General features: G+C 38.7%; 4 protein-coding genes across 4 annotated transcripts; 2 read left to right on the forward strand and 2 right to left on the reverse strand.

The window, feature by feature from the left end:
- Positions 1-17,633: 17,633 nt before the first annotated feature.
- On the forward strand, positions 17,634-86,749 carry LOC306853408 (relaxin receptor 1-like; the record flags this gene model as incomplete). The annotated part of the gene is made up of 18 exons (XM_079390782.1): positions 17,634-17,676; positions 21,568-21,717; positions 57,845-57,928; positions 62,150-62,255; positions 66,084-66,155; positions 71,718-71,789; positions 71,945-72,016; positions 72,397-72,468; positions 72,652-72,720; positions 72,961-73,032; positions 76,739-76,810; positions 77,118-77,189; positions 78,374-78,445; positions 78,940-79,011; positions 80,571-80,800; positions 83,338-83,748; positions 84,994-85,212; positions 86,448-86,749. 18 exons carry the CDS (start codon positions 17,634-17,636, stop codon positions 86,747-86,749), a joined length of 2,262 nt encoding a protein of 753 aa, XP_079246908.1.
- A 4,375-nt stretch (positions 86,750-91,124) lies between these two features.
- On the forward strand, positions 91,125-100,186 carry LOC306853703 (electron transfer flavoprotein-ubiquinone oxidoreductase, mitochondrial-like). The gene is made up of 13 exons (XM_079391311.1): positions 91,125-91,327; positions 91,912-92,058; positions 93,841-94,070; positions 94,315-94,396; positions 94,590-94,708; positions 95,436-95,513; positions 95,805-95,951; positions 96,169-96,309; positions 97,464-97,607; positions 97,691-97,859; positions 97,973-98,155; positions 99,097-99,318; positions 99,485-100,186. Exons 1-13 carry the CDS (start codon positions 91,297-91,299, stop codon positions 99,646-99,648), a joined length of 1,857 nt encoding a protein of 618 aa, XP_079247437.1. The 5' UTR covers positions 91,125-91,296; the 3' UTR covers positions 99,649-100,186.
- LOC306853704 (peptidyl-prolyl cis-trans isomerase D-like) lies at positions 100,061-107,254 on the reverse strand. The gene is made up of 10 exons (XM_079391312.1): positions 106,897-107,254; positions 106,107-106,247; positions 104,003-104,109; positions 103,418-103,606; positions 102,926-103,048; positions 102,046-102,152; positions 101,610-101,754; positions 101,221-101,307; positions 100,661-100,703; positions 100,061-100,565 (listed from the first exon to the last, which is right to left on the reverse strand). The coding sequence occupies exons 1-10, from the start codon at positions 106,979-106,981 to the stop codon at positions 100,477-100,479; spliced, it is 1,116 nt and encodes a 371-aa protein (XP_079247438.1). The 5' UTR covers positions 106,982-107,254; the 3' UTR covers positions 100,061-100,476.
- Positions 107,255-108,722: 1,468 nt separating this feature from the next.
- On the reverse strand, positions 108,723-111,420 carry LOC306853705 (protein SPMIP2-like). Its single transcript, XM_079391313.1, has 5 exons — positions 111,217-111,420; positions 110,876-111,102; positions 109,983-110,032; positions 109,711-109,825; positions 108,723-109,564 (listed from the first exon to the last, which is right to left on the reverse strand). The coding sequence occupies exons 1-5, from the start codon at positions 111,296-111,298 to the stop codon at positions 109,562-109,564; spliced, it is 477 nt and encodes a 158-aa protein (XP_079247439.1). The 5' UTR covers positions 111,299-111,420; the 3' UTR covers positions 108,723-109,561.
- Positions 111,421-114,231: the final 2,811 nt, after the last annotated feature.

The following is a 114,231-nucleotide window of genomic DNA, read 5'->3' on the forward strand; positions in this document are numbered from 1 at the left end:
TTGAACATATAACTGCTTTGAACCTTAACCAAATTTGTGGTATAGATTTTTTATGGTACACTGGGACTGAAAGTATTCAACAGCATGTCTATATTAAAACAGAATGTGTGATAAAAATAATAAAATGAAAACATTTTCTCTTTCTTTCGTTCTTTCTTTCTTTCTTTCTTTCTTTAAATTTAGACAACAGGAGTCCTCAACTCCGGTGCATCACTTTAAGGTTTTTGTTCATGTTTGCGAACTGAAGCTGGCAGAACTTCTAGTGGTGATTCATATGTATAAATTGTTAGATAATCAGAGTTTGGTAATTATATGTGACATGTAATGCATGATATATAGAACTTTTGTATTTTAACACCAATATATTGTTTTAATTAAGAAACAAATAATATCAAATAAGAGCATAATATTTGGTATGTATGGTTTCTCTTCTATATATTGTGCTTGTATATGTGAATAAGTTTTGCATTGATGTTATTTTCATCTTCCTGTCAGTGCAGCAGATGAACCCGTTTAAAATTCCATCAGGACAAGGTCAAAACTGTCCGATTTTCACTGCATGAACCGGTAAGAGCATTGACAGGGAGGCACCGCTGTTTTATGCAAGTAATCAGATTTTCCCAATTTTACACCAAAGACTGAAATGACTGAGAACGTGAAAGTTATATCAAACACGCAGTAATACGATTTTCCAAGTTAACAAGGTGGAAGATTTCATTTTGAAGCTCAGATGAATAAATTACCTTAACTAATGGATTTGACAAAAGCTCCTGAATCTTTTTACTTGTGCCGAGTGGTACAACTTTAATGCAATAGATGGGTCTATTGACATTTTAATCCAATGGATGGGTCTATTGATTTTTATTTATTTTTTTAACACTTTTATTCTATTGAAACTAAAGTGTAGTCTTCAAGCTATTTTTACTGGGTCTTTTAAGCCAGTCTGCGCTGTTTATCTGAGCCAAAAGGAAATTTCCATTTGAGACGTGAGAGAATGTGGGATTAAAAACCAAATAAACTCTAATTCCCAAAGGGAACTGATATCGATAAAGCATTCAAAAAACGAACAGATGAAAGCACTAATTTCCCAGAGGAGGCAAACTTATTTGACAGTATTCTAAAGTGCACGATCATTAACAAGTGTATTGCGAAACATAACCAAGAAATATCCACTCTAATATGCATCAGATTACAGAAAAAAATGGGTTATGAATGCGGTTTCATGTTAACTTTAGGGCACTTGAGCTAAATGCTTCCTCCACTTGATATCAAACTCTTTCTTCAGTCGTGTTTTTCTCCCTTTAATATCTTATTGACTCAAACCAGATTATAATGTGCTATTAGAATAGACACACCAAACTGCTTTGTATATATTCCAGCTCATTTACTTCCCCTCATTTCTTTCAGGACAGTCAGATTGTCATCTAATCTGCTAGCTGTTGAACCCAGTTGTTTTTCATTTGCCTCTATGATTTTGCAGGCTTTAATAACAAGGGAGTTTTAGATATGTTTTATTAAAGCAGCTTTCCCACCCTTGCTATTTTTCTTTATTTCTCTCCACTCCACTTTATTATGCCAACAATTTCTGTCATAGCAGACTTGCTTTGTTTGATAAAGGCTTTTCTACCTCCTGCTCTGCAATTACAGTCATTTCCCTTTATTTTCCAGTGATGGCTCATCAAACAGTAATTTTGACTTTGCAGGGGTTCATCTTTCAATGGTCATTTTCCCAAAGAAAATAAAAATCCAGTAAAAGATGGTGGCACTGCCGTTGCTTTGAGTTTGCTGCTTAATTTGCGTCCTCTGCCAGGTATTAAGAGATTAGGAAAAATATATGCACTTTTGTTTCAGAAAGTATGTCAATGTTTTTTTTTTCTATGTGTTTTTTATTTTTTATTTATTAAAATACATTTTTTGATTTTTTTTAATATATTGTTGTAAGAATCGTGTTTCTCTTTCATTTCAAACTACTTTGGTCCTGCCATCAAAAAATTAAAATAAAAAAATAAATAAAATAAAATTGATATGGCACTATCAGATATGGCATATCCACAAGTGTTATGTCCCAAAAAATATTAAAAAAATATTCCTTGGATAAAAGCATAAATGTAAACGTAATCTCCTGAGAAAAACATTTTTCTTGTCAGTCAATTTAACCACAATAGTGTCGTTTTTAATTTAAAAAGCATTTTGAAGTCCTTGGGTGGCATATAATAGTACTACACCCCCATTTTAGTGATAAGTGGTGCAGGTAAAGAAGGCCAGAGGAAATTTGCTCTAGCAGCTGATGTGAATTTGTTGACCCTAAGACATTCCCGATCGATCTACAGCTGCAGTAATGTGAAAAACATGCCTCTAGGTGTTTTAAATCCAACATAATCCTCTCTGAAAACAGATGTTTAATTTTAACCTTCATTGTTTGTGGACATAATGTCTTGGTTTACTGATTTCTTTATAGTTTGTTCAAAGATTATTAGACAGAATGGAGATTCAAAGGACTATTTCATCAGTTTTCACCCTAAGGGGACTTTTTGTGTGAGAGCTATATAAGACAAATATTTTTTGATACAAAATCAAGATGGTTAATCCAGTTGGCAAATCACTAAAAGCGTTTTTATCTTGTGTTGTCCAAAAACAACTAGCTTTGCTGTTCAGAATGATTTGAGTAAAAAAAAACAGCCTTCCATTTTCCAAAAATAAGACCTTTATTAAAAATATCCCCATCAATCACTGCTCTGCGGATTCCCCCTAGTAATCTGTTGTACTTCATTTAGCACATCTTTTAAAATGAATACTGTCGTTGACTTTGATAAAACTCTGATCTTGCTTGTGCAGTCCATATATTTTGGAATATCATTATTGATTGCATATAATTTGAAATATCATCGATTATTATAGCTTAGTAAAAAATTACTAAGATTTATGATTTATTTTCGTAATTTATGATTAATTGTGGTGGCAAAAATGTGTTTTTTTTTCTCTTTCAACAGGCCCACGAACCAGTCACTAGATTGCCCAGAAGACCACTGATGCACAGTTGACCTGTAATCAACAGGTCTCAGTGATCATTACTGGCTTGACTGAACAGCTCCAAAGATATGTGGTCTGTGTTTTTAAAGATTTTCAGTTGACCTGCAAGGTCACATGTCTATACTAACATGTCACTTATCATCTTTCTACTGTTGTGACATATCAAATATGGTTTCCAGGTCCAAGCCTCTTTGTTTCAATTCAGAATACCATCTAACAGATGTTTATAAGCACTATTTAGTTATAGAGCACATTTAAGCTAAGCGACACTACAGTCTCTGGCCTCACAGTGTCAGGATTATGGACTTTATTATTGTCTTTTTCTGTTTTGTCTGCCTGTTCCTGTTTTGCCTTATATGGTTTTGTTCCTGTTTGATTTAGCTCATTAGTTAATCTGCTCGTTAAGTCATTATTAGTTAAACCCCTTCACCTGTTTTTTGCCTAATCTGCTGCCTACTTAAAGTCTCTGTTCAGTTCAGTTCAGTTGATTTTCGGTTATTGTTTGATGTTACATGTTTGCTGCATCTCCTGATTTACTTCCTTGTACTCGTGTGGATTATTATTAAAGACGTTGTTTTTGGATTATACTCGCCTTCCTCATCTTGCTTGTGAGACAACGTAGCACACAGTGTTTCCGGACACCAATAGTGTGTATGCATAATAGAATATATAGTGATAAAATCGGGGAACTTTTTTTATATATATATATATATAAACAAATATATATATATATATATATATATATATGTATATGTATGTTTATATTGATTTCTTCTTTATATGCTTTATATTTTAAATGGTATGCAATTTTTTATTAACATTAGTATATTTATATTATTAATTCAAAATGTCCTTTAAAAAGTGACAGTGAATTTAACGGTAAAAGACTGTTAAAATGCTACAGTAAAAACCTGTTAAATGGTTAATGGCAAGTTCCCCTATATGGTGAAAAACTGTATTGGACATGTTATTTTACAGAATTTTACGTGTCATTTTATAATTTACAGTTAATAACTGTAAACTGACATTCCCAGAATTCCCTGTGTTACTGTTACGGTCTCAGGTAGAGCAAACTTCACAAAGAGAAGGGAATCCAAAATGAAGTCTTTAAATAATATAATCCACATGAATAGAAGGGAATAACTCAGGGTAGTCTCAACACATGTAACGTCAAACAAGAACTGGAGAGAACTCAGGACTTAAGAACACAGGGGCTAATGTGATAATTAATAAACAACAGGTGATGACGATGAACTAAACTAGAAAGGCAAAAACTAGGTCAAAACAGAAATTAAACATACAGACATGTGACAGTTACATTTCAATTTTGATTTTTTTTAAATAACTGTTTCTTCTTAATTTTTTTCTTATCAGTTTTGTACATTAGGGTTGTATGTTACATCTAATGTTGTCAAATTAATGTTTATCATATTAATTCAGTTTCATGTGTGTTACCATGATGGTGTTTAGTGTTTGTGTGAATGACAGCGCACAGTCTATATATGTTAATATTTAAAAGCTGCTTGTGATGGGCTTTAGTTCATCATGTGACTTTCTCATCACCACCTGCTTTTTATCAGGGTATTACAAAAGTATAAAACAGATTTCAGTACTTCAGTAGGTTGGTAATTTACATTTAAATACCGTAATTTCATGAACTGATATAAAGTTAAAGCGCTAAAACCTAAAATGTTGCTACCATATTTTTTTATGGTAAAATTCTGGCAACCACAGCTGCCTTTCTTACCGTTTTTATTGTTTTTTTTATGGTGTATATATTATTTATTCTATAATATAATATAAACCCAAGTACGAAAAAACTTAAGAAAAAAAAGACTTGATACAAGTTTTAATTTAAAAGTTAAAATCCACATGAACCATGGCATGTATAGAAGAGTGGGAATAAAGTGCCTTTAACTTTAACACAAAGCACCATTTCAGCTTAAAATAGTTTCAAAGGATGATATGGTTCTAAATAGTGTTACCACATGTAAAGAACCTTTAAAAAAAAAAAAAAAACTTTTTTTTTTAGATCGTAGTTTCTGGAGTTAACTAACCCAGGTTTTCTCCGTTTTGTTGCACCTTCTTATCAAAAAGGCCAGCTCCGTCAATACTCCCATGTGCTCTGTATAAAAATAAAAATGTCCTCAAGGATTGCAACCAGTTTTAAACTGAAACATGTCATGACTCTTAAATAGGCCTTTGGAATTACCCAGAGTTATTTACATTCTGGAGCCACATTAGCAAGATACTGATTGTTTTGCGCATATTAATTATTGTGTATGATCTGGTAACTCTTAAAACAGAGCATTTTATGTGTTTATATTGACAAAGGTGAAATGTAAGTCTAGTATTGGTGCTACCCATCTTTGTCAAGACATCAACTGTTGTCAGGTCAAATTATTTCTTTAGTGCTTTTCAATGCTGCTTTAATGCCTTAATTCATAACACTGAGCAGTTTTAGCGCAAAGTAGTTTATTCAGGGAGCTGCTAGAGAGTCACTTCATAATGATTTAATCGCCTGGTGAGGAAGCCAGGGGAGACTGTCCGGAAATCAAAAGCTTAATTGTGCTGTTAAGAGGTGAAAAAAAAAAAAATAAATAAATAAATAAATAAAAAAAAATAAAAACTCAAAAAAATTTATTCTCCTATTTATCATCAGTTATATGCAGAATTTATTATACTTATTTAATGTTTATTGCTCTATTTTAATGTTGTGTGTGTGTGTGTGTGTGTGTGTATGTTTTGCAGAGAGTTTTTTTTCTGGCAACCCCCCCCCCCCCCCCCCCCCCCCTCCCTGCGTTTTTTATTAATTATTATTTCATATTTATTAGCCATTATTATTATGTTTTGTTTCCCTTTAATGTAATGACATATGTCCACAGATTCAGGTGAAATTATTTCCAATTCAAAATAATTTTCAGCCATAAAATTTGTGAGACAAAATATTATGGCAACGTGTGTGCCTATGACAAAATGTAAAAGATTGCTACTTCAAATTAGTCTTACATAAATAGACAAGTGCAAGAACCTTAAAATAGAGTGATCATATTTTTTCATTTTAATGTATATGTTTTTCCTACCATTTGTCCTTAATGTTTGGATAAAGTCTTAATTTCTTTCATAAAACTTAATATTGTTTTTTTGTGCCTTATGTGACTAAACTTTACGGTCATCCATATTATTATACCATTAGCTGACATGTATCAAAAAAGCCTCAGTTAAAAGCTTCAGTGCTATAACTCAGTCAAATATGAAAAAGGCTGCAATTTTGTTATTACACTGATATGATTTAAATAATAATAATAAAAACAAAATAAAATATTTTGATCAAACCCTTCACACAGTCATATGATCTCTCTTTCCTTCTCAAAGAAACACATACAAAACATGGAAAAATATATCTAAACTTCTTTTTTTATTATTTCAAATGTGCTTTGTTTTGTGTGTCCCTAGGAAAAGATTGCAAATGTTTGCTCATGTTTAGAGTTTGGTGAGTACTAATATTCCTAGTTATCAATTTCTTAGTTTGATGAGATCAAGGCAAATTTAAATAAGGTTAATATTATCAATGCAGTGCAGATCTTGTTGTTTTTCTGTTTTGGAAAGGACATGACGTAGATTCATTATGTTAATTATACAAATTACCATTGATATATGGTGAGTAATATATTGGCTTTGAACTAATTCTAATTTGTATCATATTGCTGAGAGGAACGGAAAAGGCAAGCAGCTGAAACAGAGAGATGGATGCATTATCATTATTGAATTTCTCTGTGTGAGTGTATGTGAATAGCCATACAATCAGTTCTTTTCTCCTTCATTTTTTATTCTCTTTCTCTCAGATATTCCTGTACAGTTGTGGTTTCTGTCCAGTCTATTCCCACACGGAAATAACCTATATAAACATATATGTTTTAATATAGGTTTTGATATAGGTTTTTAATATATGTGACATATATAAAATTGGCCATTTTCCTATAATATATGCACATATATGTACACATATGCATACATACATGTGCATACATGTACCTATATAGGTACATATATGCATGTATATATATATGTGTGCATATATGCACCTATATGTTTACCTATATATTAGTAAAATTATTAAAATCCATAGCTGCTAGACAACATAAATAAAAGCCCAAAATGTCGAAATTTACATTTACATGTACATATAGGGCTTATATGTGGATATAAAGAAGCAATACAGGAGACCTATATGGCCTTTATATGCACATATATGCACCTCAATTTTGCCTATATGTGGCATATATACAGCATATATGTTATCATATATGTGCATATATACTGCATATAGGTTTCATATATGCGCATATATCCTCATATAGGTTCTTTCCATGTGGGTTGAGAGTGAGTGTGAAGCATAAAGCTATAGAGGAGACACGAGTCTGCTTTCATTCATCCTCAGCACTGACACACGTCACCAGTCACATTTCTCTTTAACCTGCCAACTAGGGGTTAACAAGTACAAGCCTGAGCTGTGTTGATCTGGATAATGGGTAAGATTTCTCCCTGAATCGCTCAAAGAATCCTCAACACCTGTCTGTATTGGTACTAAAATTACAAAATTTTTACTTTAGTTGTTTGATGGGCACACGAGGTTTGATCCCAGAAGAATGAAACAGACAATCACTGGTCTTCATACTGATATGTCCAAAAAGGGTTTCTTTTGGGTAAACCTTTCATGTGATTGTACCTTAAAGTTTAGGATTATACATTTTTTTCTGTCCTACTTGTTTTCTTGACTTACCCCAGCAATGCAGAGCTATTATTAATTTAAAAACAAAGGAAAAAAGTTCATTTTGATTGAAGATGTCCCTGCAGGGTGCACTGTAGTGGGATGATTGTATAATACATCTTTCTCAAAAGGCTATTTTCACAGTGTGACACTGAGACAGGACGGCAAGTCCTTGCAGGACAGTAATGTTTCAACAGCTGTACTTCTGAGGTGTTTTTGAATACCAAAAATAAGACAGATTGGCTTGCTTATCTTAAAAGGATAAAATGTAAATTTTAGAATCACTTTTAAACTAGTTTACATAAAATAGGCATATCGTAGGTATATACACTCAAATATTAAAAGCTAATGTTAAAAATTATTTGATTTAGGGTCTGAGAGTAATGGCACTCCACTTACAAAAGCTCTGTAATTGTAGAGATCTGAGTGGTTCGCCTCCTCATCGATCCTTCTGACAACTACGGAAAATTGCATTGTCTGACTTATGAGATGACATATTGTGCGTATTTGTGTACACTACTGTTCAAAAGTTTGGTGCCAGTAAGGTTATTAATGATATTGAAAGAAGTCTCTTAATGCGCATCAAGGCTTCATTTGTTTGATCAAAAATGCAGTAAAATGGTAATATTTTGAAGAATTTCACATAACTGTTTCTACTGTAAACTATTTTGAAATCTGATTTCTGTGATGGCAAAGCTGAATTTTCAGCATCATTACTCCTGTCTTCCATATGATTTTTTCAGAAATCATTTTAATGTGCTCAAGAAACATCTCTTAGTAATATCAACGTTGACAGTTTTATGTCAGACTTTTTATCACAATTTTTTTTTCTTGCCAGTTGCAAGTTTACATCTAGCAACTGTGAGAATTTGTCTCAGAATTGCTTGATGCAAACTTACACTTTATATAAGTTTTACCTCTTAATTGCATGTAAAGATAAAGTATATGTAAAGATCTAAACTCGCAAGTAAAGTTTAAAATATAAAGTTTAAATCTCGCAAATTTGACTTTATAATTTGCAATTGCGAGTTAATATCTCACAATTCTGAAAAAATAGTCAGAATTGCAAGATGTACTGTAAACTCGCGACTGCGAGAACCAAAAGTCAGAATTGTAAGATAAAACTCGCAATTGCGTTTTTATTTTGTATTCAGTGGCGGAAACGGCCTTCCATAAAAAAAACCCCTCAAAACCGATGGTTTATATGGATGGATTATATTATATATTGAGTAAAACAGTACATTTTGTGTTCAAGTGGTTTTCCAACATGGTTTATATATATTTTTTTTATTATTATTGTTCATTTGAGCAGAAACATTCAGTTCAGCTTTGGATGGGGGTACATAATGTTCCCTATCAAAACCTACTCTCGATGGTGCGTTTCGATAACGCTAATGAGAACGTTCTTTGTTCGACCAGTTGTGAAGCACGTGTGTCAAACACGCCAAGAATGGGCTTAAATAACCTCGGTGAGTGACGTCACTGATTACGTGCACCTGCAGGTTATAAATAGACGTGAGACCTACACATCTTCAGGTTTCTTTGTCTTCAGAGACCGCACTGTTTGTGCGCACTGCAATTCACTTCTGCATGCTTTGAGTTCGGCTAGCTTTCTTTAAAAAACAAAACAAAAACAAAAAAACAGTGATGGTCTCTCCCCTTCTTTGGTGACCTCCATGATGAGAGAACTTGTTCATGGAGTAAGCCCTATTTGTCCTTGAATTTTTTGAATATTGTAGATTCAAAGGCACAGGGCTACATGATGTTATCCCAGGTGGAAGAGACGCTAGTGAGCTATCTCTCCCCTGGGGGTGCATCATCACTCAAAGTTAACACTCCCTACCAAGCTATGTAGAGCAACATCTACACTTGTAGGGAGAGCATTTCATGCAGCAGGTAAGGCTGGTGTTGCCCTGTACACCACAGCGGTTCTGCAGGCATATCAGACTGATGTTCATAAAGATCTGAGCTCAGGGAGGCAAGAAGCTTGAGGAAGCTTTAAATAAGTTTCTCCCCCACCGTGCTCTAGTGTCTGGGCTGTTAGCCACCCAGTCCATGACAAGGCCCAGCTCCTCTGAGGTGAGAAGCCCAAAAGAGTGTGCGAGCTATGCGCCCCCTCATAAAGACTGGGGAACAGCTTGTAGCACTCAACAGCCAAGAGGAAGCTGGACCTAAAAACGGTCTTTACGACCAGTAGGAAGTCCCGAGGCTGTGCCCAAGGACGATGGGTGTGTCCCCTCGGGAGAGTAAGGGCTCCTTCCTAGCACCCTTAGGGGATCGCTGTACAACTTCCGCCACCACTAGTGTTTCGGGTGTCAGCAATCTCCAGTGAGATATTACATGTTTGGTTGTTTCTTGCCGTGTTTCAGGACGCCAAACATTTAACATTCCCCCCAGCAAAACAAAGTGTCACAGAAATACAGTTTCCCTTTCAGAGAATTTGGCAGCGTCGAAGCTACTGCCAAATAATCTCTCCTTGGGTTGTAAGGACTCCACAAAAGGGCTACAGGATACGATTTGCGCATCATCCTTCACGTTTCTACGGCGTGGTCTCCACTTCTGTGAAACTGGAATAAGCGTATTAGTTGACACAGGGAATGCAAGCTCTGCTGGACAAGGAGGTCGTAGAACATATCCCCTCCTAGACAGAGAGTCGAGCTGCTATAGCCAATATTTCTGGTTCCCAGAAATGATAGGGGGTTGCGTCCAGTCTAGATCTTTGCGGGCGGGCTGAACCACGTTCAAAGAACGCACAAGTTCAAAATGCTGACAGTCTATGATTGTTTTCTGAGATCCAATCTGGTGATTGTCTAATCAACAAATGATCTCAAGGACGCATGCATACTTTCATTAAGAAATTTTCCCACAATGCCGGAAGTTTCTGAGGTTTGCTGTTGGGGGTAAAGCTTACCGGTATCGGGTTCTTCCATTTGGCCTAGTCTTATCACCCCGCACATATGCATCGATGCAGCTTTTGCATCGGCGACTTAAGACTGATTTGGCCCAGTCTTAAGAGCATGTGCTTCGACATCGGGATGTCGTCCTCGCTCATCTTAACTATCTGGGATTGAGGCTCAACACCAAGGAAAGCGTTTTTCTCTCTTGCCAAGGGGACAATGTATTTAGGGGTTAACAGGATTCTATCATAATGTGGGTACAGCTTACATTTACATTTATTCATTTAGCTGACGCTTTTATCCAAAGCAACTTACAATTGCTATATATGTCAGAGGTCGCACGCCTCTGGAGCAACTAGGGCTTAAGTGTCTTGCTCAGGGACACATTGGTGTCTCACAGTGGATTCGAACCCGGGTCTCTCACACCAAAGGCATGTGTCTTATCCACTGCGCCAACACCACCCCATACAGCTATCTCCTACACGAATCAAATCCATTCTGAAAACCCTGAAGGATTTCAGGCTAGGCCATAAAGTTACTGTACATTACTTTCAGAAAGTTCTAGGTCTCATGATGACTGCATCCACGTGAAACCTTTGGACGTACCATTACAGGGGATTTAATCTAAGGGCCAATCCCCAGAGGCATATAAGGGTTACACGCTAGGGCCTCGTACCCTTTCTATGTGGTTCAGACCCCGGTTTTTGACTTTGGGTCCCACTCTAGGCACGTGTTGTCATCGCAAGATGCTAATGAAAGACATTTCCCTCATGGGCTGGGGTGCGGTCTTGGATGACCGTCCAGTCCAAGGGATCTGGAGAGGTCATCTTCTCAATTGGCACATCAATTGCCTCGGAATGATGGCCGTATTTTAGGCCCTGAAATACATCCTCCAGCAGGGGTTACCATGCCCTAGTGCGGGGGGACAAGGCTGTGGTAGTCACTTACATACACTCACCTAAAGGATTATTAGGAACACCTGTTCAATTTCTCATTAATGCAATTATCTAATCAACCAATCACATGGCAGTTGCTTCAATGCATTTAGGGGTGTGGTCCTGGTCAAGACAATCTCCTGAACTCCAAACTGAATGTCAGAATGGGAAAGAAAGGTGATTTAAGCAATTTTGAGCGTGGCATGGTTGTTGGTGCCAGACGGGCCGGTCTGAGTATTTCACAATCTGCTCAGTTACTGGGATTTTCACGCACAACCATTTCTAGGGTTTACAAAGAATGGTGTGAAAAGGGAAAAACATCCAGTATGCGGCAGTCCTGTGGGCGAAAATGCCTTGTTGATGCTAGAGGTCAGAGGAGAATGGGCCGACTGATTCAAGCTGATAGAAGAGCAACTTTGACTGAAATAACCACTCGTTACAACCGAGGTATGCAGCAAAGCATTTGTGAAGCCACAACACGCACAACCTTGAGGCGGATGGCCTACAACAGCAGAAGACCCCACCGGGTACCACTCATTTCCACTACAAATAGGAAAAAGAGGCTACAATTTGCACGAGCTCACCAAAATTGGATGGTTGAAGACTGGAAAAATGTTGCCTGGTCTGATGAGTCTCGATTTCTGTTGAGACATTCAGATGGTAGAGTCAGAATTTGGCGTAAACAGAATGAGAACATGGATCCATCATGCCTTGTTACCACTGTGCAGGCTGCTGGTGGTGGTGTAATGGTGTGGGGGATGTTTTCTTGGCACACTTTAGGCCCCTTAGTGCCAATTGGACATCGTTTAAATGCCACGGCCTACCTGAGCATTGTTTCTGACCATGTCCATCCCTTTATGACCACCATGTACCCATCCTCTGATGGCTACTTCCAGCAGGATAAAGCACCATGTCACAAAGCTCGAATCATTTCAAATTGGTTTCTTGAACATGACAATGAGTTCACTGTACTAAAATGGCCCTCACAGTCACCAGATCTCAACCCAATAGAGCATCTTTGGGATGTGGTGGAACGGGAGCTTCGTGCCCTGGATGTGCATCCCACAAATCTCCATCAACTGCAAGATGCTATCCTATCAATATGGGCCAACATTTCTAAAGAATGCTTTCAGCACCTTGTTGAATCAATGCCACGTAGAATTAAGGCAGTTCTGAAGGCAAAAGGGGGTCAAACACAGTATTAGTATGGTGTTCCTAATAATCCTTTAGGTGAGTGTAGGTTGACAGGACAGACTGCATCCGTGCCGTTTCTGCTTTGTATGTGGGACAAGTTCTAGTCCATCAAGCGATTTACATTCTGGGGCATATTCTGTTCCTGCCCTCGAGGACGCTGAGTGCAAGCACTGTAATTACTTTTATCGAAGTGCTCCGCTCGAGGCTCACTTTGTTTCAGGAAGGGGCGAGCCTCTGCGTCCTCGTTGCGATTGTGGGGCGAGCATGTTGAGCTGGCTGAGAGACAAGGGGTGTGCGAACCACCCCTCTCTCTCACATTCTTCCCGATCGCTATGCTCCCAGGAGTCCTGGCCAAGGTATGTCAACGAGGGTCTCACCTCTTACTGATAGCGCCCCGTTGAATGACCAGAGTGTGGCTCTCAGATCTAATATTCCTCCTTGACGGTTCGCTGTGGGTGATTCAGGTCAGGAGAGTTCTTTTATCTCAGGCACAGGGGACAGTATTTCATCCCCGGCCTGATTTCTGGAACCTTCATCTCTGGCCCCTGAGGGGGACCACAAGAGATGCTGGGTTTCCAGCATATGTACTACCAGTGTTGGGGAAGCTACTCTGAAACTGTAGTTTGACAAGCTACAAGCTAAGTAGCTTGTCAATCTAGTAGTAAGTTAAAGTAGTTAAACTACAGTCAAGCTACCCTTTTGGAAAAGTAGTTAGCTACACTACAAGTTACTATCAAAAAGTAGCTAGCTACATTGAAACTACTTTTGATTTTTTTGAACAACGTATATTATAAATAACCGAATAAGTGTCTGAGGAATGGTTTAAGTAAAATATTTAGTGTTTAAAACAATGCAATACAATTATGATTTCAAAGAGTATTGTTTTATTACACACAACACTCAAATATCTCAGACTGTTACAAAAAGTGTAACCTTTACCTTTACTTGTCGTTTCTTTGAGAGACATGAACTTGGACAAATAAGGCCATGGGTAATTAACGTTAGTTGTTTCTCCATCCTCCAAATCTGCCGCCACGTCTTGCTCCATCATGGATAATATGGGTGTGTCAACCCACTTCTGTACGTCAGTGAACCGTTAGCCGCAAGATGCGTGATTAAACAACAGGTGGCGGTAATGGCAAAAAATTAGTTTGTAATCTAACAAGAAGAATATCCTTGCATCGCGCTGATTCGCGCAGGCTCGACAAAACGCAATGTAGCTTTTGCTCGCGCTACACCGCTACTTGCTGCAAAAAGTAGTTAGCTACTGGAAAAGCTACACTGTTTAAAAAGCAACTGAGCTACTGCCAAGCTACTGAAAAATGTAGTTAAGTTAGTAGCGTCGCTACTTGTAGTTAACTACTCCCCAACACTGTGTACTACAGACTATTCTGATTGCTAGGACTCCTTCCACTAGAAGAAGTTATGCCCCCAGATGGTGCTTTTTCGAAAGTTGGTGTATGCCATGCAGACCCAGTTCACTGCCAGGTTGTTTCAGTGCTGGAGTTCCTGCAAGAGAAATTGTCCTCAGGCACATGTCCTGATACTTTTAGAGTCTATGTGGCCGCCATTTTGGCTTGCCATGTTGTGATTGATGGTATTTCTGTGGGAAAGCACCCTCTATTTGCCCGCTTCATTCATGGAGCTCAGCGGTTGAGCGACAGTCCCTTCGGGCTTGGCCTTAGTGCCCAAGGGGTCTGGTTGGGACCCCATTATGAACCACTGGACTCTAAGGATGGTTTTTCTCATACCTATTACTTCTCTGAGGAGATTTGGGGATTTGCAGGCTCTGTCAATCTCGTCATCCTGCTTAGACTTTGCCCCTGGGCTGGTCAAACTATCTTGCATCCTCACACCATTATTTTCCGGCCATTCTTGAAGTCTTCTGACCTCCGCCGTTCAGCACACCAGAGCAAGAAGGACTTAATTTACTGTGTCCAGTACATGCTCTTCAGATTTACATCCACCGCATTAGCCAGTGGCTTAAATCAGAGCAGTCTTTCATATGCTATGGCATTGGGTGAGGGATGCTATTGCCCTAGCCTACGAGGCGCTCAGTTAAGCTTCGCCTCTAGGAGTTAGGGCCTATTCAACCAGCTGGGTTGCATCCTATGCTAAGGCTCTGGCAGGAGGACTCTCCTTGCATCAAGTGTGTGGTGTGGCAGACTGGTCCTCTCTGCACACATTTGTCAGACTCAATAGTTTGGATGTTCATGCTACTCCGGGCTCGCATGTCCTTGAGTCAACATCCCAGAGTCATGTCTGAGACCTCTTCAATGTTTGTGCGCAAACACTACACAACCTTGACGGGTCCAGACACTTCCAGTGCGGCAGCGTTGGTATTCTTGTTCCCATTAGCGTTAAAGAAACGCAGCATCGAGAGTAGCTTTTGATAGGGAACGTCTCGGGTTACTTGACTGTAACCCTGTTCCCTGAAAAAGCGGGAACGAGATGCTGTGCCTCAATGTCGCACTCTAGGCATGCCTGGACGTCTCTTCAGACAAAGGTTTAATCTGAAGATGTGTACGTCTCATGTCTATTTTTAACTTGCAGGTGCACGTAATCAATGACGTCAGTCACCGAGGTTATTTAAGCCATTTGAAAAAAAACATTTATTTCAATGATTTGCTTCCTCATAATTGTTTTCATTGATGTCTAAAAGCAATTGTCTAGAACATTTAAATTTCTTCAGCATGACCAGAAACCACAGCAGTGATGAAGTTCCTTTGGAAATACGCATCCCTCTCTGAGATTAGCTGCTCTGCAAAATCAGCTCTCTGGTTTGCATTTGTTAGAGTTTAAATAGGGTCGGTGTCAAACCGAGAGAGATTGAATTGTGTACCAGGCAAATAGCAATTGAGAGAATAGTGTCAAATTGCCAGAATGTCCACCCTAGATTGTCAGGTGCCACTTACGAGTTTCTCTTGTCACTTACTCCCCAAAGAACAGAGTTGTTTGCCTGTTAAGCCCAATGATATTTTAGATGCATGTCTGTGTAGTACACAGAGATATAAGCTGCAATAATGAGAAGGCTGTGTCATAGGAATCACTCTGAGTATCTGGGTCATGAGGGAGAGGGAGGTTAAAGAGAGCTCACTGTAAACTTATTCAAGCTATTAGCTGAAAATTTGCTATGATTCAGAACTAAAAGAGCAAGTGGTTCTTTTATTACAGCATGTTTCTCCCCAGTGTGTGTGTGTGTGTGGCAAAACTTTGAGGAAATGGAGCAAGAGATGTGAATCGATTAGGAGGGACTCATGACCCTTATGTATGAATCTTAAGAAAATCTTCCAGGTTCCTGGTAACAATAGAATTATTATTATTATTATTGTTGTTGTTGCGGTTATAAAAAGAAACTATTGGTCTCAATTATCACCAAAACATGAATAAAGTTAATTTGGATATTTAAACTTTAAAGGAATAGTTCACTCAAAATTTAACATATGCTGAAAATGTACTCACCCTCAGGCCATCCAAGATGTAGATGAGTTTGATTCTTTATTATATACATATTTGGAGAAATTTATCATTGCATCATTTCCTCACCAATGGATCCTCTCCAGTGAATGGGTGCCGTCAGAATGTAAATCCAAAAAGATGAGAAAATGCATGACTTTATTCCATCCATTAACAGCTTGTGAAGCGAAAATCTGCATGACATTGATTCTACAATGTCTACAATTCATAGTATTGCTATGAATCAGGAGTGTGGATTACTGGTGGATTATTTTGATGTTTTTATCTGCTGTTTTAATTCTCATTCTGACGGCACCCATTCACTGCAGAGGATTCACTGGGAAACAAATGATGCAAGAATTTTTTGAAATATGTTCTGATAACGAAATAAACTCTATATCTTGGATGGCATAAGGGTGAGTAGGTTTTCATTGTTTTTGGTAACTTAATTTAAATTAATGTTTAAATTAATTTAAATCAAAATTAATGTTTGTCATATTAGGCATCTTATTATTATTATTATTATTATTATTTTACTTTTTTATTTATTTATTAATTTTTGCAGACAGTGCCTCCATCTGTCTCTTTAACATAATCCTCTTTGATCATCACTGTCTGGTCTGATACTGGGACAATTTCCTCACTGAGCCTATGACCCAGAACTGGACTTGACTGTCTGAAGGTCAAGTTCTGGCTGTTGCACAAAGACAAGCTGCCACAATGTTCTTCAGCCAGGGTTTTACGCCATTATGCCAGTCATGTGAGAAATGTCATGTAGATGTCTAACTGGGCAGCAATAACAGGGCAGAGAGAGTGTGGTGAGTCATGCTTGTCCTGTTGAAAGGTCGTCTTGACAGCATTTTGAGAGCAGCTAAGGTAGGGGCAGTCAATAAAATAAAAATCTGTTGACAACAAGTCTGGGTGGTAGCCTACTCTATTCACTAAGATGAGACAAACTTTTGAAGTATAGTGTTAAATAGGCTTACCAGGGTGTCAACTTGAAAAGAACATTTTGGTTGCAAACAGGGATATATTAAACCTCACCCCTACACTTGTTCGTCGATTTGAAGAAAATCTATGTAGTTCATTGCAAAGTCCCTCCCCCAGGTTTCTGTACGTTATGCATGTACGTGCGCTCTCGGCGCCCCATCAGTCCGTACGCGCACAGGAGCGCAGCGGATCAGACAGATCTGTCCGAGTCCTACAATTCGTACACAACTTTTTCTTTGTTAGAGGAGGCTAAAAACGAGGGAATATACAAGTCTTTTTTTTAATCAGTCAGGGGAAGATAGAGAGCGCGCACAGGGTTTTCAACCGTTGTTGGACATCACATCCTCAGTCGCCGTTACCATGCAAGTTCACATCGCCGGCATCCTGATGTGCAGTGTGTCGGGTGAGTTGTTGTGCTTCACCTGTTTTCCTCCTTCACTCAGTCAGAGAAAGCAGTCCGATTTCGTTATGTAGGTTATAGCCTAACTAACTCCGATCAACTTTCACTATTAACAGTTCACACGTTTGAAGTGCTTTTAATTTCAAAAATGTTTTTAAAATCTTCAAGTTTTTGTCGCATGTGAAAATGCATTTTTCTTTGTTTGTGATACATTGCCGATTATTTGCGGATATTGATTAATTCTATTTTACTATAAACCTTTTATTGATATGTGCAATTTACTCAGTGACTTTAAAAGCGTATCTACTTTTCTGTCGGTATTTTTTTCTTCTTCCGCGCAATCGGTTCGTCTTGGCCACAGTTTATATATTTTACCTTGAACAAACACCAACGATTTGATGGTATAACTATACAATTAAGAGGTTGAGAGCACTTATAATTTGTTAGAGAACCCTATCATGGACGACGATCGTGCCGCGGTTGCTTCACGCAAATGCGATTTCTGTTCGCGAGTTTATAGCGCAGCGTGTAATCTAACTTTTTTGTGGTCAGTGAAACATGGTTTAAACGCTGTTGGTACATTTATATAAGCCTACACGAAAAATAAAGAAAAAAAAATAGATGGCATATACGTTTAGCTACTTTGATCTAGTAATAATGATTTAATTGGATTAATGCGGACTCTACTTTCCAGTGTTCATTTAAGTATATCAATTTGGCTGTTTAACGAGAATGATCTATAATATAGCTACACTATATCAAAAATCGCTGTAATGGGAATATTAGGGCCACATCACATTTTTAGCCTGTGCCAAAATTCTGCAGAAATTGGATGCTGCAAAATACTGTCTAAGGTGCATAACTTAAAACACATCCCATATTTATTTTCTTGTACACCTTGTGTTCACAGTTCAGGTCGCATTGGTTTAGTGTGAGAGAGTAAGTGTGTGAAGTTTTGTCTACATTGAGGGGACCAGGCAACAGTCACCAAGGAAAACAGCTGCATAAACATGCAAAACAATGTTCTAATTAAAATAAAAAATGCAATGTTAGGTAAGAGGGTAGAGGTCAGGGGATAGGAAATATCTTGGATTTAGTGGGCCTATAAAAACAATAGAATTCAATAAAGTCTCCACTCTGATAGGCAAAAACAAATGTGTATGTGCATTTTTAAATCTGTTGGGGAGTGCTTTGGTATTATTATCTCACAAATAATGAACTGCATAATGGAATGTATTCCATAGACTTATAGTGCTCCAGTAACATAGTTTATGTATTATATTGATTGTTTTAGTGTTGTCTGTGTTCTCCAATTAGTACTTATGATTTAAGATTTGTCATTTATTCGAGATAAAAGTCTTGGGCTGCGTTTCCCAAAACCTTCTTAACGCTACGTTGTTCTTAAGTTGTACCTTAAGCTGTACCTTATCGTTAATACATGTTTCCCGAAACGTTCTTAGTTAAGTATACCTTTTGTAAGTTATTCTTTGTAATTCTCTGTAAGGTTGGTGTGGACCACTCTTAGCTATACCTTAGCACTGTTCACAGTTCACTCCGCTAGTGGCCACCACTGTGCAAAAAGCTTCTTCACATTTCAGTCGATACGATTGTAATTCTGTGGCAAGACAAAGTGCAGAACCACATCAATATTACAAATCTAAAGTTGTAATAAACCCAGTGTTCAGTTAATTGAAGTGTTTTTATGCAAAAAAATAAAAATGTCATTATACTGATGGTTGTTAGTTTTTCCATTATAATATACAAAGGCACATCGGCTGGCAGACCATTATAATTAGGAGTCTATTTAAACGGAAAGAATGCGATGGGAAGTTTGGTCAAACTATATGGCAGCGAGACAGCGAATAGTTGTCCTAAATCAAAGACGGCTGCGTCCGCGGAGCCAGTAAGTGTATGTGCACTATTTCATAAAAGTGAAACTTTAGTCCCCTGGCTTCCATGTCAGAAGATAAAATGCTACAAAAATTTTGGCTGCCACGGGAGCAAATTCAGCAGCTTTTACATCTTGTTGGTCCAACTTTGTCAAGACAAACTCGACGGAGCTACCCCCTAAGCCCCGAAATTCAGCTGCTGGCGGCTCTCCGGTTTTATGCTGTTGGGAGTTTTCTGGAGGTGGTTGGGGATGGATATGGACTGAGTAAGACCTCGGTGTGGCGGTGTGTTCATTCAGTCACAAACATCCTGCTCCGTCATGCCACCGTTTATATATGTATGCCTTTAGCCAGGCACAAAGTCCCTTTAGCCAGGGTATCCCACGAGTAATTGGCCTCGTGGACGGGACACTTGTCCCCATCGCCACCCCATCAGCGCTCGACCAGGCCTTCATATTACACATGAACATGATAATATACATAAATGACGCTTTCAAAAGCAAGTGAAGCCAAACAGCCAGTTAATGTAGCTGGTTAAGGCAGAATAGCCTACTAAGGTTGCGGGTTCGCAGACTTGCAAAATTATACATAGCACATATACACATATATATATATATATATATATATATATATATATATATATATATATATATATATATATATATACATATATACACACACACACATTTATAATGAACATCGCTTTCTCAATACTTTACCCACTCTATAATGCTAGGCGCTCCTGTATATAGTGAACAATCAATTATCGAGCCATCGATATCAACCTATTCAGCACCACCGCCATGAACAGCACCTGCTAACGTCGCACGTAAGAAGGTTTACCTTAAGCAACATCCTAAGGTATAGTTCGATGAGCACACCTAGGAAAGGTATACCCCTAGTTAAGGTGTACCTTTAGAGTCTTCATAGCGCACTAAGAGACACCGTTATCGGGAAACGCAGCCTTGATCCAAGCACTACTTAATGCAGCTGCAATGAGATTTTATTTTATAACATTTTTTTTTTGGTTTGCCCATAGAGTCCATCATGGCAGTTTTATTTTATTGAGAAAATGTCTTATGATATCAGGCCACTTCAAAAGGGGTTTTTTCCATTTCAAAAATGATTTTATTAGATGAAGTATATTTTACTTTGGATCTGATTAAGGAAATGTTCCCTCCTTTTGCTTTACACTTTTATACCAGCTCTAATCATGAATAGAACAGTTTACAGTCTTGGATATTGCCCTCCATTCATTAGCTGTGAATGGAGACTAATAGTTTAAAAATTAACTATAGTAGTATAATAGTTCCTAGTATAATTATCTATTAGACATCATGTGTTTGTGTTTAAGTGAATAGGAAATTGCAATTAATTGCTGAGCACATAAAAAAAAATGCACCATCTTTTCAATAAGATGACTTTCAAACATATCTAATTTCTTTGTTGTAAAAAAAAAAAAAAAAAAAAGGTCTATAGGTTTCCTTGAGAATGTCTTGCAGTAAGTTGAGTCATACAGAAGGTAGTGATGAAATGATGACATAAAACCTTTGATTTTTATCAGTCATTAGTAGTTGAAGAGCTTTGTGATGTTCATTCTTTGAAATTATTATATTTCTATATGAATTTTAGATGTTTTTCTTTATCATGCAGGTCTGACATTGTTTTTATACAGAGGCCACCAGTTGTACTTGTCAAAATAATATTTAACCTACAGAACCTATAAATTGTCATTTTGTATAATTGAAAATGTTATAAAACAGCACAATGTCTTGGGATATATTTTACTGTATAATATATACATTGATTTAACATTTAAATTCATATATAATAAAATTAATATATAATGAAATCACTATGAATTACTAATAGATAAAATAAAATACTTTTAAAAAGGTACTACACCTCACAGTCCAAGAAACAATGACAAATGCAACAGTGTAACCTGAGACTGAATTTATAATGCTCAATTTCTCTCTTTTCTTTGTCTTTGTCTCTTCTGTAGTGGTGCTGACCATGTTTAATGTATCAGAGGATCGGGCTCACTGCCCGCTGGGCTACTTCCCCTGTGGAAACCTCAGTACCTGTCTTCCTCAGCTACTTCACTGCAATGGCGTGGATGACTGTGGGAATCAGGCAGATGAGGAGAATTGTGGTTAGTTCAGATTCCTTCCTGTCGGTCTCTTGTTATTTCCCCTGTGTGCTATTTTTCACGGTTTTTTTTTTTTTCTTTTACTTTGTACTGTAGGCCAGTAGAGATGAGCATAGATTTGCCTACCTAAAGCCGAATAAATGAATTAAGAGAATAAATTTATTTATTTTTGGTCATTTATTCTGATTGATTGAGCAACCTTCTAAGAGTGGTGATATAACACCCTGTCTACATTGGACGCGAGTGGTGCAACGTGCAAAAAGCAATAAGAACCCATAATCAGTAGTGATGCCTTGTACTATTTCTGAGGATTTATAACGTTTGCTGTGATGCATACAGCATATACAATGAATGCTTCAGCAGCACTTGGGACTTTTTGTGTGTTTTTCACTCCGCTTGTGTGTGTTGAGTGTTCCAGACAGACTGATTGTCAGTCGATGTATTAGTGGTGGGAATTCTTTTTTAGTGCCAATCTAAAATGCAAGTCTTTTGCATCTAAAATTCAGGTTACTCATGAAGTTCTTATATATTGAACTGCTTTATACAAGCAATATCATTTTCGCAATCATGCTAATATATAGTTGTACTGGTTTAAAAGAGCCCTGTTTTCAGGCAACCATTTGAATATTGTTTGAAATAAAACAGATATTTAGAGTATTCAGCAATAAAGAAACAAGATTTTAGGTATCCTATTGCATAAGAGTGTATTATCCCTGTTCTGCTTTTTCCCTGGTATCTGTTATTCTTGCAATATTTTCTCCTCCTATCCTTCTTTTTTGCATCTCATCTTTTGATTCGTGTGCTTTGTTTCTTCTTTTCGGATTCTGACTATTTCTGCTCCTTTTCTCCGCCTCTCTCTCTTTTCTTCATTCTATGTCTGTGAGGTGAAACCATGTCAGTTGACTTTGCTTCCACTTCTGGAGGCTGATTATAATTAGGGATGTAACGATTACCGGTTTGACGATAAATCATGATAAAATTCCCCGCGGTTAGTATTACCGTTTCATATTTTAATTATCATTAAAACCGTATTCGATTACCGTGATTTAAACAACTCGCGATAAATAAATACTGTCCGGCATAAAGCAGAGTTTTCAGTAACAGTCTCAGGTGCGCACAGCAGCACAGTAGTTTCGTTCTGAGTGAAAATAGGGCGGAAAAGCTGGGAGGTTTTAAAAGAGTGCTAAGGGAATTATACAAATGAATATATCAATGAATTAATTATATGAATGTACCTCTGAAGGTTCGGACTGTCTTCAGAAACGATTTGATGGCATTTTGTTCTCATCTTCGCTCCATGTAATACCTAAAGGAAGTGTTCGCGGAGTTCACAGGATTCAGCTGTAATTCAGCTTTTCCGTATAAAGCGCCACCTGCTGCCAGAGAGTGGATTTACAGACACTTATTTACATTCAGCCTGTGTGCAGTTTCTGTCTGGCCAAAAAATTGACCAAATTTGCATGACCTGCTGTAAATTTTAACCGGTTGATGAAAAACAAACTTATGTACATTTAAACAATTCAGATATGCTATATAGGATTATTTATGGAGCAGATAAAATACATATAATCATTTATTAATTATCATTTTAATTTAACCCTTTTCTTTAAAGGCTGAAATGTGTGGTCTACCTTTATGTTAAACTTTTTCAAAGCTTTATTTGAACATTTACATTATTTATTTGAACATGCTATTAAACTGGTGTCAGTCAAATTGTCATTTAAAATCCAGACCTCACTAGTAATGTTATTGTTTTAGTGATTATGCAAACAAAAAGTCATTTTATTTGCTGTTTGTTGATTTTTAAGTATGAAACTTGGTGAAGTGATTTATGTTTCGGTACTTTTTGAACATCTCCAGCACATTTTAACAATACCGTGATAATACTGATAACCGTGATAATTTTGGTCACTATAATCGTGATTAGAAATTTTCATACCGTTACATCCCTAATTATAATACATAATCAGTCAAATTGAAAAAGATTTCTGCAGTTTTCATCTGTACAAATCGTCATATTTAATTTACCATCCCATCCATCTCTCTGATTAAGGAAAAGCCTAATAGTTAAACAGCTTGGTTTATCATCAGACTCCAGTCCCAAGCGATTTTTTTTTCCACAGCATTATCTTCTAATAGCCTCAAAGGTATCTGCTGACAAAGTACTGATGAAGCACCAATTAAGTTCTAAATATCCTCCCACCTCAAATTCAAACAGCATTCCTTGACTTGTTAACAATTGTTAATGACTTTTTTTTTTTTTTTACAAGAGAAAACCCAGAGTGCCGTTTATTTTACGAAGAGGTGCTAATTTCCCATTGATTCCTCAGTAATCATTTACTTAACCAGTGTGTTACAATAGCCCTAATGGTTATGTAGGAAGTTTTGATAATGTCATACTTGTCAGAACCAGTGCATGCCTAGCCTTTTGGCAACTGTCTCACGGCATCTGTCACAGCGACTGTATCAAACTCAATCTTAAGTGTCATCATTTGGCCCCTACAGCGGTAGGCACCATGTTTAACCTTGTCTTACTTGCTTTCGCGGCCTTTGTACGATGGAGAACAGGGGGGAAGATTAAAAGCTGTTGTGTCGGCACCAGACTGTAAAAGGTCAGGACGAAGGGAAATGTCACCTTGTACATAATATCTTAAGACATTTGCTTAGACCTGTGTGTTGAGTCAAGCAGAACAGGATAGACATGAAGTGAGAGATCCTATAATGCTTTTCCAAATCCCCACGATTGGTATTCTGAATGCTTGAGATTCCACTCCTACCTCTCTTATCGCATTCCGCTTGTCGTAACTGAGTTATCAAAGCCTTTTCAGGGCCAGAAAGGTCATTGTTGGATATCGCTGTAAACGATAGGCATGAATTATCCAGGCTTAGCACCTGGCATGAAGGCGCTTACTCTCGCTGTTCGCCGAAAAGTTGGATATAGATGAAAGGCCAAGTGACCTAAATGATAAGCTGTACTTGAGCTCGCGAAAGATGATAAAAGTATTTTTTCAAACTAGAAAGAGAAGAAAAAGTGCCTTGGAGATTTGATAGATAATGAAGTTTGGATAAACAATTGAATCTCTATATAAAACGAAAGTGGAGATGCGGGCCCACCCGCAGTCATTCTCATTCTGTCTCCCTCTCATCCCCTCTCTCATGAGGATGAAAGATAGGGACATGGGCACATTTTGACTCTGGGTGACGCCACAAAGAAAGCCATTTGTTATTTTTGCCATGAATGCTTTGAGACCTCAAGAGCTTTGTCGGTTTGTAAAATCCAAGACCCTCAGGATCAGAGCATTCAGCTGTGGGCTCATATACATTTTGTCATCGATAATGGTGTGTGACTTTGATTTAGCATCATATTAATCTATGAAACTGAAGTTAGAGCGCTGCACCACAGACAGTTGTCCATTATGGTGGCAGTTTATTCTATTCCAAATAATCTTTTGTCTCCATATAAGCTTTTTTCCTTATCTCAAAGTGATTTTTTGTTATCCTTTTGGTCCCAACCTTGACTTCTGTGTGGCTTTTCTTCTTGTAGAAGACTTATTTTGTGAATTGTTTCAACAGTGTAGATTGTGATTGTTTTGTTAGCTGAAGATAAGACTGGGACTGTTGTTTAGAGGTTGGATTCTCTCTCAGTAATCCAACGAATCCAAAATAGCTCACAAGGCTTTCTTCTGATTATGAGTTTTGCAATACCACATAAACAAAGCATTACATTAATCTTGTCAGCTAACAAACTGCTTTGTTATCCCACCTGTTTATTGTAAGTGCTTTCATCAAAGGAATATTTTAATGCTCAAGGGTCTTTTCCTTATAGCATGGGATATCATGTAGCTCTTAGTTGTATTATGCTTAATTTAAGTGTCTCAGATGCTTTGAATGGTACAGCTCAGAAATTTGAGTTCATATTAATATCCCTGAAGTTTCATTGATAGTTTGGGAAATATGAGCACAATTCGAGATATTGTTGGGACCTCTTAAGGAGACTTGACTCTTTTTCCCAAGAAAAATATTCTGAGATGTGGAAGTCTCTAAAAATCGTTCCTCATTTCAAGAAACAATTTATTATATTAGATTTCCTTTTTTCTCTCAGTATATGATTAATTGCCTTCTAGTTTTAAAGAACAGTACATCAACAAGGTCTTGATGCACAGTTGGATATGCAACTCCAGGCAGCTGCTGAAAATACTTTAGTCTCTGATAAATTGGTTAAAGGATTCAGTGAGCATATTATCATTAATTCTCAAATGCTCAATGTGTAATTTGTTTTTTTTTAATAAATGCACAAGATGCAAATCCTATCCATTTTGTTTGGTTCTGAAAATGCAGAATGCAGTATTAATAAGGTGCCACACTGTGTATTGATTTAGTGTCCATTCATTACATACCAATTACATAATTTATAATTAAATTACAATTTCATTATAGAACGGTATATTTTTAAACCATGGTACCATTAATTAAAACTAATAAAACAAGGGTGGCGGCATTAGCCCTTGCAAAGTTTGAGAATCTGAGATCAATTTTTAATTTTGTTGGGTTGTCATTAAAAAAGGACAGAATTTATGCCACACTGAAGTGAAATCTTTCTAGAGTAACATTATGCAACCTGGATTATGCAAAACATTTCAAATCCAGTGATAGGTTTCGCTTCACAAACACTCATAATTTTAAGGCAGTTACTTTTAAAAACATTTTTGTTTACAGTCTCATCGAAGCTTGGAATTATTTACAAGTGCATTCCAGTTTTGTGTGCAATATGCATCAACCAGTCAGTGAAAGGACTGTGGGTGGTCTGTGAGGGTGCTGTAATGATAAGCCTAAGAAACTGATTTGTGCATGCAACTCTAACAAAGATGAATGTGCTAACCTAATAATTGATTAGCTGTGTCTCAGCGGACATCATAACCTTGGTCATACCCCACCAGTTCCCTCCAGGCATGTGATTGGAAAGGGATTGCATTTACTGTATGTGGTACATTTTCTGTGCTGAAATCTAATGAAAAAGCAGTAAGGAAATAGTAAGGAAATATAATGATGTGCCTAAACTGATAGTTCTATCTGTCTGTCTGTTGGTCTATTGCTTCATAGACGGTGAGCGAGACATCTCATTTTGTATCCTAATTAGGTTTCATTTAGAGACTTTTGAAGTATGTATCTTGTTACATATGGATGTGTTGTATATTTTCATGCAGTATGCATGTTTTGCATATTCATAGCCCAACATGGATTAAAAAAAAAGAAACATCATAGAAATTATATAATTATGTATATGCAAATGCAGTGCTTAAACATTTACAAAACTAGACACATTATTATTCAGGTATGCTTGAGTGTGCAGTAGTTCATAGAGAGGGGTGGATGAATAATGCATTATATTTCAAAATAGATCTTATTAATGAAACATAATCAGGAAGTTAAATAAGATGTCTCACTCATCTAGTACTTTTGAAATGGTAGCAGTTTTTGAGCAACATAATCATAAATTTTTCAGGTATTTTAGCAGTTGTTTTTAAAGAATATATGGATAAACGAATAAACTGAAATGTGTGAGCTAACAGCAGTCAGATCAAGGAGTAGATTGTTGATTTGGGAGTTATTAGAAGACCGTGATCAAAGGACCATTGACAATGACAAAGACATCACAACTCTTTACAGAAACTGATACATATATGTTTTTTTTAAGAACAGGTTTTTTTCCCTTTGGTGTAAGGACCACAGGGTGCAAACTCTCTGCTCTGAACATCAATTGTTTCAGAGGTAGTTTTGTTTTCTCATGAGGCTTCCCTGCTAATTTTAGGCCTGATCCACACCTGCTGCTCTCTCATCAGATACATGGTATCTAAAACTGGTGAATGTAGTAATTTAGCATTTAATGAATAAATTATGACTTCATAAGCTCAGTGGCCATTCAAAGATTTTTGTCTTAAAATAGCAAGACCTACAAATGCATTTGAATCTACAAGTGGCTGAGCTTATCATCCAGAGCTTTGTATTTGAATTTTGGAGATATTTGATGAAATATGTATCAAAGCCTATATCTTAGAAGTAAGGCCATTTTGTTTATATCAAGATGAATAAGTTTAATAAATGTTCAAATTCTTTGCAAGCTTAATGGGACGTAGAGATGATTAATTATTACCTAAATAGATTAATGCTTTTTCTGTGCCTAGACATTATATGATTAATTTAAGTCTTAAATTTACTTACAGTGCATGAATTGTGATCAGAATGTGCTACTTGATTTCATTAGTATTCATTATTCATATGTTGCATAAGTTTGTAAAACACATACTTTATGTGTGGAATTATATTCAGAACAAACATATGAACAGCTGATAATATGTAAACGCTTTCACTTGTATTCTTCAGAGATGTGTACATTTTCAGAATCCTTTGATGTTGGTTTTCATTTCATTATTATCATCATTCTTAAATTATATCCATCATTTGCTGACAAAGTAAATTATATAGGATTGTGCTTAACTCCATCAGTGTATCTTAGACTAGAGATCTGAGATGCATGGGAGAGAAACATAACTTTGACTGGCTTGAATTCCACACTCTCATTATAATTCAGAAAATGTAATATGACAGTGAGTGACTCGGATGAGTAGAAAGAATGAAAAATAAAGGCATTGCAAACATTAATGAATGTTTCAAAGTCAACCAGTTTGACACTTAAAACATCTCCTTTTTGAGCTAATTGGGGTAAGGATCCGTGTTGTTGATCTGCAGGGGTTTTGGAGTTGACATTAAGCTCATTCTCTGATGCACAGAAGTAAATAAACATAAACAGTGCAAGTTGCGGTTTCCCAGTATTGGTGAATGGGGCAATATGTGTTTCTGCTGTATTTTTTAACAGTTCTGAGTTCACTGGTGATTGAGAGGTCCAGCGGGAAATCTCTGACAGAATTCATCAGGACAGAGGGAACAAGCTGAGGACGAACCGTAAGATTAGAGAGAGATGTCTTAATCATAGCTGTTATCTTCATCTCAGGATTCTAACATAATTAGCAGAGGAAGAAAATGAGCCAGGTGTGAGTGAATTTTCAGCAGCCATGTTTGGCTGACAGTTGTGCTGCCTAATATTGTGATGTGATATGTGTGTGTGTGTGTGTGTGTGTGTGTGTGTGTGTGTTTTAAGGATTAATATGCATTGCCAGACAATACAGGGATCATATTAGGAGGAATCAAAGATGCCTGCCAAAGCAACTTGTTTTGCGGTTCACTTATTCTGAACTGTTCACAAATTTAAGGCGTCTTCCAAATATATAGGTAAGAGTAAAACATGTGAAAGTTGGCCAAACCTTGAGCTGTTCTTTGAAACTGTCAATAAGCATTGGACTGTTAAAACTAGTCAGCATCAGAACATGTCTCTCCAACATGTTCTCACTCCCAACTCGTCATATTGCCTCTTGGTCAGGCCCCCTTGGCGTCGCTTTTTGATGCTCAAAGTACCCCTTTAGCGTTATTTTTCGATGCACAGGGTTATCCTTTTAGTGTCTCTTTTTGACATGCAGGGCCCTCATTTTTATCAGTTGTTTGTCTTAATTTAATGGTTTGCATGCATTTGTAAAAATAAAATAATTTTAGATAAATTTCAAATTCAATTAGACCACCTAACCCCACCCCTACCCACTTCTAAACAATATAAAACACGTAGCAGGCAAATAAAAGTAGAGTTACATTTATGTCAAAAATGTGCTCAAATGTGTAAATAGAGTAATGTAAATAAAACTGTTGTGACCGAAAAAAAAAAAAAAAAAAAAAAATCATACCCCAACATATACGCAATAATTGCAATATCATTACCCAATTTATAATTTAATCATGATAAAATTCCCAGTGCCATTCACGTCGGCATATTGACATCAAGGGTTTCTTCTTTAAAGCAACAGAGGACACTGCACATCTGATTTTTGGTGGAAGGGGTAGCCAAACTAGCCATATTGCTCTTTTTGCATGCTCTTTTTAGAGGTGTTTCTTAAAAGCACAGCTGTCCAAAAAAGAGAGAGAGAGAACTGTTTAAACCTAAGGTCAGATTAAGAGAACAAAGACTAAGAGTAGAATATGGTTATGAAAAACTAAAATATTACTGTTTTTAACTGGTATAAAAATACGTAGATTCCTGTAGAGCTGAAAAGCATGTTATCACAACTTTTTACCATGTAGCATTTTCACTGTTATTAAAACAACAACAACAACAACAAAAGATTAAGCTTATTTTTAACCATCACTTCAGTTGCAAGCTAAGGGGCATTAGGATCTGAGGTCGCAGAACAGCAACTGAAACCAGGAGCGATGTTGCCTTTGACTTTTGATATTTGTCTCAGGAGAGAAAGAATGTCTGCTATGAATAAGGCTAATGTGTTAAAGTTAGCACAATGAAAGTTGTTACAGTTCTAGTCAATAAGAGTTTTTATTTTAATAAAATACTTTTATTGCACATTTATAATGTTACGAAAGATTTAAATTTCAAGAATGCTGTTTTCAAAAGTGCTTTTTTAGCAACTGAATGCTGTTCTTTCTAATCATCAAAGAATCATGAAAACTATCATAGTTTTCACAAAAATATTAAGCAAAGACTATTGATAATAGCATCAGTAATAATAAGAAGAGTATCTGGAACACCAAAACGGCATATTAGAATGATTTCTGAATGAGTGACACTAAAGACTGAGGTAATGGTTGCTACCGACCTCAAACTTTAGAACAGTGTACTTCTAGAAACAAACATTTGGATAGTTTTAAGTTTGTAAAACAGCCCATGTAAGGTTTGAACATAATGAACATAAAAGATCCTAAAAGTATCATAAAAGTAGACCGAATGAATTGTGCACTACATTTCAAAAGTCTTTTTAAGTCATACAGTAATTTTGTGAGAGGAAAAGATTAAAAAGAAGTAATTTGTTTCAGTATTTGCTGAATTTTTAGGTGCACCTTTTCTTTAATTTAATTTATCTAAGCATTGAAACTAACACTCTCTCAGTAGCCTTTGGCACAGAGTCTTGCAGCACCATATAGAGCCCTGATCTGTGGCTTAATAAAGAAATGATGGAATGGAGCGGGGGCAATTGTCACGTACATGAACATCCGCTGACTAACACAACTGTGTCATAATTTGTCTGAAACTCAGTATGTGGAACAGTTTACGTGTCAAGGCTTTTCTCGGGCACATTAATTACAGTTATCTTTCTCATCTTGCATTTTTCAAAGCTGCCATTTCATGGTTATCATATTTTGTTCTGTTGGCCCTATTGAAAAAACCCTGTCAAACTTAGAAACCCATCAAGAGAGAGGAAGTAGAGGGACACTTTGGTTTGAAATTGGCTCAGATTGAGGGAGGGCTCCTAATTTTCTGTCTGCTGTCTAATGGTCCCATCATTCTCTCATCATTTGATAGTAAATGAGGGTATGAAATGAAAGGTTGGGTAGATTGGAGTGCTGAAAATGTTCCTCTGGCACACTTTATACATTTTGGACAAACCTTTTGTCCCTTTCTATGAAATCTTAGCACTCAAAGCACTAGAACTAAGTAGGGGTGCTAATGAGGGACAGACAGGTGAGGAGGATAAACTAATGTAGAACACAGCCGAACTCAATGACACAATCAGACAATGACAGAAAACTAAGTCACACAGGGCACATGGTAAATTAAAACAAAAATACAGAACGTCCATGGGTGTGACAACCTCCTTCAAACTGTAGTGTGTCAGACATGCTTTTATAATGGAGTGTCAGCCAAATCAGTTAATATTAAGCAGTACGTCAGTACAATTAAAACTTTCAGGGAGATTTTAGGTAATAATTTCTCTCCTCAACTCAAAAACTGTCTTAAATTGTTTAATTGTTTTCTAGTCTTTGTAGCCCTATTTTCAAACTGACTGTGTCTGAAACTGGAGGCAGGTGCCCAGTCAGTCAGCACTGACTGAACAGACAGTGTATCAAGTTGTAGGTCTGCAAAGCAAGAGAACTTTAGACAAAGAAATATATTTTGTGACTGCAAAGGTTATTTCTCTGTGGAAATTTAATCACAGGTTGAAAGAAACAAGGAAGAAAAGCATACATAAATTCATTTTCTGCTTTCAACTGCTCTGTCAGGTGCCATTTTTATTTTTTCCGCCAACTGTTAAATGTAATGGATTGTTGGAGATCATAGGCAGTGAAGGATACAGCATACTGCCATAAAATAATAAGATAATGGTAATTTAGTGGGCAGCATGTTATGATTGCATTGAATTCAGACTTTTCTTTTGCAGTCTTTCCACTGTGAAACATCAGTATGATTAGTCAGTACATGTGATAATTCTTTTTGACTTGATGCAGATTGAAGTAATTAGGTGAAATTTATAATCTACATATTGCATTTATCGAGTTGAAAGCTACAGTCAGGTGCTTATATGTATCTTGTGTCTTTTGTCCTCTCTGTTATACAATGCTCCATCAGGAGTGGCACTAAGAAAAAGCTGTGCCACCCCTGCCACCCCAAAATTATCACAGAATAAAATATAAATGTAAGCAGTGTTTCATGTGTTACTTTTCAGCTGCGGCAATGACAGTGTAATGGAAAATAATGGCAAAAAAACACATCTTTCACTAAACTGTGCATGATGGTTGCACACGCACGCAGCATGCCCAGTGTAGTCGGATTCATTAACAAATGACTCTAATGTACCGGTTCTTTTTGAGTCAAAAACACAAAGCGCAGCCCATTCACTAAGGATTGTTTTTACATTTGTTTTTTATTTTTTATTTGTTTTTACATTTAATTGTTTTTACATTACTGCTTCTCGGTTTATTCAGAAAGCCTCTGAGAAATCTAAACCGTCCAGATATGTCTGAGATTCATCCCGTAATTGTTTCGTGATCCGATTCTCTGACCGCTCGCTTCACTTTCATCATGGATATAGGCCTTTCTTCCTTATCGGACAAAACCATAACATGAAATCAATAAGAAGATGCCAATGACGAAAACTAATTGCAGAGTTAGGTACATAATATGCTATAATTGATTTTAGTTCGGCCCATTTTCCCAAACCATTAATTCAGTTCTCAAAACAAAGACACATTTCTCAGAATGTTTAACAATGAGTAAGTTAAACATTAGGTAGCAAAACTGATGACACCAATCAGAATCTCTGCATCCTAACAACGGAGAGGAGAGAGTTGAATGAATAAGGCATCTCCGGGGGTCTTCCCAGCAAGAAGAACACTAATCGCCGAACAGATTCCACCAGCATCTCCAAATCAGCTGGACTACCTTGGGGTGGAGTCGCCATTCTCCCGGAAGGGCAGGCTGACGTGAGAGCTCGTCGGCTGCACGATTGAGCTTGCCTGGGACATGAACGGCACAAAGCGACCTCAGATGCTTCTGATTCCAAAGGAGGAGATGGCAGGCGATTTGTGACATGCGACGGAAGCGTAGACCTCCTTGGTGGTTGATGTACGCAACGGTTGCAGTGTTGTCCGTACGGACCAGTACATGCTGGTCGTGAAGCAGCATTTTGAAGCGGCGCCGAGCAAGCCATACTGCTAGCAAATCGAGACAATTGATGTGCCACTGCAGTCGGGGCCCTGTCCAGAGCCCTGCAGCTGCGTTGCACATGGCACCCCAGCCCATGGCAGAGGCATCTGTTGATACAAAAACATGCCTGGACACTTGCACTAGGGCGACTCCTGCCCGAAGAAAAGCAAGATCTGACCACGGGCTGAAGGTCTGACGGCAGGACGGGTTGACTGAGACCTGGTACGTGCCGCGTCGCCATGCCCATGTTGGGACTCGGTCGTGAAGCCAACGCTGAAGCAGTTTCATATGAAGCAATCCGAGTGGTGTGACAGCGGCTGCGGATGCCCCAGGAGACTCATGTTTCAGAGGATCCGCCCTCTTGTGCTGAAAAGACTCCAGGCAGTTCAGCATCGACTGAGCATGTTCTATTGAGAGACATACTGTGAGGTTGACCGAGTCCAACTCCTTACTGAAAAAAGAGATCCTCTGCCCATGGGAGAGATGGATTGTTCATATTGCGTGAATATGAGTCTTAGCACTCTGCGCATTCGGATCGCTTTCTTTTTAGGGAGCGAATCCACCCCTAGCGCTTGCCAGTTTTCTTGCTCCCAGCGACCTGTGATGAAAAAACAGCAAGGCTAAGGGACTAAGCGCTCGGCCACGAGCAAGCTCACGCCGGCCCAGATCCCATGTGCCTCACCCCTGCTGAGCAGAGAGGTTTCGCACACCCTCTTCGAGCATGTGGACCAATGTCCCTCGGCTGATGCGAGTGACATGGTCTTGTTTGATGCCGTCGAATATGAGCTATTAGACGATAACATGTCTGTCAAGTTCTGTGTGTTTTCTGACTGACCACAGCTCTGCCCAAATTTGAAAACTGCTTAATCTCTGATGGACGCAAAGGACAACTCAAATCTGTTCACTTTTTGGTTTTTTATTTTCTTAAAGATGGTTTGATAGATTGGGATGGAACAGAATAGGTTGATAACATTTAAGATACACAAACAAAAGACATGAATTAGTTACAAATAAATCTCAATAAAACTTTCTCAAAGTAATAATAAATAAATGTTACTGAATCCTCAAACCAAACCAAACAAAGTCATGTAGATTAACCTAGGATCTCTAATAGTTAATAATTAAAATACCAATCCCACAATTAAACTTATATAATAATTAAACAATACACATGCTTAGAGTAACGTTACTTCCAAGATTGACATTTACATAATAAAGTCTTCAACTATTTAACTTAAATAGCACGTTACAACCAAGCAAAAGTCATATAGAAGCATGACCTCAACACATTCAATCACATTCTGTCCTACCAGTTGCGTCTTTGGATGATCAGGAGCTGTGGTCATAGTATCTCTTCAGGAACGGGTGAGAGGGCCAACTGAACTCTTACCAAATTTTCAATGCCATGCACTCCCTGTGGGTGCGTAGGTAAATATGCTCCCAAGAGCACTTCCTGAAAAGTTGGTTCCACCAACTCCGTTGCATGGTTGCCCCCTGCAGGTTGGGAGTGCTCTAAGTGTCCTGGGGGAATCTAGGCTGGAGTGCTCAGTACAACTTGTAACCATGAATTGACACAACAATGTCTCTAATAGCATCAGACGCGGAGGCGATGTCGGGCTCTACTGCTGACCCCACCCCTTCACCGCCTGCCGAGCCCATCGTCTCTAAGCCAGAGATGGATGCTGAATTTTTCCGCATCCTCTCTAAGGCAGTCGAGGAGCTGAAATTGGAGTGGTCTACGCCGGAGGAGCCCACTCATAGCCGTCTGGACGAATGCTTCCTCCCGGGGAGCCATCAGGCCCCTCGCCAGCGAGGCACTCCGTTTTTTCCGGAGGTCCATGATGAGTTTACGAAGTTGTGGCGCGCTCCCTACTCGGCCCGTCTTCGCTCTAACTCTTCTTCTGCTCTCTCCTCAGTGGACGGCACTGAAAAGAAGGGTTACGAGAGGATGCCTCCTCTCGACAAGGCAGTGGCTACGCACCTTTGCCCGCCCACTGCCATTGGATGGAAAGCGAAAGTCGCTCACCCCTCCAAGCCCTGCAGGATGACCTCTGCCCTCGCTGGACAAGCGTATTCCTCCACCGGGCAGGTCGTCTCAGCTCTACACTCCATGGCTGTGCTCCAGGTCTTTCAGGCCAAACTCCTCCAGGCCATCGATGAGTCAGGACCTGATGCCGCAGGTTTCAGGGAGCTGTCCAGCGCTACAGACCTGGCTCAAAGGGCTACCAAGGCCACAGCACAGGCCATAGGGAGGTCAATAGCCAATTTAGTGGTGCTAAAGCGCCACTTATGGCTAAACCTCAACGAGATTAAGGAGGCTGACAAGGTCCCCTTCGACTCCCCGGTTTCCCCTACATGCCTGTTTGGACCTGCTGTCGAGGGGTTTGCAGAGCGATTCACCGTGGTTCAGAAGTCGTCCTGCGCCATCGCCTGCTCAAAAGCCCCGACAGCGCTCCCGCTCGGCCAGGCGCTATCCATTTGCAAAGCGCCAAGGACCCCGGCCCAAGCTGACCTTGGACCCTGCGCCCCCAGCATCGTCCTGATCTGCTGGAAAGGAAGAGGAGGGGGCAAAGTCTCGCAAGTGCCTGACCACCCCCGAAACGCCCACTGTTGTGCCTTCAAGCACCACGTTCGGATTCGGGTGCCAGTGACAGTATGTTTGTTCCATGAACTGTTGTGAATCACGGGCCCGTTCCAAAAGCGCCCTCATACACAGCCGCTGTTATAGCAAAAAAAAAAAAAAAAACATTTTAAAAAAGAGAACAAATTTCCTCTACCAGTTATCATGAGTGTCGAGTCCCCGCACGGCGACTCACCACCCGAACTAATCCAACCCATTGTCACACAGGCTGAGGCCTGGTGGGCCATCCCCAGAGTGTCTCATTGGGTTCTGGAGATTATAGAACAAGGTTATTCACTTCGATTCGCTCGAAGACCCCCATGCTTCAGCATCGCGGTCTCCACCTCAGTGTTCTGCGAGCCAAGGTAAAGAAATTGCTGGCAAAAGGGGCTGTAGATACAGTTTCAGCAGCTCAGAGCGAGTCAGGCTTCTATAGCTGTTACTTCCTCGTTTCCAAAAAGGATGGAGGCCTCCGGCCCATCCTCAATCCCAGACGCCTGAACCGTGCCCTCATGAAATTTAGTTCAAGATGACTACACTGAATCAGATCCTCTCGCAAATTTGCCCAGGGGTCTGGTACTTTTCATTGGATCTGAAAGATGCTTACTTTTCACATCCAGATAACCCCCCCTTCACAGACGATTCTTGAGATTCACCTTTGAGGGAGTGGCTTATCAATACACGGTCCTGCCCTTTGGGCTGGCTCTGGCTCCTCACACTTTTACTAAGTACATGGACACGGCCCTCTCCCCTCTGAGACAGAAGGGAGTCCACATCCTGAATTACCTCGACGACTGGCTAATTTTAGCACAGTCAGAAGCTGAGCTAATAACCCACAGGTCCCTCCTCGTCAGCCACTTAGAGTGCCTGGGACTCTGTCTGTCTCCCAGCCAACGAACTTCGTTCCTGGGGGCAATTTTTGACTCAGTCCACATGAGGACGATAATCACGCCAGATCATGCACTGGCTATTCAGCAGCTCACGGCTTCCTTCAGAATTGAAGCCTCCTACCCTCTCAAAACGTTTCAAAGGATGCTGGGCCTCATGGCCTCTGCAGCACCGGTACTTCAGTTGGGCCTGCTCTGAATGAGACCCCTTCAGTACTGATTGAAACTTCTAATTCCACCCCATGCATGGCATCATGGACGGATCCGCATCAGGGTGGACCAGGCCTGTGTGACAGCCCTGATCCCCTGGAAGGACCTACAGTGGTTCGAGCAGGGCGTGACTATGGGATTGGTTTACAGATGGAAAGGTGTCTCGACAGACGCATCCCACACAGGTTGGGGAGCTCTGTGCGAAGGCAGACTGATCTTAGGCTCCTGGATGAACACGGAAGGCCAGCTACACATCAACTGCCTCGAAATGACAGCAGCATGTCGAGCTCTTCAGACCTTCTTGCCAGTCTTGAAGGGACACCACGTGCTAGTCCGCTCAGACAGCATGACGGTGGTGTCATATATAAATCGCAAAGGCTGGCTCACCTTTAAACACCTTTTCAAGATGTTAAAGCACCTCTTGGAGTGGGCACATCTTTACCTGCGTTCACTGAGGGCAGCACATGTCCCCAGCGTACTAAACTAAGGAGCAGACATGCTATCTCGGAGCAACTTCCCCTCAGAGGATTGGATGCTCCACCCACAGACGGTTCAGAAAATCTGGGAGATCTTTGGCAAGGCATAGGTTGACCTCTTCGCCACAAAAGACAACTCTCACTGCCAAACTTACTTTTCGAAGAACAAGGACGCGTTGACCAACCTCCTGTATGCTTTTCCCCCAATCACTCTGATCCCTCAGGTAATCAGGCGAGTCAGGGAGCGCAGGCACAAAGGTCTTCTAGTGGCCCATTCCCTTGAGGCAGGACATCCTCTCTCAGGCAAACAGAACGATTTGGCACTCCCAGTCAGAGCTGTGGGCCTTGCACCTCTGGTCTCTCGACGGGAATCAATAAATATCACAGAGAGTGTCCTGAATACTCACAGGCTAGAGCTCCATCTACGAGATGGCTCTATGCCCTTAAGTGGTCGGTTTTCTCCACCTGGTGTGCAACACACGGCGAGGACCCAATACTTACAAGAGCTGTTGTACAAGGGTTGCTCCCCTTCCACGCTTAAAGTCTATGTGGCAGCTATAGCAGCTTCTCACGCTCCTATAGCTGGACAGTCGGTGGACAACCTAGTTGTACGGTTCCTGAGGGGATCCAGGAGGCTCCATCCGCCCCGGCAACTCATGGTCCCTACATGGGATCTGCCCAAGGTCCTGATAGCCCTCAAAGGATTCCCCTTTGATCCACTACAATCTGAGAACTTAAAAACACTGTTGCTGAAAACAGCTGTGCTGCTGGCGCTAGCATCGGTTAAGTGAGTAGGTGACTTGCAGGCTCTGTCGAGCAGTCTTGAGTTTGGGCCTAACGACTCCAAAGTCATCCTAAAGCCAAAACATGGGTATGTACCTAAGGTGCTCTACACAAGAGGTCTGCATTTCCGCAGTTGTATCGCAGGAACCGCGGGACCCGACCAGATTTCTTGCGGCGTGGGATTAAATTCCTGAATACAACACAGTAGCGGCCAGTAACTCTGGTGCAATTTGAACGGGAGCGGGCGGTCTAACAATATCCCGTTCCCGACATCCTTTCAGTACAGTATAATTTGCGCTTTATTCTCATTGACCACCGGTACAGCCTGCACTCAGGACTGTTATGCACGAGCTGCACGCATGAACCAGTGCTTCGTTTTATTTGCAGGGTCTGTGCGCAGCATGTGCATATCAATGCTCAGAGCAGGCTGTACGGATGGTGAATATAGGCTACGGACCTCAGACAGAACAGGCAGTTTGTCGATGAGTGACAGAGCTGAATAAGGATGGAGCAAAGTGCACGCTGTCCTTGAAGAACGTTCAACTCGGTTTTGTTTATATTTTGCTTAGCCTATAATTTTAAATGAAAGATGTCGCATTTATTGATTTATTTTTCTTCTGCGACACTTTTCCTTGGCTACTGTGTTTACAGTAAGATGTTTAGTATGAATTTAGAAGTTTAGTCGAATTTTGTATTTTGAAAAGACGAAATTTTGTATTTTGAAAATTATCGGCCATTTTTGTACAACCTACAATTTTTTTCCCTCTGCGACACTTGTTGTGTTGTAAAGGTTAGATGAACTGTAGCCTATCCTTACAAGACGAATAAAAATAAGGAATACAAATTTTGTACATTTTAATTTTCTCTGTGACACTTTTTTCCTACTGTGTTGGCAGCAAAATGTTAAACAAATTTGCCCCCTGCAGGTTGACAAAGAACAAAGAGTGAAAATATCGCGGGAAATGGTGGGTGCGGGATATAGCCTTGCGGGAGCGGGACTTAAAAAACATTCCCGCGCAGACCTCTACTCTACACTCCGTTTAGAGCCCAGGTTATTACTCTCTCTGTGCTTCCTCCTTCTGAGGATCTCTCAATGGTTAGTTGACGCTGTCGCACTAGCATACTCCTCCCTGGGCCTACAGACCCCCATTGGAGTGAGAGCCCATTCCACTCGAGGCGTGGCCTCCTCCTGGGCGTGGTCTAGGGGTGTGTCCATAGCAGACATCTGTGCTGCGGCCAGCTGGGCCTTGCCATCCACTTTTGTCAGGTTCTATAACTAGGATGTTCTGGCCTTCCAGGCCCAGATTTTATCTGCTTAAGTGGCACACGCCTGTCTAAGGCGGTCTAATTCTCAGACACGGCCTGCTTCTTCAGGAATGCTCTTAGCCCTGTTACTAGTGCTGTACATATGACCATTGGAACGATTATCTGAAAGCTCTTGCCTCCTGCAGGGCTCACCCTGTACATAATTAGTCCCTCTGAGCCCTTATTGCTCAACACCAGTTCATATCAGTTGTTCCTCTTCATGGACACGGCGGGATTGTATTTGTTCCCCATAGCATCTAGCGACACAATATGAGCGAAGCATTGAAAGGGAATGTACTCGGTTATTTATGTAACCTCGGTTCCCTGAGATACGGGAACGAGTACTGCGTTCCTTGCCATGTCATGACGCTGCATGACTCAGTGTCGTCGATTCAGTCGAATTTACCTGATTTCCTATGGCAAAATTCCTACTTATATAGCCAGATGACCCCGCCCATTCTGGCGGCCTTCACTGCCACAGGCTCATGCGGCACTGCTGCTGAGCCATTGGTTTGTTTTTTAATCACTGCACAAACCAATGGCTGTGCAGTTATACTACGCGATTGAAAAAGTCTTTAGTCCTTGGAGAAAAAGGAGTTTTTCCCCATAGCGTTTAGCGACACAGTACTCGTTCCCATATCTCAGGGAACCGAGGTTACGTAAGTAACTGAGTACGTTTTATACTTACACATTCAGTATAATTACAGTACAGTACCAGTATGTTAGATTCCAGATTCAAAATTTTTCTTTGTCACATACACAATTATACAGAGTATAACCAGCAGTGAAATGTAAGTCAGGTCCGCTCCAAGGACAGTGCAATTATATAGAATACAAATATTAAGAAAAAGAAAAGTAGAAAAAATTAAAGAATAAAATAAAATAAAAGATAAGATAAAAAATATAAATATAAATGTGCAGGTCAGTATGTTGTTGACTTAAATAGTAATAAAGAGGAATGTGCAAAAAGTTGTACAGAGTATTTAAATAGCAGCAATATGATGTAGAGAAAAATTATGAATAGCTTATTGATATAGTGATATTACATGGAGTCAAGTGATGTTATGACACAGAGTTAGAGTTTAGGAGCCTGATGGCCTGGGGGAAGAAGCTCCTCCTAAGTCTCTCAGTTTTTGCCATCAGGCTACGGAAGCGCTTACCAGATGGAAGAAAAGTGAATAGTCAGTTACCAGGGTGATTAGAGACCTTGATGATTTTGACAGCTCTACTTTTGCAGCGTTTGAGGTAGATGTCCTGCAGAGAGGGGAGAGCAGACCCTGAGATGCGCTCAGCTAAGCGCACAACTCTCTGTAGTGCTTTTCAGTCCTGATTGGAGCTTTTTCCATACCACTTTGAGATGCACTGGGTCAATACACTTTCTATGGTCCCTGAATAGAAAGTTTTCAGGATTGCTGGTGAGACCCTGAATTTCCTCAGCTGTCGCAGGTGGTACAGTCTTTGCCTGGCTTTCTTAACCTGTGTTTGGATGTGTGTAGTCCAAGTCAGGTTCTCGGAGATGTTTACACCGAGGTACTTGAAGCTACTCACCCTCTCCACAGGGGTCCCACTGATCATAAGAGGAGTTTAGGGCCGCTGCTGTCTCTTCCTAAAGTCCATGATCAGCTCTTTAGTTTTCCCCACATTCACAGAGAGACAGTTGTCCTGGCACCATGATGTGAGTCTCTCTACCTCATAGAATTTTTCTCTTCACTATTCTAGGCCTATATGTACAGTAAACTGTAGCACATGTTGTACACCTTCAAACGTATGACTGTCAAATTTTATTTGTAAACTTTTTTTATGTGTTTGCAGAACTGAGAAATGACTGCCTAGAGATATACAGTAGCTAGGCTTGTGTCAGGAGACCAGGAAACTGCTATAGTACTGTATAGTACAAATATGCCAGAGGATGCTGAATTTACTTTTTTATTTTATTTTTTACTATACTGTATTGTGTATTCATATACAGTTCTTTGGTATTTGAACTTTTCTAGTGTTTTTCATCTACTGCAAGATTACTTTACAGTAGTAAAATGAAAATGATCTGTTCCCAAAAGTTCATTGCTGAATTATTACTATTATCTGTAATTTAATTTATGTTGTATATTGTAATAGACATTGAGCTGCAAAAATAATTTTTTGTTAAGTGTTATTGATCTCATGAGTGTTCACTGGGCAGGAAAGTCATCTGTGTATTTGAATTGCGAGCAAACATCTAAGGCTACGTCCACACGAAGACGGATTTCTCCCTATCCAATCTTTTTTTTTGCCTCAAATTCCGTAAACACGGAGTCGTCTCAGGAAATATCTGCGTCCACACAGAATCACTGAAACCGACTGAAAACGATGTAGTACACATGCCAGACCAATATGTGGCGCTGTAATTCTGCCACAGAGATACACAAAAAAACAGAGAAGAAGACTTGGACCATGTGCGTAAACCTTGCGCGCTGAATATAAACTAACACACAAAGCAGAAGATTTTGCTTTAATAAAACTAATGAGCTCAGTAGGTTCTGCAGCACTAACACAGGCACGTAGTCTGACATTGTTGTTGTTGTTGTCGCTGTTATGTGACGTAGCGGTGTCTGATTAGGGGCGAGACGTGGGCTGATGACGTCATCGTTTCAGAAAATATACGGATTCGCCGTCCACACGAAAACATGAAAACGGCGTTTTCAAATTTATCCACCCTGGGACCCGGTTTCAAAAATGATCGGTTTCACTCTTCGAAAACGCCGGTTTCGTGTGGACGAAACGCCTATACGGTAAAAAATTTATGCGTATACAGAGAAACCCGTCTTCGTGTGGACGGGGCCTAAGAATACCTGTAATAACTAGACTGAGAAGTTTGAAAGTCAAATTTATGCTGGCTTGTCTCAACACCTGTGGCCAATTATGTGCCTCGAGGAGCGGCCTCTGTTCTCATCGTAGGACACATCAGCAGCAACTGTGACGAGATATGTCGCGTTGACAGCTCAGACCAAGAGTTGGTTGCTAGGATATTCTGGGTGGTTGCTAGGCTCTTGCTATGCAGTTGCTGGGGTGTTGCTAGACTATATGGTTGATAGTGTGTTCTGGGTGATTACAGACATTCTCACCTCTGGTAATAACAAAAAATCAAACATTGTTTTCAAAACTGATCCAGTTTCAATGCTTTTATATTATTGTATTTCTTTCTAATGTTAGGAAATTCAAATGTGTTACTCTTAAACTTGCAGTAAAACGTGATTTATACCATCTAAATTGCCTATGTAATATTAATAGAACCGCATGTCTTCTTTAATGACACAAGCTCAGAGACATTTATAACCAGTTAAAGTTTTTTATATTGTTTTTTGACATGGTGCCATGATGGATATTGGAATGCTGTTATTTATTTTTCATTTTAAACAATATAGATGATTACTTAATGGTAAAACAGTATTTGTGAACACAACTGTACATGTCAGACAATATATCCCCAAAAACTATGCATGGGGGCTTGCTTTGGTGTTGCCACCCCTCACAGACCCCATGCCACCCCTTTGCCAACCTAAAAATTATATTCTAGATCCACTCCTGTGCTCCATGACAGCTGCAGGCATGGGAAAACAGTGGCCATGTCACATCAATCATGTTTACATCTGTTAGAAAGGTCATGTTTGAGTGAGAACCGTGTTTATGTAGTAGTGCGTGCTGTGACACGTCTTGTGAAAGGAATGCTTGACTGTTATGCAGTGACGTGCTCATGTTTTTCTTTGAATTTGAACCCCCAGAGTTATATGTGCTTCTCTTCCAAAATAGCCCTATGTTATGAAATGGATGGCTTGTGAACTCTGATATTTACAGTATGCCCAGCTGAATGAATTAGTCATATCATAGTGACATAGTTTGACAATAACAGTATATCACACCACTGACATAATAACCTGAATAAAGAAACTCATCTTGAGTTTCATTGATTTAATCTTCAAGGTAATGGCTAGCCAGACAGATTATTCTTTCAATAAGCCTAATTGATTTCTAAGAGATAGAGATGCTACATGTACTGTATAAAAGACTGAGAACTATCCATGGTACGTTTTGTAGCAGTAAAACACCATATGCACTATATATACCATATGTATGCAATATTTGTGTATTTATATAGTTGTTTACTTATACATGTAGACAGTGGGCAACTCACTATGTTTAAGAATAGTCTTTTTCTATCTATAGTAATTACTTTTATTATCATTTTTTATTTTTTTATTTATTGTTTTCTTGTAGTTGGCCCTAAGCTTTTTAGACCCCCGGCAGTGGAAGAAGCGAGAAGCCTTCCCCTGCGGCTATCCGGCTGATAAGAGCAATTCCTGAGCAATTTCTCTGCTACATTTTTGCAAATGTCGCGAGTGTGGAAGTGCAGAAGAGTGAGTCACCTGTCTGGGCAGCCCCATGCAGAGACTGTATGCTCACTGAGTCTCGCTCTTCTCCGCTCGCGAATCGCTTTAATAAATAAGGCAGCCCCGCTCTCCCGTTTCTCCTCTCTGCGACCTCAGAGAAAGGAACGGTGCAGTCACGGAGCTGAGCAACTGGGTTTGAATGATCACACGCAAGAACTCACGTGCTAATTCTCCCCTGACACCTTTATCCGCTGGTGTGTGTTTTACAAGTGAGATTAGCGCCCGTTTTACATCAGAATGAGAATGAGCTTTATTGGCCAAGTATGTTTACACATAGGAGGAATTTGTTTTAGTGACAGAAGCTCAACAGTGCAACAGAGAGACAGCAACAGGACAGGACACAGATAATAAAGAATAATACAAATATCCAAATAGGCAATGTACAAAACAGCAAAAACACAATATATAATATAGACAATTATGTGTGTACAGGTCTGATATGTACAAATTTGAAATGAGAAGAAAAAAAAATTGATAAATAAAAAAGTAAGCAAGTGTGGTGAATAAATAATAGAGTTGTGTGTTCCGCGTTTTATTGTCAAGTGTTCATGAGATGGATTGCCTGAGGAAAGAAACTGTTTCTGTGTCTGGTCGTTCTGGTTCTCAGAGCTCTGTAGCGTCGGCCAGACGGCAACAGTTCAAAGAGGGAGTGTGCTGGATGTGAGGGGTCCAGAGTGATTTTACCAGCCCTTTTGCTCACTCTGGATAAGTACAGTTCTTGGAGAGTGGGGAGGGTTGTACCAATGATTCGCTCAGCAGTCTGGACTACTCTCCGTAGTCTTCTGAGGTCAGATTTGGTAGCTGAGCTGAACCAGACAGTTATTGAAGTGCAGAGGACGGATTCAATGATGGCAGAGTAGAACTGTTTCAGCAGCTCCTGTGGCAGGTTGAACTTCCTCAGATGGCGAAGGAAGTACAACCTCTGCTGGGCCTTTTTCACAATAGAGTCAATGTGATTGTCCCACTTCAGGTCCTGAGAGATGGTGGTGCCCAGGAATCTGAATGACTCCACTGCAGTCACAGTGCTGTTCATGATGGTGAGTGGGGGGAGTGCAGGGGGGTTTCTCCTGAAGTCCACGATCATTTCCACAGTTTTGAGCGTGTTAAGCTCCAGGTTGTTAAGACTGCACCATACAGCCAGCTCCTTAACCTCCTGTCTGTAAGCAGACTCGTCACCATCCTTGATGAGGCCGATCAGTGAGGTGTCGTTTGAAAACTTCAGGAGCTTGATAGAGGGGTCTTTAGAGGTGCAGTCGTTGTTGTAGAGGGAGAAGAGCAGTGGGGAGAGAACGCAGCCCTGAGGGGCTCCAGTGCTGATGGTGCGGGTGCTGGATGTGAATTTACCAAGCTTTACTGACTGCTGTCTGTCTATCAGGAAGCTGTTGATCCACTGACAGACGGAGGTGGGGACGGAGAGCTGTGTCAGTTTATTCTGAAGGGTGTCCGTGATGATGGTGTTAAAAGCGGAGCTGAAGTCCACAAACAGGATCCTCACATAAGTCCCTGGTCTGTCCGGATGCTGCAGGATGAAGTGCAGTCCCATATTGACAGCATCATCCACAGATCTGTTTGCTCTGTAGGCAAACTGCAGGGGGTCCAGTAAGGGTCCAGTGATGTCCTTCAGATAAGCCAAAACCAGTCTTTCAAATGATTTCATGGCCACAGACGTTAGAGCCACAGGTCTGTAGTCATTGAGTCCAGTAATTTTGGGTTTCTTTGGGACGGGGATGATGGTGGAGCGTTTGAAGCATGAGGGGACTTCACACAGCTCCAGTGATCTGTTGAAGATCTGTGTGAAGATGGGGGCGAGCTGATCAGCACAGGTTTTTAGGTAGGCTGGTGACACACCGTCTGGGCCTGGTGCTTTCCTTCTTTTGTTCTTTCTGAAGACCTGGCACACGTCATCTTCACTGATTTGAATTGTAGGTGTGGCGGAGTGGGGGTTTGCTGGAGGTGTTAATGGTTGTGTGGATAGGTGTTCAGGGCGGGTGTGGGTTGTTTTTTCAAACCTACAGTAAAAGACATTCAAATTGTCTGCCAGTTGTTGATTCTCCAGAGCGCTGGGGGATGGTGACTTGTAACTGGTGATGTCTTTCATACCTTTCCAAACTGAAGCAGGATCACTGGAAGAGAATTTGTTCCTTAGCTTGTCAGAATAATTACTATTTGCCACTCTGATCTCCTTTTCCAGTGTGTATTTGGTCTGTTTATACAAGACTTTATCCCCCTTTCTGTAAACATCTTCTTTGGCCTGACGGAGCTGTCTGAGTTTTGCAGTGAACCATGGTTTGTTGTTGTTGTAAGTTAGATGAGTAGATTAGAAGATAGATATGCGTCCTTTATCGCAGTGTAACAGTGATCCAGTTTATTACTGTCTCTGGAGGGACATGTGATGTGCTGTCTGTATTTTGGCAGTTCGCGGGAGAGATTTGCTTTATTAAAGTCCCCGAGAATTATTAAAACAGAATCTGGGTGTTGTTGCTCACTCTCTGTGATCATATCAGCGAGTTTCTGTAAAGCTGTGCTCACGTGCCCTTGCAGTGGAAGGTAGACACTCACGAGAATGAAAGAGCAGAACTCCCGCGGTGAATAGAACAGCTTGCAGTTAATGAAGAGCGTTTCTAGATCTGAACAGCATATCTTCTTTAACACAGTTACATCTATACACCACCTCTCATTGATGTAAAAGTTCGTTTCGCCACCACGCAATTTCCCCGTTGATTCCGCGTGGGGTACACAGAGCAGCAGAGTTAGAAAAATCCTTGTTTGTCCGGGAGATCAGAAGGAGTTTGTCCGTTTTGTTGGGTAGAGAGCGGAGATTCGCCAGATGGATGCTAGGCAATGGCATTCGAAATCCGCGCTGACGAAGCTTCACGAGCACGCCTCGTCTGTGCGTCCTCCTGAAGCGTTTGACCAGAGCTACGGCTCCGCCAACTACAATGTCCAGCAAAACATCCGAATAGTCAAAATCCGGTAAAAGATTTTGTGGTGTGTTCTGCCGAATGTTCAGCAGGGCATCCCTGGTAAAACTGATTGTATTTGAGTAACACAAAACAGGAAAAACAAACAAAAACAGTACAAACACTGAAGACCAATGCACAATAGCTGCCATCTGCGGCACCGCTTACACCGAGCGGCTCAATCTCTCTTGGCAGATTAGAGTAAGAATGCTGTCACCAGTGATCAGATCGCTGACAGCTTCGCATTTGTGTGTGCGTCGCTGAGGCTGCACTCACTGAGACAGGCCGCTTTCACAGACAAAAGTGCGAGTTTGTCCCTGCATCGCCCACGGATCCCCTTCTTCTGTGAAGATGGTCCCGCTACTCTCTCATGTCTCCTCTCCCAGTTACCTCGGAAGAAAAAAAGTTTTGAGCGACCAGGCATGAGTGATTTATGTCGGCACAGTTACCGCATGTTTCACTCTTACCGCAGCACTTTGATCTGCCAGTGTGTTTTATACGTGAGGATCAGCGCCCCTCGCTTACATCCAGCGGCTCTGTCCTTCTAGGCAGATCGGAGTAAGGGCTGTCACTAGTGATTTCGCATCACTGACAGCTTAGGATTTGAGTGCGCCACTCGCCTGGGTAACGCCCACACTGAGGCTGCACTCACTGAGTCTCACTCTGCTGTGCTCGCGGTTTGCCTTTTTTGATGAAGGCAGCCCCGCCTCTCACATTCTCCTCTCCCAGCTACCTTGGAGGATGAAACACTGAAGTCACTGGGCTAAGCAACTGGGCTTGAGAGATCACACGCCAGCACAACTGCTGCGCGACCCACTCTCCCCGCAGCGCTTTGATCCGCCAGTGTGTTTTACACGTGAGTATTATCCCCTTGTTGCACGAGCAGTTTTATCCTTAAAGGCGGATACGCGCAGCACTTTGATCTGCCGGTGTGTTTACACGTGAGGATCATCAACACCCCTCATCTACGAGCGGTTTGATCTTTTAGGCGGATTACATCTGGACCACGCCCACTCTGACGTTGCGCTCACAGGGGCTGGCTGCTCACACTGAGAAAGCACTAGCGAAGCAAACTTTTGAGAGGAAAAGGATAAGTTCTTGCTGAGGCCGGAACTTCATCGAAGTAAGTTCACGCTCACTCTCCATCTCTCCGTTCAACACTGAGCGGATGGAAATTCTATTCAAGCTGGGCACGTCCTTCTTATTCAGCGCGTGCCCAAGCTAACTACCACTGTGATAGTGGACCCGCTAGAGCAATTCTCCTCTCCTCACACTACGAATGCCAGTTCCCCGCCCCGTGCCATGAACTGCCATTAGTAGGAAAGTAACTGCTTGCCGCCTGGCTTTTGGCTTGGAAAACCATCCCCGGCATGTCAAGCTGGGTTCTAAAAAATCAATGGAACGAGGTTACTTGCTCCAGTTCGCTCACAGCGAGTCGGGCCTTTACAGCTGATACTTCCTTGTTCCCAAGAAAGACAGCGGGCTCAGACCAATTCTCGATCTCAGACGTCTGAATCATGCTCTCATGCAACCGCCATACAGAATGTTAACTTTGAAACAGATCCTCGCACAAATTCAGCCCGAGGACTGGTTTCTGTCTGTGGATCTGAAAAATGCTTACTTTCATATCTGAATAGCGCTCCGTCACAGACTGTTTTTGAGATTCGCTTTCGAGGGAGTGACCTATCAGTACACGATCCTTCCATTGGACTGTCTCTGGCCCACGCACTTTTACGAAGTGCGTAGACGTGCCTCTTTCCCCTTTGAGACAGATAGGAAACCGCATACTAAACTACCTCTATGACTGGATAATGCTAGCTGACTCAGAACGGCAATTGATCACTCACAGGTCATTGTTGCTCAATCACCTAGAGCGTTTGGGGTTGAAATGCGAGCTTGGATAACACCGGAACGCTCCCTGACTATCCAGCGAGTGGCAGCGTCTTATATGCAGGGGGCTTTGCGTCCCCTCAAAGCATTTCAGAGGATGCTCGGCCTCATGGCTGCCTCCAGCTCAGGCTGGGGCGCTCTGTACGAGGGCAGCCCGGCTTACGGCTCCTAGTCGACCCACGAGCGACGCTTGCATATTAACTGCCTCAAAATCATGGCTGCCGCCTCCTCAGTTATTCCCCTGGGCCTGCTACACATGCGGCCCCTTCAATATTGGCTAAAAGCCCGCATTTCGTCCCACGCCTGGTGCCTGGGCCGCGCTTATGTCAAGGTAACCCATCGCTGCCTCAAAGCTGTGGCCCCTTGAACAACTCCTCGCCTGTTTCAATCAGGCGTACAGTTGGGGACGACCTCCAGAAGGAAGGTGATCATGACAGATGCCTCCAGCTCAGGCTGGGGTGCTCTGTACTAGGGCAACCCGGCGTATGGCTCCTGGTCGACCCACAAGTGACGCCTGCATATCAACTGCTGATGGCTGTTTGTCTGGCCCTAAAGACCTTCCTGCCACCCTTAAAACGGCATCACGTCCTAGTCCAGTCGCACAACACAACAGTGGTGGCCTACATCAACCACCAAGGTGGCCTCAGGTCATGTCCCCTTCACAGGATGACTCAACATCTCCTGCTTTGGGCACAGAAAGAACTCCTCTCACTAGGAGCGGTTCATGTGCTGGGCAGACTGAACCAAGGAGCAGATTTTGTTGTCAAGGAACAATGTAGCTCCAGGGGAATGGAATCTACATCCCCAGACGGTTCAGATGATTTGGTCAGTTTTCGGCAAGGCAGAGGTCGACCTCTTCGCCTCCGGAGACAACTGTCACTGCCATTGAAACATATTTTTCAAAGCAGCAGGATGCTCTGGCCCACAATTGGCCCAACGCCCATCTGTATGCCTTCCTTCCAATTGCCCTGCTACCCCAGGTTATCTGGCGAATCAGGGAAACAAAATGCTCTCTCCTCCTCATGGCCCCCCTCTGGAGGAACCAAGTCTGGTTCCCAGAGATGATCCAGCTGCTGTCTGCAGCACCATGGTCAATACCACTGAGGAGAGATCTTCTCTCACAAGTGCAGGGCATGATTTGGCATCCCCAGCCGGAACTGTAGAGCCTTCATGTCTGGCCGCTCGACGGGAGTCTAGTCAACTCCCAGCGAGAGTCACTAATACCATTTAGGAGGCTAGAGCTCCATCTACACATGTCCCACGTGCTAACCCTTCTGCAAGAGCTGCTGGATAAGAGGCGCACCCCTTCCACGCTCAAGTTCTATGTGGCAGCCATCGTGGCGAATCCTTCTGTCGAGGTTGGCCGGACTATTGGCAGAAATTACTTGGTCATTAAGTTCCTTAGAGGCGCTCGGCGGTTGAATCCTCCTCGTCCTAAGACTATGCCAACTTGGGACTTGTCCAAAGCCCTGTAGGACCTCAAGCGACTTCAAACAGCCGGCTTAAGGGTCATGACTCTCAAAACCGCTCTGCTTTTGACCCTAGCGTCTGTCAAGCGAGTAGGTGACTTGTAAGCCCTGTCTGTCAGTGCTTCGTGTCTTGAGTTTGGACCCAAAGACTGTAAGTCGTTCTTCAGCTGTGCAGCGGCTATGTACCAAAGGTGCTCTCAACTCCGTTTAGATCCCAGGTTATCTCCCTTCTAGCCCTCCCCGTTGCGGATGGTGAACAGGGACCTAACTTGTTGTGCCCAGTCCGGGCACTCCGAGTGTACTTTGAGCGTTCTAAGTCTTTTAGACAAACGGAGCAGCTCTTTGTGTGCTTTGGAGGCCGCTCTAAATGGCTGCCGGTCACAAAGCAAAGACTATCGCACAGGATAGTAGATGCTGTCGCCCTGGCTTAGTGCTCAGCGGCCGTGCAATTCCACCAGAGGAATGGCATCCTCCTGGGCCTGGTCCAGTGGAATCTCTATTGGGGAGATTTGTGCGGCCACCAGCTCGTCGTTGCTGTATACCTTTATTAGATTCTAAAGTTTGACCGTTCAAACAGGCTTACTTTCCCCCCCTTCGGGCGGGAAGGGTTATGTCAAGCAGACCTCAGGTCGTCCCCGGGTCTCTTTGTAGCTCAGGATTATCGGGCCCTTGCTGAATGTGCCTAGGCTGAGCTCGCGGAGCAGGCTTAGTTTTGCATCTGCTTATAGCACGGCATTACTGGATGCGTTCCCCATAAGCAGTCGTCAAATGACGATGCAATGGCAGTTACCTTTCGATAGGGAACGCTCCGGTTACTCACGTAACCTCGGTTCCCTGAGATAAGGGAACGAGCGTTGCGTAACTGGCCATGCTATAGCTGCATGTAAATCGATGGCTGTCGTTTCAGTCGTTGATTCTGATGAAATGGCACGCTGGGCCGACTCCTGTAGCACCATTGGTTTGTGCAGCTACACAAACGTTAACAAATCAGGCTTCAGTAACAGAGTAAACAGGAGTTTCCCCCCATAAGCAGTCATCAAATGACGACGCAACGCTCGTTCCCTTATCTCAGGGAACTGTGAGTTTACAAGCATGAAACATACCTTTACCCAAGGTTAAAAGCGTAAAAAAAGAGAAATATTATGTAATATCTCATGTTCTATTTCTTTTGATTTAGACTACACTTTTTTTCACAATATTTCTGAGCCCCTAACTGCACTTCCATATATCGTTGACTATTCATTTGTTAGCATTTAGTGATTCAAACTATGTTCTGCAATTCCTAGAATGCAGTGGTCATCTCAGTCGTCATTACCTGTAATTTTTTTTGTAAAAATTTTGTTCAATTTGTCATGGACCAGCCACATAAACAAGGCCATTAATCTTAATGTTACACAGGGAGAAGATATTATCTCAGCACTGAATCTTCCTTGCCATTTGACATTTATGTTGCAGAGCTTGAAAAAACTAGCAATTACACATAGAATATGCAGTGCAGTAATGCTTAGATTTAAAAAAAAAAAATGAAACACCTACATAGTTTTATGTTTTGCAAAATCCAGTGTCTTCATTAGTGTCTTCATTACAGTTTTTTTACCTGCTGTCAGTGATAATTTGTCAGAATGTTATCACCACAAAGCCACAAAATTGCTACTGTTCACTTGTGAAAAAAAAGCTGTGAAACATGATTGTTCACTTATTAAGGATGACAATATCACACAACAGTCAGGTTGTGTTGTTAAACATCAGTAATATAGTGAACTGTATTAGTAGTGAAAAGCCTTTCTTTGGAAAAACCCTCAGTATAAATTGGGGATCATTATGTTTGATGGGATAAGCTTTCGGTCAAAACACAATAGAGTAATAAAACTGTACAGTCCCTGTGCATGTAAAATCAATGCAGAGGTCAAAGGATCAGATTGGTTTCCTCTCTTTCCATGTAAGCAAAGATTATATGGTGTCTTTACTAATGGCTGCCTCAGTGCTGCTCAATATAACCAAAACTGTGAGCTCCTGTAATTGTGACATAAGGCTCGATGGGGAAAAAATTACCTGTCAGAGCCTTGCTGGGACACAAATAGCAACATTACCTGTCAATGATGGATTTAAACTCATTGAAATGTTTTTCACTTGTGTTGTGTGTAGTAGAGGAAAACCTGAATTCATTCAGTGGTATGGAGGAAAATATTGTGAGTTGTAATGGTTTACTAAGGGTTTTTCATAGTACCTTGCCCCCAAATAAAAAGACCTGAAATGTTCTCTTTTACCTCGTTTACCAAAAATTGATAATGTCATAATGTTCCAAATCATTCCACATCCTTTCAAATACTTTCCCTTTTGAGCTTTTCAGAGAAAAATAGCAGCATGAATGTTTGGAACGACATGACGGTGAGCAAATAAAGAATTTTCCTTTTTGAGTGAACTGTCCCTTTATTATTCTAATGGAAAGAGCATTTTAAGTTCCTTAAATTTCATCCACAGTAACACATAACGATCCAAAGAGGAATACATGTTTGTTTTGCAGAATGCAAGACTAAACCTTAATTGAAGGCAGATGATTTTGCTAGGGTGTCTAGATTAGACTGAAATGTTTACAGACACAATATCCTTTTGTAGCCTGTTTGCAATCAAGATAAAGAATGAGAACACTAATTAATTGAGAATATTAATTGAGATGCCAGTCAAGAGTTTATTCCGTTGGAATATGGCCTACTTTTTTGTCTTAGTAACAATATTTGAATATATCTGTAGTTTTTGTTTTGTTTTTAATTGCCTGTAAATTGCAGTCATTATTTATTTAGGGTGCCAGGTGCCTTTGTTGTTTATGAAAGTTTGAATGGTATTCATTTTTTTCCCATTATAGTTTATGAATGACATCAGTCCTGCCATTTTGGCATTTCAGTTTAAATGAGAAATTGATTTACTATGAACATCCCTAGATAGAAGTTCAACTTTTGTCTCGTCAGTCTCAACTTTTGTCTCGTTGTCTCGTCAAGTCTTGGGGATCATCAAGATGTTTTCTGGCAAAACTGAGACGAGCCTTTATGTTCTTTTTGCTCAGCAGCGGTTTTCGTCTTGGAGCTCTGCCATGCAGGCCATTTTTGCCCAGTCTCTTTCTTATGGTGGAGTCATGAACACTGACCTTAACTGAGGCAAGTGAGGAATGCAGTTCTTTAGATGTTGTTGTGGGGTCTTTTGTGACCTCTTGGATGAGTTGTCGCTGCGCTCTTGGGGTAATTTTGGTCGGTCGGCCACTCCTGGGAAGGTTCACCACTGTTCCATAGGCAAATACTTCTTCACACAGGGCCATGTGGGTTTGGATTTTGTTTTCTCTTCATAAAAAAACCCTTCATTTAAAAACTGCATGTTGTGTTTACTTGTGTTATCTTTGATTAATATTTAAATTTGTTTGATGATCTGAAACATTAAAGTGTGACATGCAATAAAATAAAAAATCAGGAAAGGGGGGCAACACTTTTTCACACCACTGTATGTATGTTCTTTTTCATGTTTTATGTTGTAGCCTTATATTACACTGCTTTAAATTACTTTTCCACATCAGTCTACACTCCATATACCATAATGGCAAAGCAAAAACACAACTGACACAACTTTGTAAATTTATAAAATTAATAAATAAATACAAATAAAAAACTTCAGTACATTGCCTAAGTATTTAAACCCTTAACTCAGTACTTAGCTGAAGCACTTTTACAGCCTCAAGTATTCTTTGGGTATGATGCGACAAGCTTTGCACATCAGCATTTGGCAATTATCTTTACCTCTTCACCTCTCAAGCTCTGTCAGGTTGGATGGTATGATTGGGTTCAAGCCCAGGCTGTGTCTGGGCTACTCAAGGACATTCACAGAGTTGTCTATAAGCCACGTTTTCTGTGTGGTTACATACAACTCATACAAGTCACCCAAAAGTGCTGTGTATGTGTGTATATACTGTATACATACATACATACATACAAGTCAAACATATCATACAAGTCAGCCAAAAGTGCTGTGTGTGTGTGTATATACTGTATATATATACATGCATACATACATACAAGTCAAACAAATCATACAAGTCAGCCAAAAGTGCTGCCTGATATTGTTCACCTTCTTTGAAAAGTTTATTTACTGCAAAGACTGTTTGAGGTCTTTGAAGTAAAGCTTAGATGTTTAATTAACATTTGCATTTCATCCATGAATAATCAATTACCTGCATGACACGAAAGGAACACCATAGAAAATTGATGGATAATGAGCTATGCAAGCAAAGTGTTGATGTTTCAGCATCACAGAAGTCATTTCCTTTATCCTTAAACACCAAGTAAAATTAAATATGTTTATCATTAATGACCCCAGAAGACATTCACTTGGTTAAACTTGGCTTGGTTAAACTTAATATTCAAACAGAACAGAAAGAGCATTGCTGAGTTAGGGCGTGTTCACACTTGGCGTCTTTTTTGACTAGAAAAAGTTGACGAGCGCTTTTTTAGTAAAATAAAAAGCTGCCAGTGTTTTTTTTTTTTTACAAATAGCAGCTGAGGGCGTATTTGGTTGCTATAGCAACAGCTGCAACTGTAGCATAGTGCTGTGTGCTGCAGAAATGTCGGCTTTTTAAGTTAACGGGCTTCTCCTTTTTCTTGTTGTTTTTGTTGTTATGGAAACGACTCACCACCGGAGAAGATAGCCGATGGACAAATCGTACTAGTTTCGGAGCATAGTTGTACGCTGGCAGCTTTTTATTTTACTAAAAAAGCGCTCTTGTCAACGTTTTCTAGTCAAAAAAGACGCCAAGTGTGAACACGCCCTAAGAATTACTGAGCTGAATCATTTTTAGGAAATCAGTTTTCTTTGTCAGGCTGATTTCAAATTTGGTAACATACAAGGAACACTGTTTTTATTATATGAGAGCTTTTATAAGACAACATCTCTACAATTGTGAATATGTTTTGGGTTTAGTTCTATTATCCTGTAGACCTGGAAGAGTCTTTTTTATTTGTTGTACAGCAAAAAGTAGTAAATAGTCACATTTGGTCTTGTGGACTTTTAAGAATTAAAGTCCAGTTAAATCTGGTCACAGTTCATTCAGTTTTATCAGCTAATAATCAACAACTGTGGGTAGAAATGCATCTTAGGAGAATCCTGTTGTTTTGTTTCTCCACTCATTCTGTGGTGGAAATGACAGTTTATTGATATTTTAAACATTTATTTCTAGAATACAATTTGTTATCCAAAGGCTAATTTATAGCATTTTTTGTGTCTTTAAATGTTTTTTTTTTTTTTTCATTTCCAAATTATTACCAACCCAGACAGCAAGCAGTGTTGGCCCGGATCCGGCCCACATCTGGCCTGCATGGATTTCACACGGGCCAGATGTGGGCCGGATCTGGGCCAACACTATGTTGCTGTCTGGGAAGTATTAGCATTCACATTACACAAAAAGTTTTAGTTTTAAAAGAGTGCTCATAATTAAAGAAACAACCATATATTGTACAACAAAACCACTTTTCAGAAAATCTGATGCATTTTCCTGGGTTTGCACCAGGGCACATGACTGAATGGTGAAATCATTTTTTGCTAAACTTTTAATGTCCAGCACTGAATGTGTTTAATTCATTGCAGAAGGACAGTGTGGCTCCCCTGGCCTTTGGCAGGTCTTGTTAGCAGGTCAGGTTTCCCCTGTGTTGACCATCTGGGTTGTGAGGTTGATGCTCAGTCCGCAGCTGGATTATTAATAAGATGGTCAGGCTGAGAATGTGCTTTTCGTTGAACCATTGGACATGTTTGGCATTAAGAACACAGCTTGAGACTATCTTTAACATCATTACATTCTGTATTTATGATATAGTGTGAATTACAGCTTCTGTCTGCAGTGGTAAACAGCATGTGTGCTGGATTTGTAATGGTTTCATTATGTCATTAGTATTACATTAGATATTCACATAAAGTCTTGTTCTAGCCCTCATTCCTTCACTAATGTTAATATTGTAAATATCAGTATTGTGAAATTGTATTACAATTTAAAATAATGTTTTTTTTCTATTTGAATGTATTTTAAATTTCATTTATACCTGTGAAGGCAAAGCTGAATGTTCTGTAGGCATTACTGTAGTGTCACATGATCCTTCAGAAATCATTCTAATATGTTGATTTGGTGCATCGTTTTTATTATTATCAATTTTAAAATTAGTGCTGCTTAATGTTCTTGTGAAAATCATGATACATTTTTCAGCATTCTTTGATAAGTAGATTTTTGTAACAATGTAGAAGTCTTTACTGTCGTTTTTTGAGCAGTTTAATCCCTGCTGAAAATGAATTCCCATGTATTCATTTCTTGAAAAACTATTTTTTTTTAAACTTACTGACTTCAAACTTTTGAGTGATATTGTACTTGAACACTTTGCATTTGAATACATACAAATTAGGGCTGTATACCTTGGAGAACCTGGCGATACGATACATACCTCGATACACAGGTCACGATTCGATACGTACCTCGATACAGAGCTGTCTCGATACGATTTCATACAATGTGACACGATTCGATACGATTCAATAAAAATACATGGGCCAGAGCCAATTAGTTAATTCTGAACACATTTACTCAACTAACAGAACTCTGCATTTTTCTTCAATTTATTGAAGACAAAAGTGCATTATAACAAAGTGCATTTTGCTTAAATATTTGCAACTTTAAGTGCTCTGATTAATTGTACACAAATTGTATTAATCTGGAAATTACCACAAGTCAACATTTAACTTTCCAAGGGTACAGTCTGAGCTCACACAAGCACAAAATCTTCTTCTTATTATTCTTAACTTCTTATTAAATCTTCTTATAATTCTTTTTTGTGACACCATGTACTGCCATAACATATTTCACTATGAAATCACTTAAATGCTACATCTTGCTTTAACATTTTCCATGAGTTTTTGAAACTCGCGGGCGCCGCTGCGCCCCCTAATGGCTAGGCGGAGTATCGATACTAAGGGCTAGAATGTCGATACTGTATCTTTTTTTATTATATCGGTATGTATCTAAGAATCGATATTTTGAGCACACCCCTAATACAAATATGAATGCGATCACCCTGACAGTGATTGATGAAGGTGTATTGAGTGAGCCGGAAGGTTGAGTTTAATTTGTTTGAGATGTTAAGTGTGAGGTGTCAGGAGACAGGAAACGCCACACAAGTCACCTATTTGCATGCCACCTGCTTCATTTCCCCCACAACTTTTGTAGTTGGCAAGTAATGTCAAGATGATTGACAGGGGTTGCTGAGTAGGTTAACGTGATTCTTAAAAAAGAACAAACCCAAATGCATTATTATGTATTATGCAACTTCCTCTGAGAGAATGAGTGGAGGCACATTTGTTAAACCAAAGACCCTGCAAAATGGTTCTTAGCCATTTGAATTTCCCACTGTGGGCTTTGCTGTGCCATCAGTGTGTTCTCACCAGTGTGTTCACAACTGTGAACATCTGTGCCACAGCAAACGGCTTTGTTAGCAATGACAAGCAGCATGTGTTTGATTCAGTGACATTTTACTTCTTGTTGTTTTTCTTCTAGGAGACAATAATGGTTGGCCTCATCTCTTCGATAACTATTTTGGCATCCCCAGTAATAACCTTGGAACCAAGTCAAACGCCTGCTGTGAGTATGCTCTCATTTTTACATTTCTGCAAAAATTGTGAGAATTTGAACTTTGTAGGGAATATCTTAAGAGCTTACTTTACCCGTTTTTTTTTTTTTTTTAAACGCAGTGTGCAGTTAGCAATAGTGAGACAGCTAAACAACAGTGAGAGATGGACAGTTAGAATAATGCATGCACAAGACTTTTTCAGTCTGACATAATTATTGCCATTCACAAAATAAACACACATACTAAAAGTGTTTAACCCATTCCTGAGATTACGGCATGTGTTGCCTATCAGTATTGATCCCTTTTTCATGTTCAACGTCAGTAAATCAGTAAGATTTAAATTTTTTTAAATAAATTAATATTTCTATTTAGCAAAGACACATTAAACTGAACAAAAGCTGTTTTTAACATTGATGATAATATAAAATGTTTTTATCAGTAAATCAGCATATTAGAAAGATTTCTGACACTGAAGACTAGAGTAATGACTGCTGTAAAATTTTTATTTTCTAAAAAACCCAAGCAGTTAAACATCAGATCTGAAGGTGCAGAAAATGTTCCAAGTGGATCGAGCACCAAAACACACTTCTAGCTAATCACCAGGAAGGGGCGTGTCTCCCCACTCATGTTTGGGGAGTTGCCTGTGTTGCATGTTCATAAATCTGGGGGGTGGAGCTATCAAGATATTAGTGTGATCCTTTTTGGTAGGAGCGTGTCTGATTTGGTGATTTTAAATATTACCAGCATTTCTCGGACATCACTTGCCGTACCTTTAATAAACATCCAATTGTTCTGAAATTGAAGTGCACAATGTATACATGTGGTGTGCTGCATAATCAAAAAAAAATACTGTCAAAACACCTCTAATTATGGAGAGCACATAACATAGCTGTAATATTTGTGTGCTCACTGAATTGGTACAATTTAGATGATTTCAAACAAACAACTGACAGCTGATTGTCATGAATTCACTTCTGATATTGAACACTTTGTCTTGATTGAGGAGTCTTTTCATGTCCCGCTTTGATATTCTGTTATCTGACTCTGACAGGCAACATTTTGCTGTCAGATGCTGTCAGTACAGCTGTATTTACCAGCTGACCATTTCATAACAAACAAAACCACCTGATCGTTCCCATACATCACATTATAAATCCCTACTAGTGTTTTTATGTGATTACAGCTTTTCCAGTCAGCAATATTTACTCATGTTTTGAGATTTTAAGGCAAGTGCATCTGATGACTGGAGTCATCTGTAATGTACTGTTTATCCCAAAATGTGATTGGACAGACAGGTTAATGGCTCAGCGCAGGTAGCAACTGTCTGTATATTGCTCACTTTGTCTTACATGCAAGAAAAGTTTTCTGTGACACTGACACTGAACAATATGTGTCTAACCATTTCTGCTGTGACCTTTAACCAGCTGATCTCAAGGTGATTCTTTCCTCTCAAGTTCACACAAGTGTCCTAGCAGAGGACCCACAGCTGGAGCTCATTACAAACATGATTGCTGTATAATTGAAAATAAATCAAACTTCTATTTGTAGAATGTTTTACTTGAAAAGTGCTCTTAAGCTATAGTTTTGTTAAATTAATGTAATTTTGCTATATAATTGTAACCATCTCTGTGCTGTGCTCACACAAAAGGCTCACGAAGAAGAAAGTTAAAGAGAATAATCCATTCAATATAATCCAGAGATAAAGAGGTCCAACACACACACACAGGGAAACATAAGCAATAACTGACAAACTCCAAGCTCAGGAACTATGACCCCTATGACTCATGACCCCGCCACAAAAACACTAATAAAACTCAGTTTTGGAAAAAACCTTTGTATTACAAATCTTTATATTATTTGGCTTTCTATTAATGCAATACAATGAAAAACCACCGTCCATAATCTCTCTGTGGCTTAAATTATTGGCAGTTTAGCCTTTAGTAAGTAATTTACACCAAAACAAAAGATAACATCTATCCATTCATATCCAAAAACATAATTGTTTTCTTAGATTTCATAATAAATTCAGACAAGCTCAGTACTGACTCGTTTTTCATCAGTTTGTTTTCATGAAATGGAATGGGTAAAAAGGATTATGGGTGATTGAAGGTCGTGGAGGATACATCCCATACATCCTTCAATTTCAGCTGAATGAAGGACACGAAACGTAGACTGTCTTCTAAGGATCCTTCCGATTGAGACGGCCTTCAGCGACGTTTGATGACGTGGCAGCTGAGATATGCAGCCTTCGTAGGATGCAGTCTTCCGTTTGAGAAACACCCAATGAGAACAGGAACCAAACAGGAACATAAATGTGACAATAATACAATGACATTTATACACAAATATCTATATAATATTTGTGGGCTACTGTATAAATGAAAACATGAGCATCAGAATTTAATATTTTCTAACCATCTGAATGAACATTAACTAATAATATGTTGCCATTAAATATGAAATGTTAAAAAGGTTTTGTATTTTTATCATTTGAAATTATTCTAAAGTTTAAGCATTCTTGGCTATAGCCTGAATTTATGCCAAAGCCCATTTCTGCCATTTCAAGAAAAAAAATCATGCTTAGTCTAATCCATAATTATTAAATAAAAAGTAAAAATTATGAGATAGTCAAAACATGAGACATGTCTAAATTATAACTTTGTCATAATTATGACATAAAAAGAGACTGACTCAAAATAATTATGATTGTGACTTTATCTAATAGTTTAGATTTTTTATGTCACATTTAGTTTTTTTTTATTATTTTTATCTCATAATGATGACTTACTGTGTGGTCATCTTTTTATTCCATGATTGTGAGTTAGTACATTGTAATTTTGACTTTTTATGTCATAATTATGACTTTTCATGTCATTATGATTTTTCAAAGTGTGGTTGAGCTTCTATTAATTTACACTTCACTGGTCAGAAATAATTTTCATTCACTAATATTGTCCTCCAATGAGCTTGGACCATTGTTAATTAATGAACTACAAGCAGAACTAAGCAAGCCGCACTAAAACGGCCCGAATAACCAATTAAAATCTAGCCCGTGTTGGCATTGATGACTTTACTGTATTCATCCCCTCATTACCAGCAAATTTAGCTCTGAAAGCACACTTTGATTGGTCTGAAGACAGCGTGAGCTCTATTATAGCACCATCTCTGCTTTGCCTGCATCTCTTCTCTCCTCTTCTTCCCAAATTAGTCACCGCGGGCCATCCTGGGGAATGTCGGAGTACGATTTCTTTTTCTTGCTGTCACCTCCCTGCATCTTTTGTTCTGTCTTTGTGCTTTCACATCCTTCCCCAATGTTTAATACAGATAAGACTCTGTTGGAACAATGTGTTGGGCCACAGATGGTCTGTCAGAGGCATTTACTTTCTCTGGATTTGAGGGCAACCGTTTGCTCTGTTTAACTGCGATAAAGAGTTGGTGTATCTCATGTGGCTTAATTCTGTCTGGGAGACTGTATTGAACTACCCAACTGCTGACACCATCAGATTACACAAATTCCTTTTCACTTTTCACTTAAATACACTTTTAATTCAAAATCCGCTGTTTCTTATTTTGAATAATCTGCTGACAGTATGTATGAATGAAAGAAAATTACACTATATAATAAATAGGTTATTTCCTGCAAAAAAAGATATTTCAGATGATATATACTGATTTTCTGTGAAGCATAAAGCAATTCAAACTTTTTAAAATGTTCATTTAGACAAGTTCCCCCTACTTGTATATGTGTTGTGACATTCCTGTTGTTCTCAAGTATTTATAACATGATTTCTGTTAATTAATTAATAAAAAAAAAACATAAACATTTTTTTAAACAATCCCCCTGTTTGCCATTGGTAAAACAAACAGATAGTACCTAAAATTTATGCTATTGTTGTAATTTGTTTGGAGTAATGAGCCTGCCAGTGGCTTACTTAAGCTTAGAGAAAGCATTTAACATTGAATTATACACTTGCCCTTTTAAGATTTGATTTCTCTTGAGAGCTCAAATGATTATAATTAGGAAATCTTAGTGGAACTTATCCTCAACCCAAGCTGACTTAGACCAGTTTGCAGAAATAATTTAGTGCTTATTAGTTCAGCATGACCATTCACATATTAAGTGTCACCACCGATCAAATTGTAATGCAAACATACTTTTTGAACACCAAGTTGTATATCTAAAATGTTGTCTGGTTTGTCTCCCATTTTATCTTACCCTTTCTGTCACGCAGTGCTTGGGACTGTCCCAGCTGAGTGCCAGTGCAGGGACCTGGAGCTTGACTGTGACGGTGCTCACTTTAAAGATGTCCCCACAGTATCCATTAATGTCACCATGATGTGAGTTTCATGGCTTGTGTGTGGAGTGTGTCTGCAGTTTTTTGAGTTTGTGTGACTCCTCAGATTTGCATAAAATGCCAAGGCCTTGCGGCAAACTGACAAGTTTGCTTTACTCTAAACGTTGAATATGTACACTCTCCAAAATCTGTCATTAGCCAGGTTTCCATCCAAGGATTTTTTTGCGAATTTTTTTTTTAGCACTTCAATTTTTTACAGATATAGCTGATGGAAATGCCATTTATAGGAATCTGAGATCCTCAAATCAGATCCTGCTAGTTGTTCCGTGCTCTAGATTGAAGACCAAATGAGACTGTGTCTTTGAAGTAGTTGCTCCCAAGTTGTGGAATGCTCTTCCTCTGGAACTGACATTTTTAAAAAGCAGTTGAAAACTCACTTGTTCAAACCTCGCTTTTGTCTAATTCGTTTTTTAATGGTCATGTTTATTTTTATTCTTCATTTAATTTTTTTTGTAAAGCACTTTGTGACATTTGCTCTTGAAAGGTGCTATAGAAATAAATATTACTTACTATTACTTAGTTATCGATAAAATTGATATTTTTCCATTTAACTTTAGTGCATAAATTCTATATTGATACTTCAAATGTCGCAAAAATTTGTTTGGAAAAACTTTTTATTGAGAAAAGGTGTCACGGTGCACACGGCAAGGATGAACAAGGAACACGAGACGAGGATGTAAACTCAAAATAACAGTCTTTAATAAATCAAAACAAGGCAAGGCAAGGCAAGGCAGGGCAGGGCAGGGCAGGGCAGGGCAGGGCAGGGCAGGGCAGGGCAGGGCAGGGCAGGGCAGGGCAGGGCAGGGCAGGGCAGGGCAGGGCAGGGCAGGGCAGGGCAGGGCAGGGCAGGGCAAGGCAAGGCAAGGCAAGGCAAGGCAAGGCAAGGCAAGGCAAGAACACCAGGGAGTAAGGAGTAGACCAGATGACACGAAACTGAACAGGCAGGAACTTAAATACACAGGTTAATGACTAAAACACAGCTGAACAGAATAAACTAATAATCACATTAAACAAGGACAGGAAACAAACCAAATATGGACACAAGAGGCGGGAACACATGACACACATGACAGAGGACTGACAAAAGTGGCTTTAACGCAAATAAATGTGGTGCCACATGACAGAATTATCCTAGCGTCCGTGTTCGTGGTGTTGCTCATGTTAAATCACTGTTTCTCTGTAGTTCAAAAGCGCATAAAATCATATTCATATTATTAAATTGTATCTAAAATTATGTTATATATGGTAAGAAAAAGACGAGTTACCTCTCAAACATACATATATTAATTTGATATTGCTTTAGTACGTTGCAAGTTAAAATTTATTAATTTTGTTATGAAGATGAAAGGGTCAAAATGCATTCTGCAAACTGTAAAAAAGAGTGGTTTCAACTTAAAGTGCTTGTTCTGCCTTAAATCATGTTACATTTAGTCAACTTAAAATGTGAAGTAAGCTAAGTGACAACTTGAATAGCATAGGCTAAGCTATTTCAAGTTAAATCCGAGAAAGTTGTTTTAACACAAATATTGTTGTGCTAATTGCAACAATATTTTTTACAGCGCACTGCTCAGTTTAAATAGCATGTAGTACAATCCGTTGCTGTTCAGTATGGCCGTCATATCCCCTCGATTTTATGCCAAGCACATTTGTTTTACATGGATATACGCAAAGTACAAAATTTTAAATTAATTTGTTTTGGCTTGTTATGCCAGCTTCTTATATTTTCATTCTTGTTTTGTTCTGAGTTTTGTTCTACCGTTAATTTAAATGATTTGTTGTGGATTGAGGGGAACTAACATAGCATGGTTTTTCAATATGTTTGGCTGTATTTTATTATGACAATGAACAGGCTGTGTTGTCGAGTTAGTAGCCTAATGTTTAACTGTGTGCATGAGGCGTTGGCAAAAACTATTACAACTTACAATACTCCTTAAATTGTGATCATATAATAAGACATTATTCGAAGCTATTCTAAATATTTATTTTATTTGTGAACATTCTTTTAAAACAAAACTGTAAAATAAACTACTTTTGTAAAATAAAGGAAACAAACAGGATGCCGTTTCTCAGGAGCGCATCACAAAAATAAACTGAAATTCTGTATATAGGCTGCTACTTGTTGCACAGTATTAATAATTATTTTATTAATTATATAGAAAAATATATTTCGCAAATAGGCCTATTTATTTCTTTTATAAATAGCTTTATTTTGCTTCTCTCTGTTCGCATGACTTGACCATGTGAATCCTCGTGTTCTGTTATTTATGCTGCTTTTTGCGTGCATAAAATGAATCCCTGGAAAACAAATTTAGGTATTTTTAATGGGCACAGCCACGTATCAGTTTAAATTGAATTTAACTGTAATTTAACATAATCTTTTCGTTTAACAATTAATAAGATAGCTTAATGACTATCAGTTGTTGGTTGGGAGAAATAAAATAACCAAAATAAACATTTCTATTTCCAATACGGTCTATTAAAAGTTAATCAGAAAAATTATAATAATACAACTACACCTGTTTATGAATATTGCTTGATGATCAAGTATCCAAAAAAAACTCATGACACTTGTTAATAAAAAATAAATAATTGTATGTAGGCCTATACAATTTAATAATAGGCTACATATTAAAGTGTTTTGTTTCAAATGGATAAAGAACAGGCTACTAGTCTATATAATTTGCTCAATAGCTGAAATTATGTATGGAAACAGCTTAAGGGCAAAACTTTTTGCAATGCACCAAAACTTATGCGACAATTCTTTTTTTTTTAGGGATGACATCATCACACACGCCATTTTATTGGTAAAAGGCCAGTTGGATGGAAACAGGCTGGAAACAGCAAATTTCACTCTTTTTTTTTCTGCATATTCTCTTTGTCGATAACAAAACAGCACAAAAACTGGATGGAAACTTGTCTATTGTGGTGATACCCTTTTGAAAGGCACTAATATTTACAGTTTGGGTACTAATATGTACTTTTAAAGTATTAATAAGGTGCTTTAAGGTACTCATATGTCCCATTTAGGGGTAAATAAGGCACAAAGATGTACCTTTTAGATTTTGTATCAAAATTTTATGAGTGAATAAACATTTGTGTCACCAAAGATTTGTACATGTGCTTTAGAAAACAAGAGACCATTAAAAAGATAATTGCATTAAAAGGTAATTGTTCCAACATTATTCTACGCACAACTTAACTGTGAAGCTTCGTTCTAATTTTTATTCAATGCCTCATGAAAATCTCTGTTGTTCATATAATAACTGGCTGATACAAACCTTTCTAGCAGTTTAATATGTGGATTTGAAATGCATATTTATGTATCAGCTGAAGCTGCTTCTTAATTAAGTCCCAATTTCCTGTATTGCGGCTCTATTTGATTTTCCACTGTTTTTTGATAAAGTCAAATGTTCACATCACAACACATCTTATTTTTTAATGCTCAACATATTTGGCACAACCATAAAACATATACATACAGCTTAAATACAAATATATGCATATGTTAGCATATCATTCCTAAATCTATGAATACCTTTAACTAGATTAGGCCTCTAGCAGATGGACATATCAGTCTAAATCTGACCTAAATAACTGTATCATTGTCTCCATGTTCATGTCATATTTATGTCACTCTACTCTATCTAATTTAAAAAAAAAAAAAACCTACTAAAGACTGTTTTGACAGGTTTATGGAGAAAATGATTAGGAAACATATGGCCACCGTGAAGTGTGCTATCACTTTTGCATTCTGTTTTGATGTGTACTTTTAAAAAACACTTTGGTAATGTCTCTTTTGTTCATGTTGCAGGTCCCTACAGAGGAACCGTCTTAGAAAGCTAAATGCTGACATGTTCTTGAAGTATCAGAGCCTTCAAAAGCTGTAAGAGCCTCTCTGCTTCACTAAGTATATCTCCTCATTGACATTGGACTGTATGGATGGTGTAATGCTATGAATGCCATCTTGGCATTTTCGCAGATGTTCACAAAACATTGTTTGCTTGTCCTCACTGTGCCATCGTAGTGAGAAGTGAGTGAAATAGAGATGTAGAGTGAGATTAAACAATCCCTGTGGAATAAAACATTCAGTGCTCTCTACAGGAGCTGAGCCAAACACACTCAAGAACTGAAGAACTTGAGAGCGTTCTCTTTTTTTAACCTGACAAAATGGCTCAGTGTTTTTCTTTCTCCAGCTGTAGAATTTTTCGAGTGTGTTTGCATGTCTTAATCTGACATGCTCATTTGTTGTGAGAATCTGGTTTCTCATTCAGGAGTGCCAGCTGACTCAAACAGAATCAACCCTGTATTTTTGTCCTCGCTCAAACACCATTCTTGATCTCTTGACAAATGGAGGCTTCATTGCTCAAACAAACTTAATCTGAGCAAAGACAAAAAAAAAGAAAAAGAAAAAGAAAAAGAAATAGGAATAGAGACCACAGTGCATCTTTTGTGGAGCTCAAACTTGTGTAAGCTTTGGATTTTTTAGGTTTAATGACAGAGCTGTTGGATATCAATATGAATTGGCAGTGAAGTGAGGTTTAGAAGAAGTGAGAATGATTAGTCAATAGAAGAGTAAATGTTAAATTAATGTTAAATTAGTTAAATTAACTTTTTATTTTTTTCTCTCTTTCTCTTGCTTTCTTTCTTTTTTGATGCAAATTTCAGTGTTGTGATAATGGGGTGTTGCTATATTGTTGCTCTAATTGTTCTAAGTACTTTTTAGTGCATTTTATACAGTTGCTAAGGTATTTGCTTAGTCAAAAACTTGAGCACATCAAGTTTATTATGAGAGTCTGGTCCCAATAGTCACAAAATATGACACTATTGTCATGAGCCGGGTTTGATTCCAGTTTTCTTTTCCTTTCTATTTCTTGCTCTGCCTCCTAGACTCAGCTGTTCGCGTTCACAATCAGCACTCGCAGTGATTGGGACGGCACCTGTTTCGTTTTGATGCTGATTTGTTCCTCTATTTCTCTCTGTGTGTTTCTAAACTTTTTTGTCAGATTATTGTGGTTCGCAGCTATTCTGCACGCTCTCTTTCTATCGTCTACCGTTACTCTGTGTTTTGTCAAGAACAGTCCTGTCCTGTCTAGTCAAGTGGAGTCCTGCCGAGTGTCTGACCTGATCTCTGCCCAGTCTCCCAGTTGCTTGCTGCCAGTGGATTGTTTGCCTCCGGGCTATACAGTCTCCTGTGGAAGTCGCCGCTCGCCTTTCTGGCCAGGACCGTTCGCCCTCTCATTCAAGTCAAGTCTGCTTCTATGTTCCAGTTTGTTTCCTGAGTTATTTTCCTGTTCTGCAACTGCCTGATCCGGCTAGCAAACAACAGACAGCCTGAGTTCGTTTTTGGACCATAAATTCTCTGTTTTGACTTGCCTTTGTCTCTGGGTCCCTTTGTGACGTGACAGAATAATCTGACCAGAACATGGACCTGGCGAAGGAGACTCCCATTTGTTTTGCAGTGAGACTGCAGGGCGTGATGCTGGGCCAACATGAGGTGGAGCTCGTTGCTGTCAAGCACGCTGTGGAGATCCTGTCCGCCCAGGTTACGGAGCTAACCGGTCAGTTACAGAATCTGCGTCCCGCCCAATCTTCTTTGCCGCAGCCTCGTAATCTCCTTGAACCACGTATCAACAATCCTCCCTGCTATTCTGGACAGCCTACTGAATACAGAGCCTTTTTGACACAGTGTGAGGTGATTTTTTTTTTCCCTCCAACCTACGACCTATGCCGAGGACCGCTCCAAGGTAGCTTTTGTGCTTTCCTCTCCTGACTGGGCGGGCACGCGACTGGGGAGCGGCTGTGTGGGAGTCTGAGGCCAGCTGCTGTGAACGGTTTTCTGCTTTAAAGGAGGAGATGATTAATATTTTTGACCGCTCTGTCTATGGACACGAGGCTTCTCGACAGCTTGTGACACTTCGTCAGGGAAGGCGGTCAGCAGCCGATTATGCACTAGACTTCCGCACCTTAGCAGCCACCTGCGAGTGGAACGAGCAAGCTCTCACCTCGCGATTTTTTGAGGGTCTCTCAGGGGAGATCAAGGAAGAGATTCTCTTACGTGATCCGCCTACCCGTCTGGACCAACTGGTCGAGCTGGCCATTCACCTCGACAAGCTCTTTGAGTTGCACCGCCGCACACACAACTCCATGTCCGAGCTACGGGTGGCACAACCCATTGTCTCTTCTCCCGCGGTGGTCTCACCAGGTCCAGAACCCATGCAGCTGGGGGGTCTTCACATCGCCGCTGATGAGCATCAACACCGCATCGCGGGGGGACTCTGCATGTATTGTGGCGCACAGGGGCATTTCGCCGCAAAGTGTCCAGTAAAAGAGAGGGCAAAGAGATGGGGTCCTGGCCTACTGGCGAGCGTGACAACCTTTTCCCCATCTCACAAGGCTCGTACCTCCCTCGCTGCCCTCCTGCGCTGTGGTGGCTCTACCTTTTCCTGCGCAGCTCTGGTTGACTCGGGGCAGAAGGGAACTTTATGGATGAGAAGTGGTCACTTGATCACGGCATTCCTGTTCAGGAGTTAAACGACCCACCTACTATCTATGCCCTGGATGGTCGCATCCTTTCCAGGATTCTTCATGCCACCGCTCCGGTGAGCCTCACCATTTCCGGCAATCACCAAGAGACAATTCATTTTTTAATTTTTCGTTCACCCCATCTCGTCCATCGTTTTGGGGCACCCCTGGTTAACTCAACATAACCCTCGGTTTAACTGGGTAGATGGGACCATTTTGTCTTGGGGATTGTCTTGTAATGTCAAGTGTCTTGTCTCGGCAATGCCTGTTGTGTCTTCTGTCCCTATCTTTCAGGAGGAGCCCGGTGATTTATCAGGTGTTCTGGGGGAGTACCAGGTGTTCAGTCATTCATGGGCCGCTTCTCTCCCTCCCCATCGACCGTATGACTGCAGCATTGACCTGGTCCCGGGTAGCAGCCCTCCTCGTGGTATACTTTATTCCTTTTCCGCTCCCGAACGCGAGGCGCTGAAGAGATACCTAGCCGACTAGCTTGCCACCGGTACCATTGTCCCTTCCACCTCTCCCGTCGGGGCGGGGTTCTTTTTCGTGAAGAAGGATGGCTCTTTGCGTCCCTGCATTGATTATCGTGGGCTTAACGAGATGACTATTAAGAACCGGTACCCGCTGCCACTCATGTCATCAGCCTTCGTGATCCTGCAGGGAGCAAAGATTTTCACAAAATTGGACCGACGCAATGCGTACCACTTAGTACGCATCGAAGAGGGAGACGAGTGGAAGACAGCTTTCAACACTCCCTTAGGCCACTTTGAATACCGGGTACTTCCGTTCGGGCTCATCAACGCCCCAGCTGTTTTTCAAGCATTGGTGAACGATGTCCTGAGGGACATGCTTAATATTAAAATTTTGGTGTACCTGGACGACATTCTCATTTTTTCGCCTACCCTCCAGGAACATGTCCAAGCACGTGTGTTGTGTGCTAGAACGTCTGTTAGAGAATCGGCTTTTTGTGAAGGCTGAGAAGTGCATTTTTCATGACAGTTCGGTTTCGTTTTTGGGTTCAATCGTGTCCGCCGATGGCATCAGTATGGATCCAGCTAAGGTGCGCGCTGTTATGGACTGGCCTGTCCCTGACTCTCGTACAGCTCTCCAAAGAGTTTTGAGGTTTGCTAATTTAGTCAGGTGACCGCCCCTCTTACAGCCCTCACGTCGACCAAGTCCCGTTTCACGTGGTCCAGTGCGGGAGACTCGCTGCCGTCATCATCCACCGGGATATCTCCATTTCACTGTTGTCTAGGTTACCAGCCGCCGCTTTTTCTCAGCGCAGGAATCGGAGATGTCTGTCCCCTCTGTCCAAGCCCTTATTAAGCGCTGCCAGCTTACCTGGAAGAGGGTACGGAAGACATTGTGTAAGACTAGAGAACGCGTCTGTTGGGCCACCAATCGCCAGAGGTGAGAAGCTGGGTCCTGGCTCGGGACATTCTGGACTGCTCGCTCATCGAGGACTTCCTTCGCTCTCGCCAGTCTTCTCCCTCGGGAGCACCAGGGGGTGCTCCTCGGGGAGGGGTACTGTCATGAGCCGGGTTTGATTCCAGTTTTCTTTACCTTTCTATTTCTTGCTCTGCCTCCTAGACTCAGCTGTTCGCGTTTACAATCAGCGCTCGCACTGATTTGGACGGCACCTGTTTCCTTTTGATGCTGATTTGTTCCTCTATTTCTCTCTGTGTGTTTCAAGAGTTCTTTGTCAGATTATTGTGCTTCGCAGCTATTCTGCCCGCTCTCTTTCTATCATCTACCGTTACTCTGTGTTTTATCAAGAACAGTCCTGTCCTGTCTAGTTATGTCGAGTCCTGCCGAGTGTCTGACCTTATCTCTGCCCAGTCTCCCAGTTGCTTGCGGCCAGTGGATCGTTTGCCTCCGGGCGCTGCCCTTCGGACTATACAGTCTCCTGTGGTAGTCGCCGCTCGTCTTTCTGGCCGGGACCATTTGCCTTATCATTCAAGTCAAGTCTGCTTCTATGTTCCAGTTTGTTTTCTGAGTTATTTTCCTGTTCCGCGACTGCCAGATCCGGCTTGCAAACAACAGACTGCCTGAGTTCATTTTTGGACAATAAATTCTCTGTTTTGACTTGCCTTTGCCTTTGGGTCCCTTTGTGACGTGACAACTATTCCCTTTTTCAATATGCGTATATGGGATTATACACTACTAATCTACACGATTATATTTTTATAATGTCACAAATGATTTTTTCTCCAAATAAATTGTTCTTTAAAGTTTCTATTTGTCAAAGAATCATATTAGAATGATTTCTGAAAGATCATGTGACACTGAAGACTGTAATAGAAGAGTGTAATAGTATAAAATACATTTATTAAAATGTAATGATTAAAATTGAAATGTAATTTATTATGATTAAAATAATAGTTCTGTCACGGTGCACACACGAGGAGGACACAGGAACACGCAGACGAGGACGTAAACTCAAATAATAGTCTTTACTGAACACATCAAGGCAGAGCAAGACAAGGCTTACAGACAGGAACCACCGGGGGTAATGAGTAGACCAGACAAAATCAAACTGAACAGACAGGACTATAAATACACAGGTAAATCATAGATAACGAGACAGACACAGCTGGACATGGATTAACTAATGATCACACTAGACGAGGACAGGAAACAAACCAAATATGGACACAAGAGGCAGGAACACATGACACACTACAGAGGATTGACAAGTTCACAATATTATGGTTTTTACTGCATTTTTTAATTTTTTTAATAAATAAATAACCTAACTTTTTAATTTCTAAAGGCCCATTTCTGAATATAGGCTTGTATAAAAAGCAAGAGCAGCGCTGTGTTTAAGGCACTTCCGTTCCTTGGGAACATAATTAGACAGTAACATTTTGTCTTATTTCTCTGTCTTTTACCACTTTTTAATGCTTCCTGTAACTTATTTCAGGTATCTCCAGCACAACCGAATTAAAGCAGTGCACCCACATGCTTTCAGAGGCCTTTACAATCTGACGAGACTGTGAGTCAGCAGACATTTCTATTGTCCCTTCTGAGAGTGACGAATGGGTTTGCAGTGAATGATAGATGTTTGCTTATTTGCTTTTTTCTATGGGCAAAATGCTTTTAAAATGCTTTTGGCTATTCTCAGACAGCTGTAATGTCTTATTTTCTCAGGTATCTTAGTTATAATCGAATCACCACGCTACTTCCTGATGTGTTCCATGATTTGCACAAACTAGAATGGCTGTAAGTGTTTCTTGTCACTTTCCCATTTGCTTTATAAATGTCAGCTAAATGAAAATGGATTTTCTCATTCAGTGCTTTCTTGCAGATAACTGCAGTGGCACGTGTCAGTACAACTTCTCTAATGCTGAGTACTGACCATATAGACTGCACAAAACTGATGATATTTCTTTGTGATATCAGGAGTGATTTCTTTAGCAGCAGTCATTAACAGTCACTGAAGATCTGCTATAAAGAAACTCAAGTGATTGAACTTCCATCACACATCTAATTGAATGACATTGAATTATGGTTCAAAACCCTTATGCATATATTAGTGACAAAGCACTTCAGTTTGTGAAGCTTCTGTGTTTTTAATGAGCTTCTCCTTTTTTGTCCTGAAGGATTCTGGAGAACAACAATATTCATCACATCTCCTCTTTGACCTTCTCTGGTTTGCACTCCCTTGTGCTTCTGTGAGTTTCAGCCTGTTGCTATTTTGGTGACTTATCTTCCGTCTTTCAAATGTAAATCTTATATTTTATCAAATGCATAGGAGCTGTTCTCTAAACATTTTTGTATTTTTATTTATTTAGTTTTTCAAAAATATGCTGCACTTTTACGTTGTCTTATAAAGCTTTTGCTTGTGTGTGTTTCAGAGTGTTGTTGAACAATGCTCTCACAAAGCTTGATGACATTTGCCTGGAGATGCCACGATTAAATTGGTTGTAAGTTTGAATACAACATTGTCATGATAAAAACACTTATTTATTTTTCGTAGTTATTACTTTATTTCCATGGCTAATCAAAAAAAAAAAACATCTAAATAAATCTATATTTGCATTTTGCTTTAAATGTAAAATGATTCGGTCCTCTAGTAAGCTGTTAATCAGTAAGTAGAAGTGATTTGTCTTTTTCTTTTCCAACTACATTTTCAAGGCACCCAAATTTTCTATTTCTGTTTGCAGAGACGTTGAGGGAAATAAGATGGAGACTGTGGGAAATGTGACCTTCAGGTCCTGTAACATGTTAACAGTCCTGTGAGTATTCCCACCCTTTCGTAAGAGCTGCTCAAAACTCTCTTACTCGTCTTCCCGTTGTGCATGCAAGATTCAGATGACCCTAATGGACATTGCGAATGTATTCCAGTATTAAAAATAGGGTGCAACAGGTCATCAATTTGCATTGGGGTAAAAGGTCCTTTCCATTTTACTTTCTTCCAAAACACTAAATAAAATAGAATCAGCAGCATTTAAAATGTCCAATATCTAAAAACAAAACAAAACTAACAATTGGTTGTTACGGATTGTGGTTATAGAATAAAAGAACAAACGGTCAGGCGAACAAAGTAGCATCAATGCACGTAAATCCATTTATTAACATTAAACTCAGACAAAGACAAGGGCAGAACTGAGGACTAATAAAGCAAATGGAACAAAGGAGCAAACGAGATAATATATATAAGACAGGTGATCTAAATGAACGAAGATTAACTAATGACAAGAACCGGAACAAAACCAAATATGGGCAAACAGGAACCAACACGTGACAGATATTGTCCCCCTCCCGGAAGGTGCGTCTCGCTCCGTAACAGTGATATCAGAATCAGAATCAGAATGAGCTTTATTGTTTACACATACAAGGAATTTGTTGTAGTGACAGAAGCTCCACAGTGCAACAGAAAGACAGCAACAGGACAGGACACAGATAATAAAAGAATAACAACAATTAACCAAAAGGCAATGTACAAAACAGCAAAAACACAATATATAATATAGACAACTATGTATGTACAGGTCAAGTATGTGCAAATTAGAAATGAGAAAATAAAGATAAAATTAGTGAGTGTGGTGAATGGATAGTATATTATAGTTGTGTGTTCCACGTTTATTGTTGAGTGTTCATGAGATGGATTGCCTGAGGGAAGAAACTGTTCCTGTGTCTGGTCGTTCTGGTGCACAGAGTTCTGTAGCGTCGACCAGACGGTAACAGATCAAAGAGGGAGTGTGCTGGGTGTGAGGGGTCCAGAGTGATTTTACCAGCCCTTTTACTCACTCTGGATAAGTACAGTTCTTGGAGAGTGGGGAGGGTTGTACCAATGATTAGCTCAGCAGTCGGACTACCCTCTGTAGTCTTCTGAGGTTAGATTTGGTAGCTGAGCTGAACCAGACAGTTATAGAAGTGCAGAGGATTCCACTTCCACTCACTATTACGAACCTACATCCCCTCCAGAAGTCTGAGATCTGCTAGTGTGCGACGCCTTGTGGTACCATCACAGAGAGACTCAAAGTCACTCTCCAGAACATTCTCGTTCACCATTCCTGGCTGGTGGAATAATCCTCCCACCCCTATCCGGAACGTCGGATCCCTGGCAATCTTCAAGCAACCACTGAAAACTAATCTCTTTCAGCAGTACTTGACTTCATCCTAAACTCAAAAAAAAAAAAAACTCTTTCCCTCTATCTTTCTCTCCCTCCCTTACTAGCTTGTACTTATTTGAACTATGACTGAGAATTGGTGTTACGAGCACTTCCTCTGTCTGATTGCCTCTTCAAGATTAATCGCTTTTTGTATTCCCCAATTGTAAGTCGCATTGGATAAAAGCGTCTGCCAAATGACTAAATGTAAAATGTAAATGTGGATCAGGAGACTCGGGAGGCCATGGCGGATGAGGAGACTCCGTGGCCTTGGGGGCACTCTGGAAGCGTGGGCTTTTGGGGGCATTTTGGAAGCGCGGGCTCTTGGGGGTGCTCGGGCAGCGCGGAGCTGGACGGAACCAGCGGTGTCGACGGAGAGCTGGACGGGACCAGCGGAGATGAAGGAGGGCTGGACGGGAACAGCGGAGACAAAGGAGGGCTGAACGGGACCAGTGGAGACGAAGGAGGGCTCATTCGAGGAGCTGGCACTGGAGGGCACTTGCGAGGAGCAGGCACTGGTTTGGAGAGAGTCTCATCTGGAGGGCTTGCCATACTCTCTGCCGGAGGGCTTACGTGGGCCGCGAACGGCAGCTGGTGAGGGAGAGCCGCAGACGGCGGCATGACCTTCCCTGCGGACGGCAGACTTGCGTTGGCCGCTGACGGCGGCTGTCTTGCGTTGGCCACGGGCGGCTCTGGGCTGAGGACAGAAGCAGTGCTGGGAAGAGTTGGGTGGTCGGAACATTTGGTTGGGTATGCGGAGAATCCTGGCGAGGGGTGAGCTGGTGAGGTCTGGTGGTTTTCAGGTGGGGTTGGATGCTGATCGCTATTAATCTCTTCTACTTCGAGATTTACTCCATTTACATAGAGGACATGATTAACCAGCTCGATCAGGGAAAAACTGGATGTGGGAAAATCGCAGCAGATAACGTCATCATCCAGAAACCAACACGTGACATTGGTACTCAAAATGCTTATTTTGAATAAGTTCTGAAATAAGTACACAGGGAGCCCTTTACTCCTCTAGCTGCCTTTATATTTATATGCTTTTTAAAAACAAACAAACCATTTATTTTGCTTAATCAGTAATCAGTATTCATCTCTTGAAGTCACATAACTTGTTTTTACTCATCTGCCATATTTATGATCATCAGTGGGGGAAAGTAATGGCGTAGACCCAACCAAATCTAATATTCACAGACATTTACATATATTTTAATCCACAATCCATCTATATATATTAGGGCTATAAATTATCTGGAGATGAATTATGGATTGAATATATGTAAATGTTAAATGCTAACTGTAAAAATGTTTTCTGAGACCTGGGATGGATTGAATCCAATGCTCAACATTTTTTCTTGGTTTCTCTTTTCTTTACTTCCCACACTGATAGTTAGACATATGCCAGATGAACAGATTTTTTTTAATAGCATATAATGTATCATAATATAAAATAAATCATAATGTAATTAAATTTTCACATACTCCTATTTAAAGGAGACTTTTAGCCAAGTTGTACCCCACTCTTAATATGCATAGTTGAGGTCCTTCTTGCCAAAAACACCAAAAATTAGGTCAAACATATTTTTAGGGAAAGCATTTTCCTCTCCCCAGCTCTCGCTTTTCATTTTTAATCAATGTTCTGAAGATATCTGAGTAAAAGTCTTAATTGAAGCTTAATTCAAGGAACATGGAAACATTTACATATTAAGCAGAATAGGAATGTGTTTGGACTTCAATTATTAATATAATGCTATATTATTCTAATTATTATAATTTCACTGATTATATGCAAGAGTGATTAGAGGTCAGATTCCATTTACCTTCTAAATTGTTTTTTGTTTTTGTACTCATCCCCTCTGACACTGTTGTGTACAACTACGTAATTACAGAAATGTAAAATACTTGAGTAATTTTACCTGAATACTGTGCTTAAGTATTATTTTGAGGTACTTTACTGAAGTGCAATTTAAACTGACTATTTTTACTTGATTACATTTCTGAAGAAAAAAAAAAACATACTCGTTACTCCATGAAAAGTTCTCATTACATTTTTACATTTTATTGTCTTCCATCTTGCACACATAAAAAACAACAACATGGTAACCAGAAGCTCAGATGCATGTGCTTGACGTGCTAGAAGCAATGATGTTTGTGTCTGCATGTGCAAGATTCTCCTCTCTTGTTTTTATTTTCTCTAGGCTATTTCTACTAAAATACAATTTGAAGTTGTGTTTTTCTACTTGTACTCACTTAAATATAATTTCTCTTCACTTGTAAATGTAAAAGTAAATGTTACTGTTCTGAAAATGTTTATTTTTTTTTGCAGGGTCCTCCAGCGTAACCGCATTAGTTACATCCACGAGAAGGCTTTCTCTCTGCTTCGTAAATTGGGCGAGCTGTAAGTTCTCAGGCATTCCATTCCATTATAAATGTTTCCCAAAATAATCACCACAAAGTGTTCTCTGGAGTTTAGTTGTGACCCATTTCTGTTCTATTTTTGAGAAGCTAAGCAAATAATAAATAAGTAAATAAAAATAAAAATTCCTTATCAATTTCAAAGTCTGGTTTGGTCTTACTCCCACTCAGCTCGACCAGTTATAGGACATCAGTCATCAAAGAGTTTGGCATCAGACTGCCTTGCTCATCACTTCTGTCAAGAGATGCCTATTTGAAAGGCAAAAGGCATGAATATTTTCTATCCACAGGGATTTGTCCAGTAACAGAATCGAAGCGATCCCTCCTAATCTTTTCGTCAATCTCGGAGACCTGCTTCAGCTGTGAGTCTTCCATTTAGATGCACATTACAAACAACCTCAAACTGCTTCTATTGGCTGTATTGCAGGGGCGTGTGGTGGGCTTCTGTAAAATTGTGATTTATTTTTAGTCCAATATGAATTTGTGTTACAGTTTCATTCCAGGTTAAAGGCTTATGGAATAACATTTACCTTACACTATTAATAATCAAACTCTAGTTTTGGTAACACTTTACAATACAGGTGCACTAATAAGCATTAATTCCTTTTTAACTAATGCACAGATAATTATGAGTTAATGGAAGACTCACTAAGCACTAAACCATTCATTAATGATTACTAAATCAGCAACTAATAAAGAGTCTATATGACTAATAGATTAAGTAATATATGCATTGCTCTTAATTAAATGTGTCATTGTGTATTATAACATATGGTACATGATTATTTTTACTACATGATGAGACATTTAATTAATGGCAATTCATACATTACTTAATCTATTAATCAGATAGACTTTTTATTAGTCGCTGATGTTGTACATTAATGAATGGTTTAGTTCTTCATGAGTCATGCATTAACTCATGATTATCTGTGCACTAGTTAAGAATGAATGAATGCATATTAGTGCACCCGTATTGTAAAGTGTTGCCGTAGTTTTTGTTGTTGTTTGTATGATTGTTTATGAAACCAAAGTCAGATGAAAATCTCATGCAGTTTACACTACTGTTCAACCGTTTTCAAAATTGATATTAATCAGACTTGTCTTGAGTATCAAAGCAGCATATTAGAATGATTTCTAAAGGTAATGTGACAGTGAACACTGGAATAATAATGCTGAAAATTCAGTTTTTTAAAATGATTAAATAATAAATTCACTAATACAGTAAAGAAGCATATTTTGTATAGTTTTGTGTTGTCGGCTATTACTAATAAACAACAAATCAGACAGTTTTGTCATCAATTACGAAGATACACCTTTAGTTTAACCTGAGTGGTTGAATCAATGACTCAATATTTCATATTATATTTCGCAAAATGTTTATTAATTTCTATACTGTCAGTCATGGTCTTATCTAAACATTTTTATATGCCTGTTCCTACCTTTGCAGACAAAATGCCTCAGCTCTGCACAGATCATACATTATAACTTTGACATTAGAAATATAGTTCCATTCAGTTCACTCTTGCTTCCTATTTGTCTGCAGGAATATTTCATATAACCGTATCACGGACCTGCGTGTGGACCACTTTGACAAGTTGCATAAGTTAAAGTCACTGTAAGTCTTTTTTATAATTATCTGAAGCTGAAATAGTGGAATAAGTAAGAAGTATGTTTTAAGGATGTTGTTATCCATTTTGTAAACTTTCCACAGTGAATATTATGAATAAACCTTGACACACACAAGCCCACTCCCCCTTTTATACCTCTCTGGTTTAAAAAAAAAGAACACATTCAAATGAGACACCACAGAAATAGCTTGCAATTTTAGTAATGTGCTGTTTGCGGGGCCCCTTTCAGCGCAGCACAATGGTCCTACCCAGACTTCACGCCATGAACATTGTCTTCCTCACTACTCAACAGAGGAAAAACAATCTGCTTTTAGGTCATACTTCAAAGATTCCAAGAGAGCATCTTAGGGAACAAAACTGCATATTTGTAAGAAAGGGAAAAGGGAAAAGAGGGCTAAAGCATTGTAAAGGGAATACTGAAATGCTAATGATGGTGGTTTTCTAAAGAGCAACCCCTGAGAGAAAGCTTTTTGTGTCACAGGAGCATTGAGGGAATCGAAATTGGGAACATTCACAGAAAGATGTTTGAACCTCTCAAGAACCTGACTCACATGTGAGTGCTGCTTTTTGAAAGTTTGATAACAAAACGCTTCTGCTTGCTCAAGTTCTGAAATTGAATTCAAATCTATATTTTCTGAAGTCGTCACCATTGGTTTTTAAATGTTGAATAATGAAGTGTTGAGATTGATGTTTGATTCTGCTTGATTTGCCTGACAGCTGAACATCTCTATAATTTGTACTTTAAAACATTAAACAAATGACAGCAGACCGAATGCAGACATTTTGTAATGATTTCTCTCTGGAAAATCCTCATTAAAAAAAGATAAAGACAAACTCTTTAGTTCTCATCTGAAAAATAATATTTTGTATTCTATTAATTATTCATGGAAATCATTTTCCTCCATGACCTGGTATAGTAATTGGGAGTGATTCACCTGAAAACATGGAGAAAGAAAAAAACAACAAAATAAAACAAAACAAGAGCGTCTGGAATATATATTGGAGTGTTTACAATTCCCTTTTCAATCTTTTCAGATACTTGAAGACCCAATATTGTGTCTTTCTACTTTGCATATCTTGTGGTATATAATTCACACTATGAAAATGAGAACACTCGATGAATCGTGCAAGTAATTTACAATGTTTCCCCTCGGATAGAGACTGAGAGTATGCTTTTTTTTGTGAAATTCAACTCAAGACTTCCTTGCTGTTTCTGGAACTATATCAGTTCTGTTCAGTGTGAATCTCTCCTCTCTCCTTTTGTCTTCCCCCGTTATAAACACCTTTCTCAGTAAAGATAGGATGAGTGACAGCAAAACACCGTCACAGCAGCTAAGCAGCAGCTCTCATGTGTTCAATTAGGCAGGGAGTCGAAGCAGTGAGACAAGAAGAGTTTCAAGATTGTTACAGTTTTGTTACTTTAGTAAAGATTGAAAGATACTAATTAATTAGATGGCTAATTAAATGATAGCTAGATAGACCCATTTACTTTTAGAAAATAAGAATGATTTTATAGATACATGTTGTGTACAATTCATTGATTAGTATTTATTTGTTGTTGTGCTAAATCCAAAATCATTTATTGAAAACGTATCAAAAAGTTTCAACTATTTAAAATATTTACTGTATGTAATAATTTATCCGTATATCTTTCTGCTGTCAGATGAACATTTTGAATAAGAGAAGTCGTTTTCACAAATCTATATGTGTGGTTTATGTGGTAACACTTTGCAGTAAGCTTTAATTTGTAAACATTAGCTAACTACATTAGTTAACATGAACTAACAATTAATGCTTCTAGAGCATTCATTAATTTTAATGTTAATCTCAATATTTATACGTTAGTTAATGCATTTGCTAATGTTAACAAATGAGACCTTATTGTAAAGTGTCACAGTTTATCTCTTAGTGTTGAAATTATTATTTAATGTATTGAATTATGAAAATATTGATCATTATTATATTTGAATAGATAGATAAATAGATCAAACAAGATGTTTTTCAAATATTTCAGCATAAATTAATCTGTATTTGTGTTCTTAGACATGTCATGGCACGACCAAAATGATGATCTGATTATTTTTGTCTTTTATGCTTCTTTCTTATTTGCAGCTACTTCAAAAAGTTTCAGTATTGTGGTTATGCGCCTCACGTCCGCAGCTGCAAGCCCAATACTGATGGCATCTCATCTTTCGAGGACCTTTTGGCCAACATCGTGCTGCGTGTCTTCGTCTGGGTTGTCTCGGCAACGACATGCTTCGGCAACATCTTTGTGATCTGCATGCGATCCTACATTCGCTCTGAAAACAAGCTCCATGCCATGTGCATCATCTCTTTATGCTGTAAGATGATATTTTGCATCTAATGTAGAGGCATTTTAAAGTGTGACTAAGTGTGTCGGAATACATTTCGGGAACACTATATGCTGCGTTGAAGATCGCAATGTGCTGCTCACCATCTCCTTGTGGCAAAAGCAATTTCACACATAATTAGTCTCATGCGACTTTCTATGCATTCTGTGTTTTTTTTCTTTACCTCTAGCATTGTTCAAAATATTATTTAGCCTGTCATGAATATATTTAAGAATACTTTGTGTGCATTTAAACAGAAATTCAAGCTTTTTCATTAAGATGAGGGGGAAAAAAAATCATCTTTTAAATTGCAGTTATGGATGCTGTCCTAGTTCAGCAAGTCGATGGTGCATTCTACAGAATCAGACTGATAGCCTAAAGGCAGCTCATAGCCGGCCAGCAGCATTCAGAGCCTGCGTTTACCTGACAGTGTTCCCTCTTGACTGAAGTGCTGCCACATGTTTCATGTTTTATTGCAGGAAATTCACCCATACAGTCTGCTTCCTGTAAACTGTCCACCGCTGCACAAAGAAAATTATGTTTCTTTAACCCTTTTCCTAATTCATATTGTACACACTTTAGCCTGCTCCCAAAGGAAACAGCAACCTATGAAATGAAAAGCAGTCCTTTGATTTCTGCTCTTTGATATGGGCTGAATAAGAGTGAAATCAAAGTTGTGCACTGGGCATCTGTATGCTCCAGAGAGCGCTGCCGGGGGCGATTTAGATGAGTGGAAGCTCATTCAGAATACATAGAAATCAGTCACTCGGAGTGTCCACTTTGAAGTGTAGATGTCACACTTAGATGTAGCAACATGCATCAAAAGGCTAGTAAAGTACACTATAGTGCCAAAAGTATTGGTACCGTGCCTCTGTGTATAAGTACCGTGCCTTATACACAGAGGCACTGTCATGTTAGAATAGAAAAGGTTCCTGTCCAAACTGTTGCTATAAAATTAGAAGCACACAATTCCCTAGAATATCATTATATGCTTTAACATATGCTTTTAATATGCTTCATCTTTTTTTTTTTTTTTTTTTTTAAATAATATGCTTCATCTTAGTATACTTATTCAGTGTTGTATAAGGGCTTTTATGTATAATAATAACCATAGAATGAGATTAAACAGTTGAAAATGTGTTAATAACAGCTGAGATATATAAGAATTTTGATGACTGCAAAAATTGTGACCAACCATAAAACACACACTTTTCAATACAAATTTCAAAAATAATTATTGATTATTTCAAGGGGTTACTAATGACACAACATTTTGATATTTTCATGTCTGAGAAAAATTTGGGATGAAATGGGATAATGCTGAAATATTATAATAAGTGAAATATATTACTGCAATTTAAAACAACTGTTTTCTATTTTGATATATTTTAAAACATTTATTCCTGTGATTTTCAGCAGCTGTTATTCCAGTCTTCTATATAGTATTATGTTCTTTATACATGTCTATAAATTTTTGCTATTACATTAAATGGGTCTATTTAAACATGCTCTTAGGAAACTTCAATATAACTCATCCCACTGAGCTGTTCCTGTAAATTGTATATTTGTAACTTTTTGGACATCATTATGACCCCCCATCTGCCTCAGGCATGGTCAGCTCATGCTGAGTCTTATGCCATGTGTTACATCCTCCACAATTACCCAGCAACTGATCGTGCCTAAATTGCTCAATATTGTTGTCTGTGGCTGTGTCAGTCATGGGTAAAGTTTCTGGGTTAAAAGTCTATGGGTGAGAAATGCTCTCAATTTTAGGGCACCTGGAGGGGGGAAATGGGTCAGACGTGGAAAGTGGCAGGCTCTTTGATTTTAGGTTTTTCATCATTCGTATTATACATAGTGCCTAAGTTTAAGCAAACTGTGCTGCAAAAAATACTTAAATAAGGCTGAAAATAATGTTTTAATAGTTTTCTACTTTTTGGAAGTTCTAACAACTTCAGGAACACAAGTAATATATGTCAAAAAATTAATGTACAATCATTATACTCTCAATTAGCACGCTGAACCTGCAAGCACAGCAGTTAGAGTAAAGGTCTTTGCACACTGAGTCCGACATTATCGTCTGAAATTTTCACACGTTAAAAAATAAATACGACCTCATGCTGTGTCAATCACGTTTACACACTGCCCCCAAAACGTTCATGCATAATAAAAAGATTCAGACAAGGTTCAGTTTTCTGCGTTTTTGCATCTGTAGCAAGCCTTTTGATAGGAAAGGATGACGAATATGAGAAAACAAAAAAACATACGAAAATATCAGAGGAAGGACCTTAAGTTAGGCCTGAAAATATGGTTAATTTTAAGAAATTATACAGTGTAAGAGATCTTCTATAGTAATTCAACTAAACTCTAAACTTAGTTCTGTTTTTACAGTGTATTGACTGCATAAAAACAGTGCTATCTATTTAAAGATATTTAAAATAACTATCACATATTTATCACATGTAACTTATGAGGTGCTAAACCCATCTACATTTGTCCAGCTTACGAGCTCTTTTTCTGCTAAACAGGTGCAGACGGTCTGATGGGTGTCTACCTCTTCATGATAGGCGCGTATGACCTGAAGTTCCGGGGCGAGTATAATCGTCACGCTCAGGCCTGGATGGATAGTGTACCCTGTCAGGTGATTGGCTCTCTAGCCATGCTCTCAACCGAGGTGTCAGTTCTGCTCCTCACCTATCTCACCCTGGAGAAATACATCTGCATCGTCTACCCATTCCGATACCTGACCCCCGGCCGCAGACGCACTGTTACCATTTTGGTGGTCATCTGGATCTTGGGCTTTTTTATTGCTTTCTTGCCTCTCGTCTGTAAAGGGGTTTTCAGAAACTTCTATGGAACCAATGGCGTGTGTTTCCCTTTGCATTCTGAGCAGCCAGAGACTCTCGGAGCTCAAATCTACTCCATTGTGATCTTTCTGGGTATGTGAGAATCCTTTAATTGTGTTCAAAAGATGTTCTATTAGATGATAGAGCACAACAGTTGGGTTCTGACCTTAAAAATCCCAGTCATTTTCTCTATAGAAAAATATATTTTTAATGATTCTGTGTAAATCATTTATGACAGACCTACCATAAGCTCTGAGGTAATGGTATACGCTTGAAGCCACATGTCTGAATCATTTTAACATTTCAAAACCATTCTCATAAACCCTCAATTGTCTTTTATGTTATAGTCTGATATATGAACATTTGGAAATAAATACATGTTTTATGGAAAAATTTATTCTTATGCTCACCAAGGCAGCATTTGCTGGGGCAGGGGGAGGGGGCTAGTAAAAACAGTAATATTGTGAAATATTATTACAGTTTACTACAACTATACCTATATATAAATGTTAAATCTATTAAATATATATTAAAATGTGATTTTCGGGTGTTAAAGCTGAATTTTCAGCAGCCATTACTCCAGTCGTCAGTGTTACATGATCTTTCAGAAATCATTCTAATATTCTGACTTAGTGCTCAAGAAACATTTTGTAGTATTAGCAATGATGAAAACAGTTATGCTTCTTATTTTTTATCCATTTTTTTCAGGATTGTTTTATGAATAGAAAGTTGAATAGAACAGAAAAGAAAAAAAACACTATCTTTTATGTATCTTTTATCTTATAAGAATTTATTTCAATAATGTTGCCATTCATCTCAGAGCTGATTGGTTTGGTTTATGTATGTTTTGATTCCCTATGGAGAAAATCAATTGAAAAAAACATACAGAGACAGCTGAAAAAGTGGTTGGTCAATGTGGCACTCAGTTAAAGCTTTTAAGACATTTGAGACATAATAATTCCTCCTTCAAATGTTTTTTTTTTTTTTTGCTAGCTTTCCTGTTCTTACAGCAGTAAGAGTTATTTTGGACTTTTGTTCCTGGTTAAGAAATCGGTCTCTCTGTGAGAGCTCAATTTGTTTGTGTGGTAGAGATCACATCCAGAGGTCTAAGATTAGATTGGAAAAGAGGACGAAGGGCACTGAGGTTATTAAGAGCACTGAAAAAATATGGTGGTTTCCAGCGAGACCAATCATTTCAACAATAACTTAATCTTTCTTGACCAGAAAGGTGTTTAAATGGTAGTGGTGCTTATGTTTTGTATTGAGGTCATCTTTCACATTGATGAATGCTTTTCGTTGTTATATATCATATCAAAAACATATCCTGTTTCCAAATAGGTCTCAATCTGGTGGCTTTTCTCATCATCGTACTGTCTTATGGAAGCATGTTTTACAATATCCAGAGAACAGGAACGCAGACGACCAAATACAGCAACCACATTAAGAAAGAGCTGACCATTGCCAAACGCTTCTTCTCCATTGTCATCACCGATTCGCTCTGCTGGATTCCCATTTTCATACTCAAGATCCTTTCACTGATGGAGGTCGAAATCCCTGGTAAGTGCATCACAGGCCATTTAAAGTCTTCAGGGCCATCGGTTTCTTCAAGGATGAGTCTGATATTGAGCTGAAGCAGTATTTTTATCAGCTATAGTAATTCATCATTCTCTTTTTCTTCAGTGTCTGTAAGTAGTGAAATGGTTAAATGCATCTGAATGTGAATACAATATGAAGAACATGCTAAAGTTTTAATTCTCCTTAGGAATTATAGCTAGAAAAATTGAAATTCTCTCATTATCCACTGTACAGTCAGTATACTCTCCCTCATGTTGTTACAGACCTGTATGCATTTCTTTCTTCAGTGGAATGCAAAAAGAAACGTTTTGAGTAATGTACCGATCATTTGTTTGCATATAATTGCAATGAATGAGGACTAGAGATTTTAAGTTTCAAAAATGGCACAAAAGCACCATAAAACTGCAGTTCCTATATGGCTATATTCCAAGTCATCCGAAGTTATGACTTACAGCTTTGCACAAGAAACTCCAAAAGTTGTCATTTATTAATGATCTTTCCCTCCAGTGAGCAGCTACCTGCTGAAACTGGATAGTCAGATTTTGCAAACTGATTAATTGAACAAATTTGACTTGGCTTTAGAAGACCAGGTATAGATTATAGTGCACAAGTCATGTGGGCTCCTTTTAGGGAGCTTTTCATTTAAAAAAAGTCACCTTTTGTGTGTCACTAAAGAAAGTCATACAGGTTTTGAACAACATGAGTCTAAACAAAGACAGAATTGTATTTTTGGGATGAGCTGTGCTTCCAAAGTATTTTCAAAAACATTGGCTCCTTTTCACTAAAAATTGCATGAATTATTTCATATTTTTGGTACATTTAGAATAGTTTTTGGGATCTGAATCATGATTTGTTTGTGAAAATATTCATACACAGATTTCACACACAAATCCATGACTACTCGTGCTTAGTGAATGAGACCCATTGAATGCTCTTTCCATCCACATAATATTCGACAATGGCTGGGCAAATGACACTGTGCTCCATTATGATTGCTGAACCCAAGCTATATTTTTCTAGGACACTTCACTGAAAGATTGTAGTTTTTGTTCCCATCCTCTATTTGAATAATGATAGTTCTGGAGATAATTAATGGGCAGTTGGGAAGTGGACTGCCTTGTCCAAAATGATTTTTCAAAGAAAAGCAATCAGCTAAAAAATGACATGGGATATCAACTCTCAATGCATAAATTTCGCCCCATTACTCTTCTCTGCAGGAACCATCAGCTCATGGGTCGTCATCTTCATTCTGCCCATCAACAGCGCTCTCAACCCCATCTTGTACACGCTGACCACGCGGCCCTTCAAAGAGACACTGCTGCAAGTGTGGTCCAACTACAGACAGCGGAGACCCCTCCTCAGCAGCCACCCGGCTCATCTGCCTTCCTTTACGTGGCAGGAAATGTGGCCTCTGCAAGAGAACAGCCAAACCCTCTGCACACCGGACTACCTGGCGCATCCATCCGAATTGTCTAACACCACCCAGTTGCTGCCCGTGGAGGGGTCGAACGGAACATGAGGGGGTCTGATGGAGTCCTGCCATCAGCATCACCTCATGCCTCACAGCCATGGACTCGTTCTGAAAGGACATACATTTTTTTGTATGTTTGTGGATGTTTACATGCATGCCCTCACTCAGAGCAGGGATAATAATGATGCACTGCATATAAGGACCGTTTGCCATCATGATCGTGTGTGTGTTTGGGAGGATATTAGGAGAAAGGCATAAAAAAAACAAAGACACAGAGCCAGATGTTTGTAAGCCCTGCTGAAAAGACCTGCTGGTTCATGCTGATTAGTGCTGGTCTATGAGGTTTTCCAAGGGAAAGCTGTTGGTTAAGAGGATTGTCAAAAAATTCTGTCATCATTTCGTTCCACCCTCATGTTGTTTCAAACTTATGAGCAGGATACAACATTATTTTATTTTAAGAATCTTTCTGCTGTTTTTGTCCATTCAATGAAAGTCAATGGAGGGCAAAACAGAGTTATTATACTTAACCATTTTGTTACTTGAAACAAAATAAATGTTAACTGAATTACATAGCAAAAACTTATTTAGTATCCATTTTCACATTTTCATTTACTTTGATAAACTTGATATACTAAAATAACTAAAACTGAAATAAAATTAATGAAAATTATAGATATGTTCAAAAACAGAAACTATATACATAACTATATTTAAAAATTATATATAAATTACTATATTTCACATTCACAAACCAAAAAATAAATAAATACAATAAATTAATAAAACAAAAAATAAAAATGACAAAATGACAAAACTCAATAAAATTACTAAAATCGTAGCCAACACTAAAAGCTAATTCAAAATATTAACACCATATATATATATATACTATAATTTTTACATACACATACCAAAATAATAATAAAAAAAAAATTTAATTACTAAAATTTCAACTAATATACTAGTAATATTCTAGTATCTCAGTGATACTAAAATAGCTGAAGAAAAAAACAAAACAATTTAAGCTCAAAATAGGATGCAGGTAGTGTCATGGATAGAACCTCTGGATCGTTTGTATATGAGAGTGAATAAATGATGACAGAATCTTCATTTTTAAGAAGCCTGGCAGAGGCATCAGCACACCAGCATCCAAAAGACAACATACAATATGCTAGTGTACAGCAAAGCTGATCTTTTCAACAGGGACATAACAGCACAATTCATTCGATTGTATTGTATTGATGAAGCTTGATCAGTTTGTTTACAAGTCACTCATCCACAGGGTCTGAAATGACAGAGAAAATATAGACATGGTTGAATAATAAAAGTGTTTACTTTGTTAGTGTTTTACCATCAGTCAGTGTTACACATTAGACTTTTTGCCTGTTTGTTGTATTGATTGGCATCTTGTCATTTCAGTGTTAGTACTGGTGTGCAGCTATTCAGTGTTTAAGATGTGTTTCTTGTCCAAATGAAAATGTGTGTAGCATGTTAATACCTGCTGCTTTTTGTACAAAATGTAAATATCTAATCTATAGAATTATTTTTCTCTAGCTAAACTGGTTCAAGCATCATTCAGGGTTTTAAAAGATGTTGTAGGAGCTCTTCGGTTTCCATGAGAAATATCATTCCTTATACTGTAAGATGTGAAGGCAGAAGGGAGGCCGTGGTTTTAATTAGAGATATCTGTCAGTCATTTGAATTGTCTTTCTCTTTCAAAACCACAGGAGAAGCAAAGTGAAAATGTCCACTCAGTGTTTCCTTGTTTTTATTATTGTATCATCAGAAGAACTATGTTTAGCGTAGTTTTTATGGAAATAACTCATACACTTAATAAATTAGTGTACAAATAGAAACCCATGCATAATTTTTCATCCTTATTTGAATATTTTTTTTTATCTGAAACTGTCTGCCTGCACGCACAATGAATATGGATTTATTTTAATGAAACATATATATATATATATATATATATATATTCATGAAATTATATATGCATATATATATATATATATTCATGAAATTATATATGCATATATATATGTGTGTGTGTGTGTGTGTGTGTGTGTGTGTGTGCATATACATAAAATATGTGTGTGCATATACATATATAATTTCATGAAAATGAAGCCATTTGCCATATTTAGGAACTCTAAAATGTTTTATGTTTTGCACTGTATGACTGTTATTCTTATGACCCAAGTTTCTACCCCAGTTCTTATCACTGTAATGTCATTCACAGCACTGTAATTTAGAATAAAATTTTATTGAAATAGTACATCATGATAGTAATTAATCCATTTAATTACACAGATTCACACAGTATCAAAGTAGTGAGATATTTACAAGTATAACCTTTGAGAAGGAGAATTATGAAAACAAAATGCATTTAATAAATGATTAAAAATGATCAAGTTTGAAGTTTGGGTCCCACTTTATATAAAGTGGCTTTAACTATGTACTTACATTAAAAAATAAGTGCAATGTACTAATTGTGTTCATATCGTTTTGTAAAACACTTCTGCTGCTGTTGAGGTTGGATACAGGTAAGGTTAGGGACAGGTTTGGTGGTATGCGTAGGTTTAATGTGTGAGGGATGGGTCAACGGTGTAATTATAAATGTAATTGCAGAAATTAATTACAGATGTAATTAGATGCAGGTGTTTTTTTATATATATAAGTACAATGTAAAAACATGTATGTACACAATAAGTGCACTGATTAATTTAACTGTAAGTACATAGACCACTTTATGTAAAGTGGGAGCGAAGTTTGTTATATTATCCATAATTTAGAAAAACATTGCTTTATTTCCATACAAACAATGTCACAATGTTAAAAAGGTCTTAATTGTCTGTTTATGGTCTTAAAATATGCATATCTTTATGCAATATTATATTAGAATATATTACTTTTTATTTTGGGGTGAAATATGACCTGACATGTTTTTGTGAGATTCGCCCAGCTACAAAGACCACGTAATTGATATAATGCCCTCTGAGCAGGCACAAGGCTTTTATGTCAGTTGTGACTGCACACTGTGACTGACCTGGACTGGAAATGTCTTGACCATATATGAAGTCTGTGTCGGCATGGAAACAGGCAGACAAATTGGGTGACCCTATTGCACATTAAATGAAGTGGAAACAGAGCTGCATTGACTGACAACTTTCCATAATTATGGGTAGATCTTAGAAATTTAAAAAAAAAATGATTTTTTTTTTTAAGTTTGGGAGAAAGTATTATGGTCTGTGATGAAAATATTAGATAATACTGGAGTTATGTCTTTAGAAAATTTTTGTTCCAAATTTAATTTATATGACAGAAAACAGTATGATAACATCACTAAAGCTATCCCACAATCAGATGGCTTGTAACATATCTCAAAACAATGTAAAACCTTGTCTTCCTCAGCTTTTGGTGAATGAAGTTTCTCTTACTAACCTAAATTTACCCAATATTGTAATCCGGAAAGATTATATCCTTTTTCTTCAAATAAAAATTCTATCTTTTAATACTTTTATATGGATGAAGCTAAAACAAAAAGTTAAGTGAAGTTAAGAACAAACTATTCAAAATTTCCAGTTGCACCAAAAGCAAAGGAAGTCCACTTTAAAATTCTTAGACAGGAGGTTAAGGAGCTGGCTGTCTGGTGCAGTCTTAACAACCTGGAGCTGAACACGCTCAAAACTGTGGAGATGACCGTGGACTTCAGGAGAAACACCCCCTGCACTCCCCCCACTCACCATCTTGAACAGCACCGTGACTGCAGTGGAGTCATTCAGATTCCTGGGCACCACCATCTCTCAGGACCTGAAGTGGGATATTCACATTGACTCCATTGTCAGGAAGGCCCAGCAGAGGTTGTACTTCCTTCGCCAGCTGAGGAAGTTCAACCTGCCACAACCTTATATATAATCATATATACGCAGTATAGAAGTATAGAATCACCCCACACTATTAACCAATACAATCAATCAATCAATCTATCTATCTATCTATCTATCTATCTATCTATCTATCTATCTATCTATCTATCTATCTATCTATCTATCTATCTATCTATCTATCTATCTATCTATCTATCTATCTATCTATCTATCTATCAATTGTGCATTTCTCATCTTCTGTAGCTTGCCTTCTTTTCTGGTGTAATACGAATATTGTTGACTCTTTCACAAATTTCTTTGTTTCTCTTTTGTAAGTCACGTTGCATAAATGTAAATGTTTAGCATTTTAACGATTTTTTTTATTATTATTTTAACCTTTCAATTTATTTTAGTGTACTGTATCTCTAATCCCAGATTGCAGAGCGTCCCCTACAGCCGAACAGCCAAACTGAATGACTGTTACCCTTCGTTACCACGGATGAGTTTATGATCAGCAGTCATTCTCAGGGTTTTTTTTTTTTTTTTTCCCCGGCGCGTTTTTCTGACGTCATTCTGAGCTGCGCAACAGACGCGCTGAGTTTGTTATGACACATATTTTGTAACAGGGTGACGTTAAACCGGAGTGCTGTTTATTTGTCCACACTCAACCTGGAAAACCACGGGAAGCACTTGACCAGAGTCACAGCCGCACATTAAGCTCCATCAATGTTTCCAGCCTGTAGATATTCCCTCCAAGGTACTGTCACACTTTCACTGACATGTAGCCAGAACGCTAACTAAACGTTGTAAACCTTTGATTCTACACACATGGGAGCATATGTATATATATATATATATATATATATATATATATTTTGTCCTACTAAGTTGTTATTAACCATGTTTACACGGGACATGGCACGAATTATGCGTTTAACTGTAGGTTTATCCGAACAGAAACCTGCAGCTGTTTAGTCACAGGGAAAGTAGGGTAAAGGTCAGTGTATGTGTCCTTGTGTCTGAGAGATCAACACTTACTTAATAACGCGTTCCTGCATTACATGTATACATTAAACTGTTTTTTTTTGTAAGCAAACAAATAGTGCTTACAAGTCTGCTTGCTTCTTTTAGAAGAGTAAGAGTTGGCCTCTTACTTAAGGGAGGATTTTGTAACAGCTTATCCTGTTATATAAAGTTTGGAGCAACTTTATTGATATACTTACATGCACAATAGACATATATGCACAGTGTGTTTGTAATGCTAAACTGTTATGAAGTTAATATGTACGAGAATGATCTTGTCTGTGACCTAATTGTTTTGCCTTTTATTTGTTTTTGCAGCACGGAGGTGTGTAGGTGCACTGAAGGCGGTTCAAGCGGAGCATGTTGCTCCTCAGGTGTACTCCACACGGAGTTCCTCCTCCACTGTGCCACGAATTACCACACATTACACAGTGTACCCCAGAAATAAGGACCCACGATGGGAAGGTCAGTTCTTTGCTACATTGTTATTTCATCACTTTATCCTCTTTAGAGGTGAGAGCTAACACATTTTGATTGGATATGACAGAGAGAAATTTTATTTACAACAAAATCTGGTAATTTACGAGAGAATGAGTGTGTGTGTATTTGTGTGTAGTATATAAACAATTAATAATCATCCATGTGTATGTGACATGTAGCATGTAGTATTTATAGTAAATATTATAAGTGACAGATACATTTTATATATATATATATTTATAATATTACATACCATACCACTCCATATCAGATTAACATCCTCTATTTCTGTTTTCACTTATGCTTTAAAGACATACAATGTTGCTTTGACCACTGGTTTTATATATTTTTTTAACTGTTGTTGTTGTAGTTTTGCACTTCTTGTAGTTTAATTTCTGAATTTCACTTAGGTCAACCTTGATTGTTTTGAAAGGTGCTTTATAAATAAATGTTGTATTGTAGATGTTTTTAATTTACTTGATTTTTTAAAATAATATTATGAACTTGTACTGTAAAAGATTTGCTTATCAAGACTTTACTGATCTTCAACTGATGTACGTAACAACTGAAGGATAGCCTGTCTGACTAAATATAGCCTGTCACTGAAAATCATTAGTTTGCTGAAAGTGATTTGACTCTGATTTACATTTAATATCTATAAATTAGATGCTATATATTTCTACTTTAAAGGATTAGTTAACTTTTAAAAAAAACTTTTGCTGATAATTTACTCACCCCCATGTCATCCAAGATGTCCATGTCTTTCTTTCTTCAGTCGAAAAGAAATTAAGGTTTTTGATATAAACATTTCTCCATAAAATGGACTTCATTGGGACCCAAACGGTTCAAGGTCAAAATGACAGTTTCAGTGCAGCTTCAAAGGGCTTTAAACGATACCAGACGATGAATAAGGGTCTTATCTAGCGAAACGATCGGTCATTTCAAAAATAAATAAAAAAGCCTTGCTCTGTTCTGTGATGCGCGTTCATGATGTCACGTAATACGCAATGACGTTGAAAAGGTCACGGTTGACTTAGGCGGAAGTACCGAGTCAGTGTTTACAAATGTGCGGAAGGAGGACCATATACACATATTCAAATGTCTTTGTGTCAGTTTATCGTTTAAAATGCCCATTTGTGCGTATCCTGGGTGTTTTAATATTAAAAAGCCTACTGACTCGGTACTTCCGAAAAAGGTCTGAAAAGTCAACCGTGACCTTTTCCACGTAATTGCGTATTACGTGACGTCACGAACGCGCATCACAGAACAGAGCAAGGCGAGCATTTGTGCTTATAAAACTTAAACTTTTTTATTTATTTTTGAAATGACCGATCGTTTCGCTAGATAAGACCCTTATTCATCGTCTGGTATCGTTTAAAGCCCTTTGAAGCTGCACTTAAACTGTCATTTGGACCTTGAACCGTTTGGGTCCCAATGAAGTCCATTGTATGGAGAAATGTTTTCATCAAAAACCTTAATTTCTTTTCGACTGAAGAAAGAAAGACATGGACATCTTGGATGACATGGGGGTGAGTAAATTATCAGCAAAAGTTTTTTTAAAAGTGAACTAATCCTTTAATACCCATTATATTAGCCATTGGTAGCCTAGTTGACACTTCATGAACCTTGCCTTCTAATTGTCATTGTATTTTTAGATAAAACCCAGAATTAGATTTTGCATATAACGGCACTGGGTGATTTTTATATCACAAAACAGGCTCCGATAATTGTCAGTGACGCTGTGATCGTCTGCTTTCATATGTTCAGGGGTGGAAATGGAGCGCTTTGCTGATGAGGCAGACGTTGTCATTGTTGGTGGAGGACCAGCCGGCCTGTCAGCAGCCATCCGCCTGAAGCAGCTGGCCAATCAGCATGAGAAGGAGCTGCGGGTTTGTGTGGTGGAGAAGGCGTCTCAGATCGGAGCTCACACGTTATCTGGAGCCTGTATAGAGCCCACTGCACTCAGTGAGCTTATTCCAGACTGGAAGGAGAGAGGGGTACAAACAAACGCACACATGCATACTTTACCCCACTTAGGATGTGTTAACACACAACACAGACTATTGTAAATACTATATTCCTATTTTGAATAATCAAAAATAGCTGTAACAAATATGGGAAATATGTTGGCATTCTGATTTACTGTATGTTATTGTTAATGTTATTGATAAGAATTTTCTGATTGTGTTGACACTCGAACCAATTGATGGCATGACACTGATTTTGATTCATGTCTAACAGGCTCCACTGAACACTCCAGTTACAGAGGACAAGTTTTCCATTTTGACAGAAAAATACCGCATTCCTGTTCCAATATTACCAGGTAGGTTATTGCTATTGCATAAGGCCCATTTTGGAGAGTTATAGAACTTCACACAATGAGAGTTACATAATGGAAAAAAAACGGTCTACTTGTGTCAGTGTTCTGAATGGTTTTGTAACCTATACAAACATTTAAAGCTTTTTAAGACTGGTTCAGTTACGTGGATGCATTTAAATGCAATTTGTGAACACAGGACTTCCAATGAATAACCATGGAAACTACCTAGTTCGTCTGGGGCATTTTGTACGCTGGCTTGGGGAGCAGGCTGAGGAGCTAGGAGTGGAGCTGTATCCAGGCTATGCAGCAGCTGAGGTCAGAATGCCTTCCTTATCTGAACGCATTCATTAATGATGCAATTAACCATTATTCTAATTAGACATTCTTTCTGTACTTGCAATTTGTATTGTGAGCTATGTGCTGTACTTATTAAAGTTCTGGATTGGTAACCAAAAGGTTGTAGGTTCAAATCCCCACGAGACGATCAGCGCACTATAACCTGGAATTTCTTTAACTTCAGGACTGCTGTTTCTGTAGTAAGCAGGGTTCCCATGGTCGTGGGAAATTTCGAAATAAATGTTAAATATATTAAAATTGGAATTGTAAAATAGTTTTCACAAATGTCATGGAAATGTATACAATTTTTTTAAAAGTCATATAAATGTATGTGATGTAAACATTTGTGTAGTTCCTCTTAGATTGCCTTGAAATTGCACTCTGTGAATGCATTCTCTATTAAATTATTTAAAAAAATATATAGTAATCATAAACAACTAAAGAAAGTTAATTTGTTAAAAGGCAGGGAAATGCATAATGCATTCTGTAAGTTGCAGTAGATAAAAGTAAAAAAAAAAGAAGTAAAAAGTAAAAAAAAGTCACATGATGAGATATGAGGTTGTAATTTTCAGACTCAAAAATTTTCGGTCATGACATCACATGAATTCCTATTGTGAGTCAAGATAAAAAGTTAGTGACAATTTTGTCAACTCTTGTCAACCTGTCTTTTTCTTTCTCTCTCTCTCTCTCTTTCCTTTTTACACAGGTGCTGTTTCATGAGGATGGAAGTGTGAAGGGAATTGCAACCAATGATGTTGGCATTGCTAAAGATGGCTCTCCAAAGGTCTTATGTCAATATACCTTCCAGTGTAGAATATGCAAATGCCCTAAATACACATACAACATTTAAAATACATTTTATGTGATTTTTTTTTAATTTTTATATAAGAATAATTATAATCTAAAACAGTCTGCTGAATGTTCACACTAAGGCCAAATGATTTTGTGAACTACAGCAAAAGATTGCAGTGGGAAAAAAATAAAAGGGTAACTGTGGGTAAAGTGATTCTGCTATGCAGATGGAATATTCGTGTGCTATTACCACCACATTTCACGCTCAGTTGAACTCCTCCAGGATGTGTTTGAGAGAGGCATGGAGCTCCACGCTAAGGTCACGTTGTTTGGTGAAGGCTGTCATGGACACTTGGCCAAGCAACTCTACAAGCAGTTCAATCTCAGGACGAACTGTGAACCACAGACATACGCTATCGGTCTCAAAGAGGTACAAAACCGCTCTTGCTTTGATGCTTTAAACTTACATAAATATTTCTATGTTCAGTTTGATGTCGCTGTTTCCATTTAAGTGACAATATTTGTAGTGAAATCAGCTAGTTCATTTTCATGTTTGGAGTCATTGCTTTCATTTAAAAGCATGATGCAATTTTTCTGAACTGATGAATACAAAACAAAACAAAACAAAACTTCTTGCTTTCTTCTAGCTTTGGGTTATTGATGAGAAGAAGTGGTGCCCAGGACGGGTAGAGCACTCGGTTGGCTGGCCTCTAAACAGGAACACGTACGGAGGCTCCTTCCTGTACCACCTCAATGAGGGAGAACCATTGGTGGCCCTGGGATTTGTTGTAAATCATCTTATTCCTGAACCTTTTGGGTGGAACTCTGATTGAAGTGTTTCATTGGATTTGCAAAAGTCCTCTTTGAAGCCTTAAACTTAAAGCAGAATGTTCTGGATTGATGTCTTTGTCAGGATGCTTTGATCTATATAGATATTATTGACCTCATTCATCGTGTTCTTTCATGAGCTAAAACAAGTGGGAAAAGGCTTTCAACTTTTGAAGTTGAGTTTCTGGTCAGGGTCTGTCATGAGGACATTCAGTCATCCTGCTGATAATGTAGCATATCAAAATTACATTTTTTTTCCCAATCACTTTTGAAAGAGGCATTTCACGGAATGCTTGTGATTCATAGAAAATAGTCTCAATTCCAGACGTCTTGAGGAGTTCGGCAGTGATGACGGGCTATTACCCAATGTCGTCATGGCCCACAGTGGTACTGATTGGTCACAGTTGTCTGGAGATACAGTGCATCGTTTGATTGACAATTGCTCTGAATTGTTTGTCCCTTAAATACATTTCATTTGCTTGCTGAGCTGTTAGCAGAGGCATTGCAGTTTTGAGATCCGCTGTGTGAAAATACATTATGGTTCAAAAGTCTGGGGTCAGTAAGATTTTATTTTTTTATTTAAAGAAGTAATACTTTTATTCAGCAAAGATGACAGTAAGACAATTATAGTGTTACAAAAGGCTTCTATTTTAAATAATTTTATATTCATCAAAGAATGCTAAAAAAGGTCTCAAGGTTTCCACAAAAATATTAAGTAGCTCCACACGGCCACCAAAACGGCAATATTAGAATGATTTCTGAAGGATCACGTGACACTGAGACTTGAGTAATGGCTGCTGAAAATTCAGCTTTGCTATCATAGGAATCAATTATACTTTAAAATGTATTAAATTGAAAAACTTTTTTAAATTGTAATAATATTTCACAATTATTACTGTATTTTTTGGTCAGCAAGAGACCGATAAGCTTTAAAAAATGTTCCCAATCTCAGCCATTGGATTAGTAGGGTATTTGGGCCAAATACTATTGTATTATAGTCTTCACAGTTCATCTTAGCTGGCAACAGTAAGCAAGGAGGGTGGAGCTTTGCAAACAGTCAGTACAGTTATTCTATTATGGTCATCTGCAGATATGTTTGTGTATGTCTCCTCAGGTAGGTTTGGACTACACTAATCCCTATCTGAGCCCGTTCAGGGAATTCCAGCGTTGGAAACATCACCCATCTATAATGTCAACCCTGGAGGGTGGCAACAGGATAGCATATGGAGCCAGAGCCCTCAATGAAGGAGGTGTTCAGGCATGTCAGCAACTTGAAATTCTCAATATATATTCTTCTGTTTTCTCTTGATGAACTTCTCTCATTTGTGATCTCCCCTCCAGTCGATTCCTAAACTGACGTTCCCAGGTGGCATGCTGATAGGGTGCAGTCCAGGCTTCATGAACGTGCCCAAGATCAAAGGCACACACACAGCCATGAAGAGTGGCATGCTAGCGGCCGAGAGTGCCTTCGGTAAAATCACAGATGAGAATCTGCAGTCAGAAACAGAAGGTAGCCAACCCAGACATCTTTGCAAATTAGCTGTTACTCACTGGGTAATATATTAAAGTTGTCCAGGTATACTAGACAGAGAATGTTTTTGTGTTCTTTTTCCCCTCTGTTAGGTCTTTATATTCCTGAATATGAAGAAGCTTTTAAAAAGTCCTGGATCTGGAAGGAGTTGTATTCTGTGAGGAACATCAGACCATCTTTCCATAGCTATTTTGGTCTCTACGGAGGGATGGTGTACACCGGCATATTCTACTGGATTTTGAGAGGAAAAGAACCATGGACTTTAAAGCATAATGGTAAGAACAAAGAAACGTTATGAAATGTTTGCCTGTTTATAACAAATGCTTTTCATTTCAAATAGATGCACATTCTGAGCTATAAAGTCAGTGCAGTGTATTTGTATTTATTTTATTTAATAGATGGTATATATGTATTGAGCACATGAAACAGGCATACATTGAAGAGTTGAATTAATGTCATATTAATGTCCATTAATGAGTGAATTTTAGACCTTTCTGATACTTCTATAGATGGAAAATGCTGGGTGAAATCAGTTTCAAATTGGGTTTTTTGGAAGTGCAAGTTTTTATCTGCTGGGAAAAAGGTGTTGTTTGAAAAGTACTATTTACAATTACATATATTAACTCTGAGAAAGAACTAGAAGTGCATGTGTTCAGAAATTTTAAATAAAATAAATACTGCCAAATGCTAAGTGAATGAATGAAAATAGTCTTTTCCTTCCAAACGATTTGAAATGCCTGAGGCAACATGAGTTTTTAGACTATATTATTCATAGTTTGTGTTGTTCTTTATCAATTCAAAATCACTTTTGTTGAAAAACAAATGTTAAAGTATTGTCCGAAACCTTACTTTGTCCAAATGTAAAAATTTTCTAATTCCTATTTAACACAACGTAGTAGCAAGTAAACAACATGTAACTGGAGCACAATTGCATATTCTTTGTTGCCATTTCTGAATTCATTTCAGAGTTTTGTCTCATTTCAGATTCACCTGCTAAATGTAACGAACTAACTGTGGTTTGCCAGAGGGCCCCTTCCTGACTGAGCAGGCAGTTCTTAGACAGAATTAGCTTCAGTGTGGGTCAGACTGCATGCTAATAGTCAGACATGTTGCTATGCAAGGCTGCTACTCGGTTCACTACAGAAGTGGGCGCCTGACATCTGTTACAATTGATTTGTATTTTATTTCTAATGGTAAACAAATGAATTTACTGTAGGTCTAGACTCTGCTCAGCTGAAGCCGGCTAAGGAATGTACACCCATCGAGTATCCGAAGCCCGATGGGAAGATCAGCTTTGATCTGTTGTCATCTGTAGCCTTGAGCGGGACCAATCATGAGCATGACCAGCCTCCCCATCTGACGCTGAAAGATGACAATGTTCCCGTGGCCCAAAACCTTGGGATTTACGACGGCCCTGAGCAGAGGTTCTGTCCTGCTGGTATGTAATTAATGCTCTGTGTTTCTGCTGCATTTAGGAATAGAGACTCAACCTTTTAGTTGCACCTGATAATACAAGATCAACAAGCTTATCATGCTGAGGCTGATGAAAACATCTGGTGAACAAGCTGCTAGTGTTTAGACATTTTGTCCCTGCTGTCCCACAGGTGTATACGAGTATGTTCCTCTGGAGACGGGTGATGGCATGAGATTACAGATCAACGCACAGAACTGCGTCCACTGTAAGACCTGTGATATCAAAGACCCCAGCCAGAACATCAACTGGGTTGTGCCCGAGGGCAGTGGAGGACCAGCCTACAACGGCATGTGATTTCAGTATTGCATATCGTTTTTATTATTGGGCACATCGCACAAGTTCAGAATCGTTTTACTTAACTTTCAGGGCTAAAATTTTAAAGACTTGAGTCCTTCTGATGTGCCTAAGGAACAGAAAGTCCTCATATCATGGCTGATATGAGCTTGAAGTGTAATTACATAAAGTGGCTTTGTATATTTCAGGTTTGATCAAATTGTAACATTTGAAAGAATTTTGTATACAACATCCGTCAAAGGAATGTGTCAAAAGGCAAAGGATCATGTTGGATTAACAACCAGTGGATGTTTTAACTCACCATGATCAACATGTTTTGTATATATTGTCAAAGTTGGTAGCTGTAACTGGTAGAAATAAATTAATTATTCCATTCTGTTGGTATGTTTTGTAGAACTACAAACACAAAAATCCCTGAAAATATCAATTGTTTTATTTCACACAACTGACAGGACTGAATCAGACTCTGATTCTGACTCATTTCATCAAAAGAAAAAAAACAAAGTTAGCTTTTTTTAGCCACCATTTGCTAAATGAACTCAGAAACAAACAATATTATTTGCTTATTCTTTCTTGGACAGTAATCAATACAAGACATCTTTAGATCAGCTTACTAAAAATGCACAAACTTTTTTTCATTCACTCACAGACAAATCGTTTTATAACAGTAGACGAAATGAAATCTCTTTCCAAACTGGACATTTCATATTTATCCTAAATGAAAGACTCCAAGGGCTTTTTTCCCCAGCGTTAGACTAAACACTAAGACACGAGTGCAATGTAAATATGCAGGTAGGTCGATGTGGAGTGAGGTCACTGCAGTTTCCGTTACGCAAACATTTTGGCATAAATCTTCTTTTCCTTCTCTTTCTCTTCCTTCACTTGCTGCTTCACTTTCAGCATTTCATTTCCAATCGCTGAAACCAGAGAAAGGGAAATGTTAAATAAATTATTCACAAATCATAAAAGATTTTTTCAAACCAAATTCAGGATTTGTAAAGAGATGTTTAACCTTTGTCATCTGGTGCAAACTCCTGTGCTTTCTTCAGATCAATCTGCGGTTTAAAAACAGAAAAGATGAGTGCTGTTAAGAAATAAACTGTCATCTAAATTGGAGCAATTTTCTTTTATGTAAGACTGATTCATTTATACTTTTAACATTTTCTTTTTCTGCATTCAGTAATTGGAGTGATTATCTCTGACAAAAGCAAAGCCCTCAGACCTAGAGAATATGCAGTTTACTAATGAATTAAATAGTTTTCCTGAATAACAGGAAACAATTATTGTAACGATTAATAATCGTTGTAAATGATTATTCATAATGCATCCTTTTTTGAAGCATTTAGTGCAGTGGTTCTCGAACTATTTGTGGCTGAATTAAAAATGTTGAATTAACAGTTATCTTTAGGCTGATTAGCTACAGTATGTGCAAAAACCACGAGCAATTGTTTAGGTACATTTCAGATATTTGAGGTCTCAGGTGGGCTGCACTGTTTGTTTGACTGAAAAAGTTTGGGAACCACTGATTTAGAGTGAGATGAATGTGTATTTCTGTCCATGTAATGTTGGTACCATGGCCATGTTGAATTCTTTAAGTCCCTGCCAGGCCTGAGCTCTCCTGAACAACGCTTTAGTATTTGTCTGGTTAAGCTCCAGGGCCTGAGGAAAAAAAAAACAAACTATGTTATAATCCATAAAACATCAAAATCACCCCGCAAACAAGGAGAAAATACACTTTTACAGGCCATTTCAAGAAATCCTAATCCATTTAAACTGTTCCCTAAATAGAGAGAAAGTGTATCTGGTGATCTATAAATGGCCGTGACAAGGTTATTTCAAGAGCGGTGAATAGCTGAGGTACGTCATTATAAATCATCAAGGCCCTTTGCTTCTTATATCCTGTAACCCAGATGCAACTGGACACTATTCAGTCGGCTCAATGTCAGAAGGTCCCATGTTACCTCATCACAGCACTCGATCGCTTCCTGCCAGAGTTTCAGTTTGAGTTTGCAGGCGGCCGTGTTGAGAATGCAGCTCAGGGCCGTAGGCTCCAGCTTTTTTTGGGAACTACCATCATCTAAGGTGCTGCCACATGTCTCTAGATACCTGTGGACCAAAATAACCTTTGCTGGGTTACAGTGATGCATACAGACATGTTGCAGTCATAGTGTTTTCCAACAACACTCACGTTAGATTACACCGTTAGAAATCTTTCACAGGTACTTACAGAAATATCATCATGACATAAGGCATTTTGAGGAAAGAAACCTCAGCTATAACAGCATGGTTAAAAATGTTTGACAAATTGAAATCAAGTGTGAAAAGCTGTCTCCTTAATGTCACAGTGCAAGCGTAATGCAATAATGGAGCTTAATGGCAGACTAGACAAATGTTCACCTGAGAGCTTTTGAATATTTTTCGATGGCCGACTGCCAGTTCTGAGCCTTGAAGAAGTTATTCCCGATGTTTTTCAGATCCTCTACCACAGACAAGACTTTGTTTGTCTATAAAGAGAACATCGAATAAAGTCTTTTTTACATTTTTATCAGGCAAATCACATTTCAGCTATCATAGTGCAGAATCTAATGCTTTTTTTTAATGGCTGACAAGTTTATACATTGATCTATCAATATAAATTCTATATATATTCTATATAAATTTTTCGAAATTGAGATGTATACATCATCTGAAAGCTGAATAAATAACCTTTCCATTGATGTATGGTAGGACATTATTTGGCCGAGATACAACTATTTGAAAATCTGGAATCTGAGCAAAAAATCTAAATATTGAGAAAATCACCTTTAAATTTGTCAAATGAAGTTCTTAGCAATGCATATTAGTAATCAAAAATTAAGTTTTGATATATTTACAGTAGGAAATTTACAAAATATCTTCACGGTACATGATCTTTACTTAATGTCCTAATGATTTTTGACATAAAATAAAAACCAATAATTTTGACCCTACAATGTGTTTTTGGCTATTGCTACAAATATACCTGTGCTACTTAAGACTGGTTTTGTGGTCCAGGGTCACATATACATACACACATGAATTCTGTTACATATTTAAATATATGTATTTTTACTTGACCTATATTTATGCTCCAAAACCCCTGCCAAAATATAAGTATTCTTAGAAAGCTTAGGCTTTCCTATTTTCCTTCCTAGTGCATAAACTCAAAATGAGTTTCTAAGTTAAAGTGATTCTGGAGTTTATAGAGCAGGTGATATATATAGTGTATATGCAAGTGAAAATGCAGAAATATAATGACATCTTTAAAGTCCATGTCAGAGTCCTCAGGGAAGTCTGGGTATGTGTCTCCTGAGCCGTCATTAGGCGCGATGCCCCAGTCATCACCTGCTTTATGTTCTCCACATTCAGAAATGATGCAAGGCTGAGAGAGAGAGAGAGAGAGAGATGACGGTAACAATCAATCTACATATTCAGTTGCTCACTGGAATAAGGAAAATACTTAATTTCCTTACTGAAGAGAAAAATGGTCACACACAATGTCTTCTTTCAAAACATTAATTAATCACACTTAGCTAGTTCACCTGTGCAGAACATGTGACAGACTAAATTTCATGACTGTTTAATCTTGATTAGGGTGACTAAATGCCTGTAAAAGAAGGATCTCAGAAATAGCTGTCCTTCAGGACCAGTTAAGATCTCTGTCGCTTTATAGTTCCAAGCATGAAAGCTGTTGTTGCAATGCCATGATGCATTGAAGTAAAAGATGTACGCGTGTTTTTAACATGGTCACCTTCACGGGATTGTCGTCCTTTGTTTCCATGCCCTCCAGCATTTTCACCACCCCTATTCCCTTCAGCACCTGGCCAAAGACAACATGTTTGCCGTCCAGGTGCGGTGTGGGAACCATGGTTATGAAAAACTGTGAGCCATTTGTGTTGGGACCAGAATTCGCCATGCTGAGCAGCCCCTCTCTGTCATGCTGGGGGGGAAACCAGAGTGATAGACCACTGGATTAATAAAGCACCACTTCATTTAACAAGAAAAACAGAAGCTTTATCTGCGTCTCATTTTTTCCTCAGAGCAGACACCAGGAAATTAGTGGATGCCTCAGGGAGATAGATCAAGTGCTGTATTTGGTTTATTTAATCTCGTAGCAATTACACAGACTGATGGCTTTGATTAATTAATGGAAAAATTAACTAAAAGTTTGTTAGTGAATATGTTTGACATCCGTTAGGGAGGGATGGTGTGACCAAAATCTTATCATGATTTCTACAATTTCAAGAGAAGCGTTAATTACTTTTGTGCTAAAGGAACAAAATGTCATCTTATTTTAGGGTGGAATACCCTTTATAGCAAAGCAGCTCTGTGGTACCTTGTAATAAAAGTTTTCATCCTCAAACTTGTCCCCATAGATGCTCTCTCCTCCGGTTCCATTCTGATTAGAAAAATCTCCACCCTGGACCATAAATTTCTTGATGACTTGAGGGGTAAAAAAATAAATAGAAATGATTACATATCAATGATTACTGAACGAGATTTTGATTAAATGTTTTACAGTGGATTTCCAGTTGTATGTCAGGTGCCACCTGTTATAGTTTTAAATGATTATACTTGATATATGCAGTGGGTACGGAAAGTATTTAGACCCCCTTAAATTTTTCACTCTTTGTTATATTGCAGCCATTTGCTAAAATCATTTAGGTTCATTTTTTTTTTCCTCATTAATGTACACACAGCACCCCATATTGACAGAAAAACACAGAATTGTTGACATTTTTGCAGATTTATTAAAAAAGAAAAACTGAAATATCACATGGTCCTAAGTATTCAGACCCTTTGCTCAGTATTTAGTAGAAGCACCCTTTTGATCTAATACAGCCATGAGTCTTTTTGGGAAAGATGCAACGAGTTTTTCACACCAGGATTTGGGGATCCTCTGCCATTCCTCCTTGCAGATCCTCTCCAGTTCTGTCAGGTTGGATGGTAAGCGTTGGTGGACAGCCATTTTTAGGTCTCTCCAGAGATGCTCAATTGGGTTTAAGTCAGGGCTCTGGCTGGGCCATTCAAGAACAGTCAGGGAGCTGTTGTGAAGCCACTCCTTCGTTATTTTAGCTGTGTGCTTAGGGTCATTGTCTTGTTGGAAGGTAAACCTTCGGCCCAGTCTGAGGTCCTGAGCACTCTGGAGAAGGTTTTCGTCCAGGATATCCCTGTACTTGGCCGCATTCATCTTTCCCTCGATTGCAACCAGTCGTCCTGTCCCTGCAGCTGAAAAACACCCCCACAGCATGATGCTGCTGCCACCACCATGCTTCACTGTTGGGACTGTATTGGACAGGTGATGAGCAGTGCCTGGTTTTCTCCACACATACCGCTTAGAATTAAGGCCAAAAAGTTCTATCTTGGTCTCATCAGACCAGAGAATCTTCAGGTGTTTTTTTTAGCAAACTCCATGCAGGCTTTCATGCGTCTTGCACTGAGGAGAGGCTTCCGTCGGGCCACTCTGCCATAAAGCCCCAACTGGTGGAGGGCTGCAGTGATGGTTGACTTTCTACAACTTTCTCCCATCTCCCGACTGCATCTCTGGAGCTCAGCCACAGTGATCTTTGGGTTCTTCTTTACCTCTCTCACCAAGGCTCTTCTCCCCCGATAGCTCAGTTTGGGCGGACGGTCAGCTCTAAGAAGGGTTCTGGTCGTCCCAAACGTCTTCCATTTAAGGATTATGGAGGCCACTGTGCTCTTAGGAACCTTAAGTGCAGCAGAATTTTTTTTGTAATCTGTGCCTTGCCACAATTCTGTCTCTGAGCTCTTCAGGCAGTTCCTTTGACCTCATGATTCTCATTTGCTCTGACATGCACTGTGAGCTGTAAGGTCTTATATAGACAGGTGTGTGGCTTTCCTAATCAAGTCCAGTCAGTATAATCAAACACAACTGGACTCAAATGAAGGTGTAGAATCATCTCAAGGATGATCCGAAGAAATGGACAGCACTTGAGTTAAATATATGAGTGTCACAGCAAAGGGTCTGAATACTTAGGACCATGTGATATTTCAGTTTTTCTTTTTTAATAAATCTGCAAAAATGTCAACAATTCTGTGTTTTTCTGTCAATATGGGGTGCTGTGTGTACATTAATGAGGAAAAAAAATGAACTTAAATGATTTTAGCAAATGCAATATAACAAAGAGTGAAAAATTTAAGGGGGTCTGAATACTTTACGTACCCACTGTAAGTGTCTAATAATAATAATAAAAAAAAAACATTGTACTTTTACAAATTATACTCAAGCAAGCATGAAATAAAATGAAAAAGTTTAGAGCTTGGCATTACAGAGAAAGAAAGTATATATTCTATAGTAATTTCCATAGATTTTCCAGGCCTAGAAATGACAATTGCCAGATTTCTCCAGGTTTTTCCATGATTGTGTGAATTAGATCATTACATGCGTCTCCATGGAAAAGGGAGGTCAGGACACTCACTGCGGTGGAATGGACAGCCCTTGAAGTGCAGCGGTTTTCCGGTGCTTTTACCGATCCCTTTCTCGCCGGTACAAAGAGCATGGAAATTCTCTGCTGTTTTAGGGACCACATCAGCAAAAAGCTCAAACACTATACGGCCAGCTGCAAAGAGATAAAAACAGCAGGAATGAATCATCTGATTGTTTCACTGATCTTTAGTTATGCATGAGATATTACATATTTTTTTACATTTTATTTCAATCCCTGTTGCCTTTTTTGTACATAATTTGATATGCCAATCTGACCATATTGAGTCAGCTTTATGTAATACAATCTTATAAAGTCTACTGTTTAATTTCCAAAGGAGTTACTGTAACAGAAGAGTAGAAATGTGCACTGCTGTCATCGTTTCTCTTATTTATTGCCTTTTTGTAGTTTGTATTTTTGTTATTTAATACTACTACTACTACTACTACTGGCAAAGAAATATTTTTGTAGGAAATATTGCTGAAATATGTGAAATGAAGTAACACCTGTAATATTTCTCATGTTAAACAAAGAATAAAAATCACCCCTATGTAGACTCAGTTATAATAAATTAAACTATGATTTCAATCTCGAAGAATGGGACATCAAATGTAACGTTACTGCACAACAGTGACTCGCACACACTCAATAAACACTGCTTTTCTAAATAGTTATATCAGTGCAGATACAGATGTCTTCTGTGCAGATACAGGCGTGTGGCAGAACACAGCAGCATGCAGTCATTCAGAAAAAGCCTTTCTAAAGAATTATAAAAGATCCTGACCTCTTTCATCACCGATATCTATGTCAAAGAATACCCGAGGGTTGTCTGCGTTTCCAGGCTTGGCTACAGGAGTCGGGTTTGACATTTTCTTTGATTTTGAATGGAAAAGGATTCTAGTCTGAATGGACGGGTCACTGGAATATTCTGTAAAAGGAAATCACCAGTAAAGTTGTGACTGAAGCATAGGTGAGCGTGTAGCGCCCTCTACTGCTCTGGAGTCTAGTACACGGATCCGCTGCACAAAATATATCTCCTATATCCTCCCGAGACCCAGCTATAGAGTTTTTGCCTCTGTAGTGGACATTCTATTTTCTCTGAGACCTCACATGTCACGGTAAGCGTGGATGTCCTGTACAGAGCACATTCAGGGCTTTCTAGAGATACTAAATGTTTGGAAGTTTCACCATGACCACTCCCTCTCCTAGGTCTTTAAAGATGGCAAAATTTAATTTAGTGGACAATTTACCATCCTTATGGAAATATGATTATATTTTGTAATTGTCATTTAAATCTGAATAATTTTCAAATTGTTTGTCATAAAGCAACATCTCAGGAAAATGTTATGGGTTTTCAAATTCAAATATGACTTCCTTTTATGAAACAGGACATAATTTCATACATGTCCACTGTACAGGACACCGGGACTAAAAGTATGTTTATTATGCATTTTGGGAGACATAAAAATTGAATAGGAAAATTAATTATACATACATTTTCTTATGAAATATTAGATATTATTATGAAAATCTGGCCAATTATTACTCCCATTATGACAATTCTTTTTTCAACATGCTGTCCCAACAGCAACTCATTAATATGCAAATTAGATACAGTGTATAGATACACTGTTTAATGGGAAAACCAGATTATGGAAATGACATAATAAACAAAATGGTATATCAAATTATTTTGTTATATATTTTATAACATAGTGGAGAGTCATCCTTAAACAAAGTTTAGTATAAAAAAATCCTGAAACCTAAAAATTGCCTGGTGATTTAAAAAGAAAATCCCATTGTTTTTGCCTTTTTGATGTCTATTCATGCCATTTTATTTTTTAGAAAAACTTAGTCCTAGTGTCCTCTACAGATGACACAGAATGAAATATGAATAAAATATAATTTTTCAAAAATGTTATTTTTCAATTTTCTTTTTTATGCTCTAAACAATGTAATGACATGAAAAAATACAAAGCTTTTTTTGGGGAGTTCTCAGGAGAATATGTGACCCTGGACCACACAACCAGTCAAAAGGGTCAGTTTTTTTTAAATTGATACTTATACATCATCTGAAAGCTGAATAACTAATATTAGGATAGGACAATATCTCGCCGAGATAAAACTATTTGAAAATTTGTAATCTGAGGGTGCAAAAAAATCACATTAAAGGTTGTCTAAATGAAGTTCTTAGCAATGCATATTACTAATCAAAAATTAAGTTTTGACATATTTACGGTAGGAAATTTACAAAATATCTTCATAACATGATCTTTCCTTGATATCCTATGATTTTTGGCATAAAAGAAAAATCGATAATTTTGACCCATACAATGTATTGTTGACTATTTCTACAAATATACCTGTGCTACTTATGACTGGTTTTGTGGTTAAGGGTGACATATAAGACTTTACAGCGATTTATAGTCAAATATTTATGGGAACAAAATCAGGCAAGATACTTTCCATATTTCACCTCCTTTGAGATCAAAAGCACAGTATAATTGTGCTCATATTTCCTTTCACAATCATGTTAACTTCATTTTAGCATCACTGAGATCCTATGCATTTTTTTTTAAAATTAAATAACCATAGCACAACAAAATAAATAGTTTGAACCTACTGTTGCAACCTGCACTGTGCTTTAATAGACATCATTTTAATTTAATACAATTACGAAGTAATCAATGGTCTGCTATTTTCCGAATTAACACATTTTTATTTTTTTCATTAGAAAAGACCCATTTTGCTCAAAGACAATAATACAATATTATACCTAATCATTGAAAAAAAATACTTTAGAGGTCAAACCATACTCTCAAAAATGTAATGAAAAAGTGAGAATTGCAGTTGAACAAGGTTCGTCTCAAGATACTGGAAACGGCTGGAGTGGGGTGTGTACTATTATTAACTGGGATTGACCACTGATAGAGACGGGATCACATATAAACCTCTTTTAGCTGCAGGATTATTGCTTTCTAGTTCCTATCGACTGTCTGAATCTACAGTGACCCTTGTTAAGAGGATTTGATCTGTATGTTATTGAGACTTTACGAGCTCCTGACTATTTAAACCATAGAGATACGAGGTAAACAGCAAAGTGAATGCACAAAACTGCTTTGTTTCTGTACTTTTTTCTCTAAAGTCTGCATTCATTTGGGACTAAATATTCTGTATACTACCCACAAACATATTAATTAAATGTATTATAACCCTCTTTTTTTCCAGTTGATAACACGGAGGCAAATGAACCAAGAAATGAACAGTACAGCAAAAAAATGCATTTAATGTGGTTTTATAAGAATTTACAAAATGTTATATGGATAATAAATTGTTCAATGATCACAAGCCAACATTCAAGAAGAATTCAGTCAGCTTATATTTTCAGAGCTGATCCGTGAAAAAGGAATGCAGTCTGGTTGTGCTTTCTCAATATGCATTGACTGTTTTTACTGCAGAAGAACAATGAGAGAATATTGAGTGAAGTATACAGGATTACACACTGATCAGACACAGAATTCCAGTTTATTCTTAATATAACAATCAAGCATTGAGGTTATACAGGGTTCAGAGTGTGTATCATTTGTTTATATCTCACCTGGTTAAGCGGGAACTGTTTGTTGTCGTCCTCGCTGTAGGTATCATATGCACTGTGGTTCCAAGCAAGCTTCCCACAGGTCGGTTGTTTGTCCTGAAACTGGGACTGATTCTGCCTGCATGCAGAGTGTTGAATTATTGATTACTAGAGGACAAAAGCTTCCTCTCCATCCACTCTACCCATTTCCTGCCAGTGAAACACATCACCATCTAGAGTAACAGGGGGAGCTGGAGGTAATCTAACCCTTCCCTCCCTGGTTACTGGTAGCTCACCATGGGCTGTGAGTCACTTCGTCCTGCACGGCTGATTGAAATCTGTCAAGCTGATACAAAAGAAAAAAAAGTATTTCATAATTCAGACACATGCATAATTTATTGATGCTCCCTAATTCCTCTTTTCATCTTTTAAATGTTCCTTTCTAAAATAACCTACACATGACACGGGGGTAAACAAATAAAATATTAGATTTTTTTAGTAAGTTGTTTTATAAAGATTTATTTTAAGTTTACTTTTTTATTATTTAATTAATGATGAGCTTTTAATTAAACTTACAAACCTCCTGCAGTTCCTTTACGAACCCTGGTTATGTCATGTTTAATGCACTTCATGTTGTTAATAACAATGAATAACGATGAATACATGATCTTACTCTTTGTATTTTCCTATCAATATGGTACAAGATTTAAATCAATGTGATAAACGAGTTAGGTCAAAAGTATTTAAAAAGTAGTCTGATTACATTATTTAAAATGTGTAATGTAATGGATTACATTACTAACTGTAATTTGTAATCAGTTACGGATTAGTTTGTAAAGTAATCTACCCAGCTCTGGTCATGTGATCCTTTGGCAAATGTGATACAATTTACTGATCCCAAAACTTTGAAAGGTATTGTTTATTTATATTTATGTCTACAAATAGGCCTATAGCTAATTAGCAAAAATGTGGTTAGCTGTTTCACTTTTTACACCAATATATCACATGGGTTTATTTTTGAAAGTCTGTATACGTACACATATTGGCTACAAAAATGAACATATTCACTCTCCATATATAACGTTAGAATTTATTGAACACAGTGACAATTGTTTATGTGTATATGTGTCCCTTGACGTATTTTTTGACCAAAATAAGTTGTAGGTAAACATATCGCCTATATAATAACCTGATATTGTTTGTTGTTGACAGTTGGCCTGTTGAGTGCAGTGGAGTACTGCAGACCCCAGCCCACTTCTCCGACATAGCAGTGTTTCGGTAACGGCGGGGTCGCGTCTGGTGCAGACCTGAAGAGGTAGTTGAGATCACTCGAGGCATCCGGAGATAACGGGCCGATTCCGATGCTGCGCCGGAAATAGTCCAACCTGGGACGGAAATCTCCAATGCCGTCTGGACCTAGATAGCACCATAAAAGATCGCTTGATTCACATTCGTAAACTTACTAATGATTAAATAAAGTGTCCTACTAAGATGTTAGTTCCAGAAACGTTCATAAATGCGTAACGTTACCAGTGAACAGTATTCTCTGTCCAGACGAGCTCTGAGTTTCCCCGTCTGCTTGAGAAGCTGTAGTGTCTTGTACTCTGTTCATCACCTTGACTTTGTTTAAGCTACCTCGGTCTTAAAACTGTTGCCAGATCTTTGAAATATCAGTAAGCGCATCTCAGTGACTGTAAAACAAGCCCTGGGCAGGAGGTCACGCGCCGTTGCCATGGAGCGGCAGGTCTCCACGGAAGCAGTGTTTAGTCGGGTTTTATTTTGATATTTATATGGATTATTTATTAAACTAAAGTCAGTCAACACGGAATTTATTTAGTACATTTGATACAATACATCAGGGGCCTGTTTCAATAAGGAGGTTCAACCAACTCTGAGTTTAAACTTGAACTCAGAGTTGACTTATTACTCTGAGAAGGGAAACTCTTGAGTTTTCGGTTACGAAACAGCTGAACTGAGTTAGTTTACTCAACTCTAAGTAGGTTGACTCTGAGTTAAGCGTGTGCACCATGACTATGAAAAGTCATGATCAGCGGAGCGCCGAAATTACGATTCACCATGGCAACAGCTCCCGCCAAAAAGATGTCAGCGCGCGTACTTCCGTCAATGCGTATCTTTAATTCTTAATAACTGCCAATAACTTAACTTTTATAATATCAGGTGAAAACTGTAAATTATTGAACTAATATTCATTTTAATGGTATCCCATGGCCACAAAAAAAAACCCCGGAAAAAGACAAAAAAATAAACAAAAACGTGGCAGCAGCTAAAAATGAAGTATAAAAACACAATTCAATCAAGGTAAGTTAAAGCTTTAAACATGAAAGGTTCATGGGTGTGGGCTGAATGACTTTACAAACATTTGACATTAAATATCATTCAATGTCTATTTCAATGCGCTGCAGCTTTTCCCACATAGTCTAACACTCTTTTCACATAATTAAATATTCTCTAATCCAAGTTACATTTCTTAATTACAGTAATAAAATTAACTACTGACAAGAAGGCAGAGGCTCCCAAAAAGGGGGGAGAACCTGCACCTACTGACAGATGAAGAGGAGATGGTCAAGTATTGGAAGATTTCTAAAAATCCTAAAGTAAAAAGAATAATTTTTGCTTTTGTATTAGGAAATAAAGATGACCAAAAATTTTTTTGAAGAATTTGTTTATTTAACAGCTGTGGTGGTGGTTACGGCTTGTACTACCCTTCCATCTGGCATCCTTCCATTCCATAAAGTAATCAGTTTAATTTTCAGAAGGGGCGATGGTGGGGATATGCTTGTCACCAATGCATCCAAGCTTCCACACTGGAAGTCCTGAAGGAAATTTGGATTATTGGGTTACTTCCGGCACAGAAAGATGTTATCAAGTGAACATCATTTATCAGATCAGCCTCATTTAAACCAATTTTTATACCACTGACTTACAGTCCTGTGAAACCCCTCTTTGACGGATTTGTGCCCAGGAAAAAATTCTCAGAATGAGTGTGAGAGGGATGCACACTTTCCTTAGAATCTGCATACAGCGGACCTATAATGTGCTCTGCATCTCCGATGTTTTAAAGTGCATTTTTCTTTTTTGCTAATTATCTTCCAATAGGGTAAGAAATTAAAAGTATTCTTGTTTCCGTTTGCATTAAGATTATTTATCTTACCCTATGGCGGACAATTTTACTTGTTTTATGTAAAAGGCACTTAAAAGGAAAATCCCCCAGAAAAAAAGACTAAATATAGACCATTTTTCATATAAGATGCATATTAAGAATTTTTTTATATTTGTATTTGAAATAAGACAAAAATACTCAGTTTTGTAAGAAAATCAGTTTTGCAGCGTGAATGAATGAATAAGGTATTTAAACTTCGCTAAGTTTCCCTCATTTCAGGGTTAACATACTCAAGAGTTTTCACTTAACCTCCTTTCTGAAACGGGCCCCTGATGTAGCCTGTAGTTTTCTTATTGACATCAGTGATAAATAAATTAAAATACAATTGGTAATAGCCTAAATAAATAGCCTACAAAGAAATAAACAAGCAGACAAAAGACTGATTGATTGAAAAAGAAATAAATGAAGGACTTCACAGTATATTTAAATTATAGTGTCTAAATCTATAAGCAAACAATAAAAACAAATAAACATAATACACAAATAAATAAAATGCAAAAATACACAAACAAATAAATATGGGTTTGAATGCATGAGCTGATAAAATGTATACTTTCAATGCAATAAAATAGCTTTGGATATCAGCATCTAATGCAGAAATGTTATGTAAGATTTGATGTTAACTGTTTAATGCAAAGACTGTTTGTAGAAGGAAACCATATCCATGAAGGAAACTACTTTTCAAAGCACATCAACAGAATATTTGATATTCAAACAGTGCTTTTGTTGATATAAAAATAAATTCCGTCATCATGGAACTGTCATATTATAAGGTTTACTTACTGAGTTTTTCAAGGCCCTATTTTGTTTTTTTAGATTGATTTAATGAACATTCATGACCTGTTTAATTTCATTTTTTCCCTCTGTGTAAAACCTGCTACATTAAAGAGAAAGCTACATTTAATATGAAAAGGCTTTATTATGAATATATTATGAAGATTACCTCTTATCATATCAATCATAAATACAGATAAACATGACAGTGGCCATAAGCTTCATTTTTAATAAGTAACAGATGGATTTACATTGATGTAATATAACAAGAAAATATACATTACATTTTTGGATTATCATTGTCTTTCCCCATACCTGCCAGAAAATGTGTGTATTGTTATAACTGTATGACTCAGAGCTTGCACTGCCGTCTTCAGCCAGTGGATGGAGACAAAGCACTGTGTGTTGTTCTGTGGGTGCATTATTGTGCTGAATGGACTCGCCCATGAAATCTCTCGAGGCGGTCGGTCACCATGGTGGTGGCTTACAACAGCGAGCCCAGACGGCAGACCATCCGTCGCGTTTAGACGCTAAAAAACACTGTTTATAAATGCTGCCTTTGACCCTCCGCTGCTTTGCAAATGGCTTAA

The sequence above is a fragment of the Barbus barbus genome, assembly GCF_936440315.1.
Source record: "Barbus barbus genome assembly, chromosome: 33".
Classification (NCBI taxonomy): domain Eukaryota; kingdom Metazoa; phylum Chordata; class Actinopteri; order Cypriniformes; family Cyprinidae; genus Barbus; species Barbus barbus.

Bases quoted from the DNA above. Each gene is read 5' to 3' on its own strand.
- LOC306853703 (XM_079391311.1), top strand. From the start codon at position 91,297: ATGTTTCCAGCCTGTAGATATTCCCTCCAAG. The intron at 97,608-97,690 runs GCATGTCAGCAA...TCTCCCCTCCAG, and splicing joins TCAATGAAGGAGGTGTTCAG to TCGATTCCTAAACTGACGTT. The intron at 99,319-99,484 runs GTATGTAATTAA...GCTGTCCCACAG, and splicing joins GCAGAGGTTCTGTCCTGCTG to GTGTATACGAGTATGTTCCT.
- LOC306853704 (XM_079391312.1), bottom strand. From the start codon at position 106,981: ATGTCAAACCCGACTCCTGTAGCCAAGCCTGGAAACGCAGACAACCCT. The intron at 100,704-101,220 runs GTACCAACATTA...TTTAAACCGCAG, and splicing joins AAGAATTCAACATGGCCATG to ATTGATCTGAAGAAAGCACA. The intron at 100,566-100,660 runs GTTAAACATCTC...CTCTGGTTTCAG, and splicing joins GTTTGCACCAGATGACAAAG to CGATTGGAAATGAAATGCTG.
- LOC306853705 (XM_079391313.1), bottom strand. From the start codon at position 111,298: ATGAACAGAGTACAAGACACTACAGCTTCTCAAGCAGACGGGGAAACT. The intron at 111,103-111,216 runs GTAACGTTACGC...GGTGCTATCTAG, and splicing joins ACAGAGAATACTGTTCACTG to GTCCAGACGGCATTGGAGAT. The intron at 109,826-109,982 runs GTGAGCTACCAG...CTCTGCATGCAG, and splicing joins GAAGTGACTCACAGCCCATG to GCAGAATCAGTCCCAGTTTC.